At 47.9% G+C, this 138,486-nt stretch overlaps 9 protein-coding genes and 1 non-coding gene across 13 annotated transcripts; 4 read left to right on the top strand and 6 right to left on the bottom strand.

Moving 5' to 3' along the window:
* Positions 1 to 18,453: 18,453 nt before the first annotated feature.
* On the bottom strand, positions 18,454 to 21,063 carry LOC133626238 (UPF0690 protein C1orf52 homolog). 2 transcript variants are annotated; one of them, XM_062003844.1, is made up of 5 exons: positions 20,817 to 21,063; positions 20,691 to 20,740; positions 20,369 to 20,608; positions 19,873 to 20,080; positions 18,454 to 18,713 (listed from the first exon to the last, which is right to left on the bottom strand). In XM_062003844.1, the coding sequence occupies exons 3-5, from the start codon at positions 20,504 to 20,506 to the stop codon at positions 18,634 to 18,636; spliced, it is 426 nt and encodes a 141-aa protein (XP_061859828.1). In that variant the 5' UTR covers positions 20,507 to 20,608; positions 20,691 to 20,740; positions 20,817 to 21,063; the 3' UTR covers positions 18,454 to 18,633. The 2 variants fall into 2 exon arrangements, with proteins under 2 accessions (XP_061859828.1, XP_061859827.1); XM_062003843.1 differs by lacking the exon at positions 20,817 to 21,063 and having other exon boundaries at positions 20,691 to 20,810.
* Positions 21,064 to 22,264: 1,201 nt separating this feature from the next.
* Positions 22,265 to 22,349, top strand: TRNAR-UCU (transfer RNA arginine (anticodon UCU)). The gene is given in 2 exon segments: positions 22,265 to 22,301; positions 22,314 to 22,349. It is a non-coding gene; the product is annotated as a tRNA-Arg (tRNA).
* A 3,409-nt stretch (positions 22,350 to 25,758) lies between these two features.
* DNTTIP2 (deoxynucleotidyltransferase terminal interacting protein 2) lies at positions 25,759 to 33,911 on the bottom strand. Its single transcript, XM_062004288.1, has 7 exons — positions 33,529 to 33,911; positions 30,899 to 32,619; positions 29,620 to 29,755; positions 28,909 to 29,004; positions 28,396 to 28,560; positions 27,358 to 27,467; positions 25,759 to 25,910 (listed from the first exon to the last, which is right to left on the bottom strand). The coding sequence occupies exons 1-7, from the start codon at positions 33,898 to 33,900 to the stop codon at positions 25,817 to 25,819; spliced, it is 2,694 nt and encodes an 897-aa protein (XP_061860272.1). The 5' UTR covers positions 33,901 to 33,911; the 3' UTR covers positions 25,759 to 25,816.
* A 1-nt stretch (position 33,912) lies between these two features.
* Positions 33,913 to 45,988, bottom strand: GCLM (glutamate-cysteine ligase modifier subunit). The gene is made up of 7 exons (XM_062004289.1): positions 45,736 to 45,988; positions 43,007 to 43,072; positions 41,166 to 41,250; positions 40,376 to 40,432; positions 39,017 to 39,219; positions 37,748 to 37,862; positions 33,913 to 36,066 (listed from the first exon to the last, which is right to left on the bottom strand). Exons 1-7 carry the CDS (start codon positions 45,853 to 45,855, stop codon positions 35,897 to 35,899), a joined length of 816 nt encoding a protein of 271 aa, XP_061860273.1. The 5' UTR covers positions 45,856 to 45,988; the 3' UTR covers positions 33,913 to 35,896.
* Positions 45,989 to 46,565: 577 nt separating this feature from the next.
* On the bottom strand, positions 46,566 to 51,109 carry LOC133626200 (flavin-containing monooxygenase 5-like). The gene is made up of 9 exons (XM_062003273.1): positions 51,089 to 51,109; positions 50,180 to 50,337; positions 49,807 to 49,995; positions 49,565 to 49,727; positions 49,247 to 49,389; positions 48,648 to 48,847; positions 47,991 to 48,340; positions 47,553 to 47,625; positions 46,566 to 47,330 (listed from the first exon to the last, which is right to left on the bottom strand). Exons 2-9 carry the CDS (start codon positions 50,309 to 50,311, stop codon positions 46,982 to 46,984), a joined length of 1,599 nt encoding a protein of 532 aa, XP_061859257.1. The 5' UTR covers positions 50,312 to 50,337; positions 51,089 to 51,109; the 3' UTR covers positions 46,566 to 46,981.
* A 1,454-nt stretch (positions 51,110 to 52,563) lies between these two features.
* On the bottom strand, positions 52,564 to 56,213 carry PLPP6 (phospholipid phosphatase 6). The gene is made up of 3 exons (XM_062003788.1): positions 56,179 to 56,213; positions 55,532 to 55,957; positions 52,564 to 53,356 (listed from the first exon to the last, which is right to left on the bottom strand). The coding sequence occupies exons 2-3, from the start codon at positions 55,938 to 55,940 to the stop codon at positions 52,986 to 52,988; spliced, it is 780 nt and encodes a 259-aa protein (XP_061859772.1). The 5' UTR covers positions 55,941 to 55,957; positions 56,179 to 56,213; the 3' UTR covers positions 52,564 to 52,985.
* Positions 56,214 to 56,546: 333 nt separating this feature from the next.
* Positions 56,547 to 61,764, top strand: FAM78B (family with sequence similarity 78 member B). The gene is made up of 2 exons (XM_062004147.1): positions 56,547 to 56,809; positions 58,079 to 61,764. The coding sequence occupies exons 1-2, from the start codon at positions 56,547 to 56,549 to the stop codon at positions 58,599 to 58,601; spliced, it is 786 nt and encodes a 261-aa protein (XP_061860131.1). The 3' UTR covers positions 58,602 to 61,764.
* Positions 61,765 to 63,051: 1,287 nt separating this feature from the next.
* Positions 63,052 to 71,623, bottom strand: PRDX6 (peroxiredoxin 6). The gene is made up of 5 exons (XM_062004148.1): positions 71,481 to 71,623; positions 69,852 to 70,008; positions 65,123 to 65,269; positions 64,416 to 64,562; positions 63,052 to 63,699 (listed from the first exon to the last, which is right to left on the bottom strand). Exons 1-5 carry the CDS (start codon positions 71,570 to 71,572, stop codon positions 63,568 to 63,570), a joined length of 675 nt encoding a protein of 224 aa, XP_061860132.1. The 5' UTR covers positions 71,573 to 71,623; the 3' UTR covers positions 63,052 to 63,567.
* Positions 71,624 to 71,649: 26 nt separating this feature from the next.
* On the top strand, positions 71,650 to 85,356 carry TADA1 (transcriptional adaptor 1). 3 transcript variants are annotated; one of them, XM_062004150.1, is made up of 9 exons: positions 71,650 to 71,806; positions 71,981 to 72,072; positions 73,088 to 73,153; positions 78,178 to 78,275; positions 81,052 to 81,261; positions 82,264 to 82,415; positions 83,789 to 83,951; positions 84,804 to 84,966; positions 85,052 to 85,356. In XM_062004150.1, the coding sequence occupies exons 1-8, from the start codon at positions 71,733 to 71,735 to the stop codon at positions 84,954 to 84,956; spliced, it is 1,008 nt and encodes a 335-aa protein (XP_061860134.1). In that variant the 5' UTR covers positions 71,650 to 71,732; the 3' UTR covers positions 84,957 to 84,966; positions 85,052 to 85,356. The 3 variants fall into 3 exon arrangements, with proteins under 3 accessions (XP_061860134.1, XP_061860133.1, XP_061860136.1); XM_062004149.1 differs by having other exon boundaries at positions 84,804 to 85,356; XM_062004152.1 differs by lacking the exon at positions 71,650 to 71,806 and adding an exon at positions 73,266 to 73,321 and having other exon boundaries at positions 71,983 to 72,072; positions 84,804 to 85,356.
* A 22,337-nt stretch (positions 85,357 to 107,693) lies between these two features.
* On the top strand, positions 107,694 to 113,944 carry LOC133626305 (uncharacterized). The gene is made up of 5 exons (XM_062004347.1): positions 107,694 to 107,891; positions 110,148 to 110,224; positions 110,936 to 111,041; positions 111,727 to 111,859; positions 113,602 to 113,944. Exons 1-5 carry the CDS (start codon positions 107,694 to 107,696, stop codon positions 113,931 to 113,933), a joined length of 846 nt encoding a protein of 281 aa, XP_061860331.1. The 3' UTR covers positions 113,934 to 113,944.
* Positions 113,945 to 138,486: the final 24,542 nt, after the last annotated feature.

Here is a 138,486-nt window from a genome sequence, read left to right on the forward strand (position 1 = left end):
TTTCCAGACTGGAATCGGTATGTAAAACTAAGCCTTTACAACTGTGGTCCTGATCTGTAAGGATACTGCCAAAGCAAGGTATAAACATACTTGCTGACCTTTTTTTAGCTCATCTCGTAGTCAGATACTGAAGCAGGTTGCCCAGAAAAACTGTGGGAACTCCAGCTTAGAGACACTGAAAACTTGGCTGGCCTCGGGCAAGCTCATCTACACGTCTCCTGCTCTGCATTGGGGCTGACCAGAGGACCTCCAGAAGTCAGCACCAACCTATGTTACTCTGTTACTCTCCCAGCTCTAAACCTTTCCTTATACCGGAGCTGCCATCCTCACTAGCTGAGGCATGGCCAAACAGAACACCAGTGATAAAATCTCCAGTGACATTCTGCCTGAGCACCAACAGCTCAATTGCTCTGAACTCATTGGTGTATGAGGAGGTTAGCTGTGCCACCAGCAAATGTATGCCTGAAGCAAAGGGCGTGCATCTGAAAGCTGGAAAAGCAGATCTGCACCATTAAAAGCACTGAAATGATTCAAAACATCTAGCAGATGAACTCTGGGCTTTGCAACCATTTCAAACTGAGCAAACAAAAGAAGTCTACACCCAGCTCACCTGACATTTTCACACCTGCAGGTTTTCCACCTGTTCTAAAGGGAAGTCAGAGTCCTCCTGTCTACCTTTGATTGTCTGAACTAATTAGTTCTCTAATGAATGACAATGTACTGCACTTGAAGTAACTGTACTTAAAGTAACTGTATGTAACTTTATAGCAAGTTCCTCTTATTTAAGTGGTGTTTTTGTTACTTGGATATTTCCTTTTAGCAGTTAAAACAATATTAGTATAAAGTAGGTACTACTCAGAGTAGGGACCAAATCCTGCAAAGAACTGGAGTACTAACGTTTGGTGTGTTAGCTATGGACACAAAAGAAAATTCAACATCATTGTGTTCTCCATGCAGCTTCACACGGTATTTTTTTCATGTTCTGTATGGTTTCAAATGTTAGTTTAAGCATTTACATTACTCCTCTATGCAACAGGCACACAGGAAATAGCTTGGGGAAAAAGCTGCCAGTAGTTGGGTCTATACACATGGTTTGATCTATATCTTAGAAAATTGTTTCCATTCCAAAATGTGGTTACAAAGCACTTTTTCTTGTTGGCAGCTGAATTTTTTTCTTTTAATCCCTATGCATCCTGTATTTGCCCAACAGACTTGGCATTGATCACATAAAAAAACCCCTGCAGATAAAATAACATTAAGCATCTGGCTAGAACTAACTTGAGCCAGTGGAGTAAGAGTCAAAACGGAGCTTTTGTTTTCAGCTCAGCTATTTTGCTCAGGAGCTGCAAAGCATACAGTGCTAAATGTGAGTCCTTTCACTTGGCCTTCTACAAAAAAAGGAAAAGCTACTTCAAGAGGATGGGACTAGAGCTTGCATCAACTTGAAGAGGCTTCTTATTAGGAGACTGGCAAATATTTAGGACCGGTTAAACAGTGTGACTACACAAATAGAAAGCAGTATTCTTCTGAAGGTACAAAGGGAAATGTTTTTAGAAGGGTTTTTTTTTCATTAACAGACTGAGATTTCATCAATTACTTAATCTTTTCTGAGTTGGTGACATGAGAATCACAAATGACTGCACAACCAAAAACATCAAACTTAAGCTGGAAAAAGAAATGCCCAGATGAGAAGGATGTCCCTGGTGAAGAAGGTGATGCATAGTTGGTAATGTTTGGGCACTGATATAGCTGAACAATGAAATTACCCAGGAAAATAGTTCCTAATAAAAGACTGACAAATAACCTTTACAGTTTGCTGACAGTTTCAGGAGTCAGCTCTGCCTCAGCAGATACTGTGAAGAAGCTGTGCTTATGTAAGTACACAGGCTTCCAGTTCTGTACAAAGTCAGGGACTGGTTTTGAACTCCTCTGGTCTGACTTAGGAAAATTCCATCCCTTGTAGCATCTAAGACCTACCCCTGTACATGAAATAAACATTACATATTAATGTAGGTTGTAACCATGTAAAGGTATACTTTATTTTACTTCAGTGGGATTCATTGATATGAGTAAAACTAAAAGTGTCTGGAAACAAAAGTGAGTCTCCTTTTCATTAAAGCTTAGCAAATTGGTATCTTTCGTCTCTCAAAACCTGTGGCAGACAGTGGGATAAAGTGACAGCTATATGACTAAGGCAGAGCTGATGACAGCTGGGAACTGGAAGCATTTGAATGCCCCAATAAAATCTATGAGCACTCTTTTTATTGAAAGCGTCTGCCTTCCTGACATGGAAATGGCCTGAAATAAGAGTCTCATGAAACTCTATCAGGCAGCTAATAGCCGTGTGCTTTATCCCCAGCCTGCCAAATGACTGATCTCTCTCAGATGCAGACACCACTACAGTCATCCATTTCTTTGTTACACCCAGACCCCGTTTGTAGCCAGCCAGCTGAGGCACCTTGGAGGCCCAGGGGGTCCAGCATACAACTGGATATCTTCTTAGGAAGATAAACCAATGGGAGAATGAACCATTTATACTCTAAACCTTAGGAGGTTACTAGACAACAGGCTGAACAAAGCTGAAGGTGTTCATTACACAAATGGCTCCATCAGCTGCTCTCTGGTCTCTGAAACCATTTGCAGTTGCGGTTGCACTTTTTCAAAGCAAATTTTAGGGACTCCAAGAGCAGTCAAGTGTTTTGCTGAGACCATTGACTCTCTTCTGAAGTGCCTCTTTGCCAGAAACCTCTTTAATCCAAAACTGCTTTAAGAGGCATCACTGCCAAGATCTTACACCCCGTGCACCAGACCTGCACTGCTGTTGCTTGGTCACAGCCAACCAAACTTAGTGCCATCTCAAACAGGGGTAACAGGCCTCTGAGAAGCCACCACCATCAGCAGTTCCTCTGGCTCCTGTGGCAGGGTTCTCCTGGGCTCAGGCAATGTGACTTGCAGCATCAAGATGGTTGCTACCCTGGCTGGCTAGCAAGGGCTGAGCCCATTGCTCCCAGTGGAATGGTCTACTTGTCCTGTAGAGCTGTAACTAAAATGAAAGAGGAGAGGAGTTTAAGAACCATGTACAGCTAACTTAGGTTCAAATGAGCAATGTGATGGAAATACTTTTGTTCATAGCTAGCAGCTAAGTTAAGCAGCAGGACCATGCACAGCTCTTCCTCCTCTGCTTTGTTTAAACAGAAATAAGACTGTAATTCATGCTCTTTGGTGTCTTACATTTATCTTTTTTTAAAGTTGGTATTTTTCTTTTTAGAGAATGAAAGCTAACATCCCTATGAGCTTTTCAAAACACGTCATTGAACTTCAGGGCTGTCATTACCACCTCTGACTGCAAGCTTACAGCATGCCGCTGCTATGGTAGGATGCCAGTCTTACTGAAGTTACACTAAAAATATCGAAGTATTTTGGATACAAAGAAGCCAAAGCACTACCCATCCTGTAAAAATAGTCAGTACTGTGGCCATCATCACCATTGCCTTCTTCTATCATGGAGACAAAACCGGCAGATCGGTGACACTCCACCCTGGTTAAAGTGTCACCTTCATGAATCAAGAGTGTGTAAGTTCAAGTTTATGCTCAAAACATTAACAAATTCTCCATGAAGAAACTGAAGGCACTAAATAAGTATTTATCTTCTATTTTGTCCTATCTCTTTAGGCCAGGACCACAGTTGCCATCCTGCCATTTCTGCCCCAGGAGGGCAGGGAAGAAAGAAAGTTCTCACACATCTTCACCTGTGGTCTGCCTTTCACCTTGGCCTCATGCCTTCACAAAGTCCATGCCATCAATTCAGACTCTCACAGTTTTTGAGTATTAATCCAAACTTAGATTAAATGTAACATCTGTGAATCTCATCCTCTATCTAGCTGGAGCCATAAGGTTTTTGAGCTGTGTACTGTACCGGTCCTGTTAATGTCGTACAGGAGTGCTGTACTGACTGACCGACCCTTAGCAGACAGGAGTCTGCCAGTCTACACAACTGAGTCCAGGAGAGGTTGCAAGGTACATCCTCCATAAATCCCATTCTGCACTGGGTCCTGAAACCTGCTGCATATCCAATATTTATTTATTAAAAACCTTGCAACATTTAAACACTGTAAGAATAACTTGAAAGGCTTCTGATTGCCTCTCAGCAAAGTGTCAGAATGGGAGAGCACATTTAGTGAGCATATTCTCAGGGAAATTGACTTTCTTAAAGTTCCTTCCTCCTACTTCTACTGTTGGAAATAGCATTTTAAAAAAACCCCATCATCAGTCTCAAAACTCTCAAGTCAGAGCAGACTTATAGAGGCTGTAAAAGGAAAGACAATATTTAAAGAGTGAAGAGGAAAGGTCCTAAAATTGGAAGGCTGATCCTTTTTAAGAATTGCATACTTTATTTAAGATAATCACAAGGATGCCTTAAAGATGTGTTGTTGTAATCCTAAATTTTAAGCAACAGATGTTTCTGTAGGCAAAACCTGTCAGTGATTTTTGCATGTTGAAAGGATCTAGTCTATTTTTCTCTTTTATGTATATTACGTTTCATTACTCAACTTTATACATGTGCATGTATGATCATTTCATGACAATCATCCTGTATGTTACAAAGCCAAAAAATTAATTAAAAAAGAAAGCCAGAGAAACCCAGCAGATCACCTCAGGCTGCTGGGAGATCTCTGTAACTTCACCTGAGAAATATTCTGTTCTTTCTCTCTGTTTGCAGAATCTGAACAACATTGCTGCAGTACAGTGGCTGAAACTAGAAATGCATTTTTGTCTAGCTATGCAGATGAACCCTCAAGTTTTTTTGGATCTCCTGGAGTGCAGCTATCAAGTAGAACAGAATAAAACTGCATTTCTCCATAGAACAAGGTTTTCCTGCTTAGGCTAGCCACTATGGAGCACACGTTTTGACCTGATGAGCTTTCCTGCCTTTTAAAGAGCAATGCAGCAAGGAGAAGACTAGTACTTGAACCTGCTGGCTCCAGCAGGGAGAGTCCCTCATTTGCAAACCTGCCAGGGCTGCTGCCTACCATTTGCTGACAGTTTGCTCCCAGCACTCACTCACTCCTAACAAAGAATGAGAAAAGCACAGCAAATGATGGGAAGGTGGCATGGCTTCTTTTACTTATTAATTCCCAGCATAATGCTCAGTCAGCCCTGAGGCACAAGAATCCAAGAAAACAGAGGTGAAAAAATAGCTTCATAATCTTACTTGTGCTGCCTTAATCATACACCTCCTTGTTTGCTCATATTCAGACCAATCTTGTTTTAAATATCTTGAGTTTATGGTCCTACTGTTATCCCAATAGTCTGACCAGTCCTGTGGTTAGGAAGCATTTCTAAATATGTGGCACCTGGTCTTCAGTGGCATCTCTTCCTTCCCAGCCTAACAGACCACACAGCTGGTGGCAGCCCAACAGGCAGAGATGAGGCCAGATGCTGGCACAGGGACTGTCAGCCAGTCCTGCATGGCTTCCTCTGCCTTTCCAGGAATATTATCTGGACAACAAAATAGATATTTAAATGCAATGTAATCTTTCAAATAACAGAAAAACAATTGACTTTCCACATGTAAGTATTTTCTGAGTGGAAGTGGAAAGTCCATGTATCTCAGCTGATTTCAAGGAGACAGGAAAGGCACAAAAGGCTTCAGTGCTTTCTCTAGTGGGCCCTCACAATAAGAGCACTCTTCAGGTGAGATCTGTTATTCAGGTATGAGCTATTGAAAATATTCAAAATATTTACATTCTTTCCTGGATAGAAGCACTGCTTTATCTTAATCTCTTCTCTGATCACTTGAGTTTCCAGCCATGCCACAGCACAATCCGTGTAACATCCACAGCGAAGACCCACAGCACTTTTAATTCAACACATTTCAGATGGATATCACAATGGTGGAGATTATGAAAGACCATGTATATAGATTACATCTATTTTTCAAAGTAGATTTTTAATTGTTTGAGCCCCTACACCTTCCTTCTCCTCACTAAAACTTTCCTAAATGCTATGTACTTCGCAGAATAAAAAGACTCAACAGTATATGAAAGCCAAGTATTTAAAGTTAAACTTCTGGGATTTGTACATTGAGCTGTAAGATCTAAAAGGACTGGGGTTTTTATGTCTGGTTTTGGATGTGTTTAATTTTGTGTGTTTCTAAACACCGGTTTCTGCTCTGAAATCGTGTGCCAGGTCACTGTCAATGTTCTTCCACTTTTGTCTGGCAAACTCCTTAGTTGTTTATATAGAAAAGAAACACAGCTAAACCGGATACACTGGGCATAAAAACAGAATTTGCATGGGAAGGACAAGGACAGAGGGAAGTCTGAAACTAAAATTACTCCAGCTGGCTTTCTCAAACTGTGTTTCCAAGGTGACAGAAACCTCTTTATTGTAAGGTTGTTCATTTATCTTGAACAGTTGCCAGGATTTTGATCTAATTTTTAGTTCTGAAGAACTAAAATTAGCCTTCTCCTTCTCAAAATAAAACTCAACCAAACACAACAAAATAGATTTTAACCATGTAGTAGCTTCTATGTTTACAACCAGTAACAAAGAAAAATCAGGACAAATTGCAAAGCTGCCAGTTTTAGCACCCCTTTGGAAGATATATCCCTGCATAGCACATTCTAACTAGGCACATAGTTCCTTGGATATCACAGGCTAAATTATGCAGTAAGACTCTGTTACAAATTTGCAGCCTTTCTGAGCTGATGCATTGCACACCTCAGTGACAGATGGGACCCTGTGTGGGCAACTCTTGGCAGGTTAAAGTCTATAGGATGTGAGAGGAAAACCTTGGGGACACAGAATGTGTTTCTTCAGAGCTTCATACACATTCACTACTAAGTGAATGGAAAAAAGAACTCTAAGAAACCACCAAAGACAGCCTCCTGCATTGTATTTTAAACAACTCCAAGATGGATGGTTCATCTTGGCAACACTAACAATGCCGTAAAATTGATGCTTTGTTAACTACAGTATCAAGTCTCAGAGCTTTAGCATCTAGATATCACTAACGTGTTGTCTCAGGATTCAACGCCTTCTTTTGCACAGCACATTTTCCTTCTTCATGGACAAAAACTGTAATGTTTCTTTTTCTCCTCCAGTCCTGCCCCTTCTTCCTACCAACACCCTGCTCTCACAGTAAATACTCCACAAAATCGACTCCAAATCATCTTCTTCCTCTCATCTGCCTGCTTCTGAAATACAAGAAATTAATTAATGCTTGAAGCCAGCACATTTTTCTGTTGTAAACAGCGAATGGGCTTGATGAAGACCCTTAGGTATTTACCTCAATAATCCTAGAGAATGAAGCCTTTAGTTTTACCTCCTCTCTTCCTCTCTCCACCTTCTTACCCTTACTTAACTCTGTCACAGCTGAGCTTACTACAGGGTTTTGGGACAAGTGCCAAAACACAGCTCCATATAAGACTCATTTCCTGAAGCGGGATTTGACCATCTCTAGACCTCACACCCACTGCCATCCTCACACACCTCTTCCTTTGGCTTTGGAAGGGCTTTGCCTGTAACACTTCCAGGGCCCTGAGCTTTGCCAGGAGCAGAGCTTCTCCAGATAGCTAAAATGTGTTTATCAGTCTTTCTGATGGTTAGTTAATTAAAACTTTTAACAGTTAGCAACCTTTGAACAGGCACAGGTTTACTCACCATTTTGACAGAGATCTGTGCCTCCAGGATTCAACGTGCACAGGTAGGCAACATGTATGGTTGGTCCCACCGACTGTCCCCACCTCCTCTGCCCACCCAGTGAAAACCAGCTTGTGACTCACAAAGCATCCTGGTCTCCAGTGGCATTTCTGATTCCATTTGAGAAGGACAATAGTTGCTATGGCTGGATGTTAGGAAGGACCATGAGCCCCCTTACTTCCCGTGCTCAGTGCTGTGGCTGCTGCTGCCTTAGATGCCAGCACCAACCAAAAGATCTGCTCTTCCCAGGTATCAGGATCTCCTTCAGAACTGGCTGATGCTTTGCTTTCACCAGTAAGAAGTTCTTGTGTTGTAGTCATCAGAGACCACTGCTAGAAAAGAGAGCCAACATCAAAGCACACATCGCTGTCCCGTGCAGAGGCAAAGGCAGCAGTGACTGCAGGTGCCGGTGCTGCAGTGCCGCTCGCACTGTGCAGGAAGCGAGACAGAGCGCACGGCGAGCAGGACAGGAACGTACAATTGCCCTCTGACTGGCTCTCTTCTCAGATGACAGGTAAGACATCAGCTCTCCCTGCCTATGTAATTCGGGGTACTCTCCAGAAGCCCATAGTCAAACAACTTGTTGTTCACTCTGCCAACTCTTGCAGCAATTAGCGTGCAATGGGTAGGAATCCCATTAGGAAATGAACCCAAAGCATCAAAGGGAAAGTGAATTATGTCTTTTTATATGTCTGATTCAGCAAGCACTCCCGAGTGAACTGTCTGCTGCAAAGCACATTGAACATGGCCTCTGTGTTTCTATCTGAAAAACACATCCACCTCATCTGCTTGTCCCTAGGACACACGGAGGGGGAAGCTCCAAAGGCTTTTAGCCCAGTCAGCGAGCCCAACTTCACTACAGCAGCTATGATGACACAACTCTGTACATCTCAGGCACTTTTAAGATGCCTGTTATATTGGCTTGCACTCAGTGTGTCAGATTTGCATACAAAATATTTTAAAAATACATTCACAAATGTTAACCTGAAGCAGCATTTTTCTTTGCCTGTCACCAAAGAGCATCTGGAAATGATCAACCTCTCTCTCCACCTTGCCCAAATGTCCTCAGGGAGAAATTAATCTTTTAAGACAACTATAGTGAAATGAAAAAATGCCTTTGTAAGCTTGCTAAATTCAGATGTTAGGAAGCATAGAGAGGGGAAATGGATCCATTCCTTCTAGGAGTAGAAAAACAAAAATCCTTTTCCTTATTCTAGTGAGTGGTATACAATAAAGCTTCAGCCTCTACCAGGAATCAGAGACTCGATGCTATTGCCCCTGACAGTGTAAAGTCACATGTAATTAAGGTTCATGTGTAACAGACTTTCCATTGCCTATAGTGGGATTCATACATAGTTCAGCTTCAAACATATGTATAGATTCTTGCAGGAAGGAATGCAGCACTTTTAAGGAGAATTGTTTTTGGCCTGGAAACAGATAAGCAATGACCAGTGCTGCAATTTACTCTTGCTCTCATGCTCCATCACCTCTTGTACTTAATATAAGAACTAGTGAATCAATTAATTAAAAAAAAAAAACTAAAAAAAAAAAAGGGGGGAAAAAGCTAAGTTTAGAAGGTGATACTGGAGTGCTACCAAGAGCACAAACCTTGAATACAGTGATGGGTTTTTTTTCCCATCAAGGCAGACTGGGTGCAAAGGTGTGTCCTGGAGACACGGGGGTTCTGCGGGGTGTGGCTGCACAAGTATTTCAGTTTGGATCAGGAGGCTGCTTTTGAAGAGACTCTCCCTGTCAGCTCAGAAGATTCTGCTTTGATTTCCAGAGTGCACTAGCTGGATTCCTTTCAGATGAAGCTCCAACTAGAAGATGCACTCCAGGAGTACATTTAATGCGATTGGATCGCTGCTGGGCATTGAGCCTGTGGGAGCAAAGCAGAGCTAGCTCACAATATGGACTGGTTCACATTACAGGCACTCTCCTATTGTGCCAAACGACTTACTAATGCAAACGTAGCATCCTTTAGCATGACATCAGAAATGGAACTGAAGTGGTTATATCGCACATAGCTTCCCAACAACCCTACTACATTAACCACGAGAGTCAGTAAACCAGCTTATTCTTAGAAACACACAGGAGTGACTTATTTTACAAACAAAAGCCATATGCAATATAATTAAGAAAAACAAATGTTCAAGATGGAACTGACCATCTGAAATGGATTATTTCTCAAGCATCAGGAGAGTCAATCTCCCAGCCAACTTTATTTCTGGTTCTTAATACTCAAACGTGTATGCACAATCTGAGATATAAATACAGCTCTGAGGGAAAATCTTACAGAGTTCCCTGGGAATTAGTGCTGTTACCAAATATGATAGTTCTTCAGGTTACTTTCTGCAGAATGCTATTGAAACTTGCAGGACTTTTGTAGAAAGAGAAGGAAGATAAAAAATCAGAGTCTGCAAAACATTCCCAACATAAAATGACTACTTCATTTAAGCCCTTTTACATTACTTACTAAACTCTGAATTTCAGAGAAACCGATGAAGACAACTATGTAGCCCCCAGCATTACTGTTTCACTGTAGACAAAGCAGGCAACAAGTAAAGTTTCCACCTACCATGAGACATATTCAGCCCCTGGCAACATTTGCCCTTTAAGCAAATCACATGAGGTATTTCCACAGTAAACAAGACCATTAACTTTCAGCATCACATGTTGCCAAAATCCTGTGAAAAACAACATTAGGTCTTTTAATTAAAAGCCTAAGGAGATACAGTGGATCAGTTCCACCTCTAGGACCTTCATGTCTTTTCTCAAGTTTCTTTCCATTCCTTCTGAAGAGTCTTGATGAAAAAGTTGGTTTTAAGGGCTAATTTAACTTCTGGGTGAACAGCAGGGCCTGACTGTTAAATCCTGTCCAGTTATCCCAGGACATCAGTAACATTGCTCCAAGGAAACTTGGACCCAGTGCACTGGAGCAGGTTCTATGATCAGACAAAGTACCCCCAGAAATTCACTATAATTCTGTCATTTCATTTGGAATGACTTAATTTTTTAAAATGACATAATTTGTATTTTTTTCCCTTGGCTATGCCAAAACCAAAGAACCAAGGCAAAACCTGAGGTAAATCACATTTTATAACTCTGAAAACATAAATCTCAGCCACTTATACCTGTGCTTACACAGGAGTCTTCGCTCTGTATGAACATAAAAGTACAAACAAGAGAGCTGCTTGAGAGGGTTATATGCTTCCCCAAAAATGGAGAACAACCTTATAAACTCTTTTGTTTAACTGCATCTTTTTGCTGATTTCCACCAATTCATTCAGGCACTAAGTTGCCAACGCTGGAATAAGGGTTGTTGGTGCTTGTTGCATTGCTGTCTTACCCTCGAGCTCTGTTTTAAAGCTGAGAGCTCTGCCAGGAAGGTGTGTGTCCAGCTGGGCAGCCTGGGGCAGCCAATGGCCTGGGTCACCTTGGGGAAGGCACATTCCAGCCTTATTTTTGTAACTTTCTATGACAGAAGTTTATGAGTCCATGGGAAATTAGATAAATGCAACTTTTCAAAGCCAATTTTCCCCACACTTTCTTATTTTGCAGAAGTAAGAGGGAGTTTTGAGTGTTCTTAAATTGAAACCAACCATTACTTTTTGCAATCACAAGATGACATTTGTTTGTCCCCAGACAACATTCAAAAATTCTGTGAAATGTACAGTGCAAAAGCTGTTTAAAAAGCCTTTGTAGTACTAAGAAAATCTACAGCAAGGTATCAAACAACCAAAATAGATGTGTACTGCTTCAAGAGGTGCTTGATCAAGTATTAGAAAGAAAATGAGAAGAAAATCAACTTCTACAGTTTAAAGTAAATTCAAACGGGCACTACATCAGCTGTTAGCAAAAGCAGCCTCTGCTGGAGTAGCACAGCTGAAAAGCCAGCACATCTAGTATGTAAGAGCTAAATTACTGCAGGGCTCATTTGCCCAGTTGGATGATTGTGCAGATGGGGCAACGCATCTTTCTTGCAGCTGTATGACACTTTACTGACTCCACAGCTGCCCAAGAAGGCTGCAAAAACATAGGGAAATAGGGCATCCCCAGCAGGGTGGGGATGATATATGCCTAGGATCCTCACAAGGTTAGACCAGAGGTTATTTGCCCCTAGCACTCAAGCATTCAAAGAGCCCAAATCTAGATATAATCAGTTTGTATCAGGTCAGTCTCCTTGTTTCATCAGCATTAGAATCACTTACTGACATGGATTCTACTCATTTTCATATTGCCAGATGGAGGTGTCAGTTATGCTTCTGTGGGCAAACAATGAAGCAAGTCTAGTAACACTATAATAATGTAATAACTCTATAGCATATCGAGTTGTCTTATATAAGTTTATGTCTTGCTTTATTATATACTTAGAAATATACTTAGAAAAAATTAAGTTTGTAAGACATAAGCAAGAATTCATTACTGTGTCAAAGATCATGGGCACATGGCTCATTTCAACTGTCACAGAGATACATCTTATTTATAATTACCTGACAGACGCACAAAGGTTCCTGTGAGAATAAGCCACTAATAGAAAAGCAAAACCTTAGATCTTGTAAAAAAATCAGTATTCCTAACTATTAAAACAGCCTCTAACTACTTTAAATAATACATCTCTTTGAAACATCTCAGACAATATATGAGCTCTTAAGTCTGTCAAAATACAAGGAAGGTTTTGATAATTTCACTTAAGCATCTTCTAATTACAACAGAAATTTATCATTTTTCTAGAGCAAAAGCCTAATAGATAAATATTTTTTGTAATCACCTTCTTTAGGTCTTTATTAAGTAGTTGTGATCCTTCCTACAAAGTAAGCAAAATTAGTCTCTCATATTACCTGGTCTGGTTCCTCAAGGTACCCCTTACCACCCAGTGTCAGAGAAGTTACTTGTTTAACAAAACTGGACCATGTTCTGCTTCCCAACAGTACAGAATTACTTTTGCTGAGGGCCTGATGCTGGGGTAGTATTGTTTGGTTGGTTGGTTTGGTTTGAGGAGAGTGTGTTCATCCTCTCCTGGTAAGTCCTGTGCTTTAGGTTTAAATCCTCATTACACTTTCCTGGGATTACCCCATATTAATTCTGAATTTGTTTCCATATCAGTCCAACTACAGCAAGAAACAGATGATGGAAAAGTTCAGCAAAGGTTGGGATTTGCTCCAGAGTATTTGCTCCAAAGAATACATTCATCTTGTTAAAAGACAGCAAAACACTGAGCCCTTGTGTTACTGCTCACAGGTACAGCAAAGCAAAGATGAGATTAATCATTTGAAGCTACCAAGATGAAAACATTCTAAAGATGAAGAGCACTTCATCTTCTAAATGAAAAGCACTGATAAAATTATTTGATAAGGACCAAAAATGCTTATCTTCATTCATTGAATTCATTGCATTCCTCTGTCAATCCAGCTCCACAGGTCCTGGCTTCCCCAAAAATTCCTGCATTTTTTTTCCACAAGTGCCCTGAAGAAAATAGTTCAAAGGAACCAGCAGCACGAGCCCATTTCAGCCTCTGGTCCAACTCCGCCTGCCCAGTCCATCTGATCTTTGCACATTTCTAGCAGTGACACAAATTCTGCAGACTCCTCTGAAGACCCTTCCGTCTGTGATACTCCACACACAAATAACTAGCTCACTGGAATCTGTCCTTCCTGTTATTCCCATTCTTTTTTGGTTCCTCATTATATAACTTACAAGCTTTTAGCAAGCAGTCCACTGCTACCAACACTTCTGTCTGAGGAACAGAACCATTCCTTGAGATTTGTATGTCTGTCCCACAGGAAGCCTCCTGTGCAACGAACACTTTGTATCTCTTTCAGCAATTTTCTGTATTTTGATGTTGTACTCTGCAGAAATCCTGCTTTCATTTCAGTCTGACACTCTGAGGCAGCTGCAGAACGCTGAGCTAATCACCATCTTTCATTGCACTGTTCTTTAAACTTCACCTTGGTCCATGTGTCCAGAAAATACCTTTGGCAGGAATGGAATTGGATTTCTCAGCAAGGTGCCTCTGTCTGCTCAAAGGGTTTTCTAAACACATCCCATGTTTGTCTTCTTTTTGAGAAGATTTTTCCTCTGCAGCATTTGTTATGGAAAGAGGAGTCAGTATCTCCTCCCAAGTAGCCATTTCCACTCTTGCTGCTGGAGCAACAAGCCTGTCAATGAGCTCACCTCCGTAGGGCACCAGCACAACCACGCCTGTGTCCAGACCTGATGGTGCTCAAACTGTTCCAGTTAGCAGGAAACCAGCCTTTTGGATTTTTCCAGTTTGATGAGCAACTGTGGGTGTCCTTAAACACTTTCTCTCAAAATGGAAATGCTGCAGAGCTGTAGCCAAGGACAGGAGCCCATCTATCCCTGAAGGATGCACACTTCAGCTGTAATCAGCTTCCATGCTTTTAATACTGTGCTGTGTTGTTCTCATATCAGACCCACATCCAACGCAAAAGTACAAACATCTGTGACCAATAGTCAAAGGGAATTGGAAAAAAACAGCAAGCTAAAAGAGAAATAGACATGAGAGCCTTTCAAGACTGAGAAGAAAACCCAAGTGAGCTTCCTGTCACCAGAGGAAGTCAGCCAGCACCACACAGCTTGTATTTCTCCTTGTTGATCCAAAAAATCCTCCTGCGCCGATTCCAGGTTCATGACAGATTACTCTTTGTGGAACATGCTGCATTTCCCTGCATTCACTTTCAGATTTTTCAGCCTTAAGCTTAACACAAACCACTTGTAAATGAAGCAGTTCTTCTGTAGTATTAGCATGCATCAAGCTGTTGCATAGGAATAGCAGACCCACACGGAGGGATGCCTTCAACCACCTCTCATCAGCATTTCTGGGAGGAAGCGCTGCCTGCCATGAGTCATTATCTCCAACAGCTGTACTTCTGTACTGATGGGAATTCTTCTTTGGCAGATCATCCCACCTTCCTTGGGTACCCAAGTAATATAGCTGCTATTGTGCCAGCACCTGGACTCCCCACAATGCATCCATTGCAAGTCAGTTGCCTTCCAGACACCATTTTTCTAATCTTGACAAATTTTAAAAAGCATTTTCTCAAGCCAAACCTGTGTGCATTTTTTACTGCCTTTTTTCCATGTTGCACATAATGATCATCATTACATTTTATTCATCACAACAGCAGTGCCATGATGAGTTAATATAGCCCTTATCTTCAGAGCCAGTCTTCTCTGTTTCTCTGAGGGGGTGTACGTTCCTTGTCACTCTCTCCTCTCAAAAGACAATCCAGGATAAACTGTTCTCTCATTAGAGATTTTTTGAACATCTGAGCTATCAGGTTAAGTTTAGTAAGTGTCCACTCACGCATTTCACAGATCCTGATGCAGAGTAGCCAAATTTTTATTATTACCTGCCCAAACCTGAAGAAAACCTGAAAGCCTGTTTCCTGTTCAATCAAGCTGTGTCCCCCAGCTTTGTATCAGCCCTTCCCACTTCTACTCTCAAAACAAATGAGAAAAAATTATTGCTCAGTTATTCACACTCACCTTATCTGCTTCCTTTAAGCACTGCATTGTTCCTTGGTTTGTACCTCTGTGTCCCTTCTAATAATGCAAAAATGGGATGGAGACAACTTGAATCCCCTTCTGGGGACTGCTGGATGCAATTCTATAATTGCAAGGCTTATTGTGACCACACCCTGGTCTTGCTCTCTCATGACTTATTGAGGAACATGAATGGTGGCTGGTAATTTCACAGCTTTGTAGCTATAAATGCCATGGATGTGTTACCAGGAATCTTGATTGAGAAGTCCAACATTTATTAATTTAGCCTATTGTACACGTTTCTTAGAAGCTTTTTATGGTATCTGAGTAAGACTTTAACAGATCCCTGGCAAAACCAGTGGCCTTTGTTGCCCCTTCTTCCTCACCTGGCCAGCAGCTACATACCACCTATTCCTCCAGACATTTCCAAACAGCCTCCTTGTACCAGCTACAGATACAGTGGGTTTTCCCTGCAGAAACAATTTGTGTCTTTCCAGTCATTTTCTCACATAGTTAGGACTCTAGCATTTTTCCACTGTGAAGAGTTCTGTAGTTGTTTACATTACAAGTCACTGATGATATGAGCATAACATTTCTGTTACACAACGTCATTTACCTCCAGTAAAACACACAGGCTGTTCTCTCTGAACTCTGAGAGGTCAGTCCCCTCCCCGCTCTGAGCTTTTCTGTATGCCCTGCATGTCAAGAAATCTTCTGAGTTGTTTCAGAAGCTGCAGCATTAGCACTTCTCTCATCATCATCATCTCCTGAAGATGATGCATTGAAGCCTCTCTACCAAAAACCTTCCATCACCAGAACCAGTCCGTCCACATAACAGAGTTTCAGACAGGCTCTAACAGCTTTGTTTCAGAGGTTTTACTTAAGAAATATAGTTGCTTTTGCTCTTTCTCCTGAATAGGGAAGCTGCCATGGTCACTGCTTACAATGACGATTTCCTCAACCTGTATATAATACAATTAATGAATTCTTCTCTCAGATTAACCACACTGGTTTTCTCCTTGGAAACTGAATATCAGATGGTGTTAACTTCAAGACAACTGTATACTCGTGTATCATATGATCTGAAAACAAAGGGAGCGATTAGCATGGTAACTTCCTGAGCTACCCCACAGAATGGCAGAGCAAACAATACCAGGACAAAAGCCTCCCTGGTCACGGCAGGCGTGGGAATGCATCCTATTTCCAGAGCTGGTGACATTAACCTTCAGCTGCAAGGCTCTTCAAGGAGCACTTCGGCAGCAAACAGAACTACTGTAAGGCTTGAGAATTAGGCAGTCCACTGGACCATGTACTTAGTGTCACATCCTTCAGGTTTTAAGAAATGGTCCCATTCATCTCACATAGACCTGGAAAAAAACTCTGATGAATTCTATCAAATAGGACAGCAGAGGCTGATTTCTCACAAAGTGTCGTGTTACATTATACTGTATCTGCACCTCGCTGCCTGAATATAAACCTCTGGGAAACTGCTCTAACATCCAATTTTAATATCTGAACAGGAGCTTGCTGCTGTTCCCTACCCTAAGTTCCATGCCAGCTACAGTATCAACATACTCCTTTTAAAAATGGAGCATTAGCAGTCTTTTTTTCTACCACATTCTCTGAAGATTAGCACCTTCAGTCCAGCTATGTTAGAACAACATCCACAGACAAAAAAAAAGCAGATTAGCCTGAGCCTTGTCATTCAGAGATCTTACACGCTTCCCTTGTAAGCAAGGCTCACAGAAACCACTTGATCCCAGATGATCAGGACCCGGGACCAGCTACCCAAGCAGCTTGTGACAATTCACGCCATGGAGTGCAGGACGTAAGGCTGCATTACCTGCATGGAGACAGCTATTCCTGTAAGAGAACTGGGCTGCACTAGATGCTAATTGGCAGTGGAAGTCCCTGCTCTAGCCCAGCCACCACAGCCCGAGATGGACGATCTTGAGAAACTACAGAGATGTGGCACTTCAACAGCTGTGACTGCAATGTTGCGACAGCATCAAGTATTTGGGGCTGTGCTAAGAGAGCTGGGGAACCCTCAGCTCTGTGCAAGTACCATTTATTGAATCGTTTCCAGACTGGCAGCCCTGAGGGGGTGCACTAAATCATGGACTTGGCCCAACAGCCTGTGAAATGGGCAAGGAGCAGTTGCCGTGTCTGCAGGTAGAGAAGGATCCAGGGCAAGCATTATCACACTGCCAAGACTGGATTTGCACAACTTCATATACTCACTAAAATGGAACAGTTTTCTAGATACTGATGTTCAAAATATTAAAAAAAAAAAAAGTTTAAAAACACTACCATTGTTTTAGCACCCTACAGAACCTCTCCTGCCAAAATAAAGTTAGTCCAGGACAGAAGAAAAACAAAAATGATGAACCTTTGCGTTATAAGTTTGATCACACAAACTTCTGTTAGCAGGCTTAATCTCACTGGAGATTTCCTAAGGCACAGAAGCTATATTTGAAAATAAACCTAGAGCAACCCTCCCTCCAACTCAGTTTTGCTGGTCCTTCTTCATACACAGACCTCAAAATGCATGCAGCAGCATATCACAAATGCAATATACACTGACTAGTACTTGGAGAAGATTACCCATTGTTTGCACTGAAATAATTTGGCAGATAAAGCTGTGATAGAGCCTTATTTTTTCTCCCCACAGAAGTATCTATATCCTATTCTCAATTTTAGGAACAGCATGTTAAATGCTTCAATTCCTCCCGCATCACTCAGTCTCATGTTTCACTGATGCAGATCACATAACATCATAACTAACTTTTAAAGTTAATTCTGTTTTTTTTTTTTAAGTTTGCAGTTGTGTGTTTATTACAAACAAAACCCCGAGGAACCTGTTATGACACAAGAAATACATCATGACAATGCATACAGTTCAGAATTCACCAAGCACACAAGGCAGTATTTGTACCGCAGATATTTGCAGATGTAGTTTTATTCCAGCGACCTCTTTGCAGTCTTTACATACATTTCAAAACAACACTAACCAAACTTATCACAGGACAGTACTTCAAAGAATCTTTAGTATATACTCCTTTATAAAAGGTTTTGACACAATGGAAAAGTCAGTCCAAAAAAGCTCATGTTACCAGGCTTCTTGATAAACAAGACACCGTGAAGTCCTGTAACCCACATGAGCACAAGCATCTCTCAACAATGGATCTCTCTTCCAAATTCCACTCTTAAATAAACAGGTTTAAATTCTGTTCAGTAGACAAGTTTCTATTATGATACTGTCCATTTAATGTTGTGCTTTCCAAAAGGCAATCATATTACAGAAATAAAATTCCCTACCTGACAGGAGAGAGAAATTTAGTAAACATGTATTTGTTTCCCGTTCCAGCAGAGGAATTCAAGTTGACTGAAATTCTCATTATGGCTAAATCCAGCACATCCTGCTTACAACTTCTTCTTTGTCTGCTGCCCAGAGTCTAGTTTATGTTTCTTAGTGGAAACTGGTTCATCGTCTTTTTCACCATCTTAAAAAAAAAAGATAGAGTTAGTTAGTCAAAGTCAGCAAAGGCAGTATCTTTGTCTTAAATACCATCTTCATCTCAGAACTGACTTAACTCTAAGATGCCTGGAAAAACAACATCCTTGTTTTTGAAATGTGAATAATATGTAGACAGAACAGGAATTCTTTCTTGTTATACTACCACAGACCACTAAAGAACTAAGAGGCCTTGTTATGCTACTGTATAGTATCTCTTCTACAAAAACTTTGTAATAGATAAGAAAAAAAGAGAAGGACATCTTAGAAGGAGAAAGCAATGTCCAGGTCAATTAACAATTTATTTTTTTAGTCTTTGGATGAAGGCTGACTAAAAAAAGTAGAGGGGAAAAAAGAAAAACCTAAACCATACAGAACTAATGGAGTAAGGCAGAGACAAAAAAACTGCCACTGGTGAAGAAACTCCCAGAACAAAAAAAAAAGGAACAAGATAGCAAAACCCCCTTTATTTTGAAAAGGTTTGCTGACAACTGTTCTGGTAGACTGAAACATTATTGTCTGTTCTGAAAGTCCAGAATTCCCTTTTCTAGATTTCTTCTTGTGGTTGTTAATGGCTACTCACTTTCCTCAGCAATTGAAAAACTAAATTCCTTCATCCTGTCAAATGTTTCTTTACTTCCTAGATTACCTTCCCAGCCTAGATTAGCCCATGATTAAAGTGAAGAGGGCAGTAAACATTTTCTTCAGTAATCTGTCACGTGGACATTTTATTTAATTTCCTTCTCAGCCTCCAAGTTCTGCAAACACAACAATAACCTGACTGACATCCACACCTTGGGTCAAGACAGCAGCACTTAAACAGGCTCTTAAACTACTTTCTGTTTTAACGCTACTGTGACTGAATCTGTTGGCTTCAGTTCTAACTACACTTCTACAGACTCTTTAACCATTTCTGCTTCCACAAATGACAGTAGGAAGGGATATGAAATGGCTGGAGAGGCTCAATTAATTCTGAGAGAACCAGAACACAAGCACTGAGGTGTAACTATCCCTGCAGCCGACTCTGCAAGGGTCAGCAGAACGTCCTTTGGGTTCTGGGCAGGGAGGGGTGCAGCCACAGCCCTCTCTCAGTTCCCACCCCCTAGCTCGTCCCCGCGCAGCTCGGCTGCCGCACGCCGGGGCCTCACCCGACTCCAGGGCCTCCCGCTCCTCGACCGGCAGGAATCTTGCTTTGCCCGGGGGCCGCGGCGCGTCGGCGCCGTTGTTCTCGTAGACGCTGGATCGCTTTATGGCCGTGTCAAGGGCAGGAGGCGGCGGGGGCTTCTTCTCTGGAGGGCTGTAGGTCTCGGGCGGGAACTCGGCGTTGCTCCGCCACACCTTGAACTCCTTGGGGGGCTGCGCGAGAGGGCAGGGCTACCGTCACAGCGGGCCGAGGCGCCCGCCCGAGGCGCGGCCCCCCGGCCCTGACGCCGGCTCCGGCCCCATCCCCAGCCGCGGGCAAGGCATGGTTGCGATTTTTTGATTGGCTGCTGGCGCGGACGTTACCTAGCAACGCACAACGCCGCATTGTCATTGGCCAGCGGCTCAACTGAAGCGTCCAAAAACAACACTAAAAAGCCAAAGCCAGCCCCAATTCAGTAAACAAAACCCCAAAGCCCACGCGCCGAAAGTAAAGTGACATACACTCAGTGCTCCTCCATCTGCCCTTGACTCTACACCCCCGGGCAGAGCGGCTCTAAGGTAAACACACACGTTTGGTCCTGCTGCATCAGCCTCAGAGTCCTCCTGTGAGACACAAACAAGCGAATCTGGTAAATTCATCACCGATGACCCCTGAAAACAGCTTCTTCAGCCCCCAGTCTCTGCTCGCCTGGCTGAGTCCTCTGCGGTGCCGGTGTCCTGCCCGCCTTGTGCCTTCAAACCCTGAAAACAGAACACAAACGCAGCATCATGCAGTGACAGACACCCATCCCCATCTTCCCTCTCACCCCACATCACCACCTACCTTCTCTCAGCAACGCGCTCGACACCTGGGTAGCGGCTTGTTCTCTGCAGCTGTGAAAACAGATGTAAACAAACCACCCAGAGCCCCAACCACACACAAACCGCTCCTCCCGCCCATCGACTGCACCTTCCGGAGGACTAACGGTCGCTTCCGGACTCTGGAGGACTTCCGGCCCGTGGACTGTAAGTGTAGGAGGACTAGCGGCGCGTGGGGCGCTGCCGAGCACTGAGCTGTCTCTAAATTTTACTCAAATTCGCTCCTTTTAATCCCAGATTTACACTCTGTCTCCTAGTACGTATACAACTGAACCCAATTCCATTGCTAATAGAACCGTGACCCTAATACTTCACGAAATACGGCTGGCAATAAGTCTGCGGCCGCTGTCACGCGCGCCACGGGTGCCAGTGCGCATGCGCCGCTCCGCGCTGCGCGGCGGCAGCTCGCCCACATGATGGCAGTACCGGCCACCGGTTACTCATGGGGGCTGCGGTACCGCCTTTTCGCCACGGGATGGCGGTACCGCGACCACGGGAGCCTCCGCAAACACCCCCATCGCCACCCACCACGCTGACAGCACCTGCGCTTACAGTACGGTAACGTGTCGCATTCGAGGACCAGCTCACTGCTGTGAGAACACGGTTTGGGGGCGGTCCGGGGCTACAGAATGGGATTCGGGGCAGGTGCTGGAGCTGGGAGCATGGCGGGGAGCGGGGGGAAGTGGGGCTGGAAGAGCTCTGCCAGGCTGGGGAGGCAGCTAGTGCCTGTACCAAAGGGTGGGAAGGCGTCCGAGGGGTGGGAGACGCCGTTCCCTGCCTCTCCTCCCGCTTCCCTCTTCACCAGCTGTCAGAAAACCCCGCAGAGTCACCCTGATGAGGCCTGACTCCAGCTGACCGTCATCAGCCTGTTGGTGGGATCCAGCCCCATCGGGGCTCTCAGGCAGGCGTGCTCCAGCAGTACTGTGCCCCTGGGGCTGCAGCTCTGGGACACAAAGGGGCCAGCAGCAGCCTCAGCTTCTCACCCTGGGGCACCTCCAGCCCACAGCTGCAGCTGTGGCTCCCCTGGACTCGGTGACAGCCGAGTATAAAGGACTAATGACGCAGCCAGGAGCGTGAAGGCAGTTTTAAGTGTTTATTCGTTAACGTGTATAAACCCCAGAGGCGAGTCTGCTCTGGGGCTCTGTGCACCCACCTTTCCTCTGGGACAACGCAGTAGTCCTTAGTGAAGCCACGGAGGATGAAAATACAGCAAGAGGAAAGAGAAAAAAGAGCAGAATAAGATGAGGGTTACCGACTAAGGAGCAGAGAAATAAAGGTACAGGAAAAAGCACAATGGGACGGAGAAACCCATAAAGAACAATACGAGCCCTGGAGGAACGTAGCGGGGGGGAAAAAAAAGTGGGACAGAAGTGAGCGGGCTCTACTGCGAGTGCTTTATAGAAGATGCGAGCCTCGAGACTCGTTGGCTAAAAATGACAGCGACGAACTACCCCCCGCTGCCGCACGGAGCGGAGCGTGCGGGGCGCGGCGAGCGCTGTGCGCAGCCTCTATTGGCGGCGCGCAAACACTCCAACAGGTGGCTCCGTGGCGCAATGGATAGCGCATTGGACTTCTAGAGGGTGAAGGGATTCAAAGGTTCCGGGTTCGAGTCCCGGCGGAGTCGTTGCTGCTCTTTTTCCACCTCCAGCCTTTTTATGGCTGACGCTTTTTTACCGCGGCTCTCCCGCCCCTCACCTCAAGACCGAAGAAATCCGGTGTACCCGACTTTTCCTGGCGACCGGGTCTGGTCAGCGAGCCTCACCTGGGCGTGCCGGACGGAATCGAGGAAGGGCAGGACCAGGCGGAGACAAGGGCACCCGCGAGATCGAAGCGGCCCCAGGATGGACGCCACGGCGAGACGCCGATTGCCTGCAAGCCGGCGGGAGAGGGGCTCTCCTCCCCGGTCCCTCGTCAGCCCTCGGGCAAGCGCCGGCGCGCAGTGACGAACGGGGAGCGCTGCGGCTGCGCTGCAGCTGCCCCGGCCGCGGCGGAAAGCAAAGCACCGGGCAGCGGCAACGCATCTGTCGGTGCCTACCAACCAGCCTGGTTACGCTGTCATATTTCTAGGGCAGCCTTCGGGAGGTAATCGTACTTGAAAAATAGGGATGGGCTACGACGGACAGTAACTCTAATTACTGTCAATCAACAAAACGAGCCCACAGGATGCAGCAGACAAAACTGCAGCCTTTAACATTTGAATTAATACCATCTTTTCTGCCTAACTTACACGTACCTAAAGAGATATTTTAAATAACAGCACATTGTCCAAGCTGTGTGGCAAACAACTGAACAGTCTCAGCACTGAACAAACCTTGAATTTCCTCGGGATTGAATTACAAATTAATCTGATTATTTTACTGCTGTTTTTTCGATAAATTATTTCTAGTCCTCCATGTGTGACTGCAGCCTCTTTTCCAAACTGTACTGCTTTTAGGTAAACAAGGAAAAATCCACCTAACTGAAAATGAAACACCATCAGGAACAGTAACTGACAGTGTTTTTGTGGCACGGTAACCCACTCAAGAATGCCATCATCTATAAATATTTACAGACCTTTACAAAAACCAAATAGTCTCAGATTTTGCAGCTTAACAGCAAAGCTGAAACCTCTCTACATTAACCCTAGAAACACCAAGTTATACAATGGAAGACAACGTTCCTTCTTTTTCAGTCACTTCCAGCAATGCATTTCAGTCCAACTAATATTTGCCTGTCTACTTTTTGCATTTAAGGACAAATTGATAAAATGTGCTTAGTTACCAGTGAAAACCTTTTGAAATCAGAAGCTTTTACATATACACGTTTGCATGTTGCAAGCAACATTTACATCACCAATACTTCAAAAAAATCCGGTCCAAGAGAAAGGCAAAATTGCAGGCTCGAGAAGCAGGGCATTTCCCAGTGTTAAGCACAGGGACAGCTCTCCTGGGATACCATCTGCTCGGGTGAGATCCAAGTGAGAACGTGTAGGGACACGGTTCCCCAAAATGAGGGTTTTTAGGGGAACGTGGCAGACAACCTACTATGTCAGAATGCATTAAGAGAATCAGGAGGAATATACCAAGCAATGCAAATTGGACAGACAGCACTTTGTTACAAATTTAGTAAGCAATGTGAAGGCCAAGAGGCAGCTTAATAATCAGTAATAATTCCTGTATGTAACTGGATATAAAGAAACTTTTTTATTTGCCACGAGGCCAATAAATTTGCCTGTGATTCCATCCCCGCAGCCCAGCCAGCTCTGTCCAGTACATCTCAGCTCTTGTTCACACAGAACACGGGTGTTTGCTGGGCACAGTGTGTGGCAAAACAGAAGACATCAGAAAAATCACAGGCAGGGAAAGGACACAGAACATAAACCAACACTAGCTACTTTGGACATTAAGTTATTCCTGCGAATAGCTAGCGAGCAGTTTGTGCAACGCCGAGCTGGAGCTGTTGCCTGCGTAACACCAAAGCTTGCATTTTGCTTTTAAGGTCTTTCAAAATTGTACCTTGCTGTTCCAGAGTTGAACTTGAACATCTCAGGATGCAACAGAATGACAACTACTGTGGTGCCTTGCTTTCTTTCCTCAGTGTTAAGTATCGATACTTTGTGCTTCCATGTCTCATCCAGAGAACAAGACACCATAGTTTTGTTTTTATTAGCTTTTTAAATCATTTACAGAGAACCAAACTATCAGCATACCTGTAGTTGTATTAGAACAGCATCAGCATCTAGCTGAGACTTGGCAACAGGTGGTTCTACTTGTATGTGTTTGACACTTCCCAATAAATTCACTTCAAATTATACACTACTCATCTCCAGTCAAGATTTTCTTTTTAAATCCAAATTCCTGCGTGTCTCTGGTAGCAAAACATTATGATCAACTTCAGAACAGAAAAAACCTCAAAGGATCGGGACCAAAATGTCTTTCAGGCTTCAGCTGGTGATCAATACACATCCTGACGCTCATTTCCTTTCAGCTATTTCTGTCACAAATAGCTAATCCTTAAAAAACCCTAGTACTTAGTAGAAGCAATGTCATGATTGAACACTGGTCAAGAGCATGCTTCTTATTTTAAGATCTGCAAACTTTAAAATTTGTGCAAGAAAACGATCAACCCCACCAGTCCTCTGATAACCACTTCTAAATCTTTCTCATCCAATCCACCTAATTCTTCTATTATCCATCACAGTAATGTAATAATCAGGTCATTAAAAAAACCCAACCAACTGCCACAACAGTTCTGAGAATCACGATACATTACGAACTGTCACTAAAGGGCAACTCAGATGATGCCATCTCTGGTTCTGTAACAGTAGCTGAGGCCTCCCAAACTCACTCTATCCACTTACCTGAAAAGCTATTATGGATCCCCGCTGCCAAATCATTTTCAGGAAGATAATTAAGACACTTGTCAAAATTGTAGAAATCAATACATGCAACATTTGACTGCATGGGAAATGTTTATATATTTTAAAATACATATTGACTTCACTCGATTCACTAAACAATATGTAATTTATGTCTTAGTACTTGTTTCTATTTATAAATAAAATTATATATGTTTTTTGTGTTTTTATATATTTATGCACGTACACATTGAATTCCAGGACATTCTCAATCATATTATTGTCAGTGTTGAAAAAAACCCTTCACAACCAAACTATCACTCTATACTTTCTATAACAGAATCAGCCAGCAGCATCTCTGACAAGACGGGGAAAAAGGTTTTCTGGCAGGTAACAGGTGCCAAGGTGAATTACACAGGTAACGTCAAAAAGACTTTACTAATTTTTTGATGTAAAGATTGAAGCCTGGAAAGACCACACGAAGCTGGGTTTTATGCCCAAACCTAACATACTGTTACCTCTTTACATAAAGATTATTTTAAATGAGGACTAATTTCATTTTAAAATCTAAATTACATTTGGATATCTCACCATTTGATAAAGCTCTCTACTAAATTCTCACTGCAAGAAATTCCCTAAATCTCAAATTGCACAACCTGCAATCTTGAAAAAGAAAAAAAGCACCATAACCAAAGCATTCTGTAAAAGGTTTTATAACAAATAAGTTGTTCCAGCTTGTTATTTTCCTTCAAGTCTCAATTGTGAAATTTCTTCTTCTTCCGATTCCTCTTCCCTGCTGCAAAAGCTGCTTTTTCACTCATGATCTCCTGATACTTCTTTTTATTATATCTGAATAAAATAGATAATTTACTTTTAACCACGGTAAATCAAAGCTCAGGAAAAGATAACATGGAAAGTATTCTACATATATAATTTGCCAAACTGAGTTCCCTGATGTTTTCCGACTCAAGGGTTCTTTACTTTTATACACTTAAGGGTAGGTAAAGGGAAATCAACACTTGGAATAACGGTAAATGCAGAAAAATTTGTTCTGAAAATAAATTTGATTGAAGAATCATTAATTTCGGCATAACCAGGGGGTTCTTCATTGCATATGCAATCACTTTTTGGACGGTTTGCTGAAACACTGCTACCACTCATAGCGGAAAGACTCATCAATTTTTATACTGCCTTCTCAGCAAACTCAAGATAATTAATCTTACTCTACTCAAGACTGAAAACAGAGATGAGCTTAACTCTAAACAATAAACAGGATACTTCTGCACAGTCTAAGCTGCTAATTGCTCTAATATAGATTCTTATGAACCTGTATCAATTAGCACCACGGATCACTGCACACTGAGCAGTATTAAGGCTTTTAGTGGCAACACTGAAACCTGGCAAGTATCTGCACTAATTCTAATGTACCTGGGCAAAAGCTCTTAATTAGCCACAACATAAACTAACTGATTGAATTTCAAACACATATTTTTTTTAAATGGCTTCCAATAAACACCTTATAAAACAGATCAAGACAGAAAAGAAATAGCTATATTAACTCGCCTTTCCAACATGATTAATTTAGAGTCCTGACAACATGAACCTTAATAATCCCAAGTAACGTACTACGTCCACAAAAGCACGTCATTAAGTGAAAAAGGGAAATACAGATTAACATCATGTAATAACCAACATCAAAAAGAAACAACTAAGGGATCTACTCCAGAAATTGCAAGTTAGGCAGACATTAATCCAACCATATTCTTCAAGTAAGACTTCTATGACTCCTATGACAGGCAGCAGGCTGACGTTCATATGAAATTAAATCATATCAACTTCCACAGAATTACAGTCAGCGCTTTTCTATCAATTATACCAAGAAAAATTAATCAGTCTTTAAACAACAAAAAAGAGCACGTGCAAGGAACAATCATTCATTTAGAGCCTTGGTTTTGGGAGTAAGCACGTGCAGACGCTTATTTCAGAAGTGAACCAGAACAGGGCTATTCAACACTGACATGATTTTAACAGTGGCTGCCAATATGATGACCTGAGTTGGAGAAAATACTTTTACAAAGATAAAAAACATGCTGTCTCAGTCTAGTTATCCCCTGTCCCATAGATCTTTTAGATCTCCTCATTGACAATGCTGCCAAAGCACAAAAAACATACTCACGCTTTCTTTGAAGTATGTAAAAAAATACATAAGATGAATGCAAAGAACAAAAAACTTACATAGTTAAAAATACTGCTCTCTTGCATAGAACATGAGAATTACAAAACCATTTTTAAATACCTTCTAAACTCGGAATCTGCCAGCAGCTCTTCAACGATTGTTCTCTTCCTTTGTTTCTTTGGGATTCGACTGTGGTAAAAGTCTATGGGAGAATCAACCACAGTTCCAACCTAGACAACAGAAATGAAAATGTTCTTACTGTATAGCAAGATTTGGGTGGCTTTATGTTTCTCTGAATGCTTGGTGAGAAGTATAAAGACAACTACAAAGAACATCAGAAGGGTATCTAAAGAAAACGCAGAATTTCAAGAGAACTAAGCAATGCTTTGCAATGCACAGTCAGTTTGTGCTTCATTGTTTACTGCATAGAGAAGGGCCTGACCTTTAAGACTGTATGGTTTTCAACACTAGACTGCTGCATCAATACAAGTATTCATAAAAGAAACACAGTCCTTGATTTTTAAACATTTTCTGAAGAAGGAAAGAAAATCCCTATAACCACCTTAACTCTTTCCTGCCTGTCATTGTGGTGGTTTTACTGGATGACTATACAGCAGTTAATCCAGCTGTAACATAAGGGCTTCATCCTGGAATGCATCACACTTTGGCTAAATAGCATGTGAGCCGGTTCTGATGATTCAGATTAGCAGTGGGGATACATGGAGTACACGTTTCATGTATTGACCTGCACAGAAACAGAAATTCTGTCCGATCACAAAGCTAGCAGTATCCATTCAAATTATTACCTATTAAGAAAGTAAATGCTAATTATTTTCTACACACCTGTTAAAAAAGGCTAATACTTTTATAAAAAAAGAAAAAAAAACCCCACAAATCTAGTCCATTGAGGGTTTAGAATACAGACTAGGTCAGACATTTGTTACTTATTCTGAGATCAGCTGAAATTAAAACCCAACTGCATATACACGTATGTAATATTGTGTTGAGCAGCTGTAAACTGCAGCCGAGTAATCAGAATACTTTAACAATTAAGCTACAGAATTTAATCAACATGGAGGCTACCTTCAAAATAAGCAGGGAGTAAGAATAGCTGGTCAAAACTTCAGCAGTACAGTGACACTTCTGTTGCTTCCTTACCTGGAAGTATTTGGGCAGACCGTCTCTATCATTCTTCTTATAAAAATGCTTAGGGTCCAATGAAGCTCTCATCTTCAAAACTTTAAGGTCGTTTTTCAGATCACTTGTGATTTCTGGGGCTTTCATACCAAACCAACCGTCACCTGTTGTTTTCTCTCGCTCTGCCTGCAATACCAACAACAGTAAATTTGCATCCAGCAACTAGTACAGGATACAGCAGGGAACTCCCTCCAAGAGACAGATGAAGCATTTAAAATGTCACTCTTTACCTTTGAAGAGTGTATTTCATGACTCTTAGAATGATCAGGATTGTATTAATGTATCATCTGAGCACACTACATTTCACTTCAATGTCCTGGTGCCTAGAAGGATGGCTTTTCACAGGATGGCTCAAGGAAGACATTAGATTGCAGTTCATCGCTCCAGTAGGCCTGTCTAAGCACGCAGTCCCAGTACGGGGCTTTCTACTACAGCTCGTGTTGTTATTTGAGGCATTATCAACTCTTCACTTACCCTGCGCTGTTTCTTCAGCTGGTGAAGCGATTCCCTGAAAGGTGGGACACATTCCTTTTTTTCAAAATCTGGGGTTATTATACTTCTCTGCAAGAGCTGTAAGAAAATTTTTTTAACGTTGGACAGTCATCTCACTGAAACGAATTTTACTTCTTAACTGTATTCAGAGAACGTACTAAAGGAATCACGCAGAATCTACGCAAGCAGAATATAGTATTTGATGTTCCTTGATCCACAATGAAAGCCACGGGGATCTTGAAAACAGAATCCTGTCTGACTGACAGCAAATGCTCCAGAATACAGGAGGCCATGATAAATGAGCCTAAGAAAATGGTCACAAAGAAAATAACACGTTCTCTTTATCTCAAAGGGTGCTTTTGAAAGAAAACTGCTAATTCTGTATTACAGATACTGAAATACACTCTTGAAATGGACTAAACAGCTTATTAGCACACCTGTGGCTTGTATACCATTAGGCAAAACTGTAGGCATGGTCAACTTTATTTTGTTTTGCAAGATAATGCTGGTATTTGCAATGCTTTAGTTCCTCAAGTGTCACGTATATTTAAATTCTTACCTTTTGGACCAAAAGAATTGCTCAGCTAACCCTAAAACCGGGTACTTCTTTAAAAGTAAGGAAACTAACCGTATTAAATAAACATCTTTGTATTCCCACAGTCACAGGTAACTGAGATATTGTAAACACATTACCTGGTCCTTCTTTTTGTCCTTCAGTCGTTCACTTGCATTCAATCCAGGCTTTGAGGTTTTTGTATCAAAACTAATATATAAACCTCCAAGCTTCTTGATATTCAAACCAGGGTCTATGCTGCTAGAAAGATGTAAACTACAAGACAAATAGTTAAGTATTAGAATATTGTAGCAAGCATGCAGCTAAACCTACTGTCCTCCAAGAAACAAACATTTTTCTTATTCCTTCCACTTAGATGCAGTTTTGCAATGATTTGCAAAGGATTGGCATTCTTCTTCTAGACATTGAAAATCTTGATAGCTAAACAGAAAAAAACCCCCACCTAAAAGCACAAACATGCGTGGTAACACTACTGTCAGCTCTCAGTTAAAAGTATGAACAAGGCAGAATTCACAGGGGGAATGTTTAAGCCCTTTTCTGTAGAGCAGCACTGGGAATAACGTTACGAACATTTCAAAGACACTGTGTTCCACATTTTTCTTCATTACTTCATTCAGGCAGCCAAAAGTATATATCTGCAAACAGTATGACAGCAGACTCAGAAGGAGCTTTTTGATGACAGGAATGCTTAAGAGCCATAAAATATTATGGAGGAAACCAATAATATCTAGAGAGGTACAACAGATATTTAATGTAGCTTAAATGCTTATTAACACAAGCTCTTTACATCTTTCTGTTAAACTGTGATCAGTCTTCTAGGAAGCCTTCATATCAAACACTTTGCTGAGGTTCTGTGACACTTCTGGCCTATCTGAAAATGTTTAGATTAAGACTCAGTTATCCAAGCTAAACAGAGTATTGTGCTTTAAACACAAAGCAAGAGGTGTTATGTAAAAGAAATTATTCTGCAAACATAAAAGTACACGTGACTGTTCAGGATTAAAATGCATGATTAGGTGACACATAAGGAATTTACTGGCCTTTCTGCTGTCTATGTCCAAATTTTTTTATAAGTCAGCAGTTAAGAAACTGTGACCTGCATAAGCAATGAAGTCAGCCTGACCACTGCAGGCCTTTCACATACAAGGTCTCCAGATGCTGAAATATTTCAGAGACCTGTTCTGCTACACAGAAAAATGAAAAAAAATCACAAACTCTCAATTTATGGACTAGATATGTATTTCTGTAATCTGCTTAACCGCACTTTTACCACATCAATATGACTTATGTGGGGACACTACTCCCTCATTCAGTCCACATAATTTAGCACCTAATGTATATATCCTATGCATAGGCTTGAACAAAACGTAGATTCTTACATTATTCTCAGATACTTACACGTCAGTCTTACTTTTCAACAAATCATCATCTTGATCTTTCTCATCTTCGTCTATCAATTCTTCTTCAGCTTCTTCCAGATCTGAAGATTCTTCACCTTTTTCACTTCCTTCATACTTACTTTCAGCGTCACTATCTCGGTCTACCTGATCTAGGTAATACTTTTGGTTGGCTCTCATGCCAGGCTCAGTATCAATTACAAATAGCCCTTCAGCATGCAATGAAGTGTTTTTTAAAGATTTGCTGAAGGAAGGAATCCTCTCATCTGCCTCTTTATTACACAGATTCTCTTCAGCTGTACCTATGTCCGCCACGTCACCATTTTCAGATTCATCACTTTCACCTTGGCTCAGAAATGAGGCAACAGAATTGTTTTCAGTGCTGCGGGATACAGATTCACTATATTCTCCTGTTTGGCCTCTACCACTCTCCACACCAATTTCAAGCACGCTGCGTCTACCAACACTACTAGTTCTTTGAGCAACAGCCTTCTGTGGGTTGCTCACTGTACCAGCTTGCTCAACCTTCCTTAATTTATCCGTGCGGGTGGGAGACTGCTGTGCATCTGCCTCAGTATCTGCTCTTTTGCATTCTGGAATATTTTTACTTTCACTTGGTGTTATCTGCCCTCTGGATTCCAAAAATTGTTTAGGGCTCAGGCAATCAGTCAAAGAAAGATCTGAATGCTCTGACTTTCCCTCTCTCACAAGTATTTTACCTTGTTCTTCTTGAATGTGGCCACATGCTTCCTCTGAATCATCTACCCCAACAGACTGGGTATTTTTACTTGCTTTTTTTCCTCGCGATTCAGTGTCACATCGTTTCATTTTTGTAAGACTGTGGGGTGTCACATCACTCAAAACCTCTTCTTTACAGGTTGCATTGGCAGATTTGGAGGAACATTCGCTTTTAGGTGCACTGGGCTCTTTACTACATTCAGTTATAAAGGAAGCATTTTCTGCATCAGAGACAAGTTCTGCAGCAGGTCCAGAGTCGGAAATTATTACTGGCTCAGATTTAACAATGTCCTCAATTAAAGTCTCATCTTCTGAAACAATTCTGTTTCCCTTCTCAGACTGCTTAGCATTTTCTGCTTGTGATTTCATGTGCATGCTCCTAGTAATTCGTTTGGTAGGGATGGGTGGTTCCATACGAGAACAGCATGACTCTGCATCAGAAGTATCTTCACTCGGGGCTTCACAAACTGTATCCGGCTGAAATTTCTTTTTGCTTTGCCTGCTTCTCATAGTTCTGATAACATTAGGCATCTGGACACCAGAAACAGCGGAAGAACGAGACTCAGCTTCAGAAACATCATCGTCATCCAGAATCTTGCTTAATTTGTTTAGAAAAGTTAAGGCTGTCTTGTCACGTCTTTTTTTGTCAGGAGAATCTGTCTGACAAGGAAGTACAATTTGTCGACGTCTTGTTACTCTTACTAACAAAGGTGTCTGAAAACCAGAGACAGCAGAGCAGTTTGATTCTGTTTCTGATACATCCCCATCAGTTTGCGGTTCAATAATTGATTGTGCTGAAGGAGCAGTTGTGTTCTCATTTCTAATAATGTGCATCTCTAACCCATCACTAACATCAGACTTTGTTTCTGCATGTTTCAACTCTTCAAACTGAGACTCCTGAATTACCTCTGGCTTACAAATTGATTTAGTTCTTCTTCTAGTCATCCTCATAGACACAGGAGTATCAATTTCAGCAGATGCAATCTAAAAAAGGAGTTAAGAAAGTGTGCTATTGACAGGTAAAATAATGCCATTAAAAAGCTGCAATACAAATCATTAATAATATTTTTAAACAACTCTACTCAAGCTGGCAAGATATTACAAGTCTCTGTGTAAGTCTGTCTGTGATCAAGAAGCTTAACGAGGAAGTGCAAACGAACCATCCCTTGCTTACCTGAAACATTCAAAGATTTGCTCACCAACAAAACACTGAAGCCTGGCAGCTGTCAGAATGTACCCCAAAACACTTTCCATACCAACTGTAGTACTTTCATGACCAGACTTGCCTACAGCAACTGCAACACTAAGTATAATCTGCCTCTTAATCGATGCTTTTAAGTTAGCTGTAAGGCAATTAAAAATTCTGAAAACAAAAACCACTTTGCAGCAGCAGGATTTTCCAAAAACAGAACAATTCTGGACCAACGTGAACCGTGCTACCTAAACGATCTGTATTTATGTGTTTGCGTGTCTAGTAGAAAAGCTAAGAGAGATGCTAAAACAACTGCAGCGCAAAGTTAAAAACAAACCAACAGTCTCCTTTCCTTATCAGCGTTAAGTGCTCACAGCGACTGCGGGCGCCGAGATGGGCGGGCGGCGGCAGGGCCGGCCAACGAGGTGCGACCGGCGAGCACCCTGCCGCCCCTTCGTCTCCGGCAGGCCAGGCTACACAACCGGCAGCACCGAGCCCCGCGGAAGGGACGGGCACCCTGCCGCCTCTTCGCTCCCAATAGGCCCGGCTACACAGCACCAAGCCCCGCGGAAGGGACGGACACCACCGCCCGCCCGCCGCGAGCCCCAGGCCTAGGCCGCGTGTACATGTGAAAATGGCCGCCGCTGCCGCTGGGCGCTGCTGCCGGGCTGCCCGCCCTCCCTTCCTTGCCCTCCTCTCACCTCCGCCTCGTCAGGGGGCTCGGCCCCGTGGGGGCCGGGGCTGCCGGTGCCTGCCGCAACCCGCGGCCCCCGCTCCCTCCGCCACGCCGCCGCGCGCCTGGTGGCCACCATCTCCTCAGCCGTGCCGTCCCGCCCCTTCCGCCCGCCCTTCCGGCTGACGGGCACGGCCGTGGCGACAAGGGGGCGGCGGCCCGGCAGCGACCGCACCGGGGGAGGAGCAGACGGGCCGCGGGCTGCCGCAGAACCCCCGCGGCAGGCGCGGGGAGTAGGCGGCCGGGGGGGTGAAAGGGCAGCGTGAGGAGCATTTAAGGCCCTTGTGCGACACAGCGTCTGACGGTGGCAAAGATGGTTATTGAAAGGTTGAGAATTCATACCAAGCACGGATTAAAAAGCCTACAAAGAAATTAACGTTTTTATTCAAAGTTGCAAGACACCGCACCTCTCCCACGCTGAGGCAAAACTAATCAATGAGAGAACCTGATAACGTTACATTATCCGTGATTCTAGAAAAATATTATTCTAGTGTCTTAAAGAGTATTTTTCTCCAGCAAGCAAACTTTAACCAGCCCATTAGAGAAGCCTATACATTGTTTTTGCACAATTCATGTTTTGTAGCATTTTGATTTATAAAACTGAGCACAGATGGGAGTCTGAAACAATACAGAATTGTCAACAGCCAGAGAGCAACTTACAAATTGTGGTTAATCAGCAGCAGCACAAAAGTCGAAGCTGTTAGGGAAGTTAAAGTCAAACTCATGTAATTTTGAAACCTTGCTAAACACCGACCCAAGATTTTTTAAAATTACTACATTTTAATTAGGAGACAAAAAATTCCAACTTTTATTGATGTATTAGTTCCAGTTCCTCATCTCCTTTATCAAAAGAAAACAAGTAGTTCAGGAGAATTTCCCAGTATTTGCCACCTACGTGTGATATTTGAGGGCTCAAAAGGTATCTTGAGAAATATTAATCTTTTCACTTAGTGGAATGGATTGTAGAAAACTGACACTAGACACTAACTACAGGCAACTGAAATTCCACTAGCTGCCTAAGCGACAGATTTGGAAAGGTACGGATGAAAATTCATTCGCTTACAGCCCAAATCTCAAAATACGTACAACTACCTGATGAGTACTACCAGCATGAAAACCTGCTCCTGACTGAAACAAAAAGCAAAAATGAGTAGACGCTCAGTATCAAGCTCATGCTGAACCACAACTTGAGCTTTTGCCATCTATTCTGATTTAAAAGGCCAAGGAAATTAAAATGCATTTTTGAAAGAAAGCCTACATTAAACTGGAAGCCTTGCCTTAGCTACAGCAATGTCTCTGGGATTAAAAAGCCAGTGTACTAACCTGCTGCCAAACAGAAGGATACCTAAGCTCAAGCTAACCCTTGCACCATTTCTGAATGGCACTCAAGCAGCAAAGTTTCCTAGGCAACTCCAGAAGAAATTGCCCATTTTACAAAATGCTTTAAGTGAACAGGTTCAACATTCACTATCTGTTCTTACTTGTCTGATTCTGTAGCTCACCATATCAAAGAAAAAAAAAAGCCACAATTGAGAAGATGACAGGCACAATTCAGTTTTTAACAGATTTTTTCATCAACTGTTTTCAATTCTTATTTTAAAGATAAGAATACGATAAGACACGATAATACATTTTCTATTTCAAACGGTAAAGATGCCATCCCACTTGTGCAAACACTAAACATTGCACACTGAGGCACAACGAAGACAGAAAGAATTCAAATAGCTGTCAGAAAGTACTCTGGAAGATGTGTTTTTTCTGAGTCATAGAAGTCTTCTACACGGTACTAAAAATAAACCAGTTTTCCCATCCACGCAAATGAAACAGCTGATTCGCCTATATACAGACTGAGTACCAGATTAATATTTTTGGGGTAATTTTCCACAGAAGATGACCATTTTCTATAAAAACTAGTCCTTGAATGCTTTAAATCTATGTACCTACCAGATAAGTAACTACTATTTACAAGCAATTCATTCTTTCAAAAAATAAAAATATCTTTCTCTATTTTACCTAATGGCAGATAAAACACAATGATAATTTTACAGTGAACTGGTCATACAAAGAAAAATATTTTAAGTTGTTTCTCTACAGATAATTTCAATTAACAACAACAAATCCAAAATATTTCATATTTTATATGAACTGGTCAATAGTTTAAGAAAGAAAAAGTGTATTAGACCACTGCAGACACTCCTGCTGACATCACACTGAATAATTACAACTTTTGGTCTTTCTTACAAATGCTGTAAAAGAGTTTCTATGAAAAAAGTAGCGCTCCCCCCATCCCCAAGAAATTAAACAGTAAGCCATTTAAACTAAAACAAAAAGGTGTTTTAAGAGGCATTTCTTTTAGCTTGCATGATATAGCCTTTGGACTTGATAATTCCTCTGCTTTTAACAATGACTGAATACCGGAGAAGCCATAAAGGAATCCACTCCTCTGCTTTGGCGTTCGGGATGCTTTCCTGAAGAACTTCTTGGAAACTTGCTTCACAAAGTAATTCTGAAGTTGAAAAGGGATATTCATACTTTAAATAATGTCATGTAAACAGCCACAGAAAGCAACACTTAGTAAGAGAGCCTTTTCCTACAGTCAAAAAACCTTAAGCAGTGCCAGATACCCCAAAGATCCATTCTTTGGGAATGCATGTAGGGTAAAAGCAGATGAATATTACAGAGAAATCTGACTTCAGGACACTTTTTTTGCAACATTGTGTATTTCTCACAAAACTAATTACCAGATTTCTATGGTATCCAATAGATTTGATCAGCAGAGCCATTAGCAGGAAAAGAAGAAAATTAAATTTGAGAAGCTAATAAGACAGAGCAGAGGCAAGTAAAGCATAGGGCTGAAGTCAGCAAAGTACTGAGCATCCTCTGCAGTTACTGGAAGCTCAGCATTGATAGCATCTCCCATAACTGGGCTCATAATAGCCACAAGCCCCGAAAGCTTTAAGAAAAACTGGCTTAAATAGCACAAACCAGAAAAGGAAGGCAAATACAAATCCTCCCGGTTTCCTCTGGAGTCAGTCAAGGGAACGTGAAGTGTGCTCCCAAATGTGTTCAATACTTTTCAGCTGACCATTACAGAAAACTTCAGCTTAGCAAACAATGCATAAGGGAATCACTGCTTGCATTGTTTTCTATCCAAACCATCTTCATTTCATTACTCTTGTTGGAGAGTATTTATTAAATTGTAAGTTGCACTTCCCACATGGAAATTTCCCACATGGAAATTGTCAGATTAAATAGCAATTCATCTCGTATGCTGCCAGAGCAGTGCTGATACATGCTCAAACACAGATGAAATTAATTACTTGTAACAGTGCTACTATAAAACATGTCCTTCATAAATGTTATTTCTTTTCCTTTGGGAGTGGAATGGGAAGAAAGGAGAAGGATGGAAAAAATATGATCATCACAAACAGTCTTAAGAAAGAATACAGGGAAGGAATAAACTAAATATTTTGTGTTTAAGACTTCTCGCTTACACCTCCAGCAAGACAGCTAAGGTGTTATTGTAGTGAAGAACAACAGATGATGTTTGAGAGAAATTAATAAAACACCCCAGTATAATCAAGGGAGCTGGTAACTTGGAGTTCTAAAGGAAGCCTCCAAAGTCCTTCAACCATTTAGTAAAAGAAACACTGCACAAAAGTAAAAAATTTATACCAACTCTTTTTGTAAGAAGGTTATTTTTAGAAGTCACTACTAATAAAGAACTCTAATTAAAGCATGGTAATTTTACATGTCTAACATTATCAAATTGCTCAAAAAGCTCCTGACTCTGAACATTTCTATGCCAGGTATTTCACAGACAAGCTCTTGGCAAGTGGACTTCAATTCGACATTTAGTGGCCTTCAGCCATCTATCATTTCATTTTATGTTTTGTGGAAATAAGCTAGTTTTGAACACATGTAATATAGATTTATCAGTTTGTTCTATTTACTTTCTCCAATTAAAATGATTTTTAAAAACTATCCAAGTCTAGAGTGTTGACTTTTCCCTCATTCTTAAAGGTAAAGCAGTAACTTAACAGAAATTTCTCGTACAGGAGGAACTTTGATTCCATATTCATGATTCAAACGTAACATACTCAGAAGTTCAGAGAAGATTATTCCTGATTTTGTACTGAATAAATGCATTTAGAAGTCATTTGCTAACTTATCTCACAAAGCCTTACCTTTTGGGTCATTGTGAGTTAACAGCTGTATGTCAAACTGTTTTGCAAATGCTGTGAGATCAGGTGGCATCACACAACAGGAAGCCAGGTTCACCTGATTACTACTTGGTTTCACCTGAAAGTAACAGAATACTTCTATAAAGAAAATAATGTACTTATTTTTAGTTTTTCCCCCCCATTCCCTATACTACAACAGAAATTTTGCTTTGAACAATTTGCCTTTGACCATTGTTTTGAGGTCTGGATGGGGCAAATTACTTCTACATGATGCTAAACAGAGGACTCTTACTTGTGCAATTTCCTGAACAATTGAGCCCAAAAGAAGAATAGGATCTAACTTGAGGTGCTGCCACAGCAAGATGAGTACTAGCCCATTCTGGCTTCCTGGCTGCTCTGCTCCCTAAACAGCAGCAGGATTGGGTTTTTTTTCCCTTCTCTCTAGTGAAAACATTACAGGGATGTTAGTTTGAAAAATACTTCAACCAAAAAATAAAAAATACATTTTTGTTAAGGATATAATTTACAGTCTCTCATGCCTCAGGTAAGTGCCTAGATTAAATTAAGTTAAAAAGGGACATTCTTCCAGTGACTTTCTCTGCTCATCACAAAGTGCATTCACGATTACCATGCAGAGGGTCATTAATCTCAATTATCTTCCTCCACTCAGTAGGACCTCTTACACATGTACAGTATGTTGGCATGCCCCAAAAGAAATGTCACAAGAACTAATAAGGAAACAGTAAATCCACAGTCTTCCATAGGCATGAACACATATTTGTACAGACCTTCATGACTCAAACGTTAAGAGGCAATTAGTCATATACATGTCGTGCCACATTTAAGCTTAGCATTCATGCAGCATTTTTCCAAAGGGAGATCCCTCCACTCACAGCTTAAAGTGAAAACAGCTGTCTTCTCAGTCACTGGAATAAATCTGAGGGTTTAAGAGTACTGTTTATACCCTTTCCTAAACACAAATATATTCAAAACTCAAACCTTCAGTACCTCAAAGAACCTGCTACTGAACAGACCTGTGGTTTCCTGCCTTTGCTGGTCTGTATGGAACATCATTGAACAAGTGACAGCCACGCTCATAGACTCTCTCACCTCGAGCAACATTGTGACCATCCATAAAATGCTGAAATATACCAGGGCTAATGAATATTACTCATATAACCCCATTTATAAGAGAAGTTTATGACAGGGTGACAGCCAACAAAACAAGTTACTCTGTCCTAGAAGTGCTACAAGTTGTAAGTTTGTTCTCACCTGTGCCCACAGATACAGCTGCTCTAACAGTGTTTTATCTAGGTCAGAGGTACCTATGGCAACAATTTTTTTGTTTTGAACTAGATTTTCAAGTTCTTGCCAATAAGGTTGCAAATATTCCAAGGAGAGGTTAGTCCCATCTTCAGCAGGAGGTGGGGCAATAATGACCGAGTCTAACTGAGCAACTCCGAGGGCAGAACATGCTGAGGAAAAAGAACAGAGACACTGCAAAATCTTTTGCGAGGTACAAACGTAAGCAGTATGACTCTTCAAATTCAGTGAAAAACACACCTCCTGCTTCACCCTACTAGTTTCCCATTCACCATTTGAAACTGAGTGTATCAGCTGTCAAGGAGAGGGACACAATGCTTTTAGCAAAGAATCAAACACACAATTGAAGGCCAAGTTTCAACTGTAAATCTTGCTGGAAAAAAACACCAACAAAACCCCACCACCAAACAAAGTGTAAGGTTGTTTCTCCTTTTCAATGTGAAAACTGTACTTTTCTCTGAAGACAGTGATGACATACAATTCTGGATTCTTTCACTCTCAATTTCTTCCAAAATTTGGTAACTTTCACTCTGCACTCTAACTTGGTTACAGGGCATGGACTGGGAGAACTATTTGATATACGTGAGGAACCATTATTACCGAGCTTTAGGAAAGCTGCAAGTCATGAAGCCTCTTCTGGACAGCATAAAGAATAACACTAAGTAGCTAAATATGGAACTTGCCTCCAGAGGAAAATATCAATTTACTTCTCACAAATAGTACTACAACTTACAACAAAAATACTATTAACTAGGGCATGAATAGAAAAGAATGGTATCTGACCCCTTCGTTCTTTGGTAACCCCTTATGCCCAACAAGCTTCCAAATTGGTAAAGTTCAGTTCTGCTTGCAATTACTGTTAGGTTAACAAGACTGTATGTATCAGCACAGCTACATTTTACTGAAAATACAAATAAATCATCTCAGAAATGCTGCACAGTTAGTAGTCTAGTTCATCATGTTAAAACCTACTAGCAACTAAAACCATGTACAAACTATTGTACCACTGTTACCAAAACATCACGTTATTCAACTTTTTAACAAGGTTTGTATGAAAAACTTGCACTGCTTGGAGCAAGGAATAAAATTTGAGTTTATGGGCCCAAGGTTACAGTGATGCACGTTGGATAACTTTACTGGCTCGACTAACATCGAAATAGTCTTGATCATCTAAGTCTCTCAACAGGAAAACAACATATCCTCGTGACAGGCACTAAATACACATCTTAGAAATAAGATTAGAACCTTTTCCATCTAAATAACAAAGTAAAAAAGGAAGCCTACCAGAAGTTTGATTTTCACACTTACCCAGGTCAACTGCATCCCTGATCGATGAAGAGTTTGATCCAACAATGAAAAGTTTTGCTATTTTCAAAGAAACTGGAGTCAGTAACTAAACAAGCCAGCTATTATTCAACATACAGATATTTACTTTTGCTATATACACTACTTATGAATTCTTTGGTAAAAGGTTCTTACAATATACACCAATTACTCCAAAAATTGGGGAAAAAAGCCCCAACCTCTTGAAACGTGACTGCTCAATAAAGACACCGTTTTTTCAAATGTTGAAGTTGTTGTGCAGTCTCAGAACAAGAAATCATCCAGTCAGATGATCTAGCGACTTGTAAAGATAGGACTTAGGCATTAAGACTCTAAGAGCAATAAACCTAACAACCTGTATAAAACCTCAAACTTAATAGTACAGACTAGTCTTAGTTTGGACTGCCTCCTTCAATTTCATCGTATTCAACCTCACATTCAATTACGCAAATAAATGTGCTTCCAATGCTATTTCTTAATTGCAGTATTATCTGTAATTCTGCGCTTCGGAAAAGTCACAGATTCACTAAATACATTTAAAATGACTCAAGAGGATGCAAGTTACCCTAGAGAAATGCTAAGCTGCTTTAAAACCTGAAATATGACCTCTCTTCTTGCTTAGTCAACTTTTAGATTATCCAAAGTACAACAGTGTACACTGATATCGTTTGACTTTGTAATCACAAAACACGGTGGATAACATGTATATTTATGAACATTTATTAATGACTGCATATGAAGCTTTTTTATGCCACTGCATTTATTACATTCTTACCTGATACTTTTAACTCTTCTCTTTCTTCGGGATTTATTTTTTCTATAGCTTCAGCTACAGTGCATTCCAGAACTTCTGGTGTTTCCTGTAGTAAGTACACAAGACTTAGGAACAACTTGTCAAGAGGAGACCTTAAGTTCTTAAGTATTATGTTTTTAAGTATTATACACAAACAAGCAAGCCTTACAGCAGTTAGGAATAAAAATAGTACAAAACCACAACGGCATAAAGAAAGTAATCCAATGCTTCCTAATCTCTGAGGGGAGCTCAGGAAAACGAAGCTATGTGACAGGCTCTATATGCCTCCAATATAAAAAATACAAATTACTCAAGTAAGATTTAATAGTGCTCTGATTTTCTGATGTGAACAGATCACTTTGCCAATTCAAACTGCCTTGCTTTTAAAAAAGCTTCCTGACCAGATGATTAAAAAAAAATAAAACCAAAGCCCACAAACCCATCAGGATTATGCAGTTTGGGTGTTAGGTGGGAACATTTTAGCATAACAGTATTTTGTAATTTCAGTGAAGTCTATGAAAAGGCTACAGTGAAAATGCTGTAAAATGCAGGTTTAAAACAATAGTTTTGAAGTTAAAAATCATGAAACTTGCAGACATTTTGCCCTCTGATCTCATTTAAGACCAGGCTGACATCTCAGATCAACTGGCCCAATGTGACTTTTTGAAGTCTTTACCACCATGAGATTTTGCATTATACACAGACACACCACCCCACCCCAAACCAACAACTCTTTGGTAATTTTTGCTGCCCTACCAAAAAAAAACTCAAGTGAGTCTCTGAGTTATTCCACACAGTCAGAATTTTAAACAAAAGTTTACTTCTTTTATTAATTACTGGAAACCAGTATCATTATTACCACAATTTGGAATTATGCAATTAACATGTTTTGACTCTAAAAGATAACTTACACTAAATAATTAACTTTAAATGGATCACTACATCTTACATAACTAAATTTTCATTTTTGCTCTCTTCTGGAGCAACCATCAGATCTTCCACAACACTGACTGCCTCGCCACAGTCCAACATGGAATGCAGCAACATGCAGTTGATGCCACCGCTGAAAAAGAACTGGTGACAACACCTAAAGAAATGCCAAGGAAAGGTTTTTTTAGGGGTTTGTTTGGTTTGAGGTTTGTTTGTTTTTTTTTTAATTTAACTGCTAATATTTCACAGAGCAAGTAATTTATTTAGTGGGAACCTGTTATTGCTTTGCTGAATTTCAGAAGCAAGTGAAAGAAGAGCAGGTTCAATACACCAACATCTTCATGTCAGATGGATATGACAGTGACTTTAAGAATTATGTGCAAGTCTTTAGTTCTTAAAGGAAAGGTTGCCACTTGGAATTTTCATAAGTATTTATAAAATAACCAAGGCTAAACTTTTGAGCTCCCTTCCAAACAGGATGATCTTTAGCTATCTAGTTTATCTTCTCCACAGTTGAGATAATTCTCCATCACGTTTTTACAAGCACAAAACCAGTGAACTCCTAAGGTACGCACTTTTTTTTTCTTTTGTGATTGCCCCAACAATTAGTTTGAAATCTTACATGTCATGACTTCTATTTAACTAGGAATTGTCTTATTAACCATCAATAAGATTCTTTACTTTTCTGCTCCTTAACCTCTCCAAGTTTACCAAGTGTGTAAAAGAAAAAAAGTAAAAAAAAAAAAAAAGGCTCAAGGATACATTTTATGATACCTGGAGCCACAGATACTTCTACGGGAGTTTGACTCATTTATATTTTACAAGGCGTAACCAACTACCTATTTTCCCGTTTTCTTGCGTAACATGGATAACATGCACAACACGTGTCCTACCCGATGTAGGTCTTGTCCAATCTTGGAGCTCCACTCAGTCAGTGTTTTCTGAACGCAGTCTCGCACCTACAAAATATTTTTTTTCATATTAAAGTATAGGTATCTCTCAGCTGCACAGAAGTGCAATGATTCATAGGCTTGTATAACAGACTGAGCAGGTCAACTACTGACACCATTCCTGCAACCACAGAAGATGCTTCCTTCATAGCTTCCATCTGAAACTTGTTTAAACGTGTTTACTTACATATTTTCCTCTCTCTTTCACAGACTTTTAGTTAGCAGTAGTACAAGTACTGCACTTCATTTACTTCTCAGACCAATGTCATCTTTAAGGAAAAAACAATACTAAGCCAGCAAGAACAAAGGTGTGGGGCATAGGTTTGTTTTACGTAGAGATTCTTAAGTTACACCGTAGTCAGAAATAGTCTACGTGCTGCGAGTTCCAAATGAGACTTCACAGTCATGCACTAAATACTCCTTATTTTTTTTCTCTTTCCAAGATGCATCCAACCCTTCCCATCTACTGCCGACCTATTCCGCTGTGACAAACGACTAATGCTTTTAAGCCCTCCACTACTGAAGGGAGCACTTTCAGATCCTACCCCACTCTTGCATTTTTCCTGCATCCACAGATGCAAAATAAGTTTGACTAGGGTTATGACCATGGACTTTCTTGAGCATAGTAAGCCATAACTATTAAGTGTAAACCAGATAATTAACTGCATATTATACCTGTGCTTCAGCTGTACCAATGCTCCAGCTTCCCTTTGATACATCTCAGGAATTGTTACCCTGCAGGCTAAGCAAACATACCGACAAGGCTGCTACGGGCAGAAGCACTTTCAGGAGCTGCTGCTTTACTTCACTTTCAGACATGTGTTTTAGAACTATGTGGATACTTACTTTTTGTACCATTGAACAGCAACATCCTGTGACACCTAATGTTACTTCAGAGAGCTCATAATACTTTGCACAAACTAGAAACCACTACCCTCCTCCATCCTAAACTGGATATCACACAGTTTAAGACATGATATGGTAATAATACTTTGAGAGCACTAATTCTATACGTTCTGTCATGGTCATTTAAAATGGCAGGAAAAAAAAAACCCTGAACCAAAAGGTAAGAATTGACTCCTCCTCACTAAAAAGATAGTAACAATGCTGGAACTCACAAAGCGATGCAATTGGCTATCTTTTTCTTTCTGAGGGAAAGTGAGACAGCACTAAATAGGTATAGTCTGCACATTGCTACTTTGCAACTGACACACTTTCTATTTTTACTGTGATTAGCATACACAAGCCTCTCTCTCCAAAGCACACCTTTCCTCTGTCCTCATCACAGGTGAAAAGCTGTGTATTTGCTTTGACCAGTTTTTCCCAAGGTTACACCCTCAAACTCCAAACACTAGGGTTCATAGTTTGCAAGATAGTAGCTTCTTATGCCTCTGATAACTGTACACATCAAATGGAAGAGTTAGAAGCCAATTTATATGTGATAATTAATGCCAACTACTTGCCTCTGGAATTCCAGCAACTCTAGTAAGCAGGTAGCCTAGTGTTTAACTGCAGATTTCCCTGTAAACAAGTTAAATACCTTAACTGATTAGGTATGCAAACTGGCCACCCATTGTTTTAAGGACTCCTCAGAAACTACATACACAAGATTGTCCATTACAACATAGCTATCTCTTTGCTAGAGCATCTATCTAGTCCTATTTACACAGGTCACAGTATGTTGTGATGAATAGCTATACCAAATAAAAGAGTTATTACCACAGGGCAACTAAAGTATGATGAATTCTTCCTTCTCATTACATCATCCTCCCGGTCACCTTTCTCACCATTTGTGCGTGATTATCATGCAATCAACCAACTTCCAGACTATCACCAATGCCACTACATAGCCATAACCACGGAAAACTGATGATTAAATTACCATTTTCAGACTACTGTATCATGATTAGACAGCAAGTACCGGCAGTTCTGAAGTTCATGGCCACAGGATCCCCAAACATTTTCTCAGGCTCTCTTTAAGTATTGACACACACTGCTAGAGGCAATAGTTTTAGAGCAGCGACTAAAAAGTCGTATCTTCCCTGTTAAAGAAGTACCAGGCGTCTCCTTTGCCATTACAGACACTACTTAAATTTCTGTTCATCATTCTGCCTTCATTCTCTGAGGGCAGGAACACGGTTTAGCTACTTCAGAAAAAGGCTCAAGCACGGCAAAGCGTGCTCGTCCTGGCCGTCCCTGGGCTCACGGCAAAGCAGGCCCGGCTTGCCCGGGCCGCCCCGCCTGCCCTGGGCCGCTGCCCACCGCAGCCAAGCCAGTGGCGCGGGGCCGCCTCAGCCGGGGCCGTCCCCACCGAACCCAGGCCCGACGGACTTCCTAACAGGGCTGAACACTAAACGGAGATGTAGAAAAAGCAGAAGAAAACAAAGCCCGTTTAGCCACGGGCACACGCGGCAGGCGCGGACGGCGGGCACCGCCGAGGCGGTCGTTAGTGCAATCAAACCCTTTTCCCCTCGTCGACAGGCACGAGTCCGTGCTGCCGGTAAATGAAGCGCCTCCCGGATAACGCCTTACGGTTCGGACGCTACCCGGGCCACGCGGCTCCTTTCCCCCGGCCCGGCCGCTGCCGCCCCGGACCCCGCCGCGCAGGCGTCCGCCGCAGCCCGCCCCTAAGCTCCGGGACGAGCTCCCGCCGCGATGCCCGTCCCGCTCACCTCTTCGCCGGGGGTGGCCGGGCACTTCTTGCGCAGGCAGCCCCAGTTGAGGAGGTTGCCGGTTTGCAGGGTGAGGGCGGCCGCCTGCTGCAGCAGGGCGCGGGCGCCGTCCGTCCCCATGGAGAAGCCTGACACCGCTGCGGCCCTGGCCGCCGGGCTCCCTGCGGCACCGGGCAGCGCCCGCTGACTCAGCGAGAGCCCTGGCCCCCGGTGGGTGTGCTTTGCACCCGTCCCCGGTCACATGGCACGGGGACCATGGGCGGCGGGGCGGGTCCGGCGCGGGGAGGAGCGCGGCGGCCGAGCGCAGCGGCCTCGACAGCGCCGCCTCGCGAGTCCCGGCATCGGAGCGCTGGGACGTGGCCTCTGCAGAGCGGACAGTCCAACTCCCTGCTAAAGTTGCTTCATCTCGGCCGGGTCACGCAGGAACGCGTCCAGGCAGATTTTTAAAACCTCCAGAGAAGGAGCCTCCACACCTTCTCCGGGCAGCCTGTGCCAGGGCTCCCTCGCCCTCGCAGCAGATGTGTTGTGGCCAGGTCACTGCTCTGGGTCCCCAGCCTCCCCAGCCATCCTCTGCAGGTGACAAAGGTGGCACTGCCAGAGTCGTGCTGCTGTGAGCACTGTGAGCCACGCCGGTGGCACAGCCCCTGCGTAAGGCTGTGCTGCTGTGGCTGTGCACACGTGCAGGCGTGTGCGTGCAGGCGTGTCTGCATGTAGCCTGTGCTGCTGCGGAGCTGGAGCTGCACCATGGGCACAAGGCCGCCCACAAACTTGTGTGTGTTGGTGACACACAGGGAGATGAGGTGCTGTCAGTGATGAGACCAACGCCTGTCTCGCTTTAACACACCTTTATGCAGTTACGAAGCCTGCTGCACCTTTGCTACTTGGCATGTGAGCATGCCAGTGGGTGGCTTGGATGGGTTACAGGTGATGGGAAAACTGGTACATCCCCCCGAGTCCAAGTGTTGCCCGGGGAGAGGACTGAATTTTATCCTGCATGTGAGCAGTTTCCTTGGCTGTGCCTAGTAGTGGCTCCCTGGGAGGTGCAGAGTGGGTGTTGAGGCATTATTCTGGTAGCCAGCAGGCTCTGTGCACTCTGATTTTGTGGGGTGGCTGCTGTGGAGCTGTGCCAGACAGAAGGAGGGCTCCTGCCAGTGCTGGGCTGCACAAAGCTGCAGCAGGGCAGTGGGTGTCTGACCAGCTCCCTCCTGCATATCACAGAGCCTCCCTCCCCACACTCACAGGGCACCTACAACAAGTAACCAAAAATGATGGCGAGGAGAGCAATGGCCCCGACCAACTTGAAGATGAGTGGCATGGCAGGGGCTGCTGCTTCCTCCTCCACGTGCCGTGTCTGCAGAGGCTTGATGATGCGCTGCCGTTGTGTGAGGATGGCTTCCCTGGCACCTGCCCACGCACCCGGGCCCTGCAGCCGGTACTGGTATGGTGTGCAGGGCCCGAAGGCCACCTCCAGCCCCAGCTTGGGGTCGCTGAGGAAGAGGGTGAGCAGGCTGGGCTTCACCCCCAGCTGGCAGGCGAGCTCGTCCATGTAGGGGATGTAATCCACCTGGATGGTGTGCCGCTGGCTCTTCACGTACCTGTGGGCAGGGAGGGCAGGTGGGTGCTAGCCAGAGAGCTGGCAGATGCCCCAAGAGCTGACAAGGCAGTATGCAACAAACTGCTGTGGGATCAGTGGGGTTGGGGTAGTGCGGCTGAGGGTATCTGTTGGCATGGCCAAACGTGCCAGGATGCAGCCCATGAGTGTCCAAGAGCTGCGGTGCCCAAACTGGCCCCTGGCCTGTTCCTGTGGAGGGTCTTACCGCTTTGCCATGGCTTCTCTCTTCTGCTTGATGTCAGCCTCCATGTCTTGCCGTGGGGGCAGCTTGTTCAGCCCTACAGAGGATGAGACACAGCCTGGAGAGCTGTACCCCACTGCCAACAGTGGCCACTGTGGTACTGGCCTGGCCTGGGGGCTGTGCCCACGGCTGGTATTGTTGTGGTGGGTGCTCTGGCACCCAAGACATGTCCAAGTTCCACAGGACAGGCAGGATCAGTCCGTGGGGCTCAGGGTGTGGATGTCCCTGTGTTGCTCAGGCAAAAGCCCATCTCACCACAATGGCTGGAGGTGGCTGTGCCACCACCTGCAGCCAGGGTGGCACAGCTGAGGGCTGCCTGCCAAACACGGCTGGGCACCACTTGCCCTGACTCCAGGGCTGCAGACTTGGGCTGCAGACCCAGGGGAGGTTTCCCTTGCTTACCCTTGAAAACACGGGTGGCCCAGCGACACTGGAGCTCGGAGATGGGCATGATGGCACCCAGAGGCTGCACGAGCCCGATGAAAGCCAGCGTGGGCTTCTCCAGCTCGGGGGGGAACACGAATTTGTAGAGGGGGAGCTGGTTCTCCACCACCTCCACGCAGCCCTCGAGGAAGGGGAAGGAGAAGCTGTATCCCGTGGCAAAGACCACGGCGTCGATGTCTTCCCGGGTGCCATCCTCAAAGATGGCAGCTGTCTCTGTGAACTGCTGCACATTGGGCTTCACCTGCACCCTGCCCGAAATGATGCGGTTGGGAAGGTCGTCGTTGACGGTTGGGTGTTGGTCAAAGACCCTGAAAGGCAGAAGGAGCCATCAGGGTGCTGCATCCAGGTGTTTCTGCTCTGTGTCCTGCTCCAGCCCCTGCTCTGGGGACACTCATCCCAGAGATGCTCATTGCCAGTGGTGCTGGTCTCACTGCACTGGTACCACCCAGAGTGGCTCCCTCGAGCCTTGCCTGGGCACAACACAGCTATTAACCATGTTTCTGGGGCTGGTGCCTCATCCCCAGCTTGGGACACGGGCAGTATGGAAATGGGTGAACGGGGCTGGATGGGGAGAGCTGGGGGGCCCATCCTGAGCAGGGGCAGCGGTGCTGGCACCTGTGCTTTGGCTTCAGGCCGTAGTGCGAGTGGTCAAACCTCGCATTCAGCTGCTTCTCCACAAAGTTGTTCACTGTGGAAGGGCTCAGCAGGCTCTTCAGGAACGTCTTCACACGGGTGGTGAAGACGATGTCAAGGGGGTAGCCCTGATCTCCCACGCGGTTGAAGATCCATGCGCCTCGGCGGGTGCTGAGGAAGACCTGGGCAAGGAAGTAAGCACAGCCTCCTGAAGGCTGCGACAGTGCTGGGGGCTGCCCTGGAGAGACATGTCCTTGCCCTGCAACTGCTCCTCTGTGCTGCGCAAGAACTGAGCGAAACCCCAGAAGGAGCTGCCAATTCCTGCCTAGTAGGGCCCACAGGGCAGCCCCAGCCTGGGACCTGGGGATGGAGGTTGGAGTATGGGATTCAATCTCACTTGCCACCACTGCCTGGCAGCTGGGATTGGTGAGTGCCAGCACTGCCCAGTGCAGCAAGTGCCAGGACACAGCAGCGTCTGTGCAGGAGCTTTGGTCCTGGTGTCTTTGTAGTGCTGGCAGTCCTCGGGTCACTGTGTCCTGAGGGGCTGGGCTGCCCACCGTCACTCCACTCCTACTGCTCACCTGCTTGGCCGTTTGGCTGATCTCCACGGCCAGGTCTGACCCTGAATTCCCAATCCCAATGACCACGACCCTCTTGTCTGTGAAAGCCTGAGCATCCTTGTAGTCTCGGCTGTGGAGGTAGCGGCCCTTGAACTTCTCGATTCCTGTGGGCAGGGAGAGGGGGTGCTCGACTCTCTGGAAGCGGGACGGAGGGTCACCTTCCCAAAAACTGAAGCAGGGACCCTGTCAAACCCCTTCTGGGGAGTGTGGGAGTGCTCCGGGAGCCAAGGCAAGGCAGGGAGACGCTGGGCCCAGGAGGAAGAGCAGCAGGGAGGGTACCTGGGAAGGTGCTGAGCGGGAGATGCGCTTCGCTGTGGTGCCCGGTGCACACCAGCACGGCGTCGAACACGGCCGCCTCCTGCTTCCCCTCGCTCTCCGTCACCACCTCCCACTGGCCCGTGGCGCCGAAGTCGGGGCGCTTGGCCACGCGGCACACGCCGGTCTGGGCACGAGGGCGGGCGGGCGTCAGGCCCCCCGCGCCCCCCGGCCCCGCCGCGCCGCCGCGCCCCCGCGCCGCTCACCCTGAGGCGGACGTGTGGCAGCAGCCCGAAGTGCCGCGCGTACTGGCGGAAGTACTCCATGATCTTGGAGTGGTGCATGTAGTTGGGGAAGTCCTCGGGGATGGGGAAGTCGCTGAAGCACATCATCTCCTTGGAGGTGTTGATGATGACCGAGCGGTAGATGCTGGCGCGGCCCTCCTCGGGGTGCTCCTGCGGAAGGGGGCACGGCTCGGCGCTGCACACGGGTGACGGCGCCGGCCCGGGCTGAGGCGGTGCCCGTGGCGTGGAGGCCTTCAGCCTCGCCCGTACGGAGGCCAGCCCCGTGCCACCCCACCCGGCACCGCTGGTGCGCGGCTGCTGCCGTGCTGACCCGCTCCGAGACGTCTGGGTTTACCTCAAACCTCCAGAGCCCTCCGATGTCCCCGGTCCTCTCGAAGCAGACGGGCTCCAGCCCCTCCTGCAGGCAGGCTTTGATGGCGCAGAGCCCGCTGCTGCCGCCTCCGATGATGGCCACCTTCTTCGCCATGCTGCCCTCGGCCGGCGCGGTTCTGCCTGCCCACGGTGACGGCCAGCGCGGCTGAGCGCCGGCCGAGGAGCCCCTCGGGGGTCTCAGCCGCGCTGCCCCGGCTCGTGGCGGTGCTGAGCAGGGCCGCCCCTCCGTCCGTCCCCCCCCACTGGGCCGGCTGCCGGCCGCCTGCTGCTCTCTCCGGCTGGGGGGCGCGGAGCCGTGCCGGGGGCCGTGCTGGCAGCCCGCGTGTGTGGACGGGACAGCGCAGGGGCAGAGGCGCGGCTGGTCCCTGTGGCACTCACACCGGGTAAACAAACGCCGCCCTTAACTTTCATCTTGGGGGTTATTAAGATCAGCCCAACCCTGTTTATGCCGGTACCCGGGAGGGCAGACGCGGCTTTGGGCAGCATCGCCCATGTCCGCCCGCGCCCCTGGGCTCGGCACGTCAACACAGCGTCTCCATAGCTGTGGCTCGCTCCTGGGCCACCCACCGCAGTCCCGGGGCCGGCAGGACCCCAGTGAGAGAAGACCCCGCACTGCCCGAGGTGGTGCGACCGCCTGGGGCAAGGCTATTCCCGACAGCAGGCTGAGCAACGCACGGGGCTGCAGAGGGGCTAAGCTCTGCAGTTCAAATTGTTTTGACCTTTTAAAACTTACAGTTTGTTTGCTGTGTCATCAAGCTCTCTCTGTCCCTCACTGTTGGCAAGGGCCGATCTCTGCCCGGGTCAGAGGCATCGAGCTTGCCAACCCACGCTCCCTGCCTGCTTGTCAAAAAGCACCGAAAGCGTCTCTTACCAGGCAGGGGATCGTCACAGGCAGTGCTACCCACTCTGCTTCTCTTTCAGATGGCTTCTGGCTCTTTTGCAAGCTCTGCAGGGGCTGCCCAAGGACAGGCACGGAGATTTTCCACTGCCCAACCCCACTGCCATGTTATGAAACCTCTGTGCAGACTGCCTTCGAATTTGCCCTTCTTACTTGGCAGCTACAAGAAGCTTCATGGCCCTGGACTTTGCCCTCATTGTGTTTCGGCTTGTGAGATTTCTCATTTTTTTAACTCTAAGTCTTTGTCCTCAGTTGCGATTTTATACAAGTGTGATTTGAGTGTGTGATTTGAGTTGAAAAGTGCCAGTACCCCCTTATCTGTTGTGCAGACACCTGGAGGCCTTTGAAATCAGCCTGAGGAACACAGTGCAACAACCCAGGGAAGTCTGCTTTCTTTGGTCACTTTAGAGTGAAAACCCAAAGCTGGAAGCTCCTCCAGGTCACCATGCCTCTGGGTCAGGGCTCTGCTCTGAAGGAACCTTGTTAAGTGCTTTCATTTCAGCCCCCCTGTTATAACTGATGGTGGGTGACAGAGATGGGGTGCTCATACCAGTGCCCCCCAGGCTGCTCCTGCACACCTTACCCAGAGGAACAGCACACTCAAACCCTGTCTGGTTTTAACATGACTTAGTCTGTGTTTTCCAGGGCCTGGCTGCACCAACGGCCCTCAATGGCCATGATCAGCCTCATCCGAGCCCATCACACCCACTCATATCCCAGGAACACTATTTAGGCTCAGTCCAGAGCCCTCCCCCTGCCGCCTGCCTGGCTGTGGTCCCTGTTGATGTGGGATTTGTGCTTTTTTTTCTGGCTCATTACAGAGGCTCCTCATGGTCCCCTCCTGCCAGGGACAAGAAGTCCTCTATGGAAAACAAGCTGTCAGGACTGACAATGCCAGGGTAGAATAGCCAGCCTGCTTGGGGCACAGGGAGCTGTGGCAGTGGTTGGCAGAGCCTGTTGCTGCAGGAGGTGCAGGTACTCGGTTCCTGGGTGAGGCTGATGGGCTGTGACGAAAGGGCTGGCTCTGCAGGGCACTGTCAGCAGCACGGGTAACATGCTGACAAACAGGAATTGCTGTGAACATACTGTTACTCCCTGGGAGACTGAAAACCCAGTGGAGGGGAAAAGGAGCTCTGAAGCTCTGTGGAAGGGCTTTGGGAGCAGGCTTCTGCTGAGAGCTGCTTCTCCTGTCACCTGCTGCCTTGGAGATGACACAGATGGACCAAACCCTCAGTCACACTGCTCTTTCCCCAGGGCACAGGCAGCCGGGTCCCTGTGCCCTCACTGCTAAAGATCTGGCCTCAGTACAGCACTTTGAAGCGAGAGCAATAGGGAAGAGGCATATTGCTTAGGAAGGCAGAGCTCTTTGTAAACCCGAGCAAGGACTCCAGGGAGTCCCCTGCAGGCAGACATGATGGAGCAGGCTGAGTAGGGCACACTCAGGACAACAACACGACCAGTGTATTTAAAGCACACAGAAACAGGGGAGATCACAGGAGAATATCTGCAAAGCCATAGCTACCGCATACACCATAGGCTAGTGCAGCAGGCACCCAGCAAGAGCATGCAGATTCACAGTAGTAGCAGTCAGCTGCCGGATGAGTGTGCCGAGCCCTTCCTTGGCTCTGCAGGGACTGGTTTCCTTCATGGGAGAACAGTCAGTGCAGCTTCTTGGCCAGTGCACACCCTGCCCGACGGGCCCGTTGGAAGGGCGAGACAGCACCAAATGTCTTGTGCGGGCCCAGGAGCCTGCAGCACCGCCAGTGTTGACGTCTTGGCTGGACAGATGGGGTCTGGGATGCGAGTCCAAGTCCCTGTGTGCGCTCAGGAAGCCCAGCACGGGTCCCTCCACGGGGGAAAGGCCCAGCCATCAATGCCCCCAGAGTGCAAAGAGGGCGGGCGCACTGAGCGGGGACAGCCAGCAGCACTCCACCACGCCGTACAGCGCGTAGCCCAGCACCAAGCCACACAGCACATCCGTCATGTTGTGCCTGCCCAGCATCACCCGGGAGAGGCTGACAATGAGGGCCCAGAGCACCACGAGGATGCGCAGCGGCACGGCGAGCACCAGGTGCCGCAGGACGAAGCGGCAGACCAGGGCGGCCCTGGTGGCGTGGCCGGATGGGAAGGAGTACTTGTCCACCGAGACGGTGAAGAACATGTCCATCTTGTTGTGGGTGGGCCGCCGCCGCCTCACCAGCCCCTTCACCGCTGCCACCAGCACCAGGTCCAGCAGCAACGCTACGAGACAGCAACAGCGAGTGAGCAAGGTTTGGGTTTGCCTTTGCCACATTTCCCCTCTGTGTCTGCTCCCCACAAGGCGAGAAGCAAACCCATCAGCTGCTTCCCTAGCCACTTGGCTACAAAAGAACAAAGGAAAATAGCTGTGTCACTGTCAGCTGTGCCAGAACACAGAACTGAGGCTACAAGATGCGAGTTACTCATAGGTCTAAAGCCAACTGGCACTCCGGTATTTGGCAAGTCAGTTAACAACACCTCTCCTTCCTTCCTGGACTTTGTGTGTTTACAGTCAGGGAGCTGATTGCTTCTTGCCATACTTGACAGTCTTGGAAGGAAGTGCCACAGTAAGGTGGTGTTTTTTAAATGCAATTAGATGCTGTTAGGGTAATCAGACCAGACTGGGAAAGAAGTAGCATAATGCTCATTAAAACTGTTTTGTTCTTGACCTGGAAACCTGTATGAAGTTTCCTACGTCCAAACCTTTCAACTGTTTAGATGCTTTTATGACCTTCAGAAAACTTTAGTAGCCACTTGGCTACCAAAGCTGCTAAGAGAAGGCAGTGCCTCCCATGGCTGCAGCACCCAGGCAGGGCAAGCACGGCACTCATCCAACGCTTGGCCTCCTCCAGCACAAGCACATCTTCAGTCTCTGCTCCTGCTGCACACAGTGCCCGTGCCTCGTGCAATGGCAGACCTGCCTGCTGCAGCCAACAGCAGGGCTCTGCCTGGCTTGCACCCAAGGGCTCTCCTTTCTGTGTGAAAGGCTCAAACTGACCCTTCCTTTGAAGGCAGAGAACAGGTAAATGATCAACTCCAACTCCGCAGGCATAGCCTGAGGGCACCACTGGACTCTGAGCCTGTGTGGCACCACGGCTCCTGTGGCCTGGCTTCTCCCTGCTGCTAGGGGGAATCAATGCCAGAAAGCTAATCACACTTTAGTTCTCGAGAGCTGAAGAAAGGATGATTTAAGTAATGGTGGCTTGCCCTCAGAGAGCTAAAGGCTGTTGCAGGAGAAATCAGAGCTGAAGCACCTGTGAGAAGTGTTCAGCCTATATTTGGCAAGAGCAGCTTCTCATGGGGGGCAGATCTTCTCCATCATCCCTATTAGCTCAGTCACAGCTGCTTTTTCCAAGGAAGTCTGCTGAGAGACCAACTCCTGCCTGTCCTGTTTCAACATCAAATCTTCAGGTCATTTCCGTTCATTCCCTTTGGTTAATCATTTAAGAACAAATATTTTCCTTCCACATGTAAAACCTAGTTCAATCACTTTTTAAACATGTTTGTGAGATTCAGCTTCACCATTGGGGAATGCTCCTCCCCTACATGGGTGCTGCAACCCTGGGAAGAGGCTTCAGAGAGGTGGGTGGCTCTGGCCCAGCGTGTTGGTGCTGGGAGAGACCCCCTCAGAGTAGGGGTTAGGTTGGAGGCCTCCAGATCCCAGAGGAGCTGGAGCTGTGGGACTGTGATTTAACCACGTGCTTCTAGAGGAAAACGATGCACAAACCCGTGTTTCCCATCAAGCAAATTTCAGCTCAGATAAATGTGAGATACCAATTATTTGCAACTTAGTAAGAGAGTAGGAAGTGGGAACCTGAAAAGGGTCTGTTGTTTTGGAGTTACTGCAGTTTCTAAATGAAAAAAACATGAAGAATTCAAGGATACCCAACAGGAGGGGAATGTTATGCCACAGAAGATGAAAATGCATTCTTCAAACCAAGTTTCCTCACTAGCTGACACATATCAATCCATGCAGGTGCTCCCACACTTGCAGGGAGCCCAGGGGTGATGACATTTGTGTGCCAGGGCAGCTATTTCAGGGAACAGGCTGGTGTCTCAACACTAGGCAGCCGTGCCTGGAATGTGCTTGTGCTGATAAGCAGAAGAAGAGAGAGTTCAGCTCCCTGAAAGCTGTGTGCAGCTACAGGAGCAGTTCGGCTGTCAGGAGTTTCATGGTGTGTGGCTGGAGGTGTGGCAGGTCCACCGTACCCATACCCTCCAGGTGACAGGTGCTCTGGTACCAGGCACCCTAGATGAGCCTGCACCCCTTACACAGTGTGCTGGCTCCCTTGGGGCTGTAGGAGGCTGAGGTTTACTCAGCTCTGTGTCATCCTTCAGGTCCCATCCTCCCCCCTCAGCTCCAGCCAGCAGAGCCCTTTGGAGAGCCCCGGGCCTCACCGAAGAGCAGGTTGAGCAGCACTTCTCTGGCTGCTGAGCTGTCGCTCTGGCAGAGCCCGTAGAAGGTGCCGAGCAGCCAAGGGACGCCGTGCCCAGAAACCTCGATGACCTTCATGAGGGGCCGCGCGCTGCCCCAAGCCGAGCCCTCTCTGGCGCAGATGCCCAGGCGCTTGGAGGCCCAGAGGTCGATGGCGAGCAGGGAGCTGAGGGCGATGCCCAGGAAGGAAGGGTTCAGCTTCATGCAGTCCTCCTCGGGCAGCGGCGGCGTGGCGGAGCTGCCCGACTCCTTGCGGCGTGACGGGCTGTCCGGGGCGCCGGGGCTGCGCTGGCTGACCAGGGACAGGAACTCCAGGCGGCCGCTGCCGCCGCTGCCGGCGCGGCGCTCGCGGCTGCTCCGGGGGCTCGGCATGGCGACGGGAGGGCGGCCTGCGAGAGGCGGGGTGCCGGTCACCGTCTGCCGGGCCCGCTCTCGCACCGGGACGCGGGCGAGCCGCCCAGGAGCCCGCACGTCCCCCCTGCCCGGGCCTGCTTCTCCCTCTCCCCGCCACCGCCTACGGGCGCCGCTGCCCCTCGCAAGCCCCCGGGCCCGTCCCCGCTCCCGCTGTGTCCCGCGAAGCCCCCCCCGGCTGCTGGACGACCCCGCTCACCGCGGCTCCCGGCTTCTAGGAGGCTTCGCTTCCCCTTCCCGTCCCTTTCCGCTTCCGGTTGCCATGGAGACGCGACCGCCCGCTCCCCCGACAGCGCAGCGGCGCCCCCTGGTGGCACGGAGGCGCCTCCGGGCGCGCGCCGCGCTCACCGCGCGCACGTGCCCGGCGCGGCCCGGCCTACGGCAGCCGCCGAGGGCCGCAAGACACGCGGCGGCGGCGCCTTCGCCCTGCCGGCGCCGGTGCGGGCGCCGGTGCGCGGGCGGCGATGCGCGGCGGACGGGCCGCGGCGGCGGCGGGGGGACGGGCTCCCCCCCCGGCCCCGCGGCTCGGCGGCGGCGGGTGACGGCGGCTCGGCGGCGGCGGCGACCATGGGGTGCCTGCAGAGCGTGGCCTGCAAGGCGCGGGTGCGGCGGGAGCAGATCGTGGTGTCGGACGTGTCGGCCACCATCGAACCGGCGGCCACTGCCATCGAGGAGAGCTCGCCGGTGGTGCTGCGGTACCGCACGCCCTACTTCCGCGCCTCGGCCCGTGTCCTCATGCCGCCCATCGCCCGGCGCCACACCTGGGTGGTGGGCTGGATCCAGGCCTGCAACCACATGGAGTTCTACAACACCTACAGCGACCTGGGCGTGTGAGCGGCGGCACCGGCACCGGCCCGAGCCGGGGAACGGGGCCCGGGAGCGGGAACGGGCGTGGGGGACACCGCGGGCCGGGGATGGCGGGGACACCCCGCCACGCACCCGCAGCCGCGCCTGGGCGTCGGCTTCACCCCGGCTCCTGGCACCGGCGGCCCTTCTCCAGACCTGTTCCCCTGAGCAGCCGGCTCCAGTGCCAGCTGGGTGGCTTGTGCTCGCTCCTTTAGGGGCTTGGGAGCCGCCTTTCCCTGCCAAGCAGTGTCTCTGCTGGGGCCTGGTTGGGAGTGTGGGCAATACTGGGGCAGCTGCCCCTTTGGCTTGTGTTAGAAGGGGGAAGCAGAAGCTCTGCAGAAATGGTGTCTGGAAACCGACTTTTGCCAAGGCCGAGCACGTGGGTGATTCAGGGGGATGCTGGGGGGGCAAGCTGTTGGTTCTGTTGCTGTGTGTTGTGCTGTTTCAGTGTGAGAGGGGGCTAGAGATGGCTGGGTGGGCCTGACTACTGGTGCCTGGGGATGCAGCAGGTCCTCACGCTGCCTGCCCACGTCCTTGCATCATGGCAGATTCGTTTGCACGTGGCACTGGAGCCCTTGGGGACGTTGGAGCAAGCAGAGGTTGTCACTTGATGTGGGGGTGGCAGCCCTATGTCCTCTGCCACTTGCAGTTTCAGAGCCCAGATGCACTGGAAGCTGGGGCTCAGCAGGAGGTTTCACCAAAGCTCCCTGCTCATCATTGCCACGTGGTGATCATCTCCCTTGGGTGTTGCTAACGTGGTCAGCAGCCAAGATTTGGGCTGGGATTTCCCTCCTCCCCAGCCATATTGCAGGAATTTCATTGCAGCAGCATCACGTGGAATTGTGTTATTTAACTATGTGCCTCTGTGCAGGTGCATGTATTTAAGAGGCACAGAAATCAGAGACTTCCATTGCTGGAGAGGCCTGCTACTGAGCTTGGTCAGGGTGCTCAGCAAGGCTGCTCTCCTCCAGCACAGAAACTGGTGAAGGAGAGAGAGAGACTCAGCAGTGAGTTTTGTCCCAGTTGGTTTGATAGCAGGTTAGTGAAAATAGTGTACTGGCAGAGCTAAAGGCTTCAGCTTGGTGTGAGGGAGTTGACAAAAGAACCAAAGCCAGATTTATTCTTGAAGGAGCTCCTTGAGAGCCAGCTGCAGGCGGGGAGAGGCTCCCCATGCTGCTTGCCTCCCCATCCCTCACTGGGTGCTGTCACTGCCGTTTCCCTACTAACCTGCTCTTTCTCTTCTCGTTTACTAGGTCAAGCTGGGAGCTGCCTGACCTGCGAGAAGGAAGAGTAAAAGCCATCAGTGACTCGGATGGTGTGAGCTACCCCTGGTATGGGAACACCACAGAAACCGTGACCCTGGTTGGACCCACTAACAAGATCTCCAGGTTCTCGGTGAGCATGAATGACAATTTCTACCCCAGCGTGACGTGGGCTGTCCCCGTAAGCAACAGCAACGTGCCCCTGCTGACTAGGATTAAAAGGGACCAGAGCTTTACCACGTGGCTGGTGGCCATGAACACCACCACCAAGGAAAAGATCATCTTGCAGACTATAAAGTGGAGGATGCGAGTGGATATTGAGGTGGATCCCATGCAGCTGCTGGGGCAACGGGCACGGTTGGTGGGAAGGACTCAGCAGGAGCAGCCCCGGATCCTCAGCAGGATGGAGCCCATCCCACCCAACGCACTAGTGAAACCCAATGCCAACGATGCCCAAGTCCTCATGTGGAGGCCGAAGCGAGGTCAGCCTATAGTTGTGATACCTCCCAAATAGAGAAGCGCCGGGGCACGCACATGTGAGGACCTGGCTGCTGTCAGCCTGCTGCAAGCCAACAGGGTTTCCAAGCCAAAGCAGACCTCTTGGGTTCTCCTGCCTTTGTAGCTGTGGTTGGAAACGTGGATCCTCCTTAAAAAGAGAGCCCAGCTGAGCCCGGGGGGGTGCAGCAGAGGGATGGCTGAGCTGGAGGGTTTCCCAGGAAGCAGAGCCAAGTACTTCTAGGGGCTTGTAGCTGGCAAAGAGTCTGTCTGACCTGAACCACTTGTTTTGTCTCATGGGGCACTGCAAGGAGCACGAGTGTGTGACCTGTGCCTGTGGCAAACGCCGCTCCCCCTGCAGCTGGTGGTAGAAGCGGAGGCTGTTCCTGCCGGGCTCGGAGGGCTCCCGTGGGGACCCTTCCTGCTGGGCTGTGGGGGTCCCCATGGGGTCTATACCTATGCATTTTGGATGGATCGCCGGGCTCTGGCGCTGCCCTCTGTGCCTGGCAGGGCTGCCTGGGAGCAGAGCAGGAGCTGGTGGTGCCATGGCGCTGAGCCGGGCTCGGTGCTGGGCACTGCCCACAGCCCCAGGGGTAATGGGACATGTTTTGCATGCGTCTGGGTGTTTTTGGAGTAGTTGTGAGTGTAGGAGATGCCGTAGCTCTTTTCCGTCTTGGAGTGAGATCTAAGGGCAGGTTAGATGTCCTTTTGTTTTAAGGTGCACTAAATCTTTGCAGTTCCTCAACCTTCCCTCCCCCACCCCAAATCCTGACGACCCTTCTCTTCCGGAAGCAAAACCGATCCTCGGCTGAGTGAGCAGTGGGGGGCGGTGCCAGGTCACCAGCCCAGGTGCTTGCTGGCTCTGTGTGTGGGGGGTACCCCGACCAGCTTGGCTGCTACTGCACACCCAAGTCCCTTACAAGAAGCTGGGTGCTTGCTCATTTTCCACACAAATGTTGGCTCACGTGGGGACCCTCCTGCTCTTCAGCCACCCACAGAGCAGGGTGGCTGCTGGCAGGGATGCCAGTGGAGGGGACAATGTGGCATGTCCTTGTAACTCCCCAGGCTCTGCAGGACCAGGGGTGTGAGCAGAGGCAAGCCTGGGTTTGCGTGGGAAGCCACATCTTGTGCTGTTCCCAAGTGAGATGTGCACCGCAGTACCCACCGGCAAAGGGGCTCCCCAGGTACCTTAAACCAAAAATCCCTGTGAAATCCCCATGCTACTTACTATTCTCAGCGGTGTTTGCTGCTGATTTGATTCCTTATTTATGTTTCCCTTTGGGAGCTGTGCATTTTTGGTGCCTCAACACACACCTCCCCGTGCCGGGGCTCCCGCTGGGCCTCTCCCTGGCCGGGAACCTGCTGCTTTCGGTGCCTATGCTATGGTTTTACTGGGGCTATGGCCTCGCCGTGGGAAAGGTTTGGAGGGAGCGGGGGCTCTGTACTTTGTTGTGTTTTTCTAGAGCCAAACTTCTACTGGGAGCTTGCTGCTGTCAGAAGATGTCCCGCTCCTGCGAGACTCTGCCCGTGGTTTTGTGCTGGTGTGGGATTGACAGTGGCTTTTTCCGTCGCTGCTGTTTTGTTTCTCAAAAGGGGCGTGTGGAGAGGGGTTAGAAACTTTAAGTACAATTTTCCTTAATGTTTAGAGGAGGAGGGGTAGGTACCTTTTGGGTTGAAATAGGGCAGATCTGTATTTTTGACCCAGTGGGCAGCACCAGAGGAAGGAGTTCCTTGATAAATGGGGGTGGGCTCCCAGCCAGGAGAGGATGCTGCATCCAGAGGGGCTCCCCAAGCCTATGGTGAAGGGCTGGGGCTGTGTGCCATCCCTCAGCCTCGGGAGTTGCCAGCAGGCTGGGAGAGCAGGGCTGCTGCTGCAGGGATGCTGGTGAGTTTCTCGTCTTTTTGGGATGTGCTGGCTGGTTTGAGCCTTGGCATGTCACAGGCTGCACCAGCGTGACACTAGAGGCTGCTGCTCCTCTCTGTGTGTCTGCAGCACTCTCAGGGAGGTGCTGGGTGCTCCCTGATGCTGGGCTCAGGGCCTGGCTGCAGGCAGGGTCTGGCTGAGCCCCAGGGCCATGCCTGTGTTCCCCTCTCTGAATTCCTGTGCCTGCTCCTTCTCCCATGGCTGGATTTGGTGTGCTTAACTGGGTTTGATGCATGGGTTGTCTTCCCTCTTTCTTTAACAAAAAAAAAGTTTGTATAAAAGGTTTGCAAACTGCAGGCAGGGTTTGTGAAAAAACAAGTAGCAGGCAGGGTTTGCAAGGATTTGAGGGTGTTTTGGGTGTCTGCACAGGGCACATGTTCCTGTTCAGAGGGAAGCGGTGGGTGAGCTGGAGCCTGGGGGCAGGGTCTGGGCTTAGCCCTGTCACAGCCACACTGATGGTTGCTCTGAGCCAGAGCCCTTTCCTGCACCCCTCTTTTGTAGGAGCACCCCGTTACCTCAGGGAGGGGGCAGGTCCTGGAGATGCCCAGCTGCGCTCTCCCCTCTTGCCCTGAGCCTCGGGGTGCCCCTTCCCCTCTCCCCTCATCCTCGAGTCACTTATTTATTTATTTATTTATTTAAGTTATTTATTGGTATTTATTGACAGCTGGAAGTCGGGGGGTGGGGGGGTGTGTCATTTGTGCTGCATGGACAGGGGCAGCTGGATGTTCCCTCCCCCTTGCCCAGCTCCCCGTATTTTGGGGTGCTGCTGTGTGTTTGGGAGCATCGCTGAGGAGGGATGCTTGCAGGTCCCTGTGCTCTCGTCCCTTTTTGGAGCTGGGGGCAGTGGACAAAGGAAGGGTCATGCCCGTGGGTGCCTGCAGGGAAGACACCCCGTGCCTGTCCCCTCTCCCGGTGCCGGGCTCCCTCCCGTGACCAGCCGTATGTATTGGCTGGGCCTCCTGGCCTTTCCCCGCCCGGCTCCCACTGGCTTTGCTGCTGCTGGTTGCTGGAGCTGGTACAAAGAGCCAGGGCCGTGTGGGCGTCGCTATGGAGAAAAGCCCAAGCCAGGTATTCTGCTGCTGCGTGGGGAAAATCGGAAGGAGAAGAGGAAAGCTGGTTTTGCAGAGTGCCTTAAACACAAAACGACTCTACTGAGTAGGGGGCTTGGACTTGTGTCTCTGGATGTTATTACCAACTCAAACAAATGTTGCATTTCACTTCTCTGGGATTAAAGGAAAACCACTGGAGCTGTACTGGAACCAAACCCTGTGTCTGCTCGAGTCCATCTGGCTGGTTTGCATCTCTGGGGAGCAGGCAAGAATTTGTGGGCTCTCAGCCCCAGCCTGGCTTGGTAGTGGGGCCGGGGGCTGCCCCTGCCAGCTTTAAGTCCCTGGGTCTAGTGATGGGACTCACTCATTCCCCCTTGTCCCAACTTGCAGGTGGCTTTTTGGTGTCCCAGAGAGGTTGTGCTCACCCTCCAGTGCCCCTTCCCTGGGGATACTCTGAACAGCTTGTTTGTACAGAGCTTGCTGTGGTACCCTGTCCTAAAGCTTCCAGAAAACCAGGCAGGTGGCTGGAAAGCTCAGAGAGGGATGGGCAGGGGCAGGCAGCCCCTTTTCCCTTAGGATATCAGATCAAGGTCAAGGCTGTGTGCCAAGGGAAGAGCAAGAAACCCAGGAAGTTGTGTAGCCTGGCTGTGGGGAACCAGGCAAGCCTGCCAAGCTTGGTAAGGCTGAAAAACTACACTGGAAAGAGATGTTTCCTCTTTGAAATTACAGGTTTCCCCTCTCATTTCTTGCAGAGTGAAATAAGAATCAAGCCAGAGACGAGGTGTGTTTATCTTCTAGTAAAATTGGTACCTGGGGATAATGCAGAATTTCATAATGAAGGTTCATTTAAAAGTCATGTGGGGGAAAACACCAATAGTCACTGTATAGCTCCTGAAGGCAATTAAATATTAATAGACTTCTTTTTTTGTAATGAAAGAGAGAGTTCTCTGAGACAGCTGTGTTTGTGGAAGGATGTGCTCAGCAGGGGTCACATCCCAGGTGGGTACGGGGCCTGCCCTAGGATTAGGGTCTGTGGGATGCTGGAGGGTATCTCATTACATCCAGTGCATTTCTTACCAGCTGCTCATTCGGAGTGTTGCTGATCACACTGGACACTGAGAGAGGCTGGCAGGCAGCCTGCAAGCTATTTGCTGGGTGGGATTCCTTTTTACTGTTACATTAAAATGCCACCTCTGAGGTGGAGGTGTGGGAGAGCAGCTAAGGCAGGCCAGGCTGAGGCATGTTCCCCCTGCAGCTATCTCCTCCTTCCCAGCATTGAGGCTCTGCCCTAAAGCAGGAGAAGCACTGCCCTGGGCCCTGCTGCCTTGTCTGAGGCTACGTGCCCTGGGACACCCCATGATTGCAAAGCACCTTCTTTACAGAGGAAGAACCAGGGCGACCTGTGCTGCTGCCACCCACTCAGAAGCACGAGGACACAGCCCGAGTAGATGGTGTGCAGGGAGCCATGGATGCCAGCAGACCAGGGACACTGCAGGTAGTACTGAAGATCACTTTATTTGCTCTATTTTTTCTCTTCCATAAAACCTGAAAACAATTAACTTCCAGCAAGAGATGAGAAAGCAGTTCAGTGAGAGATTTGGCTCTGCAGCAGCTCCCTTATGCCCCAGGCCAGAGGTGTTAATGCATTAGTGATGGCTGCAGCAGTTTAGACCTCCCAAAGGTCCTTGATGGGGGGTGTGAGCCCATCACAGGACACCCCAGTGGGGCCTGGCTGCCCACTCTTTGCTTGTCACCGTGCCTCTGGGGAAGAGCTCAGCTGGTGCCCATAGCACACCCGCGGTGACACCAGCCCTGGAGCCCATGCTGCTCTGCTAACCTCTTCCTCACTGAGTCAAGGCAAAGAAACACCCGGGGTTTTAGTTTCTGAGGGGCTGGGGGGGGATGAAAGGGATGAGGAGGATTGGTTTAGTACTGCAAAGTGACATCAGTGTGGTGGTAGCACAGGGAAGGCTCTCAACAGGCGAGGAGCTGCAGCTCAGGGATGGCCCCGTTCACTCTGGCTGCGGTGTGTAACGCAGGTACTTCTTGCCTGAAGGGAGCTCCTTTGTGAAGACTCCTTTGGGAAAGAGCTTCTTGGCTTCCTCATCAGGTAAGGTTGGCACAACCATGACACTGTCACCAGGCTAGGAGGCAAATGGGAACTGTGAGAGCAGCAGGGGAGCTGGCAGGTTTGGATGGACAGGGCAGGTCTGATATTGCTGCCCTGTGAACTCAGCCCCTGCAGCTCTGCCTGGAGCTGGCAGAGAGGACTCTGAGGAAGCTGCACCAGGAGGCGTGGATAACATGGAAAGGGAGAGCTGTGCCCTCTGCCAGCCCTGCCAACAGCATCCCCCAGCCCAGCTCTTCCCCACAGCACTCCCACGGGAACAGGGGGTAACTGAATGCTACTGAAGAGGGATGGCCACAGCTCAGCAACTTCGGCTGGTAATTTTCCGACAGGACAGGACTCGTCTGTGTACGTGCTGGACAAAGTGGGACTGTGTCCATAGCAGCCCTTCCTGGCTCAAAGGCAGGAGAACAGTAGGTCAGCTCAGGAAAAGGTGTCCCATGCTCGGTACTTCACTGGCTTTGAGTGGCTTTTGGCACACCAGCACCTGGCAAATTTTTCCCCACAGACAAAGGCAGGATCTGCCTTGGCCCACAGCTCAAGTATCTGCTGCCAGCAAGGACTGAGGGCAGGGACATCAGGTTCCTATGGCTGTGCCAGGCCTGGGATCTAACTCCTACCCCAGGACCTCTGCAGCTTTCCTCACCCTACGTATCTCCCTCCAAGGGAGGCTGGTTGATGTTTCAATGTGTATTTTCAGTGCCCAGCTGGGAGCTTTGCTCCCCTCCTCACCTTCCAGTCCACTGGGGTAGCGACCTTCTTGTAGGCTGTCAGCTGCAGGGAATCCACCACTCTCAGGATCTCATCAAAGTTCCTCCCAGTGGTGGCTGGGTACAGGATGGAGAGTTTCAGCTTCTTATCCGGGCCAAAAACAAACACCTGAGCACAGGGAGGACAGGGTCAGTAGCTGCATCATCCCACTGCCTTGCTGGATCTGCTCAGCCCTGCTGCTCCTCCCTTTCCTGGGAAGTGGCCTGCTTGATGGCAGGCGTTGGCGCAGGGGAGATGCCATGCTGGCAATCTCTTAGGGCAACCAGTGATGCCCAGGCACAGGAAACACGGCATTTGCTCTGGGAGCTTCTTTTTCCAATGTTAGCTCATTTTGCTAATTAAAATGTTTCCTCCCCTTGACCCATGCCCTTTTACGCAAGCACAGCAGGAGAGAGGGAAAGCCTGGCAGATGAAGCACTTTTGTCCCCTGTGTGTTAGGATAGGCACAACCAAGATGAGCTGGTGGCAAGAGGAAGACAGAGCTGTTGCCAGCAGGCCATGCTAGCAACAACCCAGGGATGTAACCCAGTGGAGTCAACCTAGCTCGTGAAGATGGTCATGCCCATCCAGGTAAGCTGCCCCCACATCCAGGCCCAGCTCCTGCCACAGGGCAGGAGAGCAGGCGATGGCTGCTGCTGGGCAGCAGTGCTCCAGGGCTGGGTCCTCACCACACGAGCAGTCAGGGGCACGCCATCCTTGTCCTGCTCATCGGGGTCCAGCATGCCCAGCTTGACAGCCAGCTCCCGCTTGGCATCGGCGATGATGGGGAAGGGCAGCTGCTCCTTGGGCTGTTCCCCGTTGTACGCAGTGATGTCCTGTGGAGACAGAACCAGAGCTCATGCTCCCTGCTGTGGGCTCCACCACAGAGGCACAGCCCAGGCAGGGAGACCTGCCACAGTGGGGCAAGCCCCTGCAGAAACATGCCCAGCAGCTGCTCTATAGGAGCTTTTGACTTGCTTGGCCTTAAGCTCTTGGGCTGTGACAGCACAGCCAAGGGCTCATGGACTTCCATGAACTTTCTCTGCTTCCAGAAACCAGGGGACAAGCCAGAAACTTGCATGCCAGGTGGGACTCTGCCTTCCTCTTGGAGGTTAGTAATTCAGCTATGCTAACACCCTGTCCTCATCTCAGGAACTGCTCTTCACAGGTCTTGTGAGAGGGACCAGCTCTGTTCAGCAAGTTACTCCCAACCTACTTAACTGAAGGCTCTTGAAAACAGAGTGAAAGTCTGAGTGCAGGTGCTGGGATGCAGCATGCTTCCTTCTGAATCATAGCTAGGACAGAAGAGACAACCATCCCCTTCCACAGCTGCACAGGCTGTCTCTCTTGTGGCCAGTTTATGAGGCTGCTCCCTGTGCTAGTCCAAATTTTACCTACTTCACAGGGAAACTCTATTTTGAGACTCTTTGGTCTGGACTTGGCCAAAACATTCAAGTTATTATTGTAGTTTGTGGTATGGGTCATGCTGAGCCCCAGCAAGGCTGGGAGGAGCCTGCTCAAAGCAGCACAAGCAGAGCAGTTACCAGCATTAAAGCGTATTCAATTCAAGGTTTCTGCCCCAGAAGAGAGCTCCTTGTTACTTCTATCCCCTTCATGCTACATGGGGACAAAGCTGACTCCAGCACTAAGGCAAGCCTCCCACACATCACTGTGCTGCCTTATCAGCTCAGCCGATGAACGTGGGGGAACAGGCTGGGTCTTGCTCAGAGGGAACTCAGGGAGGGCAGGGTTGGAAATGCTGCACCTTGGCACTGCCTGCTGCTGCTCAGAGCACACCAGAGCCAGCAAGGAGCTGGCAAGCCCAGCACCACTCCTCAGCTACCCTTCTGGGCTGACGGTGGTGACAGAAGGGGTTGTAACCCTGCCCTGGCTGCTCAGGATGCTGCAAGCAGGTCAAGTGGTGCACACGTGTCAAGATGTTTCCTTTCCAGCTTCTCTCTTCAGTTCATTTCTCCCCAGGGTTCTCTGAGTCAGCCTTGCACTGCACAAAGGGGCTGTTTCTCTTGGCTGGGTTGTGGTCAGGCTTGACTTGGGAGGAAGGGAGTGGTGCTCCTGCAGACCTGCGTTGTCAAAGCAGAGTGGGGAAGGGCAGCAGAGGCCAGCCCGGGTGAAATGCTTCCTAATGCCTGCTCCGGTTTCAGTTGGGATAGTTCATTTTCTTCCTAGTAGCTGCTACAGGGCTGTGTTTTGGGTTTATACTGAAAAACAGTCCTTGATAACACAGGAATGATTTGGTTACTGCTGAACTTGCACAGAGTCAAGGCCTTTCCTTGAGGCTTTTTCGTCTTCAATGGGGCTGGGGGTGCACAAGAAACTGGGAGAGAGCATTGCCAGGACAGCTGACAGGCAGCCAAAGGGCTGCTCACACCACTGGACATCGGGCCCAGTGTATGAACAGGGGGTAGTTGGAGGGCAGGAGCCAGCCACTCTGTGGGCATCGCTCAGAGGGTGGTGAGCAATGGCAGTGGGCATCACCTTGTTTTTTTTCCCTTGTGTTATATTTCTTTATCTTGGATATTCATTTTCATTCATTACAATGTATCCTAGTACTACTGTTACATTTTATTTCATTTTAGTTAGCCAACTGTTCTTCTCTCAGCCCATGAGTTTTAGTGTTTCCCTGCCTCTGCTCCCCACCCCACAGAGCTGCTGGCTGGGGTTACATCGTGACAGTGCCCCACAGAGTCACAGCAGGCTGCAGATGGTCAGTGACACCTCCTCTCTTCAGAGTGAGGGCTGGTGGATGAAGAAGCTTCTGAGAAGCAATATCCCAGTCCTATGCACTGTAACTTGTTACTTCCCCATGAACTAGTTTTCTTTCCAGAGTCCAGGCTGAAACTAGACATTGCTGGAGTGATTTAGTAACCCTTGACTCACCAAGGCAAAGGCATCAGTGGCCAAAGAGAGTGTTGCCATCTCCTCTACTGGGTATGGCATATGCCAGTCAACCCTGCTCAAGGAGCTCAAGCATTGAGCCAGCCTTTGGAGAAGCAGTGCACAGACTGAGGAGAGTGTGATGAATCCCTGCTGAGCTACAGGCTTGCTCCGAGTCCTGCAGCAAGCCCTGGGCTAGGGATGGCTAAGAACAGCACTGACATCTTTGGCTGGAAAAGCAAAGTGACATAGTCTGGCTACAGTCTGGTCCCACCTTTCCAGGCCCCATCTGCCCACTGAAATTTGGCAGCGAATCAAGCAGAAGTCTCTTTGTTTCATGCAGGATTTCAGCCATCCCTCCTGCCCACTTGCTTCCTCACAGACTGTGCTCCAGATAAAAAGCTTCGTCCTCCTGCTACTGCCAGGAGATCTGTCCAAAGAGAAAGCTTAGGTATGTGTAGGAATGTTGCACAGAGAGGTCTGCCCAAAGTTTTGCTTACTCCTAAGACTTACCTCTGTGTTAAGATCTACTGAAGGAAATTGCAGTTTCTAGATCTCAAGCTAGCATTTAATGAAGATTGCTTTTGCCCAGACAGGCAGCTTCTGCCAAGGCTGAGTATCCCTGTTAAGCAATCTTTTGCCCCATGGTTGGGCAGAAGAACCTTTGGGGCACCGCCCCTGGCCCCAAACTTGCAGCAGGCCCTAATCCTGGCCTTCTTAGTTAAACTCTTTAGCTCTCTGTAACCTGGAGTTGTTCTGTGCTTTATCAAAGATAAAGGAAAAGGTCTAAGTGCAGAGCAACCACATCCCTTTGCCCTCTTACCTGCTCCATGACACACACGTGCTGCCTTCACCACTCCTTCATGCTCCCCAGACCATTCCCAGTGTCACAGCCTGCCACATGCTCCCACTCCCAGGCTCATGAACCCCAGCAGTTGCTCTGCACTGAAGCAAACCTGCCCAAACTACAGCAGCTTTGTTTCCCCCTCTGTACCCTTTCTTGTTCCCCTGCAGCCTGCAAGACAGGCGATTTGGAGCACAGGCTGCATGGAAGCTCCAGCCTGCTGTGGATTTGTCCTCACCAACTGGATCTTCTGCTCTGGAAGACTTTCACAGTTTTTCCTTTTCAACAGGTGCTGAGCTGATATTTCCAAACCCATGATCCTGAGGCAGAAAGCTCACCACAGCTTGGAGCACTGCCCTCTGCCTTTCTCCACACTCCTGGAAGTTCTTCTAAATGTGCTGCCCTGCTTCCCATCAGTCACCACCAAGAGGCTGTTCTGCACCTTCTCCTGGTTTCTCCTGAGGCTGCACTGAGTAATTCCACAGCCCCAGCAAAGTCAGCCTGTTGTTCAGCAATTTTCCAGATCACATAACTATGCTGAACCCCAAGTGTCCCTGCAGATCCTCGAGGGAGCTCACCACCTCCCTCCCTTGACACAACTTATCTCCTCTGCCCGATTCCCTGCAGAAAAGAGCCTGCCCTTCACAAAGGCAACTTGGATTAAAAGCTTCTTGGAAACTGAGGACTTTGCCAAGGTCAGCAATGTCCTGTAGTTATTCAAAGGGCTTTAGCCAACCAGGAGATGAGATTCCCTTACAAAAGCATGACCCAAACTCTCTGTTATTTCTTGGTGTGGGATTTCAATGCCGTTTTCCCCAGGCCCTCTGAGGCTTGATGGGACACTGGCTATGCACCACTCAGGTAGCAAGGTCAATTTAAGCAATAAGGCAAGTAAGTAATTTCTAAAGCAAATCAGTCACAAACCAATGTTTGAGTGTGGAACTATCTCACCTTTAATTGCTTGGATTTCTCACCTTTGGGAAATGCCTGAGAACATGCCCAACTTCGAAAGGAAAGAAAGAAGCAGCAGGGAAATCACCTGGGAGTTTTACACTCTGGCCATATCTGTCTGAAATGCTCATTTTACACCCCTACCACCCATAAGCCCTGGAGTCATCCTCCCTGGCAGCACACCACTGCTGAGGCAGTGGTTTAAAGCTTTTCATTAGTTCCTTTTATGTTCCTTCAGCAAGCTCTTTCATTCCATCTTTTTAATATTCCCTCACGGTGGTTTTATACTGAGCATTCTCCTACTTGTGGTTTTATGTTTAACATGCCCCCGTTTGTTCTCAGTTTTCCTTTCCTGCCTGGGCATGACTCGCTCTCTTTGAAGGCTGCCTGATCCCTTCTGACGCCTCCTTTCCTGTTTTATTACAGAACTTTCTGAGGGTCTGTGGACAGATTGCTTCCCTCCAAGCTTTAGGCACCACCTTCACATATGTCTTATCCTTTTCAGGTAATGTCAGGAGAGCAAAAGTACTGTTTTCCTTGTGTCTGAAGTGCCCTGGGCTTTGTGGAGTGCTCCACGAAGACAGAGCACACACCCCTTCCTGCTCTGAATTTTAGCACCTCCCATCCTACACACTTGGGGATTCAAAATGCGCCATTCCCAGCCTGTGTTCTTTTCTGGGGGGGCTTTTCCTCTGGCCTTGGGAGCAAAGCAGCAGTGCAATGCTCACCTTGCTCCAAGAGAGGTGGTCTTGGACACTGTCAATGGAGAGGGCGATCATCTTGACGTTGCGCTTGCTGAACTCAGGTGCCAGCTTCGCCGCCCGGCCGAGCTCTGTGGTGCAGACGGGCGTGAAGTCCCGTGGGTGGGAGAAGAGGATGCCCCATCTGAAAGGGGAGAGGGGGAGATGGTGGTGTTGGCGGGGAGATGGCATTGTGGTTTGCCCGGCAGACAAAAAGCTGCACTGATTGCACTGCACGGAGCAATCTCTCTGCTAAGTGGAAATCCAGAACTCGTCCTTCTCTATTGCTAAAAGTCTTCACAGACCTGCCTTGTTCATCATGCTCTGAGAAAACTCCCCATGCCTCCCTCTCCTCTCCCTCTGGGATCCCACAGGGGATGCTGAAATAGCCCATGGTTCTTGATGTGGAGGTGGACATCATGCCAAATGAGGGAGTTTGGAGAGTCACGTGTACACTCTGTATCTCAGAGACCATGCTTGCAAGGGGATTTAGATGCCGAGCAGCCAGCCACGTTACTGCAGAGACCATCATTGATATACGGGACTAGTCACTATCCTGTACACCACATCAACTGCCGTGAGGAGAAACACCCATGTACATCGTGCAGCTGAAAAGGGACCCGAAAGGGGCTGATGGGACCAAACAGTAACCGAACCACTGTCATGAGCTGCCAAATGTACTTAATGAAAAAATAAGAATTAATCAACCAACAGGGAAAGGCAGAAGCTAACATCAGACTATGGCTATCCTTACAACTATGCTGCCACCTCACTTTTGGCCCCTGCTCCCCAGCAGTAGCTTCTGCAGCCTTTAGAGCAGGCAAATACTTGTCACCCTGCAGGTGAGGACACCAGTGCATAGAGAAAGGCAGCAATGTGAGATGAGCTTATGGCAACAGGACTCTCAGGAGTTTCTGGTGGCTAATGTAAGCTCCAGCACTGAAAATTCCCCAGGAGCTCCTTGTTGCATCATTTCTCAGCTCAGTGCTTACAGGGCTCACTGCAGCCCTCTCCACCTGGCCCCCAGAACTCAGTAAATATGGCCACGTGCTACAGCAACCGGGCAAAGCTCTGGCTGGGAAACTTGGGAACAGAGGTGTGAGGTACCTCGCAGCTTACGGTGAAGTGCTGGGACAGCCACCCAGTCTCTGGATGCAATAAGCAGCTACTTGAATCAAAAGGCAGCAAGCAACTGAGCAGGAGCTGGCTGAGAAACCTGCCCTGTGGGTGACGGGGCTGGAACGGACAGCTTTAAGAAGGCCTGCAGCTTATTTCCTTGCTAAAAGGGCACCTTTTCCTCCGTCTGCCCAAGCTCCCAAGCGGAGCCAAAGGCCGACTGCCTCCTGGCAGGCGCTGCGGGCAGCGAGCCCGAAGCGCGCGGTGGCGGGGCCGCGGTGGCTGAGGCAGCAGCCAGCTCCCTCCCTGCGCCCGCCCCGCCACGCACGGCAGCGGGTCCGCGGCTGGCCCGCTACAAGCGCCGCTCTGCCACCCCTGCCTCTGCCCTTCCCCGGCCTCTGCCCTTTCCGCTCCTCTCCGCAGGGAGGGCTGGGCTGGCCCGGGGCAGCCCCGCTCGCCCCCGTGCCCCGCAGCGCCCCGCGCTCCCCACGCGCTGCTTACGAGTCTCCCAGGAAGTCGTGGAAGCGAATGCGGCCGTGCGTGGTGTCCGCCTCGAAGTTGGGCGCCTCGTCGCCCAGCAGCAGCCCCGGCATGGCTCCGGCTCCCCCGGCCCCGACCGCGCTGGCTGCGGGCGCCGCCGCCGCCTCGGCGCATGCGCGGGGCCGCCCCGTCCCCTCCAGCCCTTGCGGTGCGGCTGCCGGGCTTTACGGCGCCCTGCGGTGGCCGCGCTGCTCCTCAGCCGAGGCAGCCGCGATGGCGACCTACGTGAGCGAGCTGGAGGCGGCCAAGAAGAGCCTGAGCGAAGCGCTGGGCGAGAACGTGAAGCAGTGAGTGCTGCGAGCCCGGCCGGGCCGGGCCTTTGCGCGTTTCCTCCGGGCCTTCAGGGGCTGCCCTGTGCGTACCGTGTGTGGGCCGCGGGCTCAGCGCGGGCCCGGCCCCGCGGCCCTCGGTGCTGGCGGCGGGACGGGGGACAAACGCTTTTCCTTGCATGTCTGCGCTAGGTACTGGGCCAACCTGAAGCTCTGGTTTAAGCAGAAGATCAGTAAGGAGGAGTTTGACCTGGAAGCGCGCAGGCTCCTCACGCAAGACAACGGTAAAAAGCCATCTAGTGTTTGCTTTCGTGCGTGCGCCTGCCGGGCCTGGGCCGGGGATCCTCCCTGCTGCTCGGCGCTCCCGGCACGGGGACACGGAGGGGAGGGAAATGTCAGTGGCCAGGGCTGCACGTACAAAGGTGGGAGGTGCCTTGGCCTGCAGGGACGAGTCCTTTTGTGGTCTCGGCACCGATCGGTGGAGAGAGTAGTAGGAAAAAGGTTAAATATACCGTCCCAGCAACCAAAAAGCCTTTTTGTAGCGTCACCGCGAAGACACAGTGCACTCTCCCGTGGGTTGGGACTGAATTGGTGATGTGGATGAAGTCGGGGGGCAGAACTCGAATTCATCAGGTGATTCTGCAGCCAGCAGATGCCTTTCCTGGCCTTTGCTGGGGTACATCGAAGTGCTAAAGGTTGATGCCTTCAGCCTCACCCCTGTGTGGGTCTGCAGACGTTGGCAGGCATTGCTGAGAGCGTTGTGGGAGATCCTGACTTCCACCTTTGTGATCCCTACAGGGAAGGGAGTTCGTTGGTGCTCAAAGGCCAAAGAAGTTGCTTATGAAGTTTGTCTTTGCCATTTATGATGCGTTATTACTTGCTCTGGGTTCCTGTAACCCTTCTGTGTGCAAGCTGCGTTTTATGTAGAACCTGTTTGACTTAACTTCACCTTCCTGGAGTTGACTCATACCCATCCTTTTTCTATCAAAAGCAACAGCCCTACTTCCAGGCAGAGGCACAGCCGATCCTCCTCTGACTGAATACACCCCAGGTTTCAGGTGGTGTGCAGTAAGGTTGGGTTTGTGTAAGTGGCACACTGACTTATTTCCATGCCACATGTAGTATCTCTTTAGTTAATGGAGTAGCAGATTTCAGGCCTAGTAGAAGACTCTGAAAAAAGATTAAATTGGAAGTTGTGCCTGTGTAGCCTGAGCACGAGGGGAAGAGTGTGGATGTCGGGAGGGTGTGCCTCAGGGCACTGGCACCTGGCTAATGAGCTGTCTGTCTGTCTGTCTGCAGTCCACTCTCACAATGATTTCCTCCTGGCTATTCTTACACGATGCCAGATCTTGGTGTCTGCACCAGGTAAGTCCCGAGAAGCCTCGTTTGAAACAATTATGTGTGTGTTATTGGTGGGTTTTGCACACAACACTCCCATTTTCTGAGCCTTAATATTGGTGTTCCTTTTGCCACACAGGCAAAAGTTCTGGCAAAGTAGTGATCCAGCTGCTGTGAACAGAGCTGCTGCTCTGGGTAAGCTAAGCGTGCTGGAATAGAGGCTAACGTGGGGTTGTGGTGAGCCAGGAGCTTGTTTGATTTCTGGATCGTGAGCTGAAGTGGAAAGGGACATGGCTGCATTGGCTTTGATCTGCTTTGATTACTGCTTCCTCTCTCCTCTGAACTTGGTGAGACTCTTTGTTCTTTTCTCTGCTGGTGATATCATTCTGGGGAGGTGGCTATTCCTGACTGATCTTGGAGTCAAGCATGGATCTGATAGAAAAATGCTTGCTGGGGGTGTTACAGTGAGTCTTAATCAAGCCGGTTGGCCCAGCCTTCTGCTGACAGTGAACTTTTAGCTTTGAATGCATTTAGAATGGGAGTTGTCAGGATTGCAAGGGATGTTTTGCTTGGTTTTCAAAAGAACTCTGCCATCCAGAGATGTGATGGGAAGGACAGTTGAGCTTGCAATTCAAGCTGTGAAACTGCTGTGCAGTAAGGGAGGGGAATTTGCTACAGCATGGATGGGAAAGTTTTTGGAGAAGAGAGGATAGCTGTTCTTAGGGTTCCTGATCTGCCTAGAGGAGAGACAAACAAAACTGGTAGATACCCACAGCTTTTTGTTGTAGCTGGTCTTTATACCAGTGGTGGTGATGAGATGCTCACCTCCCTCACCTCCCTCACCTCCCTCACCTCCCTCACCTCCCTCACCTCCCTTCCTTGCTCTTGAATTCACAAACACTTTCTGAGTTCCAGACTTGTCCACTTCAGCAGTCTGCACTACATAATTCAGAAGATTTATGTCTAAATGTTGCTGCTCTTTGCTTTTGGCTTAGATTACTTGCAGCTGGGTTATGAAAAGAAAGCACAAGAACAGGAGGTCTTGCTTCTGAGTGGCAGTAGTCAGGTTAGAGCCCATTGCTGCTCCGTGACTGAAGTTGAGGTGGTTTATTTCTGTGTGTGCCTCTCTGCTTAGCTGTATCGAATTTCATTTGTCTCTTTATTCAGTCTCTTAGCGTTGTGCAGCTCTTCTGCAGCTGTCTAGGCAGGCTTCCTCTTCCTTGGCTCAGGGAGTAGCTCAGGTTTGTCAGCAAAACTCTACCAGCACCTTGGCACACCCTCTTCAAGGCTATCTAGGAATGTGTTACAAGTTTGGCAACAAGGTGTGTTCTTAAAGACACGGTTCAGTGCTCTGCACTTAACAGGGCACACTGCTCATCGCTCCTGGAGCCTCTCCTCAGATCCATGCAGAGTCTCCCACTGGCTTTGGAGCTCTTCTGTACCGAGGTACCTCTTTCTGGGCCGCAGTCTGGGAGCTCTCTGACACACATCTTTTAGTTGCCAGTGGCTGGTTGCACACACCAGCCCAGGGGAGTGCAGTGTGAGTGGAGTGCTAGCTGTTAGGCCTAGATTTATTTTTCTCCCCCTAGATGCCAGTATGACACCTGCTACTTTTTGTTGTTGTGTGTTTTCTTTTGCCCCTCTGTGTATGAATGGAAAGCTGACAGGCTTTTGTCTCCACTGCTCTCTTGGGTAGAAGATGTTTACTTCACAGTTCATGGAAAAAAAATAATGTCAAGGAGTGTGCTTGGTGCACTTGGCACGCAATCACAAGGGTTACTGATGCATGTACTTTCCACCTTCGTGTGAGAGAGACGAGGGAGAAAGAACCACCTTTATAAAGCTGATTTGTATTGGAAGAAAAAAGGTGTGGTAGCATGAAGAGTGCACTTGGTGTTGTGGCATTTGGAACAGGAAGCCTTGGGGAAGGGATTTTTAAGGAGTGATTATAACCGCCATCAAACTGTGCAAACAAAGCTACCTGATCAAGTCAGCAAGGTTTCCTGAGTTAATATGTATCTCACTTGAACTGTTACCTCCATCCTTAGCTAAAAGTTAACAGTAAAACTGAGGCAACTGCAAACACTCAAGTTTGTGATATAAGGATTTCATTTATTTACTAGTAATCTGGAGTCAACTAAGAGATGCTTCAGCAAATTAGAACTCTTGCTGGGATAGCAGGAGCATTTTCTTATGCCAGGGTTGCCCACAGGCTCTGCTTGATTTGCTGAGGTTTCTTGTGTTCCTCTTCTCTCCAGAGAGCTGGGAAGGGAGGAAAAGGAAGAAGATGGGAGTGCAAGTTGGTGACAGAGGAAAGTCATCAGAATATATTTGATTAAACCCTTGTCCCAGCAGAAGATTAAAAAACTCCCTCGGCTACTGAAGATCACATAAACGAGAGTGGGAAAATGCATGTTTCCTGGGCTTGGCTGCTTTTCTGTCCTGACTTTCTCTGTTTGTGTCTTTGTCCTTTCCTCTTGCGTGGTGCTGATGCAGCAGGTTAGGAAAACCTGACGTGCTGTGTCTGGACTGGCTGGTGGGGCCATTGCTGCAGAGGTGGCAACTCTTAGAAGAACGTCCTTATCTGTTGCTCATCTTTGAGGGCATATGAGTAGTAATTGCTGTGGCTTGTTAACGTCCCATTCTCTTGCTAGCAAGATTAAGTAAAAGCTCCTGATGTCTGAGCCAACTCAGCTGTGTCATTTGTGGCCAGGAAGGCAACTACTGGTTTTCTTAGAATACTAGAGGGAAATTTTGCTTTCTTCATCTAGTGCAAGTTAGGCTTGGTAATCTGCAAACCTGGAAAAGGAGTCCCAAGAGTTCTGCTCTGGGCTCATTAGAATGGGAAATAGGAGACAATATCTCACCTTCTTGAGCTAAGTCTAAAGTTTTTGTTAAATGTGCAGGTTGAGATTCAGCTGAGTTGATCAAAGGGTACTGTTTGCTCCTTCTGTCTCCATCACCTAGTCGCACAGTCAGCTTGGAGTGCATCTCTGAGTGAGGCTGTGCAGGACCTGTCAGACTCCTGACCCTGGGGCTGGGCTGGGATGACATTGCAAGTTAGAGAGATGCACTTTCATGTGATTCTTGTGTCTGTCCTTAACACACCCAATTCCCCCTGCCTAGAAGGTGTCTGACCTGCCGTGGAGGAAGAGGAGGAGGAAGGACAGTCTCATCTGTAAACAGCAAAACACCTTGTGGGAGTACTAGTGTTATTTGGATAGATGCAAAGATGCAGCTCATGAGATCTCGGTGAAGGGCAAGAGTGGTCCCTGAGATGATTGTCCATGGTCCACCCTTGCTTGAGCTTCTGCTGTGATGAGTAGTGACACCAGCTTTAGGAGTCTTGGAGTTTATTTATTATTCTCTCATTTCTTGTAGTTGACTGATTGATTTTGACAAGACTAGTCGTAGACTCTTGGTTTTCATTTCAGTAATAGGATGTAGCTGAACTTCTTAGTAAACTTTTTTCTTGTAGGGAGAATAGACCATCTCTGTATCTGGAGGTTGTTTCTAACCACTTCTTAGCAACTGACCATACAAAACCTTCACCTGAATCCTTGGCTTTATCCTGATCCTGAAGCTTATGTCTCAGAAGTTGTTTTTTTCATGGCAGAGGACACTGTGCTTGTGCATTAGTGATGAGTGTGGGAAGCTCCCCATAGCCAAGGACTTCCAGCCAGCCTCAGGCCCTCTAAAGTATAACTGTGTGAATTCCTGGTGACAGCAAGTGAAACGTGGTTGCAAGAGGCCGAGGGAGGCACACAGGTGGGCAGGAAGCTGGTGGTGAACTGCAGCAGCCCAAGGTGACAGGGGGCAACCAGAGCTGGTGGGTTGTCAGTACTCCGTGAGAGTGCTTGAGGCTGGCGGAGTTGTGGATGGTCACCTGTGGGATGGCTGCCACCACTTCTTGCCATTGTCTGGAGGAAATGACAAATGCTGGCTGAGGTGGGAGCAGGGAGAGTCTGTGAGGTGCTGTCAGCATTGCCTGGCAGCACAGCTCTAGCCTCCACTTTAGGCAACTGAAGTACCATTAGAACTTGAGCTACCCAAGCTCACTGGGGTGAGCTGGGAGCCTGGCTCAGGGTGTGCTCTGCTCCCAAAGGAAAAGCCAAGGTGGGAGCATACTGGTGACAACAAAGCAGAGGCTGCCTCTGTAGCCATGAGAGGGCTGTCCAGTCTTTGGGTTGCACTTCTTGTTTGCTGTCAGCAAGTGCATGTATGTCCAGAGCAGTGTTGTCTTAAGCCCAGAGCACCTGGAGGAATTGTGCAGGAGTCCTGTAAAACCCTTCAGTGGGAAATCTGCTCGTCTGTCCTTGCCGGAAACTGGATGACTCAGGAGCTGGTTTGGCCTGCTGTAGACATAGCTGTGAAACAGCACATGGTGGACTTCTGAGCAGTCTCCTCAAGGTGATGTGGCCAGATGTTATTTATTTAGTGGTTTCACACAGTAATCTTTTTCAGCTGCTTACCAGTTCTGGTCAATCACAAACTTCCTGCTCACCTTGGCTTTGTCCCACTCCTGGGCTCAGTGGTCTCTGCAGTCCTTTTCTGCTCTCCCTTCTCCTCAGTGTAAGAAGAGCAGTCAGAGACAAGGTTTGTTAAAGTTGATGGAGCTGTACAGGCAGATGTAAAGAGTCTGCTCCTGGTTAGCATCTGACCTGATCCAGGAGCTGTTGGGAGGAGAATCCCCCTCCAGCCAAGCTCCTGTCGACATCCTGATGGAACAAATGGCTTGTCTCATGGCTTTTCTTGGAGGCTGTGCTCATCTTTGTCCTTTTGCCATGGGTTTGTGTGGCACGTGGACTGAAATTTCTGCTTAAGTGATGGGATATGAATGAGTCAAGCTAGCAGGTGGCTGCCAAAGGGAGGTAAGGGCTGGTGAAAGCGTTCTCCCCTGAGAAGTCTTTCCTCTGGGCCATGGCTGTCGATTTTTGGGTTAAGGCTTAGCTGGGGGGTCAAACGTTAAGGGTTTTCACATGTGGACAGTTTCATCCTGGCCCTAAATCAGCAACACCTATCAGTGGGGATTTTTTCTTTTCAATTTGTAGAAGGTGCTGGATCCCTGCCGTGGCCAGGTGGCTCTGCAAGTAAGCCTGGAAAACCCAAAGGAAAGAAAAAGATTTCTTCGGTTCGGCAAAAGTTTGATGTAAGTGCCCAGGGTCCGATGGTCGTGGTCACAGTGCTCTGATGTTCTCTTGAGGGCTTTTTGTTACTGCTGGGCATGATGAAAGTCCAACAAGTGCAATGATGTATGTCCTGTTTGTTTTGAGTTCTAGATTGGGTGAGTGTTGAGGGTCAGTGGCCAGTGGGGAGAAAGGCCACAGTATAAACAGGCTTTGTGAGACACCAGAGAATCCATGGAAGAGCATCCAAATGTCAAAGTTGCAAAAGTTTGTATTCCAGGAACCAGTAAGGAGTAACTTGAACTCTGTGGTCACTGCATTAACACTTGGGCAGGCCTTCCATAGTCACATTCACCTTTTGTGTTCTCTGTAAGATTCACTCATCTGCCAAATTCTTGAAGCAAAAGAGATTTCCTGCTTATTCAGTCAGAATTCTGTGATTGTATGATCCCCTCCACAGGTCTCTGCAGTTGCAAGTGTTAGAAGTAAGATGTTCCTTGGGTGGAATGTTTTTAGAGGGTCCAGTTGTTTCAGAATTGAAAGTGCTTTGTGAAGATGCTGCTTTCTGGGAGACAGCAGAGAAACGTGCACGATGCAGTTCACTTTGCAGCCAAGGCTCTGTGTGTCCCTGGGATTGTCACACCTGTGTTCTATGGTGGTCTCAGTGCTGCCAGAGCAGCGTGGTGTGAAAGAGGATTGGGATGGGGCCCAGTCTTCCACAAGTGGGGTTTGACGAGCTAGTTCAGTTTGTTGAAAAGGAGAGTGTGTCTCTATGGATTTATCAGGTGCCTCGGCACATTGTGATCCTGTTTGGTTCTCTGGCAAGGCAGAAAAATAACCAAGCAAAGAAGCTGTTCTTGCTGCTTTATTCCTCTGATCAGCATTCCTCGCAGCTGGATGAAAGCCAGTGCACAGGGAGCAGGGGCTGGGGACAGGGAGACAGCCATGGCAAAGCCATGAGAGGCTCGACAGTGAGGCAGGAAGTGTGTGCTGCAGAGAGCAGCTTCACACAGGTGAATCCAGCTGAGGGCTCCTTTGCCTTTGGGAACTGCTGAAATGTTTGGCGGTGTAAACAGCTGCCACCTGAATTCCCGTGGCAGCCTGGGTTATCTTGTTGGTTTAACATTCACTGTGACATTCCAGCAGGGAGAGTTTAGGAAGCAAGTCCTGATGTAGGAGAAACCTGGGAATTTAGTTTCCTGGGATACCCCAACATTTCACCACATCTCTAGTGTGTGTTTATCGACATGTCCCTGGAAAGCTTATGGTTATGGTTAACAGACTTTACCTTTTCGTAGTGGAATTCCTGAGCAGTGTGAAGTGCCTCAGTGTTTCCTCATGTTTCCCTCGCTGGTCAGAGTAACAGCTGTGAATGACCACAGATTCATTCCAGTTGGCTTCTGCTCTCCCAAACCTCATTCCCCTTCAGAGTTGCTTACACTTTGAAGTAAGCACTTTGAAAGTGGGGTTTTTTTTTTTCCAGGCATACAAGCATGTGGCTTTCCTGTAATGAAAACATAAATCTAAAGAATTAGGTGGAGGGAAACCTGCTTTCACATCATTAGTGGGTGGATTGGTTTTTCACTCTGAGTTAAATGCCACACTGTCCTTTGAATAAAGCAGCCCCATTTCCTCTCCTGAAACTTAAGATGTAAGAAATCCACTTTGCTGTGTATTCATTGTTTATATATAAGTATGTGTTTGTCTTGATGTTCCACAAGAGCCTTACAAACATCTTCATTCCAGAGCCACCAGATTTGTGGCTTGGGAGAGTGGAGGGTCTGGAGTTGTGGGAATAATTTATGAGCAAGGGTCGCGTTCCTCTCTGGGTTGTGGCTGGGCCAAGCACATATCAAGACTCAAGGATCAGTCATTCCCATCTACTTTTTTCCCACCTTTTCCTGGGGACTGAGACTTCCCAGGAGCCACCACAAGCACTCAGGTCTTTAAATACCAGCACAGCAAGAGAATTGTGCTGGAATACGCCTGGGAAATGGAGGTTGTCCCCTTCTGGTATTGATTTCTGCTGTGACTTTTTTGTGTTGGTTTTCCCCCGAATAACTGAGCCAATTGTGAAAACCAGCCATAATCCATCTTGGAATCTGCACAGTAACACAGCTCTGTGTAGGGTACTGAAAGTGCACGAGCAGACTACAGTATGGAATTCAGAACTGGGATTTGGTAAAGTCATTGCATTTTAAGCTTTGAAGAAATGCAGGAATTACTTCATCACACGAGCTTGGAAACTATACAGTTAGTGAGTGAAAATACACCCTTCTGCACAAGAAATGACTAAATAGATGAGCACTTTTCTGCTCAGAAGGAGGTGACTGAGAGATGTCGAAGCCCATGAAATTGTTGCTGGCCTGGATAGTGTCAGCAGAGATAAAAGGGACAGTGGCTGGCCACACTGGAGTCTTCCAGGAGAATCCCATGAATTAGCTGGTAGGCAATGCAGAGCAAACCAGAAGAGATGACTTCATGTGGTGGGTCATTACACTACGGAATTTTTTGCTGTGGGATGTTGTGGATAAACAAAAGTTCCAATGGTTCAGGGTGTTGCTGGACAAGTTCATGAGCTGTTTAATAAAAAGACACCAGCACTGGCCCAGAAATGTGTTCAGTCCCCAACCATTGAGGGTTGGGAGAGTATCCTGGGGAGGAGCATCACTTGTGTTACTGTGATATGTTTGCATAGGGTTTGCTTTCTGAGTGGAGAAGGGCTGTTTGGCTTGATGGACCAAAGAGTCTGACTGAGCATTTTTACCTTCTTGTGCCCTGACGCGGTGTTCACACCAGCACCGGTTCCAGCCTCAGAACCCGCTGTCTGGAGCCCAGCAGTTTGTGGCCAAGGATCCTCAGGAGGATGATGACTTGAAGCTGTGCTCTCACACCATGATGCTCCCCACACGTGGGCAGCTGGAAGGCAGGATGATTGTCACAGCCTACGAGCACGGGCTGGACAACGTCATGGAGGAGGCCGTCACCGCCGTCATCTACGCCGTGGAGGTGAGGCTGGGCTGCCTGGCAGTGCTGCTCCCCACACAGGGCTGGGTGTGGGGTGTGGGGTGACAGCCTTCAGTGGGGAGAGGAAACCTGCTTCTCTGGCTGCCTGCTTGCCTCGGGAGGAATAAGATGAGAACCAAAGGGTTTCCAGTTCTGTGGCATCATGGATGGAAAGCCTTGGATTTCAGCCTGCAAGTGTTAGTTTTGCAGTACTTGTGTATGAAGAACTCCAGGTGTGCTGAAGTAGCTGTTTTGGTAAGTTCTGGTCTTGTTAGTTAAAAGCAGGGATGGAACAGGAGCTCCAGTTCAAACAGGCCTGTGTAAAATAATCCATTACAGGCACCAGGTACCTGGTGTGGAGGGGAAGGGATGGAACTGGGCAAGAGCAGCCCCAGCAGGTGAGGTACCTGCTATGGTTGGGTTTGGCCATCAGTGCTGTGTTACCTGGAAGTGTACCACCTGGGAGTGGTGTGCTTCTGTCTCCCGCAAGGAGACAGCCCTTACTTGGGGTGTTGATGTGTGGATGGTTGTCTGGAGTCAGATTTGGAGGCCAACCTGAATTCCCCATCCGCTTCCCATCAAGAAGCAGTTGTCTACCTGTTTTTTCAGTTACTTCTCCAGCACTTTGCAGGCAACTGAAGAGTTTGAAAGAAGAGTGAGTAGCTTTGTGCTGTGGTTTTGGGGCCGGTATTTCAATATGAGCGTAACATCTAGTGCAAAGTACTAGATGCCTCTGATCCCTTTGGTAGAGTTTGGGAATTTCCTGGCATTTAAGAAACCCTTTTAACATTTGAAGTACAGTTCACAGGCTAACACATACCCTGCTCACATGGTGCCAGGATCTCTGTATCACACAGTGAAAACATCTTGTAACAGGTCCAGATGTTGATCCCCTTCCACTTTTTCTCCCTGTGGTCATAGCACTGCTGGTGAGGCACTTCTCATAGCTGTGGCTTGGGAGAGTGACTAAATCAGCACGTGTCAGGAGCTCTTTTGTCGTTGCAGAATCACCTGAAGGACATCCTGACGTCTGTGATAGCGCGGCGGAAGGCCTATCGCCTGCGGGACGGCCACTTCAAGTACGCCTTCGGCAGCAATGTCAACCCCCAGCCCTACCTGAAGAACAGTGTTGCTGCTTATAACAATTTAATTGAGTGGTAAGCAACTCTGGGCATGCTTGATTCCAGATGCAATTTGCTAGTCCCAAAGCTGCTCCACGGCTCAGTTTCTCTTTTTACTTAGTAGGATTGGTCTATAGAGTGCTGAGCTTTCATACCTGAGGAGAGGCAGCTAACAGAGCGGGGGGACAGGGGTGTTTCTCAGCAGTGGAGTTTAGGACAGTGTTAAGTCTCTCTTCCTTGCCTGTGCTTGTCCCCTAATTTATGAGAGTGACCCCTGGGCCTCTGAATGTCCTGAGTAATCCTTGCATTTTGGAAGCTGTACTGAGTGATGCAGGAGTCGTTCTGCTCTCAGGGGAGCAGAAAAGCCCTGCCTATGTGGGGGCAGCATCCTGCATGTCCTCACCAACATTTCACAACAACAGTGCCATCCTGTCACTTCCTGCATCCAGATGTGTTTATCATGCCTTTCCAATTAGAGCTTCAAGGTCATCAGGTTTCCTACAGCCTCAAACAGCTTGTGCTGTGCATCTGGCAGCATGTGTGTACGAGAAGGCAGTTGTGTTTGTCTATGGCAGCTTCTAGCAGTTGACAGGAGGTCGTGGGTGTTTTGAGATTTGATTGTAGCACTACAAACGCTGCAGATGCAATCCACTGCCAACAGCTCTGCCTAACGGTTCATGTCTTTCAATTGACTGTTGTGGGTACCTGCATTTTTATGCTGGGCCAAAACTATTGGCTGGAAAAAACAAAAGTGGCCCAGCTGAGATCAGTTAGGCAAGCTTGAAGCACAGTGAGGATTGGTTTGTGCTATTTTTATTAAACTGGAGTTTAAAAGAGATTTTAGGTTAATTTTAGGGCTACCAACTTGATGAGGGGACTGGAACACCTGAGGAAAGGCTGAGAGACCTGGGGCTGTTTAGCCTGGAGAAGACTGAGAGGGGATCTAATCAATGCTGATAAATCCCTAAGGGGTGGTGTCGAGAGGATGGGGGGGAGTCTTTTTTTCTGTAGTGCCCAATGACAGCACAAGGGGCAACAGGCACAAGGTGCAACACAAAACGTTCCACTTGAACATGAGGAGAAACTTGTTTGGTGTTCACATGAGGGAGCCCTGGCCCAGGCTGCCCAGAGAGAGTGTGGAGGCTCCTTCTCTGGAGGTTTCCAAACCCTCCTGGACACGTTCCTGTGCCCCCTGATTGAGGGGAACCTGCTTTAGCAGGGGGTTGGGCTGGATGAGCTCTGGAGGTCCCTTCCAAGCCCCAGCGCTCTGTGATTTAATTACAACTGAAGTAATTTCATGTACATAAGGGCCAAGTCAGCTGAGAGAGAAAGGCAGGCCCCTGCTGTGTGACTCCCAGAGCTGGTGCTGTGTGTTTGACTGGAAGGTTTCCGTGTTTCTCTGTCCCCAGCCCTCCCTCGGCCCCGGCCCCAGCTGCTGGTCAGAGCCTGGCTGCCCAGCCCGCGCCTGACGATGCTGAGCAGCAGGCAGCTCTGCTCCTGGCATGCTCTGGGGACACCTTACCAGCATCCCTCCCACCAGTCAACATGTATGACCTGTTTGAGGCACTCCAGGTAAGTTGTTCCTAGTGCACTGCCATGCCACAGGCAGCACAGCCCTGCCTGCCAGTCTCAGATTGACTTTACATGCCTGGAGCAGGTTTTGACTTCCCCTCCTACGGTCGATGTCCTTCTTTCCCTCTCAATTTTACCCTTCTTTGACTTGTTCCCACTGTTTGGTGGTGGTTAACATCCAGTCAGCTTATGGCTTAGTGCCTGTTCTGCTCCCCTTGCTCAGAGTTGTCTCATAGCTACATAAGAAGGGTGAACTCTGCGAGGATGCAGTGATCACATCAGACTGAGCTAGGAGACTTTGCCAGCAATGCAGCTGAGTGACTTGCCTGGCTTGTCCCTCTTGCTTTTCATCTTCCACCTGGGTACTTAGAGGAACACTTGGCCCCAGCACACAGGCTGCTGCAGTGGGTCAGCTATGCTCACCCCAGCCCCAGGGAGGTGTCTAAGGTAGGCTGAATAAATCTGCTTGTGGTTCCTTCTCTCTCTGACAGCTCTGGGGACGTACTTTGAAAGTCTCAAATAATCTGTGAGAAATTCCCCCTTGATCTCTGCTGCTGTGAATGGGATTTTGTCTTGAGGCTGCAGGGGCAGACGATTCACTGGAGAGTACCAAGCATGCATCTTGTGTTTAGTCACAATTGCTTGGAAGATTTTTTTTTGCTGACAAATTGTCATGGCAAGAGCAAAATGTCAGTTTCCTCACCATGGCCCAGTGGAGTGAGAGGCAGTGGGTCTGCCCTGGCTGCTGGGCTCCTGTTCCTGCACCGTGGCCGCTCTGACCATCCTCGGGCCCAAGGGGGTTCTGTCCTGGCCACCAAAACATGACCGTTATTTTCTAATGTCTGTCTCCAGGTGCACAAAGAAGTTATTCCTGCACACACTGTCTATGCTCTCAACATTGAGAGGATTGTCATGAAACTCTGGCACCCGAACCATGAGGAGCTGCAGCAGGACAAGATCCACCGGCAGCGGCTGGCGGCGAGGGAGGGCCTCCTGCTCTGCTAGAGCTGGGCAGGTGTGTGTATCCAGGGGTTCCTGGCCACCTGAGGGACAGCCAAGCTGCCTGCTGTGGTGACTACATGGTTAAGCTGTACTGACAGGCAGAGGCTGCCTCCTGACCCACCCTCAGGCCTCAGCTGCACAAGGGGCTCTTCCTCGGACTTGCCATTCGGATGCTGCCTGCAAAGCTGTGTCAGCATTTCAAGGATGATGTGAGTTATGAGTCAGCTTTTCCTATGGAAATACAACTGAGTTGAGGTACACTTTTCTCCGCTTCCCCAGAGTCATCTGCCGTGGTGTGCTTACAGATCCCACTGAACTGGAATGGAGAAACAAGAGATTAGTTTGCAAAGACTGTTTTTTAGGAAAAATAAATATGGGAGTGGAAAGAGTTGGTTTTCAAGAAGGTGTGTTTGCGGTTTATCTTGTGATGGTGGGGAATCTGCCTCCTCACCTTCTCCTCTTGGGTAGTTTCCCTTCTGAGCTCAGCCTCAATGGCCTTTGTCCAACTTCTGTTGCAACTGGTGAGATCTTTTTCCATTCACTGAAGTGTTCTGAAGTGATGATGAGCAGTTCTGTAAGCTGACATTGTTCCTCTTGTACCAGGGGAACCTTTGATTAGAAACTCTGCAAAAACAAGGCAAAGAGGTAAAGGTCCTTCCTAGCCTCTCTTGTTGTACATCACAAAACATGAAGGTGTGTGAGGAACCTCTCAGCAGTTAACAAAATAAGAGACAAAATCAGAGTTGTGTTTTCCTATCAGCTTAATCCTTGACTCTCCCCTGTCTTGTAGTTGTGTTCTGGGAGTTGTTGGACCTATGTCAGGAGACAGCCTCTGCCTGTCAGTACAGCTTAACCATGTAGTCATTGCAGCGGGCAGCTTGGCCGTCCCTCAGGTGGGCAGCAGCTCCTGAATACACACACCAGCCCAGTGTCTTTGTGCTGCAGACTCCCTGTGTTTGCAGCCTGATCAAAAACATCTCCTGTTACTTCATTGTAAAAATAGGCAGCCACCGCTCTGCATGTGGGGAGGGAGTCACTGTGCTTCTGGTGTGTAAAGGGGGAAACTCCCCCTGCTGTCTTGCAGCTACTCTGCTGTCCTCCTCCAGAGCCAGCTCCCTGCTCCTCAGATGCTGCAGGGAACAGGCATACAATCAGGACAATTCTATTCAGATATCCTAATTATGACCTGTTTTTAACCACAGCTCTAGAGGTGTGTGCTGAAGGATGTCTGTGCTTATTGTGCCTCCAGAGAGCAGAATTGAAACAGCTTCCTCCGAGGGAACAGGAAAGGGGAAGGTCATGGTTCCCTCTCGATTCTAGTTTCCCTCTGTTTGGGAAGTATTCGGTTAGGCGAGCTCTCATCTTTCCCTTTCCTCTGCTGTTTCCTTCTCTGCTGTGCTGTCAGGACTGAAGTGAGTGCAGAGCCCTGATATTTCCTCACAGTTAACTTTTTTATAACTTCCTTTCCTGACTTCTCTGAGTGTTGGTGCTGGGCCAGGGCTGGGAAAGGCAACAGGAGAGCACTGCAGCAGGGCCTGGCAGGATGGGAGCAGTTGGACTTGGTAGGTCAAGTCTCTTAAGGCATGGCAGTGTGTGATTAGAGACAAGGAGAGCAGAGATGGAGGATTTATTTTGGTCTCTTAACTGCCATTTTTTTTGTGCATTTAAGCACCTCTAGCTGTTCAGAGTGAGCCTCAGCTTAAAAGCTGACCCTTGTGGCTTTTGCCTATCAGTTTTTACCAGCAACATTGAACCGAAGTAACTGCATGTGGTGAGATGATCATGTCACCCAAAGTATGGACTCTGGGGTGTGGGAGGGGGATTTCCCAGGTAATTGTTATGCTTCTGGTATAAAATGAAAGCATTAGATTTGTTTGCTAGAAACTTTGTGGCAGCTCAGAGGATTTGAGCTCTGAAGCAAGCACACCGCCTCCAGCAGCAGCACAAGGCAGTTCTGAAACAAAACACCCAGTGTGGCACAAGAAGTGCCTCTCTCCTCCGTCTGCATGGGCAGGGGGAAGGCTCTGCAGGCAGAGCCTTGTCTTCTGAAGAGCTGAGTCATCTATTCCACGCTGAAAAAAGTGGGTTATTAGGGACAGCTGCTAGACAACACAGGCTGGAACAAGGAAATCCTGTCAGCCCCATTTCACATGTCAGAAAACTGAGACACAGGTTCTCAATGCACGTTCCCACAGAGAGGTCTCAGCAGAAGTGGTGTTTGGCAGAGTTCTGGGGCAGCTTGGCTGGAAGGGATGGCTGGAGGCTGCTGGGGCAGCTTGGCTGGAAGGGATGGCCGGAGGCTGCTGGGGCAGCTTGGCTGGAAGAGATGGCTGGAGGCTGCTTTGGCCACCTCTGCTGAGAGAAGGGCCAAGCTCAGGTTGTCTGACTCCAGAGACAAGACCAGAAAAGTGGTGGCTTTTCCTATTCCATGTGTCACATGCTGACAGTGGAGCCTTTCCTTACCTGTCAGCAGCTTGTCTCAGGTTGTATCTGTTGCCTTTCAGCCTTTCCTGTGTGTGCCTGTGGCTGAGCAGGGGGCAGGATCCCTGCCCTGGCCCTGCCCATGGTGTTGCTCCTGACGCATGGCCTCTGCTGCCTGCCAGGCTGCTTGGCCAGCCACACTGCCATGTCCTTTCCTCAACAGCTGCTTGCTTTCCTGTTGCCTTTTCTGCTGCAGGAGGTTTGTCCATCTCAGTGGCAGGGCCCTGCGTTTGCCACTGAACTTGTTGAGGTTCCTCTCAGACTGTCCAGGTCCCTCTAAATAGCAGCTCTGCTCTTTGGTGTGAAAACCACTCCTCCCAGTTTGGTGTCACCTGCAGACTTGCTGCTCCATGCTGTCATCCAGGACAGCAGCGAAGATACTAAAGCAGGAAGGTAAGGGAATTAGACTATTTGTATCAGGAACAAACCATAGGCACTGTATTTATGTCTTTAACCGTGAATGCCCAAGAGCCCCAAAGTGAGCTTGCAGAAATGCTTTGCTGTCCAGTCAAGCAAAAAGGACACCTCCTTTAGTGCTCCTGGGGTGGAAGATTGTTGCAGTCTGATGACCTCAAAGAAGAAACTCTGTGCAGAAGGGGGGCTGCACCCCCAGCTCTGAGAGGCAGCTGCAGAGAGGGGGTTGATGTTCCCTGTCTGGGACTTGCAGGTGATGATGAGTATGTCTCACTAGCCTGAAATGCTGTGTGGAAGGGTTGCAGTGATGCTGCAGCAGGAGCAGGATACCAGCAGGCCCTCCTCCCAGCAAGAAGCACAGCCCCTGCTGCTCCAGGATGCTTTGACAGCGTGGCTTCAGCAGTTTCCTCGAAGGAAAGAAACTCTCAGAGCCAAAAGCTTTGTGTGTGGCCTTGCCTTTCTTCACCAATGTGGTTACTGGTGTGGTCTGATTGGCAGGAGGCGAGGAATTCACCAGCTTGCCTCAAAGTTCCTGCAGAGAAAGCTTTCTGGCTGTAGCCAGGCAAGTGTCAGGTAACCTGGGTGTCCCTGAGGGCAGCATTTGCCAGCCCTGGGGGCAAGCACAGCTCAGTGTGCTGCAGATGTGCACAGGGCAGGTTTCCTCTGGGTCAGGTACAGGCTGCTGGTCTCCACGGAGCTGCTGCTGTAAGTTGCCTCCAGCCCTGGCTTTGATTGGTCCAAGGGCCTGACCAGATGACGGATTTCTTTTTTCTAGATCCAAAGGCAGAGGCAGCATTGAGCTATAACTGGGCAGGAAAATGGTGTAAGAATAACTTTTCACCAAGAAGTGAATCCAAGTGAAGGGGGTTTTTGGTGTTTTTGGCAGTATTTTTGATGCATTTCTTGCCAGGAAATGAGTTTGTGTCTCCAGATAGATAACAGGTGGCTGATGAGGTTCTGGGACTGCAGACTGCTCTCAGGCTGCTCAGATACAACATTAAGGCCTGGGCTCTTGTTCTGCCCAAGGGCCATGTCACTGAGGGCAAAAAGCTGCTGTGTTTGAGCTGTATGAGCTGCTCCTGTGGCTCTGCTTGGACCCTTCACTTTCCTGCAATGGGCACAGTGTGTGAAAAAGAACTTGGGTACTGCAGGGAAATGTTGGTGACCCCTTGGCCACTCAGGTGTGCCTGACAGAGCTGTTCCCATGGCACAGCTCACAGCAGACCCTTTGCTGAAGGTCAAGCCCTTACCCTTGCCCTCTGGGGCCTGCTGCTGGGAAGCTGTGCCTGGCAGCAGGGCAGGATGCACAGGGCAGTTTGCTGGGCTCCATCCAGATCTGGTGCCTGGGTAAGCCCTGGAGGAATCCTCTCTGAGGAGTGCTCCCTCGGACAGCTGGCACGCACCAGCCTAATGCCAGCCTGGCTGCAGTGGTGGGGGTGAGCATTCCCATGATGCCTGGGGCCTGTCGAGGTCAGCTCTGTCTCTCTGACCCCACAGAGGCATTGGCATTGCTGGCATCCACCCCCTTGGCCTGCCTTGCCCCCAAGGAGCCCCTCAGCTGGTGGCTGCTTCTCCCCCCTCTGAGGGGGCGATCTCCAAGAGCTGCCTTTTGCAGACTTCCCACCTTAGGTGGTGCAGGGGCTGCTGAGGGGTGGCACTGGCCATGTAGCACCCAGGAACATGTCCTGACATGACACTGAGATGAAGGCTGAGGAAGGAGCAACATTCCCGGTGCCCAAAGAGATGCAGTGGCCCCCCAAACCCTTGCTGGCTCCCAGGAAGGAGGTGAGTGGGGCCATGTGCCCTGGGCGATCATTCAGATGCCTGCCTGGCTGTGGGGGGTGGTGGTGGTGATCAGATGCCAGACTGGCTGGGGGATGGAGGTGATCAGATGCCAGCCTAGCTGGGGAATGGGGGTGATCAGATGCCAGCCTGGCTGGGGGATGGGATGGGGGTGATCAGATGCCAGCCTGGCTGGGGGATGGGATGGGGGTGATCAGATGCCAGCCTAGCTGGGGAATGGGGGTGATCAGATGCCAGCCTAGCTGGGGGATGGGATGGGGGTGATCAGATGCCAGCCTAGCTGGGGAATGGGGGTGATCAGATGCCAGCCTGGCTGGGGAATGGGGGTGATCAGATGCCAGCCTAGCTGGGGGATGGGATGGGGGTGATCAGATGCCAGCCTGGCTGGGGAATGGGGGTGATCAGATGCCAGCCTGGCTGGGGAATGGGGGTGATCAGATGCCAGCCTAGCTGGGGAATGGGGGTGATCAGATGCCAGCCTGGCTGGGGGATGGGATGGGGGTGATCAGATGCCAGCCTAGCTGGGGAATGGGGGTGATCAGGTGCCAGCCTGGCTGGGGGATGGGATGGGGGTGATCAGATGCCAGCCTGGCTGGGGGATGGGAGTGATCATTCAGATGTATCGTTTCCATTTGAATTTCTGCAACCAGTTTCCCGTCGGTGGGTTTTGTTGAATTTCAAAGCTCCCACAATCAGATATCTGCTGCTGTGCAGAGACAGCCACTTCTGAAACTCCACTTCGATAAGAAGAAAGAGAAGGAGCTGGGGTTGCTTTTGTCTCACAGGAAGGGTTGCTGGCCTTGCTAGGGAGCAGCCTGCAACCTCTTTAAACCCTTCGAAGGTTTCAGACCTTGTTTTGGAGGACAGAGGTGCTGCTGCTGTCCAAGCCCTGCCTGCAGTGCTCATTTCTCCTTCTCTCCTCCTCCCTCTGTCCCTGGGGGTTGCCCCGGGCTGAGCAGGCTTCCCCAGCAGCTCCTGCAGCTGTCATCCTCCCCAGGTCACCACACAAAGCTCTTCTTTAGGTGCTTCCCGTTCAGCCAGGGCTGGGCTGCAGCAGATCAGACCCTGCAGGGAACACTCTCCCAGCTGGTTTTGTTTCCATCTCAGTCCAGATGCAGTGGAGCCATCAGCTGGTGTGTCTCTGTGTACCAGGGGAGGTTGGTGCAGTGCCCTCCTCTGAACTGGAGGTTTGATTTTCAGCTATTAGTATTTTGTTATTAAGCTATGAAATGCTGATGGTAGCAGACACTGTGTTGTTCAGGGAAAAGCAAAGATTTCAGACGTTTTTCCACTGAAACTTTCATTTCTCACTATAATGCTATTTTCCCACCAGAAAGGAAGCACAAGGCAGCTCTGCTTACTTTATTTTTTGCCTCTGCCCTCACTAGTCACCAGAAGCTTGTTCCAAGTTGTCAAATCTAGTTTTTAACTCCAAATAGAATTAATAAATAACTGTAAGAAATGGCTTCAGAATAATGCTTATTCACCAGCTCCTATGGCCTCATCTGCTCTCTCTTGTGCTCCTTAAAGATGGGGAAAGGGGGAGCAAGAGCTTGGCTTTGTTCTTGCACCCTGGGAGTGCTGGGGGAGCTGTAGCCCTCTAGTTCTGCAGGGAGCTGAGATTTTTTTAAAGCCATTTTGGGAAGTGGACAGGAAGGGATGATATAATCTGGTTTCCAAACCTCAAGAGGCTTTGGGGCTGCCTTTTCTCAGTTAGCTGAGCGTCTGGAGCTCCTGTGGTTTCTTGGCACTGTGTGCCCCACCTCCCCCAGGGTGTGAGGATGGCTGGGAAGCCCATCACCACTGCCAAGAGATGCAGTGGCCCCCTAAACCCTTGCTGGCTCCCAGGAAGGGAGTGAGTGGGGCCATGTCCCCTGGGTGCCACGCTGCTGCTGGCCCAGGTCCTGCTCAGGTCCACCAGAGAGCAGCGTGGGCAGAGCTGAGCCCTCCTGGGGCAAACGGGTACCCCGGGCACCACAACCCCACGGGCAACATCAAAGCAGCTGAGGTGAGAGCACGATGCAAATGAGCAATAACCTCAGAGCTGGTGCCTAACCACAGCTGTGCTGCTGCTTCGCCTTTGTGAAGCTTCTGGCGTGAGCTCAGAGGTGCTCCTGGTCTATCCCAGGGCTTTGGGGTGTCAGGTCAGGCCCAGACCCAGCAGTGGGGACACATCCTTCATGTCCCCAAGGCCAGAAGAGCAGGCAGAGTGTGACACCCGCAGGCACCTTTGATGGCATCGTGGCAAGGTCACAGTGTGCCCTCCTGGTGCCCTACACTTCTGCTCCCCCAAGGACTTCATGGCTACTGCTTTTGCTACTAGTTAAAGGGAATATGTAAGAATAAAAGCATGGGCCTTACAGGCCAAATGCTGGATCATCCAGGAGATGGAGGAGCAGCTTGGTGAGCCCAGAGACTGCTCAGTCACTGCCTGGTCTCATTTCTATGCCTGGAATTGTTTACTGCTCTAGTGTTAAACTTGGAGGAAGCCCAAAGACCATTACACATGGCTGCTTCTTTCCAAGCTTCTGATGCAATTGTTACTGTTTTCTGGAGGACAAAAAGTGGTTCCCCAGACAGAGGCTGAGCTGAAGCACATGGGAGGATCCTGCCTATCATGTCTTATTTTAAAATAAGAACTAAATTTTCCAGTCCCTGCAGAAACGTGTCCTCAGTCTCATGACTCCTTCTGTCAGGGCTGATGTCAGTCCCCAAGGGCCAGGCTGAGCCCATGGCCAGGCAGCAAGGGCAGCGTGTGCCTGCACGCCTGATGCCCTGGGCACCAGCCTGCCCTGGCTGTGGCTCTGTGCTTTTTGTCAGTGTCACAGATGAGACAAGCTGTAGCTGCTTTTCAAAATGAAACTGGGGAGAGAGACAAGCTCTAAGGATTTGTTTTGAAGAGCAGAGCGTGTCTGAGGCATATCTGAGGCACGTTTGCTGCCTTGGGCGAGAGTAATGGTGCTGCCTGCTACAGTGGGGCAGGAGCATGCTGTTCCCCATCTTGGTTTAAGGCTGGAGAAACCCAGTGTTCCAGGGCAGCCAGGAAAGGGCAAGGGGAGGAGAAGGAACTGTACCTGCTGGCAGCCCTGCACAAAAAGGCTGTGGCCAGTCTCCACGCCTGTCGGGGGAGCTCACAGGGAGCTGGTGAGCATCAGCTCCTCTCCTGTGGCACAGATAAGGGGGGTTTCCAAAAGCCCCTTTTTGCTCTGCTGCCCAGGTGAGAGCTGGGACTTGGCCTGTGGCTCTGGAGAGGGTGTTTTACCACTGCTGCACTTGTGGCAGTGGCAGAGCTCTGTGGCTGCTCAGGGCATTGCACCACATGCAAATAGTCACCAGTGCTACGGGAACAGTGATGCTACTTCCAGAAACACGGGGGGGTGCATGGGAGGGGGCATTTACCCTGCACTCAGAGCCCTGACCTTGCCAGGAAGATGCATGACACAGCAGTTGCCATCCCATCACTGCCTCTCCATGCTTCATTTCTTGTGGTTTAGCCCTCTCCTGGACAACCTGCATGCTGTAATTGAGAGTGTGACACATCAAACCCACAAACTCAAAGGAATAAACATTGCAGAAACCCTCAGGAAGCCTCAGAAATGCAAACTCCTTTCTTTTGGAGTCGGTGCCAACCTAGCCATGTGGCCTAACACCAAGTGATGATGTATATAAGCACCAGAGAGTGGTGAAAAGCTGCTCTCTTAGAGGCTTAAATCATTATTCACTGCAGATAGCTGCTATAAGGGAGCTGGCTTTCCCAAATGGCAGCTCCTATCCATTGCCTTCCCTGCTCCCAGGAGCCTGGATCCCAACTTAATAACTTCTATCCCTTCATTCCTCACAGATGACCTCTTGGAATAAATCACACCTCGTTCAAGAGACAGTTACCAGAAGGTAAGTCAAGCTGAGGACAGGATCTCAATATTTAGCAGCTTGTGCTGGAGCTGATTTTGAGCCAGGTAAAGGAGAGGCAGCCCTGCAAACCATTCACCCCTCCTTTGGCCAAGGCTTCCCAGCCACATGCCTCCCCAGTATTTAGCAGTGATTAAATTTGCTTAATCTGATCATCTGATGGATTAACTGATGACCATTGGATTGCCAAGAGATTTGTTTGTGTGGCATCTTGTAAAGAAGTCTAAAAGAAGCATGAAAATCCCAAGCAGTGGGGAGAGGGAGCTGGGCAGGGGTTGTAATGGGCTCAGCACTCCCAGCTCAGGGCAAGGGGTGCAGAGCACAGGGCTCACTCCAGTGGTTTGCCCTCTGTTTTGCTTTTGGGCATCGCTGGGTTATGGCTCCGAGGAACTCCCCCCACCCCCCTTGCTTCCTATCAGCACAGCAAAACTGCCTGGTGAGGAAACCACTTTGTTTTCCTCCCTATGGCTCTTAAACAGAGACAAAGGAACTGACATTCCCTATAAGGGCAAAGACTGAGCAAAAATAAGACCTGCCCCAGCAATTTGTTTGGTGCACACCAGTTGCCTGTGGTGCGAGAGAACTGTAGCTTGGGAGCTCTTGGCTCTCTGACCAGCTCCAGCTGGGCATGGGCATGCAACTCAGCTGCTTGGCTCCTTTCTGGAGCCTCAGGGCAGTGCTGAGGTTTCTAGCCAGGCTTTGGAGCTGCCCTTGCAGTGAGGGCAGGGTGGAGGATGGCACCTTTAGAACAAGGATGCATCCTTGCTCCTCAAGGATCTAGTGGTGTCTAGCAGTGCGAGAAACCATCCACCCCAGGAGCTTGTCAGCTTCTGACAGCTGGGGTTTGAGGTTTCCATCTGAAAGATGTCTAGGACAGTTAGAAAAATCTTGGGGATGCAAACATTAGATTGCTTTTGCCCTGGGACAGTCACAGCCTTAAGGGCTGCATTTCCAAAGGAATACAAGAGAAAACTTCCCTGTTCAGATGAGGGAGCACTGGAAGGGGCTGCCCAGATGGGCTGTGGAGTCTCCCACTCTAGAGACATTCCAAATCCACCTGGATGAGTTCCTGTGTGACCTACTCTAGGTGCCCCTGCTCTGGCAGGGGGGTTGGACTGGGTGAGTTTTCAAAGTCCCTTCCAATCCTTGAGACTCTCTGATTTTTACCCAGGGTTTGACTACATGCATACGATATGTATGTATTAAAAGCCTACACGGGGCTCTGCATGGGGTGGAGAAGTACCAACAGCTCACACAATGTTCAGCATCAAACAGCTCTGCTCAGCTTGAGAGATCCTGTGCCAGGATGACAGGGACCAGTTGGCACCCACTAGCTGTTTGCTTTAGGGAACTAACATTGTCCCAAGTTCAGGACATCAGGCATAGGGGCTCAGGCTCTTGCTCTGTGTCTAAGTCAGCCTGGGGCAATGATTTCAGTGAGAAGGTACAGAGAGATCTGCATAGGAGCATTCTTTTAGTTACCTAAAACTGGAGTTTAGCTGGTGATTGCCAAAGCTCCTGCCCTGCACCACCTCTCAAGCAGCCCAATCCCCCCCTTTCATCAGGACACGTGGCTGAAGGAAGGAGGCTGGAGCAGCCTCTCCACTTCAGCTGTACCCTCCCAGGGTCACTGTACAAGCGCTGGAGCAGCCTCTCCACTTCAGCTGTACCCTCCCAGGGTCACTGTACAAGCGCTGGGGCTCGCTCTGGCTGCCGGAACGGTTTTTGCATGCGAACGTGGCTCTGCAGAGGGGCTGTTGCATGGCTGAGGCTGGTGGTGGGCTTCTGGGAGGCAGCAACACTGCCTGCAGACACACATTCCACATGGAAGTTTCTAGCTGACTAGAGCACTTTGGCTTTTTCTATCCCATAGTGGTATCAATGATACCAGTGAGGGGAGAGACATGAGCGTGCCTGCTCCAGCACTATGCAGATGACTCCCCCATGCTATCTGCTCTGGCAGTTTTTTGTTCTTTTTATTTTCTTCTTCAGCCAACAAACACCAGAAGCCTTTTTGCAGAAAAAAAAACAGATTTCTTTGCAGTTAAGCAACAGCAAACCCATATCAAGCAAATACTGGGAAGGGGATAAGAAAGCAGCTCCTCAAATGCTGCTTCTGGAGCATCTCTCTGATGGGGAAAGGCTGCAAGACCTGGGGCTGTTTGGCCTGGAGAAGTGAAGGCTGAGGGGGGAACCTCTTCAAGACTTATAAATACCTAAAGGGTGAGAGTCAAGAGGGTAGGGAGAGTAGCTCTGTTTTGCTTTTTTTTTGTAGTGCCCTGTGACAAGACAAGGGGTAAGGGACAAAGGCTGGAACACAAGGAAAAACATGTTTGGTGTTGAGGTGAGGGAGCCCTGCCACAGGCTGCCCAGGGAGGGTGTGGAGGCTCCTCTGGAGGTTTCCAAACCCCCCTGGGCATATTCCTGTGCCCCCTGATCCAGGGGAACCTGCTTTAGCAGGGGGTTGAGCTGGATGATCTTGAGAGGTTCTTTCCAACCCCCACCATTGTGTGACTGTGTGATTCTGGGCTGATGAAATGCCATGGGAACAGTGGCTTCACTCCAATGTCACTGTGGAGGGCGGGCACCAGGCAGGGCTAGTGCATCACAACCCAGAGACAAGTGCAGTGCCTGGTAAAGCCAGCATCTCTATCCAGACCCACCCAGATTTTGGACACAGTAATGGTGCAAGAGATGAATCATAACCACAAATATGTTCCGTCCATTAGCACAATTAGGGTGCTGAGCCTGCCATGACTAACACAACCACAGAGAAATTAGCAGATTAAGTAGAAAAATGACTGGGAGAAACACTGTTTGAAAGATGACAAAGTGGGCATGAGACCTGGCCAAGCACTGCACAATCCTTTTGAGATCTGATGTTACCTCAGAGCTAAATCTCTTACTGGTACCTCCATCCACGAAAGACAGGGCACTAATTTGGAGGCAGTGGCCCACTTTTTCCTCTGTTCCTGCCCCAGCCTGGCAGCTGTCTCCCATGAGGCTCACACAAGAGCTTCGGTGCCCATGGTGAGCTGCCAAGGGTATGTGCAAGAGCAGACCTCAGTATCGACAGATTTTCCATCACTTCCATCTTCAAGTCAGGGCTGAAAAATGTCCCAAACTGATAAGAGCCTGTGGCATGAAGAGAAACCCCCGCTTGCAGCACGGCTGCCTCCTTGCTCGCTCGCTGCCTGCCTTCGGTTGACCTAGTTGAGTCACCGGGAGACGGCGAGGGAGAGACATCCTGCACTGTGGTTGGCACTGACGCTGCCCTGGGGACAAAAAGGGGCTTCTCCTGAGGGTTGCTCCCTGCCCCACGTAGGTGGGGGGAGCAGGACAGAGAGGAGAGTTCCCCGAGGCAGGTGGAATGGGCTGCCTCTCACACCCATGTCCTGTCACACATATCACCCCATGCTGCAGCCCAACAAGAGAAAACTCATTTTGCTTCCTCTGTCTAGAGCAAGTGACATTGCTGCTGGCTCTGTCCCAGCTGATGTGAAGGCTGAAAGTGTAGGTTGGGTGGTGGGGAAAGGAGCCAGGCTCTGGCTAAGCCCCCGGGGTCCCATCTAGGTGCTACTCCCTGGTTCAGACACGTTAATGTTCAGACGTGTCTGTTCCTTGCAAGTGCTTTTCTTGCCTGAGTTTCAAGGGGAACACGTCCTTGTGGAGTCCCTGCTTGGTGTGGCTCATCTGACCATTGTTCCCCTCGCACCCATCCCAGGCAGCCCCAGGAGCCCCGTGGGGAACGGCCCGTGGCTGACCAGCCCAGGGCAGGCAGAAGCCAGGCAGAGCTGCCCCCAGGAAAAAATACACACTTGTTATTATTCTTGGCAGTAAAGGTTGCTCAGAATTGCAACAGAGAGGCAGAGGAAGGCACTTTTTTCTTGTTCCCCCCCCCCAAAAAAGTCTTTTTTTTTTTTTTTGCTTCCAAACCCTTTTCTTTGCAGGGAAGAGGACTAAAAAGTAAAAGTCTCCCCACATGGGAGCACTCGAGCCTGGCATGGTGTGGCCTGCAGAAGAGCATTAGGAGCTGGATCTTCAGGGAAGGGCTGCAGAGGCTGGAGACAGGTTCAGCTTGTTACACATCAGAGCAGCCCCAGGGCCAGCTGAGGCCATCATCTCCAGCTATAAAGGGAGTGGGGCTGGAGCTTCCTCTTTCTGGGGCTTTTCCCAAAGCAGAGCTGGGCCAGGGAGGCTTTGCTTCACCTCCTGAGGTGCTATTGGTGCTGGTGAAGCCCAGCAGCCATGTCCTGACACTGCTGAGTGCTTCCATGTGAGCTGCTGGATCTTGTCACTGCAGTTACCTCCTTGACCAGGGAAGACATGGTGAAAGGAGAAGAAATGCTGTAAAAAACAAAGGTAATCTGGGCCCTTTCTCCCATCTCCAGCAGTGAAAGAGGCAGGGAAAAGTAGTCTCAGATCTGAGTTACTGGTTGCATTTGTGTTGAAGATTTTTTTTTCAAAACAGTTGTTTAAGGTTCTAGAAAAAACCATACTAAAAACCCAGGGAATGCCTAAACACTGAAAGAGCAAGTCACTTGACAAGAAAAAGCTGTCACCACATCCCTGAGCTGTAATGTACTATTTTTGCAGTTTTGCAGTGAAAATATTTCAGCATAGGAGCCTGTCCAGAAGGTGTGAAAGACAATGAAAAGCAACAAATGCTCCAAGTATCTGTTTAATGTGTATATGGGGCTGGGAAGAGCCTTCTGAGGCTGTACATGACTGACTGTGGGAGCAAACAAGGGAAAAGATGGAGATGGTTTGGGGAGGATGCAGTGTGAGAAAACGAGGGAAAAGGGAGCACAAGGGACTAAGATGTCTGTTGAGCCATGTGCTGTGCCTGCTCACTGCATCAAGTCTTGTCTGTTGGTTCAACTCCCTTTAGCTGTTTTGCTGGTGAGGGTCTCTGCTTGGTGTACACGAGTGGGTGTGGAGGTCTGAGTGCCAGTGCCAAGAGGGACAGGGCTGTGGGTTGTCAGCAAGCAGCAAGCCAGTACAACTGGAAACTAGGCAAAAAGGCTTGGGAGTCTGGAGGATAGACTGGAGAGAATGCATCAAAGAGCAGCAGCTGAAGGGATCTGTGTTGTATGTATATACACATATATTTTCTGCTAATGGGCTTTCATCCTGATTAGCCAGAGACGGGAACAGGGTGAACCCACTGGTGCTGTTTGGGTGAGGACTGTGCACTTTCTGCCTGTGCTTCTCTGCATAGCTATGTATGTATGTATATATATATATTTGTGCTGGGGGGTTCTGTATGTAGGTACCATGTTCATATGCACTCAGCCTTGCTGCTGGCTGGACCCAGGAAGTGAGAGCTGTGTAGCAGATTTGGCAAACCCTAACACAAACCAACCTCTGTGAAGGTTTCCCCAGCAGGACACTGGTATGAACTCACACAGAACCCAGCCCGGCCAGGGTGTGGGGGTGCTGGCTGCAGGCAAAGGAGCCCTGAACATGCTCCTGAAGCCCAGCTATGCTCATATCTCTCCAGGAGAAGAAAGGCAAGGCTGTCTCTATTTCACTTCAGGGCTAGTGAAAGCAGCAAGTGAAGGAGGAGAAAAACACAGGTCAACTGCAAATACCACTGGCGAGGTGCTGACTGTTCATACTTCTGCCTGTGCCCCTTGGGGCTGCAGCGTCATGGCTGTGTGGGAAGGGCAGGGACTCCGTCTCTGGGGGCTCTGGCCTTCATGCTGTCCCCCTGCTTTAAAGCCTGATGGGGCACGAGTGCTGCCTGTGTAATACAGAGAAAACCTTGGGCTGGGATTAGTCATCTGAGGCTGTCGCTGCTGCCTCGCAGCCCCCGGCAGCGGCAGCAGCTCCGAGGGGCTGCAGCACCCGCCCGTCCAGCCCCCACACGGCCCCACCCTGGCCACAGCACCCACAGGCTGCTCCTGCAAGTGCACGTGGCCTCCTGCCTGCTACCACATGCAAGCCTGGGCAACAGGGCTTGGCTGCTGCTTTTAGAGTGGCAACTGAGGAATATTTCCTACCCCTGCTGTGTTACTGGCTTATGTCACGAAGATGGTGTGATTGGCATGAGATGAGCCCTGCTGGAGAAGGGGCCAGGGGCCACTTGCTTTTTAGAGTTATGGATCTCTTCTCATCTCACCCAAAGGGAAACATTTAAACCTATGGAAACCTGGCTGTAATCAGAACTCTTCAATCATTTGTTCCAGCTGCATCTGGACAATTGGGTCTTTTGCAAATCAAAGGAATAAAGAATAAAAAGAGAAATCTGAGGGGCAGATTGTTTCTTTCTACTATTTTAAAGCAGAGGTTAGCACCAGGCCCCAGCAACTTGCCTCCTGCAGGGTCTGGAGGAGTAAATGGTCATGCTCTGGAGAAAATCTCTATTGTGACTCATTCATGATGAGGATGAGGGCCAGGACAGTTTCAAAAGGTTTCAGATGGACACTGACTAATATAGAAACTGTTAACCTGTGTGCAAGTGCTATATTTCTGATATCTATTAGTGCTGATGACAACAAACTGCCAGCCCACTCCTGAGATGAAATGCACCACTCGCTCTCCACACCCAGACCTTTATATGGCACTTGTGAGATCAGGGACTCTGTGCTAGTTGGGCTGTGCTGCCATTCAGCAAGATCTTGACAGATATGAGAGCTGGGCAGAGAGGAACCTCATGAGGTTCAACAAGGGCAAGTGCAAAGTCCTGCAACTTGGGAGGAACAACCTGCACCAGCACAGGCTGGGGGTGGCCTGCTGGAGAGCAGCTCTGGGACAGGGCCCTGGGGGTGCTGGTGGGCAGCAACTAACCATGAGCCAGCAACATGCCCTCATGGGCAAGAAGGCCAATGGCATCCTGGGGGGCATCGAGAAGAGTGTGGGCAGTGGGTCAAGGGAGTTTCTCCTCCTCCTCTACTCTGCCCTGGTGAGGCCACAACTGGAGTCCTGTGTCCAGTTCTGGGCTCCCCAGTTCAAGAGTGACAGAGAGACTCCAGCACAGAGCTACCAAGATGATCAGGGGACTGGAACATCTCTCTGATGAGGAAAGGCTGCGGGGCCTGGGGTTGTTCAGCCTGGAGAAGACTGAGAGAGGACCTTATCAATGCTTATAAATACCTGAAGGGTGGGTGCATTTTTTTAATGCAATGCCCAGTGCCAGGACTGGGGGTCATGGACATGAGCTGGAACACAAAAAGTTCCACTGGAACACAGGGATAAAATTGTTGGTGTTGAGGTGAGGGAGCCCTGGCCCAGGCTGCCCAGGGAGGGTGTGGAGGCTCCTTCTCTGGAGGTTTCCAAACTCTCCTGGACAGTTCCTGTGTCCCCTGATCAAGGGGAACCTGCTTTAGCAGGGGGTTGAGCTGGATGATCTTGAGAGGTCCCTTCCAACCCCACCGCTCTGTGATTTGGTGCTTTTTACAGTGAGTACATATGATTTAACTGCTGAAGGGTCAGGGCTTGAGGAGTAGTGACCATGATCTGATTATAGTCAGTACAAGTAAACAGAGGGAAGCCCCAGCCAGTAATACAGCTACTAGTATTAAGGGCTAAGATAAATTAGGGGAAATTATGAGCAAAACTGACCAGGTGGAAAAAAAACAATAACTAAATGACTGAATGGAAACTTAAAGAGCTGTTTAAGAAGCATTTAAAAAACAGTGAAGGAAACAATCTAGCCAGAAGTTTAACCTGACAGTTGTTAGAAATAAGTAAGCAACAGCTGGAAAACAAGAAAAGGAAAGAGTTCATATTGTCCATGAGGGAGATGCTATGAAGCATCACGCTGGTCAGTGTGATTTGTTGACATCAGATCTTGATTCAGTCTCTGGAGTTCCACAACTAATGAATAAATCTTTGCTAATGAAGCTGATGGTGAGAGGTACACGAAGCAACATTGCATGCATCCTGATTAGAAAGTGATGAGCATGTCATTCCATCACACACTTGGAAAGGGATGAAGTGACTCATCAAGTAGGAAATGGTACTGTACATGGGTCTTTGGTGCTGGGCTTGGCCGGGGCAGGAATGATGTCTAACCATTCTCCACCTTTTCAGTGCAACAGTTTGAAGTAAATGTAGGGCTATCACCACTAATTAAAAAGCACAAGTTACTCCAAGATAGAGGGGCACGTAGTAGAAGCTGAGGCTTGCAGACAAAGCTGTTTTAATCTCCAGCTTAGCTGTCCTGGAGAGGTCACCAGCTCTTAATGCCCTTTCCTTACTGCAGTGCTTGCCCACAAACCACCTGCTCATGCTTCGCTTCAGCTATTTAAGAGAGATAATCAGGCTAATGAGAGTTAGTACCTCTGCCTGCAAATTCTTCCTCAAACCCTGCTCAATTCCTATCAGTCATCATGTTTAGAGGAAGTGTAGAGGTTAGAGACCCACAGGAAGAAATAAGAGCTGCAATAAAACATCATTTTCAGGAGGGATGATTTTATCAGCATCTTTGTTGGCCAAAATGCTCAGACAGAGATGATGAGGGGAAGCACACAGGTCAATGATGATAGTGACAGATAGGCAAGAGAAACTGCTTTCTTAACCCAGAGCAGAGCTGTCTGGAGTGTCATGGTCTTCACATCCCTCCCAGGGGTTTCTGACACTGCAGGAATGACTGGCAATGGAGCTGGCTGGGTCAGGCTGGCTGTGAGATCAGTTGCATTCCTGAATGGCAGCTGTAGAATGATTTCATATTTTTCATAGATTATTTCTCTTTACCAGAAGAATGGGAAGGATGTATTTGATTTTCTCTCCTGATACCTTATGCTATGGTGGTGTGGTGCAGTGGGATTTCTGACTGAGGCAGCTACTGAGGAAAAGAGATTGGTATGACTAAGTTTACTTTGACCTTTTAAAGGTGCCACAGTGAACGCTTAGCCCCGAACCACAGCTGATACTATGGTAAATTAAGTCCACACCAGAGAGCAGAAGAGCACAGTCCACGGGGACTCACTGGTAAGAGATAATGCTCAGGGTAATGGAAAATCCCCTGGCACATCAAAAAGGGGGCAGCAGCTGACCTTTAGAGACCTACAAGTGCTGGTGTGAAGTGTGATGGCTGTCAGTGGGGGAAGGCCGACTTCAGCTGGCTGGCAGGCCTGTGCTGCTGCCCACCAGGGGCTGTGCTGAATGAATGCCATGGTGCTGCTGCTGCTGAAAGCTGCCAGGAAACACACAGCTCTTCCCCAGGCACTGTACCCACTTACACATGGCTGTCCCAGGGTGCTGGGCATGCCACAGTCCCTAAGCACCAAGAAAAGCCACCAGAACTGTCAGAGGGGCAGCTCCTAATCCTGCCTGGCTTTGCTGTGTCAAGTGTAGCTGCAGCTCAGCATCAAGCTCTCTTGCAAAAACTGCCTCCTGGAGGAGAAGGCCTTGCAGAAGGGAAAACAACTCTGTACACAGCAGTGAGGAATCAGCAGCTGCTGGAGGTGTGCCCTGGGGAACCTACCCACCTCCCACTGCTCCCATAAAGCCCCTTCCTTGGAAGAATGTCAGCGCAGCACTCTGAGCTGAGGCACAGCAGGATATACTTCAGTGCTGACACTCCTTATTTGGCATCTCCTCACAAAATTCTGGTTCTGCATAAAGGTTAGTATTTTCACTTTGAATTTAATGGAATTTCACAATTTCCTTCTCTGTTTTACACAGCCAAAAGTTCCTTCCACGTGGATCAGTGCCTCAGCTGGCACACCCGTGAGCTACAAAGAGCAGCTATAAGCAAGGAGCAAGAAAGGGCCACATGGAAGTGAAATCAAGAGTGAGAGATAGTTCATGTGGTTCAGAGACACTGGAGGAAGGCGCCACAAACTTTTTAGGTAAAAGTCTTTGACTTTGATAAAGAAACCTGGTCTAGTTACAAAATCCTTTCTGGAGTGGTCAGAAATATTAAATGGCAAAAACTGGGGCACATGCTAAGCAGCAGAGCGTGGATGCAAATCTTGCCTTCGTAGCATTTTGCCTTTTTTCTCCCTCCTATATAACTGCAAAGCTTCCTGTATTGTTTCCCACTGTTTTACTAAATCAAACCATGCAATCAGTTCTTCTCAAGGCCAAGACAACTTTGGTGGGAAATAAGCAACCGCATGCAAGAAGACAGCCCAACAGCCCATGTATGTTGCATTGGCTGCAGCAGTGACAGGAACAGCACTGTGCTCCTAGTCATTTATTCCAAGTGGAGGCCAAACCTTTACATATTAGGCAAAGACTACCAGCAAGAGCCAAGAGGCCAGATCTCAACCGTGAGCACATTCCTATTTGGCTTGCCAGAGAGGAGTCCAGAGGTGAAGGGCACACGGCAGAAGGGCAGGTCCCAGGAGGATAAGGTATGTCCTTCCATTTTGACAACAAGCCACCAATAATCACTCAACCAGCTCCACTTCTGCTGAGCAACAGTTCCATACAGCCCATGCTGCATGAATATTTTGAAAAAGAGAGTCAAAACTATTACTGAAGGCACAGTGAATACCCACAGGTGGTACTCTTCCCAAGAGGCTTCCTTGCCCCACATGTCAACATAGGTTTTGTTCTTGGAAACCCAACACTGGTTGCTACTCATTTCCTTTTTCCTTCTAGATATTTACAAACAGTTCAATTGTTTTCTTTCCACTCTTCTTCTGAGAAGTTCAGCTCTCCTCCTTTTGGGGTGATGAGAGCACTTTCCTGGGAAATGGGAACTAAATCAAGGCGGGTGCCAGCAATCACTGCCAGCCTTTGGGCAAGGGTCCCCACCCTGGGACCTCCTTATAGTGTGTTGCACATGACTGTAGAGCCTTGAGACTGTGACCAACATGCTTTAGCCACAGTTTTAAAGCACCCAGTCTGGGAAAGCCCAGAAACAGCAGGAGATACTGGATTGTTGACAAATCAGCAAGCTGTGCTGCCAACTGGTTTCCTTCAGTCCTTTCTGGAAAAAAAACATTTCTGCATGTGCCACTGAGAGGCATTTATTTGGAAAATTGCTGAGATGGCTAAGTAACCAGGGTCTGCTCACAGAGCCCCAAAGCCACCTAAGCCTACCTGCTTGCCCTGTCACTAGAATGGCATAATGACTGGAAAAGGTAGAAAAAAAATCCCAACAAACTCCAGCTTTAAGGTCCCTTTAAGAGGGACCAAAGCAATTTTGCTCAGCACAGCAGATTTTGGCCACTTCTGGGTGTGTGCAACAAGCCTCTATGTACTGATGTACTAGGATGCCAAAGGCCAGGAAGAGTTCCTCTAGGCGGAAGAGCAGGGGCTCTGACTGAACATGTCTAAAGCCACTGAATTTGCATGGCAGGACAAGCTGGAGGCAATTAAAACCACGAAAACCAGTCTGTGCACAGATATTTGTGATGCCTCTGAATGAATTGTCTTTCCTGTTTCGGTGCCACAATGCCACATACATTACTTGAAATGTAGTTTTCAATCCTCAGGGCTGCCGGTGCTGTTAACCCAGGCTGGGCGACACTTGCACTGGGGGAGTACAGAAATGACGAGGCAATTTCAGAAATACATATGCACAACTTCCACCCACTTTGGTTATTTTTTTTGAAGGTTTTTAGAAACAAAACCAGTGCAATATCCAGTCAGGGAGGGAGAAGATGGAGATGGGCGAGAACTCGTGTCTAGTTCAAAGGCCTGAACCCAAAATGTGAGAATTAGGGGATCACACAAGATCAGAACATCTCAGCTCAAGCATCCCAACATTTTTGCAGAAACTAAGCAGCAAATGGCAAAACCTAAGTTTCCTTTCCTGGAGGGGGCTGGGAAGTAGCATGCAGGGCAAATGTCCCAGGCTGGCTGTGCTCCACAGTGCTGCTCTGACACACAACAGCTCCTGCTCTTCCAGGAAGGCAGCTGGGAAGGGATGATTGTGCTCTCTGTGATTCCCCAGTTAGGCTGCGGAGCCCTGCAGCTGCCTACCTCTGCAGACACTTGCTAGCAGCTCTCACCACAGGTAAGAAGGCAGGTATGGGGTAGCCCTGACCCTACAACCTCCCTTTGTGCCTGCCAGCTGCAGCTTCAGCTGCAGGGACTGCAATCTGTGGGGGGTCTGGAGACACTGCACCTGAGAGCGCCACGGCAGAGACCTCTGGGCATGAGGAGGCAGTTGCTCAGGTCTTGCAAATGTTTTGCTTTTCCTGCAGGACCAGGACAGCTGGGTTCCAGCTTCCCAACCACCCCTTGGCATCCATCTGCACTGTTGGTAGCCAACACCTCTGCCTGTAGGGGAAGGACCCAGAGCTGGATTTGTTCCCCACCAGAAGCTGCTCTGAAAACACATTTGAGATTTCCTCATCTCCAGAGTCTCTGTGGTCTTCCTGATACCATCAAGGCCCTTATGAATGGACACCAGAGCTGCAAGTAGGGTGAATGTTTTCTGGGGACCTTTTAAGCAAGCACCTAGACATGTCAGGACATTACAGATCAATCTCCTTCTCCACACCTCCCAGCCTCAGCAGACCGCTGCAGCACCTCCACTGTGGCTTCAACCTCCTTGCAGTGATTTCTCTGCAAGCCCAAGCCCAGTCCCGTCCAATGCTGAGCTTGGTGTGGGGCTGCCAGGCTCTCAAGTGCTGGGTGACTACTAGGTGTCAAAGCCCTGCCTCCAAACTCATGCTCTAAATCTGAGGGAACTTCTCAGAGGCAGCACAAAGTCTCCTATTTCTGGACAAGAAGGAAGGTTAGGATTGTGCCCCGGGCCCCTCCTCAGGCTGGAGCTCAGTTGAGAGCTTCAGCACACCCTGGTGAGTGGCCACAGGCAAAAGCAGGATGAGAAGTTCCATGAACTGAGGGGCCAACATAAAATGTAAAAGCTGAACCCTCCTCATTAAATTTCCATGACTTTTGGTTTGCTCTCAAGACAAACACTAAGGTGTGCTCCTGACTCAATCCACCAGCTACCAGCAACTTGAGGTTCATTTTCAAGAACAAGGGTGGCGAGCATGGGGTATTCTCACAGCAGGTTGCTTACCCTGCTGCTGTAGTCCTCCCTTCATTTGATTTATGTTCACAGGAAATATCCTTGCCTAGATGGAAAAACACATGAAACCTCATCACTCTTGCTTCCTCTGCATGCAGGGTACACGTTTGCCAGGACATATGCCTTGTAACAGGTTGAAAGAGTACATTTTGGGGAAGGGAAACTTTCTGACAACTCATCCCTGAAAAACAGACATATAACACTCCCAATGAGCTCAATCCTCATCAGGAGGAGGCAGCACCTGACTTCAGTCATGACATGCTAATTTACAACAACAAAAAAAGATCTGGCTAAAAGGGCCATGGAAAAAGCACTCTGTAATGCCCCCCAAAAAGGATGCAACCCTGTACCCAAAATAAGCACTGGAGATGGTCTCTGCTACAGACAACTCACATTTAGCAGCTCCATGGGTCACAAGCAAATGACACAAAGAGACCAAGTGAAGGGGAGATGTTGGGATCCCAAGGATTAGGGAGGGAAACCTGGATGGCTCGAGAGTGCATTCCCTGGACTGCAAGTTTCAGTTTTGTGCAAAAAGGGAAGTTCCTTGAGCAGTTCTCCATTTTCTCCCTCTTAGGCTTCATGCAGCATCCATGGCTTTAAAGCTAGAAGACAAAGGTGAAGAGAAATGGAAAGTGCCTATTTTCTCTTCTTTATGCTATCTACTTGTCCCACACCCATTCCTATTCACTACCTCTTTACAGAAAAGAGATTTCAGCAGAATTATGTGCTGCTAACAAGGGAGGGAGCAGCCCCATAAACCCTACCTGAGGATTAACAGAAAAAGACTGAAGACAAGCACTGTCCACTCAACACTTGGAAACATCACATATCAAGGGAACCACAGCAGAAGCTACGAAAAACATAAACACATCGACTTTCAAAGGCCTTTACTCAAAACTGAACTGGGATGCAATAAACCAGCCCCCACATTCACACACACAAAAATAAAAAAGAAAAGAAAAAAAAAAGAAAAGAAAGAAGGAAAGGAAGGAAGGAAGGGGAAATTCAGATTAGTCACAAAGAAGTTCCCCCGCCTGCTTCTCCGTGTACATAAAGCAGTCAGGAGAAGGCGCTGTCTTCATTTCATCTCTGTTCCAGGGACAAGAGTACCTAGCTCCTCTGCCCCTGCTCCTTCAGGCTCCTGTTCTGCCCCTGGCTCCTTCCCCAGCAGTTGCATGGCTGAGATGGAAGGACAGCCAGATGCAGAGACAAGAAATCAAGACCAGATGAATCACGAAAAGGAACGTGCAGAGGATGAGTGGAACAGTTGGCGAAGAGGACAGGTTCGGAACACGCTGTACCTCGTGTCCGCAGCTGCTCAGTGGATATTACTGCTCACCTGCTTGATTTACCTCGGTATAGATTCTCTGCAACCCTCAACGGTAAGAGCTTTTAGTATTTTTTTTTGTAAGAAAAGACCCTATCCAAACCACAAGTTTTTAATCCTATCCTTAATGATGGTCATCTTTAGTTTCTTATGTTACCTCTTCTCAAAACAACATCTAGTGTTGCCCAGTGCAGGGTTTGGGGAAAGGTAGCCTGAAAGGAAGATTGTTCCAAGAATGAGGGAGGTCTGCCTCCCTCCTGCTCCCTCCCCAACTTGCAGTGTATCTCCATTTAATTAAATAGGATTATCTGACTGGATATTTGCTTTCCACAAGTTCATGTGGAAGAATTAGCACTCTGGTGGTAAGCAAGCTAACTTATGATAGCTCTAGCAAGACCCTTGAGACATTTGAATTATACACCACTGCAAACAATATAAATAACAGACATGCTTGAAACTCAGAATACTTCAGCAAAAATTGCATCAAATACATTTGCTTCTTTTGTGTGTTTGGTGGCTGGTGAATTATCAACAACCTTTCACTGTTATTTCAGTGCTGTTTATGCACTAGCTACTTTGCCTCCCACATCTTCTCCCAGAGCTATGTACCACTTTAAAGCTTGTTGTGCTTCAGCTTAGCAGAGTTCATTCTTTCCTCCCACCTAGACTCATCAGAGAAGCAAGGGAGGGATGGCCTCATGTTCTTTGATGAAAAACCTTGTTCTTTACTCAAGTTTCACTGACTTGAGTCTCACAGTGGTTATTAAATTGCAGAATGACTCTTATAGCAGTGAACGATAATCCTTTTCATTCAGTCCTTTTCCCCTTCCACTACTTTGGGAGAGAGAAGTTGCACTGGAATCCAAAGGAGGAGGGCAAGCTGTCACACTGCCCAAGATGCAGAAACCTCTCCTGGGTCACATTCATCCCTCACTATCTCTATCCAGTAGAAATATTAACTCAAATCCTGCTCCTCCAGAGGAAGATGACAGGGGCTGCATTGCGGCCTGTGAGCCTTACAAACCCAAGAGAGCAGCAGCTGAGGAGGGAACACAGTAGGTGCCTGGAGTTTCCCTTCCTCAACAGAAACAATTGCAACAGGGTGCTCGAGGAGCAACGATTGCAGCAGATGAAAAGTTCAGGACCTTTTTAGTTTTAAACACTTGCTAATTGCAGGCTCAACTACTAGTTTCTGTTATTTTAAGCAGATAACCACGGTGTCGTGTTTTGACTGCACCATGCTGTGCAGGAGAGATCTCACGGGCTGTACACAGGGGAATTTCATCACACTGGAATGACAGGGCTCAACAGGATAATCAGAAACCGACCATACAAATGTCCACTGAAGAGGCAGTACCACTCTGATAAGACTCACAGGGGCACAGCAGCCTCAGACAGGCTGGGAGCAACTGCACTGCTGTCCCTGTTCTTGGGAAGAGTCTCCTTCTGCTTTTCAGGGCTGGAGAGTGCCACATTCATTTTAATAACAAGACAGTAGCTGTGTGTTTTCAAATTGGATTACTTTTCATTGTCCTCACAGCTCCTAAAAAAAACCCCAAACCCTGGACTGTTCTGTGAAAACATAATACAAATAATGTAATGGCACATGCTCAAGAAAGTCAGCAACTGCAGCCCAGACCGTGCTTAGCAAAAAGGGAGAGTGATCTGCTTCCTGTCACGATGGAGGGCAAGACTCAGCTCTGCCTTCCACGAGCAACATAAGAAAAAAGGTAGTGATAGTCTGCTTTCGCATCTGCAAGGCTTGTGAGTTCTCATCTCTGCTAGAAATGTCTCCTCTTGCCATAGCAGCTGGGATCAGGCCACGGACAAGTCACTCAGATGTGAGATCAGTGGATGTGAAACCCCCCTGATGGGAAAGATGTGGGAGGTACAAGGCTCGAGCAGCTGTCAGGAGAATTCAAAGGCTTCTAGTGATTTCTTGCGGGATCGTTTTGCCTGAACAGGACAGGAAAAGGGGCAGGAGAAGTAACTGCACAGAGATTTAATGCAGATAAGGAAGACATGGCCATAATCCAAATATCTCCTGGTGTGGAGAAGGTACAACACACTTCCAGTGAACAGTCACCCACAAATCTGTGTGACATGAGGAGTCAGGCACATGATCACAATGGTGGTCTCAATAAGCCCTTACTGCTACAGTCCCCCGAGATTTCATTTTCTATAGTACAAACCTACTCCTGAAACTTCAACCATGTGGCATGGCTCTAGACACCATGTCCCAGACAGGAGCAAGTCTCATGTTTAGGGGTCCAGAACCGGCAAAAATGATGTGGAAATTCTGTGTTTAAAGGATATAGAGAAATCTGAAGCAGTCAGTAAGGATCACCTCTGTGCCTCCAGCATCCCTGGCAGCCTTTCCTGCACACGGTAAGAAGGCAGAACAGAGAAAGAGGGGTGATTAACTTTGTTACTAACTCAGGGATATCCTTCCAGTCCTACAGGTACATCCTATCCTCAGTAGAATTTACTAGTAGATAATTACAAAGTGCTTTCAGATAATGCAAAAACTAACAGAGATATGTAAACTAGGTTATGTACATTAGTGACAATAGGGCTGATATAAACCACAATTGCCACAGGTTTATCACCCTTCCTGTCTTCCAGTGGCCAGGTTGGAGAGATTGTGGTGTATGTTGTTTGAACTCAGAAGCTCAGTGCTCCTGTGCTTAGCTATCCTCTTGTTGGGAAACTACCTGGAAATCCCAGCTGCCTGAGCCAGAGTGAAAGGTTCCTGCACTTTAGGTGCCCAGAAAAAGAGTAAGCCTAAGACCCAAGCTGGTGAGACAATGGATAAGATCTGTTATACCAGGGGAGATAGTGACAGTCTGCACTAAAAGCTTGTATTCGGTAGTTCAATCCAGCCTTGCCAGTGGAGCAAGCAGCAGAGCACCAACTGTGGCACCACTAGAGGGTGCCAGAGCAGACCTTTCCCACCACTAGTATCCATCTCACCCTCCAGCACAGAGCAGACAGGTTCTTCCCTTACCGCTTGCCTTTTCCAGGGCGCAGCCCCAAACCTGCACATTTGCATGTCTGAGATCACTCTCTACTCTGTTCCAACACTTTCCCTGTGCTCAGGGTGAAGGAGCTGCTCTATTCCTGTAACACGAGGCCAAATACATGGAAGTCAGCCCAACACGCATCTCAGCAGCTCACCTGCTCGTATAGGAAGCCTGTGGCAAAGGTAAAGAGCAGAACACAGAGCAGCAAACCCAACCTTTCACTCTTTAATTAGGCAAAATACTGAACACTCGTGGTTGTGAGGAGACTGCAGATTTGGGCCTCCTGTGGCTAAGATGAGGGATGGGTTTGAGATGCTCAGGTCGGATTTAAAAATCTAAAGCAGAAGCTTGGTGTTTTGTGTGTCTGATCAGTAAGATACACCCATCTGCATGTGCATTCACTCACATGAGCATTCATTTGCCTTGGTATATTAGACAAACTGGCTTTAACCAGCTTTTAATGCACTTCTAAGGGAGCCACTGAGACACACATCCAGGAACAGCCTGATCCAAAGCACAGGGAAAGGTAAAGCCAGACCCACCTGTTAGTGTTCTGCAGGCAGAAGGCTGAGGTAGCAGGGGCACCTCTGGGTCCCAGCTCTGCAAGCAGACACCTTGGCTGTAAGTCAGCCTCAAGGGGGTCATACAGAAGAGGCTCTGCAACCCAAAGGCTCCTTCCCTTCTGTTTGCTCTGTCTCGGTGTTCACCAGGACGTTTCTGTAAACCAGACCAGCACTACTGGGCTGGAAGTCGCACTGCCTAGGACTCACTCTACAATCGTATTTTATAATAACGATATAAAAGGAAGCAGAGAGGCCCCCTGGCTAGCAGCAGCAGTGCCAGCCGAGCTTGCCTGCGATGCTTTAGGGGGCTAGATCGCCCTCCCGGCTGCGAATGGAAGGCGATAGCAGGAGGAGCCGCCCGCTCGTTGCCTTAACTAGGATGTCTCTCTTTATTTTTCAGGCTCCGAGAGACATTTGGACCCACATTCGATACACAGGTGAGCGGGAATCGGGGCAAGGGGCAACTCGGAGGGTTGCCGGGGTCTCCTCGCGCTGCCGCCAGCCCCTCGACGAGCAGCGGTACCCGCCGGTGCGCTGGTCCCGTACCGGCCGCCGCCGCACAGCCGCCCCCGGGCTCCTCGGCACGACTCAGCCGGCGCACCGTCCCGCTTACCGGACGGCGCCCAGGGCACCAGTAACCCCCGCAGGGCTCTCCCCGTCCCCGACGGCGGCTTCCCTAGCTTGCAACCCCCGGAGATCCCGTGTCCCCGGAGCACGCCCTGGGATCCGGGGACTGCCGCGGCAGCTGGAGGCCCCTGAAGTGCCCGGAGACTGTTGGGCACTTCGACTCACAGAAATGGCTATTTCTCCTGCCGGGAGAGTGGTCTGGTGGGACAGGGGCCACGTCTGTGCCGAAACCCGACCAAAGGGTTTTCCCAGAGTGGAAGAAAAATCCCGAGAAATCGGCGCGGATTTCTGCAGCCCTTACGTACCTTCTACAACGAGCTTCCACTCTGCCAAGGAGCGACAAAAGCAATTTTTGGCGGGGGTTTCTTTTTTGCGAATTGACTGAGTCCCTGCCGTTGTGCTCGTGGGGGTATTTCTGAAACAAAGCAAAGATTTCCCGGGGAAGAGCAGGAGAGCAGAGAGAGGCAGCAGAACCAGCAGCACTGTGCGTGCCAGCTACACCGGCTGCTTTGTCAGATGCCAGACCTCGGATATTTAAGCAAAGGCTGAAGTTTTTAAGTAGTACTAAAAATAGTGTTGCCGGTTTTACTTTCAGTTGATACCGTAAGGTAACAATGAGACTAACCTAATAGAAACCCATGTTCTTAGAGCTTGAGAAATTTGGCCTCTGCCTGGAGGGGCTGTGCTACCTGTCAGGAGACTTTTGGGGCTTCCTCGTCCCAGGGTTTGCTGGAAACCCAGGAGCAGAGCTGGGAAACATTGCCAGTATAGCACTGGGAACTGTTATTGCTCCCATTCATGCTACATTCTGGTTTAATTTCTCCTGTCTCTGCTCTGCATTTATTTGATGCTTATGATTCTGTTGGGTTTTTTTAGCACAAGACAGGATCAAAGAGCAGCATAGAGACAAACCAAACCCAAAGACAAGGACTTAAGTCACCAGCATCTTCACAGAAAGCACTTTCCTTCTTCCTTCTAGCTCTGAAGACTTTTTCCTCTTCTTACTTACTGTCTTTATTTCCCGTTCTTTTTAGGAACCTGTGCTTCCTAAACTCACAGAGATGTTTTACTTACATGTGTTTTAAGTGAGACATTTGGTACATAGATAGTACATAAATAGAAACCTGGAGGAATAATTAATGTAAGTTGAAGTTGTAGTCCAAAAGGCACAGCTTGGTCAGGAATGGGAGCCTGGAAATTTCCTCTGTAGATGATGCCTGTCTAGAGTAAATGATATTCTAGTTCTGGTCTGCCCTATTCACTTCACAGACCACTCCTCGTAAGGTTATTTCTGTCTGGGAAGACCTTTAAGATTACGAAGTCCAACCACTAACCTCAGAGTGCCAAGCCCACCACTAACCCATGGCCCTCAGCACCTCAGGCTACATGGCTTCTAGTTATCTCCAGGGATGGGGACTCCACCACCTCCTGAGGTAGTCTCTCTTCCTTTTCTGTATTTTCTCACCTTTCCTGCAGTCAGTCCATAAAAAACAACCCATTTCCAAGAAAACATTTATCATCATGGGATCATCTTTGCTTTCTTCCATTCCAGGTGAAAGCATCGAAGGAGTAGCCTTGAATCTGATAGCTGAAGTGGGCTTTATTCAGATCCAAAATGGTTCCATCATAATCCCCTGTGATGGCCTCTACCTAGTGTCACTGAAGGGCATTATCCATCTCCCTGTCCCAGCTGTGCTGAAGCTGACACTGTGGAAGATCAGTGAGTCCCTCTGGGAGCAAACTGTCCAGGGCAGAAGAAATGCAGTAGATATCACCACAGTGCTCTACTTGTTTAAAGAAGACAACATCACCCTGCAGACCAGCTCCAACGCCACCATCGAGGATTTGTCATTTAGCCTTGCGTTACTGAACCACTGTAAATGATGACACGTGAAACATAATGTGTGAAGTACAGTCTTTCCTTCCAATCCATTTGCATGTGGGAGGCTTGTTATCACGGGCTGTACTTGTACAGGCAGACTGCTCTAGCCTCCCTCCTCAGGGCTGCAGAAAGCCTCAGCTGGAGTGCAGATAAACCACAGTGCAGACGGGCTTTATATAGTGCATGCTGCATTTTTCTCTTCACCACCCCGTGCAGCTGTGTCGCTGCCTGGGATGGATCTTTCTAACATTGGAGAAAGGGATGTGTGGAGCCCTTGAGGAGAACAACAATGAAAGCCAAAGCAAGCCACCTAAGCTTAGCTCAAATTCAGAGAAACCCAGGGTTTCTCTATTTACTGGACAGTATCTGTATATAGTACAAATGCACTCTCTATTTGCTAAAATAAAGGTCTGGTAAATCAGGAAGATACCTCAAGTGCCTTGAAGCCATTTGGAGGAAGAAGAGAACAGATCTGCTCAACAACCCTTTGCCTGGTAAGGCAGGAGACAGGGAAGAGGTGGCAATGAACTTCCTTTGCAGTGATCCAGATAAGTGCTCTCTAACAGATAAAGACCACAAAAAGAAGGTGGTGTTTTGAAATGAGCTAACAGGACTGCACTGGAAAGTAGGAACATGGGTCTTGCAGCAACTATGAGGTTTTTAGGAGCAGCTTTTAAGAACGGAGGCACACTGGCTGCTCCAGCTGTCTGCAGACTACTAAAGCCTGAGCTGAGGGAGTATCTGGAGGGACTTTATATCTTGACACCAGCTCTCAGAGGTGTTAAATTGAAAGATAATCTCCTTCAAGCACACACACACAGACTGGCTTGACCCAAAAATGATCGAGGCACATAAAAATTTGGAAAAACAAAGACTCTGGATTTGGTGTGTTCTCTCTAATGGACCAAGCAAAGCCTGCAGGTCCACACAGCCTGTCCTCTGGGAGGACTCTGATGGTTCCCTTGAGCCTCACAGTACACCTTGTCATACAGGTCTGTGCCACAGAGAGATTCACAGGCAGGACCTCCACGATGAACCTGTGCACCTTGCCTGGCTCCTGCTGAAGTCAGGCTGCTCTCAGCAATCCTGGGCTGTGCATCCCTCTTCTCCTTACAGCCTGTAGCTGCTGAGGACGGGGCCTGCCCTGCCCACGCTGCAGGCAGCGTGTGACCCAAGCACAGCCAGTGACTTGCCATTTTTGCTTGAAGTGGGGCAGATTTCAAGGGCTAGATGTCTGCCTGGCTTCACTGAACTCCAGCAATGTTCCAGCATCTCACTGCTGGCTGTATGCTCCAAAGTCTTTTGTGAAAACTATTTATGTATTTATACAACAGGCATAATGATGTTACTTTGGATTTCTTGGAAACACTGGGAAGGGTTTAGGCTTTGGGTTCTCAGCACTAAGCACCTCTTTGCAGATGCTCCCAATGCCCTGGAGTGTTCCTGCTACAAGGGCACCACGCTGCTTGGCTTCCCAGCCAACCCACTCCAGCCTGACCACTCCTATGGGCAGCTAAGGAAATATTTCAGGCCTTGGTGAGCTTTTCCATGTGCTTTACCCTGTTACTGGCAGGTTTTATGAACTTCCCTACCTGGGCCACACCACAGCCCCAGGGGAAACCTCTGTGGCTGAGGCAGTTATTCATCCAGTGCCAAGGAGCAGCTTTAACTCATCTTGGAACTGAGAAGCTGTGGGCTGACTTACACCCTCAGGATGCACCTCCCCAACTACAAGGGGCATTTTAGGCTTTTACCTCTGACCACTCTGCCCTCCACTAGGACCAAAGGCAGCTGCACCCTGCTCCCAATGCAAGGATTGTCACACTCTCTGGTTGAAGTGAAGTTAGAATGTGTTTCCCTTCCTAAAAACTTAATAAAACTTTCCTTTGTAACCATTGGGCTTGCAGTGTCCCTTGGAGGGGGGGAAGGCTGGTGAATTATGCATCCACTGTGTTTGAGCAGACATTTTCACCAGTATGAAAACTATATCAAATTTTCACATATTTTCTCTTTTCTGCAATAGCTCAGCTTCAGTTTCAGCTCTCCCAAGGGTATCCCGGGCTGGTGCTTCCCCACGTGGGCTAACTATGTTAGTGGTGTGCACAGGGAGGCACAAGACAGCAAGAAAGATCAAGCTTAACACAAATGGGTTTATACCTCAGAAGGGTGTACTCTGTATTCTTGTTTAGAGCAGGAAAGGGCATTTCACACATTGATTCCTCTGCACTTTCAGGTTGAACTAGACTGACCTACATATATACATGCATTTGTCTTGGAATAAAGGTTGAAACAATTAAATTCCTGAGATTAATTACTTAAGAGACTGATCATCCTCACTAGTAAGTTCCCATACTATCATCTTCTGGTTTTAGCTCTTTTTCTACAACAAATGGTTACCAGGAATGGTGGATAATGAGCCTGTGGTTTTCAGACACATTTCATAGAATGGTAAGGGTTGGAAGGGGCCTTTAGAGATCATCTAGTCCAACCCCCCTCAGAAGCAGGGTCACCTAGATCAGGTTGCACAGGAACATGTCCAGGCAGGTCTTGAAGACCTCCAAGGAAGGAGCCTCCACACCCTCCCTGGGCAGCCTGTGCCAGGGCTCCCTCACCTCAACAGTAAAATAGGTTTTTTTTCTTATATTTAAATAGAACTTTTTGTGTTCCAGCTTCATCCCATCACCCCTTGTCCTGTTGCTAGATACCATTGAAAAAAGGAATGGCCCAACCTCCTGACACCCACCATTTAGATATTTATAAATGTTAATAAGATCTCCCCTCAATCTCCTCTTCTCCAGACTAAACAGCCCCAGTTCCCGCAGCCTTTCCTCATATGAAAGATGTTCCAGTCCCCTGATCATCATGGTGGCCCTGCGCTGGACTCTCTCCAGCAGTTCCCTGTCCCTCTTGAGCTGAGGAGCCCAGAACTGGACACAGGACTCCAGATGAGGCCAGGACAGAGTAGAGGGGGAGCAGAACCTCCCTTGACATGCTGGCTACACTCTTTTTGATGCATACCAGGATGTCATTGGCCTTCTTGGCCACAAGGGACATTTCATCAACTGGCATGAGTCACAGCTATTGTCTGTAAGCCTCCTTAGCTGGAATTTGCTTGGCAAAGCACAATCGATGCCCCCTGCTGTAAAGCTATCATTGTCCAGCTCAGACAGCAGAAAACACAGGAATTTAGTTTCTATGTTCAAGTAGCAAAAAAGTATGATATGAAATCCAACAGTGTCCTGCAGCAACTGCTTGGAAGGGTTTGACTTGTGAGACTTTTCTCAACAACATCCACAACTTCCACCAGTAGAGCTGTTTTCTAACCTGACGGTTATTGTTTTCCAAGGGTTCTGGGGCAGCCCCAGGGATACTTGCTTCCAGTTATGTGCTAGCCCACAAAAGGAAAGAAAATTGAGCAATGCTCCCTGAGGGGAGTTGATACCAGGCCAGAAAGGGATAGTAGCAAGAAAGTGCCAGGATTTATCATTTGGCATTTGCAGTTGTATATGCCTTGAGGCCAGGGAGGATCAGAGAACTTATTTGCTCAGCTCTCTAAGCCCACAAGGAAGGCTGTAAAGGGCTAGCAGCTCAGGCAGGCAGAGCAGAGGCTGAAGGCATGTCTCCCCAATTAAGGTGCTAAGCTGTGAGCTTATTTGCCAGCAGCTGCTCAGCATCCCAGGGCAAAAGATACCCTTATGGCATGTGCTGTGCGTCAGGGCTCACTGTGCACACCGCAGGCAGGGGGCTGCAGCCTGAGGACTGGAAAATCCTCAGGGCAAGGCAGGAGGGCCAATGGGGCTGGCTGGCCTGTCCCAAGGAGCTGAGTGCAGCGAAGGACACTGGGCAGAAAGCCCAAGCAAGCACAGGGAAGGAAAGATCAGGAGAACCATGATGCTGGTAGTGGGTCCGTGGGTTGTGTGGGACTTCGGGATCAGGAGGTAAGACAGACAGAAGACAGGACTAAAGGAGTGTTTTGTTCCTGTGAACCCATGCTCAGTGAACTGGACCTCTGCAAACACCTAAACACAACTGCTGCCCTTTCAAACACTCATTTCCTCCTCTTAATTTAAACCTTGTACAAATACCTTTTAAATACCATGGCTGACACCATTACAACTGTTTTGTAATACTGCTCACCTCTTATCAACGCAAGGTTGTTCCAAGGGGCTTACGAGCTAGAGCTGCTCACAAGCACAAACATGCCCTCCTTCCTGGGCTTCCACTTGCTCCTGCCTCTGCAGTTTACTGGTGCTAGTAGCACGTCCTGCTCTTTGGTGGCCAGCCAAGGCCCTAAGGCATGGAGTCAGGCCTCTGCCCACAATTCTCTGGTGGTCCATTAGTGTTCAGAGAGTACATAGGACAAGTTTTGTGGTGAGATAAAACTTGGTTTGGCCTAAATGTACATTCTTAATAATTGTTTTCATTGTTTGCTTTAAGGCAAAATTCATACATACTTACTGGCAATCCAAAGACATGTTTGGTTTATTTTATAAAGAAAAAAATGGTGTTGAATGCACTTCCAAGGACAAACAAACATTTAACTCAGCACAGGATCTGATTCATCAGGTATGCAGGAACCTTATAATTTCAACACCAAGTATATCCCTGAGACATGGTATTGCTGGTGTTCTCTCACAGAATTCAAAGGACTCGCTACTTTCCTTTGTCTTGTTTCGTTAATTTAAGCTTTCTATGACATGTCACCAGCACAGAAAGTTAGCAGGATGCATACATTCAGTGGGGACAAACAGATGAAATTTGGTTTCAGACTTTTTTGGAGGTTATAGGCAGTATTTTGAAACATCAATTGATCTACTTCTCCCATCATCACTTCCTATGAGACCCAGAGTACATTAACATACCTGCCAACAAGAAACTTCTTAAATGTTTTATATGTTCCACTACTGTCGATGTGAAGGACTAATTCTGGTGGCTGCTCACCAGCTCTGAAAAGACGTCAGATCAGATTATATGTTGTCTCCAGCACTAGCCACCCTTTTACAAGAAAAGATTTGCTCCAGCTTGCATGAGAAAAATCTCACTGCATCCCAATTTGCTGCAACAACTTGAGTCATGTCCCAGATATGCCTTGAGCCAGGCTCTATTCTTTTTACAGGAAGTATCCTGCTTAGAAGCAGGGGCAGGCACCGTCTTCCTGTGACAGTGCTTCATGGCCCACACGCTGAATCCTGACAGTTCTGCTGACTGCACTGTTGACAGATGCAGCCAGAGACCTTTTCTGACCTGAATCAGGAAGCAACCAGGACTCTTTTCCTTGCTGCTGTGAGCACAGTCATATACACTTATGCCTCTGGCCAGCATTTGTAAGAGTAACGGCAAACAACTGTAATAGTGGATGATGAAAACCCTCCACTGACCCTTTGACTTTCCCAGGTATCTGCATTCAGTTTGGACCAGCCAAGCTGTGGCCATCAACAAGGACTGTGCTGCAGGAAGGGTTGGTCTGAGCTGAACACCAGAGACACTGGTCTCGAGAAGCCCACTGTAAACACTCTTGAGATTTTTAGGTCAGTGCAACACTGCTGTGTAAAGAAAGCTGTGTCAGAACCAGAGAAGAGGCTGAATCAGTCTCTAAAGCCTGTGCTTAGTGGTAATAACCTCTTATGCATAAGTGACATCTGCCACGCTTCATAATGTAAACACAGCTGATCAAAAGGGCAGAGATTGACAACATCACCAAAAAACAGCTCCGTGGCCACAGTCAGGTGCAGAGGTGGGCAAAGCACATGTACTGCAACAGAAGGCAGGACAGCTGCTAAAACCATTCACAAATAGCTCAAAGGCAGCTGGCCAGCAGTAAAACAGGCAAAAGGTGCCTAGTGGAAAAGGTCCGAAGGGTTTTCCAAACAGATTGTGAAGACACCTTTTCTGAGGGCCAAGCGGCATCTCCACGTATGGCAGAGTTGTAAGCTCTTGACCTCCAGGTAAGAATTACCTTTCACAACTGGGAGCAGCCACCTCACTGCTGTGTGGCCCTGCTCCTGCACACAAACTCCCTAGGGCAGTATGGTTTGGAACCCAGGAAAGCCACTAACACAGATCATATACAATAAAACCAGTGGGCACTGTAATTAGCAAGTTACTACTCCAACAAGGTGTACAGACTAATCTGTAACCTTCATTAGAAATGGATTCAGAAGGTCACACCTTCCTAGTCTCAGGAAAAAAAAGTGTTATAGATAGTGACTGCTCAGAAAGCAAATGCATGGCAAGAAGCCGCAGATAGCTCTCCAGGTTGTGAGGTCTACAAATGAAGCTGGAGGGTAAGTGAAGACCCTGGCAGTGCCAGGGACTGCAGGCATTTCAGGGACTCTCCTGGAAGGCTCTGGGGATGGACATCCCATCAATGCTCAAGATCCTGCAGGCCCGAACCGTATCTTGGCTTAGCACCCTGAGGACAAGTGCCAATTCATAAAATGTTAGGAGTGTCTGTAGTACAAATTACTACACATTGTGCCCAGAGGCTTTAAAATCACATAGCTTTAAATAAGAATTATTTTGATGAAAAGACAAGTCAGATTGCTCAGGGAATATAGTCCTAAATCACATAGACACGCAGTTCTCTCTTAGTTAATGCCCAGATAATACTCCGTCAAGGGTCATGTGCACAAGCACATTGATGAATGTGTGTATCAGATGTCTCACTTCTTGTCTACCTTCTCCTTGGGCCTAAGGCTGTACTATAATCCCACTCTGAGGGAAACACTTTCTGGCTTGATAATTCTGCAGCATAACTCTGAATGAGTGACTTTGTCTACACCTGCTCTCTCCTTGGGAAACCAGGACTCTGATCACTGGAGCTCCAATGGCATGCAAGAGCAACATGGCTTTCTTCTCTGCCCTGTTTTGTTTTCTCTGTCCCAGACTGAGCATAGTGAATCAGACACCAGAGCCTGAAACTTTTTACTCCTCCTCCTGTCTGCGTCCATCAACAGTGTATGTTAAAATGCTTCCAGTATGATGGTATCTATGAGTATGTTAAAAAACCCTTCAAATGCCTGTACTTTCTGTATCACTCTTGCGATACTTTCACACTCACCTTTTCTCCAAACCCAGGAAATTGCAACAACTAATTAAGACAAGTGGAGACCGTGGTTATGGATATTTCGTCATGAGTATTTGAGCACTTTTGGCATTTAGGATCATCCCACCTGAGCTTACTGTTTCTGTTTGTTTTGCAATGCTTGCACACCCTGCTCCATCCTCAAACACAGGCACAGATATGCCAGGCACGTAACTTATTCCTCACAGCCTCTTTAATATCAACTTTAGCAAACAGTGAGGCATATGAATTCAGGAATGGGCTGGGAAAAGGAACCTCTGGCTCAGCCTCCCAGTTTCATTTGAAATAGACCTGAATTGCTGTGGTGGTTTTCCACAGCTTGAAATACCAGACCAGTTGCAGTTAGAGCTTTAAAAGCCTGTATTAGCACCACTGCTCCTGAGCAGCAGGTTGGGAGAGCCGTGGTGGTCTGATGGGGCACCTTTCATGTCTCAGGAAAGCTTTTATCATCTCCCTGCCAGCCCCACATGGCCTCAGATGGAAATGCCTCCTCTCTCTGAGCTTTGGGACAGCACAGTGTCTTCATGAAACACGATTCTGCCTGAAAAAAATAATTCCTACACAGTCCACTGCCTTACTGTCTATGCAGGACTGGATACACCTCCACTAAGTGATCAGTTGTATAGTGTTAATCACCCACCATGACAGCATGTGTTGGACTTCTGCGTAATTTGGTCTTTCCCTACAAAGCTGGTGACCATGGAGCACAGGTTCTTCACAGTGCCAACCTTGAGCACTCCCCGACTCAAATGCCAGCCTCCTGGACCCAAGAGGGCAGCTTTGCTCCCTGTTTGCAGGTGATGGAGAGGTAGGTGCCTACAAAGCCTCACACCTCCTCTTCCTCTAGGAGACTGAAGAAGGCCAGGAGGAAGCCATCATCTTTTCTTCCCTTCCCCAGACAGCCCTCAAGATCCCAAGTTGGTCACAACTTCAAGGTGACTGTCCTTTTTGTACCAACATGATTGGAGACCAATGTTCAGGTTCTACCAGTCATCTCCAACCAGCAGGCCATAGGATATTGCAGGCAAAGCCATGTTGCTACTTCGTATGCCACTTTGGCCGTAAGCCAAGAGGTATAAGTAAGGAGAAGTTAGGATCAGAGTTTTGGTCTCTGTTTCTGAACCTGTTTTTGGTCCTCATGAAAAAAAAGGCCTAAAGCAAAATGCATGAAGGATGTCCCACCTATCACAGCCTTTCAGCTGGAGTTGGGGGCCCTCTGGCTTATTCTTCTCTCTGTCCCATCACCTTTGCAGGATGACACAAGCTCAACAGAAAGGTTGCAGCTAGCTCTCATACAGCAATAACAGATGCCTAATGAGGGTGCAAATTTACTTTCAAGGTTTGCATTGCCACAGAACTTGAGCAAGGTGAGAAGAAACAGGCATTTTCTGAGAATAGGCACATTGAATCATGTCAGGATGAGAAGATTAGCTGCCCAGTGAGCTTCAGGCTGAATAGAGAGGCCTCTAACTACAGTATATCCCAATGAACTTGGGCAGTCATGGCAGGGAAAAAGATGCATAGGACACCCCTGCAATTATGAGGATTGGGTATTCCCAATGCATGGGGTATCCCCACATTTAGGAGGCCTGGATAGTGCCTGATGTGCTGACAGGTTGATGTAAAGATGGTGAGTAGCAGCTCATATATGTATGGGAGAAACATCTGGATCTTTTTAAACAAAACAAGCCCTATGTGGATTCGGAGGCAGGAGCCCTCAAGGGATTGCATCACAGCAGGAGTGAAAGGGCATGTTTTAGCCCTGCAGGGCTGTTCTGTCATGATGACACCTCTTTTACTTAATTTTCTTGGGATGCCCTTAAGTCAGAACATTTGCAAACAAAAATACACCTCTTTTCCAGCTGCACCTTCCCTGCCTGCTCCTCCTCTCCTTGCCTTCACCTCAGAAGAGAACTGTGCCACATCACATCATCTCGCTGGGATCTGTCAGCAACCTGCCCACTTCTGTGAGCTCATAAATTAGATGTCCTTTAGCTAAGAGGAGAAGGAAAAGAGACTTCTGTCAGGGGAGATTGATGGGAGAGACTGTTAAGGAGGTTAATAATTAAAAAGAGATGCAACAGATGCCAACTGGTAATTGCCAGATCATCAGTTTCTGGGTTGGGCAGAAAACCTCACAATGACTACAAAACTGACTGAAGTCTTAATTTTTCTTTTGGCTGAGTCTTAATCAGCTTTTCTGTTCTGAAAGTAAATAGAGAAGACAGATGAGTAAATAGAGAGGGTCAGCTTTTACTTTCAACCCTCCCCGAAGCAGTGGAGACATCAGGTAAGATGCACTTCCACTGCTGGCTGTGTCACTCACCTACTGCGCTTGGGGGATTGCCTCATTTCTCAGCTCCCTACAGAAATGGACTTGCTTGTCCTCATATCGTTGCAGGAGCATGCAGAAGCCAAGCCCAGGCTGCTGTGACTGCTGTCACAAGAGAAAAGGATAATCAACTTAGAAGTTCAGCTGATCATCCATTTGACACTCTCAATACATAATCTCTATACTCTTCTGTCCCACCAAAAAACCACTACTGCAAGCTAGAACTGATCTATGTGGACCTGCCTCGGCAGGGGGTTGGACTAGGTGATCTCTAAAGGTCCCTTCCAATCCCTACCATTCTATGATTTTACGAAATAAAAACTTGTGGGAAAGTACAGTGTGCCTTTCCAGGGGCTGAACTTCAGGAGAAAGTCTTTACTGCTGCTGCCCACCCACCCACACTGGAGCTGGGCAATGCTAACACTGCCAAAACACCAATCTTCAGATGACTGTGTCACACAGAGCAGCTCCCAGAACACCCAGGCTTTTAAATCCACACTGATACACCAAGCTGTGGAGATGGGAAGATAAAGATGAATACAGCCATAGATCAGGAGAGGCAATGGAGGAGGTGATGGGGAGAGGGCTCTGAGACTGGATGAGGGCAGGAAGATGAGCCCAGTAGAAGAGAGAGGATCAGTGTGCTGAGCTGTGAGCAGAGGTTTAAACATGCAGAAGACAATGGCTCTTGATGCAGTCTCTCAAGCATCATGCCTTTGAAAGGTTTGCTCACAGGTCAGGTTTTAGGAAAAGGTTTGTGACTATTCTTAACCTGAGCAAATACCCTTGATCTGGGTGAAAATCCCTTAATTTCTGCCAAAACCACCAATGTCTTTCCTTCAAATGCAATTCATTAGTTCAATAAAATCAGTTAATCATGGTCATGTTAACAAAATTTGGATTCAGATTAGAGCAGGCACATTGCCTCTGGCAGCAACTTTCTGTTACTTCCTTTCAAGATTAAATGTTTCCATATTTCAAGACAAAATAAGGCTTCATTTCAAAACTAACCGAGGCTGTTTCAAAGTCAAACAAATAAAGAATGTAAGGGCTAACCAAAACATTTTGGATGGGGATGTCTAAACTTCTGATACTTTTGTCTGCAAAGAGGAACAGAGGAACAGGAAGATGTAGGAAGATTCCTACTAAATCTTTACAGTTTTTCAGTGAATTAGTAAACCAGACATTCACACAGTTCCTGGGAACCTCCCACTGGTTTGGGTTTTTTTCCAGACATGGGGCCTGTCCAGGACATCTCCCAGGTGCTGGGGAGTCTGCAGGAGGAAGCACAAACCCAGGGAGCTTCATGGTGATAATGCATGAAAGAACTGGAGACTCAGATTTTTTTTTTCCTCTATTCTGTCTCAGGCTGAGGATGATTGTGTGTTTTCCTAAACCTGGAGACTGCAGTAACAGAAGCTCAGCTCTAGGAAGGCAAAAAGCAAACAAGTGGAGATGGTAGGTAGCAACCCAGCTGGGTGGGAGGCTGTGAGTGTTGGATAGTAGAACAGGGCTGAGTCCCACACCAGTGCTTGGCCATCACTCCTTCAGCTTCTCAGCAAGCCCAGTATGAAAGGAGAAGGGGTTGCTTTGGTGCATAACAGGGATCCTAACCCTGCTTTTCTTGGAGGCACTTCCACCCTGCTCACTTTCCTCTGGCCAGAGCTCAGAAACCATCAGCTAAGTAAACATGGGGAGGACGCTCCTGCAGAGAAGCTTTTGACACAGAGTTGTTGGGTTTCCAGCAGCACAGTGGGTTCACAAAGTGCTGAGTAGAGACAGCTCCCAGCAGGAGAGGCTGCTGGAGTTCCCAGCCTGTCAGTCAAGTCAGCCAGGGGCAGGTCACTGTGGCTCAGGCGTTGGCCACGCTTGTGGGCCTCCTGTCTCCAGGGAGCAGCGGCAGGTCCAGGGATGGATGCGGAACACGTGCCTGGTCAAGTCTGTGCTCTCCTTAGAGAGTGTCTATGGATGTGTTGGCCACGGCACAGCATGGCTGCTATTGTATCAGGCATTTATGATATTTGGCTTGTGTGCTGCAAGCTGCATAGAAGACACTTTTTGTTCGCTCTGAGTGATGCAATGCCATGAACTCCAAAAAAGCCCTGCGCTGGGGTATCCTCAGGAGGGTTGGCAACTCGTCTCTTCAAAGACTTTACTATATCTCTGCCTCTGTCCAAGGGGCACAGATGGTCAGAAGAGAGAGGTGACACCCTGAGCTGCATTACTCCAGAAGAAGCAGAGAGCATAACAGCTGTGGGATCTGGCATGGACCTTCAGAGCCGTAAGCAGCAGGAGGATGAGCTATTATTACCAGAAAGTGAAGCAGATCAAAAATCAGCTCTTCAGATGCTGCTTCTGGAACATCTTCCTTATGAGGAAAGGCTGAGAGACCTGGGGCTGTTTAGCATAGAGAAGACTGTAGGGAGACCTTATCAACACTTACTAATACCTAAACGGTGGGTATCAGGAGGATGAGGTGACACTTTTTTGCTGTAGTGTCCCGTGATAGGACAAGGAGTAATGGACATAAGCTGGAACATAAAAAGCTTGACTTAAACACAAGGGAAAACTTTTTTGGTGTTGAGGTGAGGGAGCCCTGGCACAGGCTGCCCAGGGAGGATGTGGAGGCTCATCTGGAGGTTTCCAAATCTTCCTGGACAAGTTCCTGTGCCCTCTGATCGAGGGGAACCTGCCTTAGCAGGGGGTTGGGCTGGATGAGCTCTAGATGTCCCCGCCAATCCTCACCACTCTATGACTCTGTGAGCTGGGAGTGAGACTCACTACTCCTTACAAAGCAAGCTCAGGCAGAGGTGAGTGTCTCATTAAATGGATGGCAGATTTAAACAGAAAACAAGGAGTTTTAGGATTTTTTCATGGAATAGATAAATAACCTGTGGAAGTCATTGTGGCAGGAGGAAGCTAAAAGGATGGATAGGCTCAGAAAGCACCAGATTCACGGAAGACAAATCCCTAGCAAACTACTGAACACAGAAAACACCACAGTCCTGACATCCTGGAAGGCAGGATACTATGGTGGATGGGCCTCTGAGCCCACTCAGCTTGTTTACTGTTATATAAGGTTGAATGGAAAGGTAAAGACTTAAAAAAAACCAGGTCCTCAGATCTGAGTCCCCAAACCACAGCACTGCAAGTCCTGGCTGCTTCCCCTTGAGTGCCTGCGTGCCCTGCTTGGGCAGGCTCAGTGCCAGGGCTGTCTGCCCCTGCGGAAGCACCAGCCACCCGCTGCCCTGGCAGAGGAAGAAATCCCCTCTTGTAAAGTGCATACGATCAAGGGCAGGGAGTTGTGCAAGGCAGGTCACGAGAAGCTGCTTGTGCAGCCCTGGCTCCATCATTTCCCAGTGCTGGCTTTTCTGGTAAGGCGGTGGTTCTTCAAATGCACAGAGGAAATCAAATCAGTGTCTGATGGTGCAACATGAAGGAAATCAGGATGGTTGAACTTTAAAACACATCCATGCACGAGGTTATGAGAATACAATTAGCACAGCCACCCTTGAGTGGGACAGAGATGGGCAGTGCAGGCCTTTACACCACAGTGGGCTCTGCCTTGGGGAAGGAAGGAGCCGTGTCTTGCACAGGGCTATTGTCCTTGCATGGCTCAAGGTGCTGATGCTGAGCTAACGAGCAGCCCAGCACCACAAAGATTTTCAGAGCCAGCTGTCTTGGCAGATGAGCCCAGAACACACGGCTCCATGCTGGGCTACATACAACAGCAGGGCCATAGTTTCATTTTACCAGTGAGGGCAGAAGCAGAAAGAGGCAGGCTGCCAGATGCTGATGTAATGCAAAATGATGACTTGTAAGGCTTTCTGAAGGTTTGGAAGAAGGAGAATTTCAGTATCCGGGGGTGGGTGATGCAAGCCTCAGCCCTGGGTTGGGGAAGAACCATGCCAATGTTTTGTAGCTGTTGGGAGAGTTTCTTCTTTCACATCCCAGTGAGCTGGGATCTCTGCCAGGCGAGAAGTAGGATGGGTGAGTAAACAAACAGCACTTCACTTTCTTAAAGCAATTTGGACGGAAAGTGAAAGAGCTGAATGAGATAACTGTTTTCTTTCCTCCACTCCTCTCTCTCTCAGCTCCTTGCTACAGCATGCTCTAAGTACGCCAGTGTGCCCAGAGACTACTACACACACTGCAGGGCATGCACAAGGACGTGATGACTTCACATGAAAACCAGATCCATTTGTCGGTATACAATCTCCCACATTGCTAGAAGGGACATTGCTCCATACTTGCTCTATGCCAGTACACAATCTCCCACATTGCTAGAAGGGACATTGCTCCACACTTGTTCTATGCCAGGAGTATCTGAATTTTGCACAGAGGAGCCAAATTCTGCTGTTACACAGGCAGCATATGAAAGAGAAGAAAAAAAGGAAGAAGAAAAATTTTAAAAGGGGACAGCTCTGTAACTAAAACAAATCCATCTAAACCAATAACCTGAAAACTCTGCTGACAGAAATCCCTGCATCTCCAGTAATGAATGTGGGCCAAGCTGAAATCATAGAGTGGTGTGGGTTAGAAGAGACCTTTAAACGTCTTCTCGTTCAACCCCCCTGCAATGAGCAGGGACATTGCCAACTAGATCAGGTTGCTCAAAGCCCTGTCCAGCCTGATCTTGAATGTTCCCAGGCACGGGGCATCTACCACCTCTCTGGGCAACCTGTTCCAGGGTTTTACCACCTTCATTGTAAAAATGTCTTTTTTTATATCTAGTCTGAATCTACTCTCTTTTGGTTTAAAACCATTACCCCTTGTCCTATCCCTACAGGACTTACTAAAAAGTCTATCCCCATCATTCTTGTAAGCTCCCTGCAAGTATTGAAAGGCTGCAATAAGTTCTTCCTGCAGCCTTCTCTTCTCCAGGCTGAACAGCCCAAGTCTCAGCCTTTCTTTATCAGTAAAGTGTTCCATCCCTCTGATGATCTTTGTGTCCCTCCTCTGGACCTTCTCCAACAGGTCCATGTCTTTCCTGAACTGAGGTCCCCAGAGCTGGATGCAATACTGCAGTGTGGAGTAGACTCACCCTTCTTTTGATGCAGTCCAGGATGCAGTTGACCTTCTGGGCTAAAAGCACACATTGATTCATCATGTCTAGTTTTTCATCCACCAGTACCCCTAGGTCCTTCTCTGCAAGGTTGCTCTCAATCCTTCCATTCCCCAGCCTGTGTTGATACCTCATGAGGTTCCCAGGGGTCTAGCTTCAGTCCCACTGGAGACAAAATGAATGATTTCCTACAGTGAGACCCCATGATTGATTCAGATTACTGGGCTTTGTGAGGGGCTGGGTATAGAAGAGCAAGGGTAGGCTCTCAACCCTGGACACAAAATCAGGAGTGTTATGGAAAGAGCAGTGTGAAGTTCAAATGGTCTGGACATCTGGAAAGAGGATTTGAAAAAAAAAATGAGATGTAATTCAGAAAGAACGTGCAAGCTTATACTCTGCCTGAGCAAGAACAATCTGCAATAGAAATGCAATAAGGAACAAAGAGTTTGGGAGAAAAGCATCTGGGGGCTACAGTATGCTGGGACCAATCTGAAGATGACATTCAATGGAAAAGGCAGACATCATGCTGTACATGAAAACCTGAAGACACACGTGGGAGGGCTGTGTCTAGTCTCAAATATTCCATTTCCAGAAAGGGCATGACACATAATGTCACACATAATCCAAAGGAAAGCTGTGATATTTGGAAATGTAGAAAATATCTCCCAGGAGTCATGTTGTCCTCTGGACAGATTTCAGGTCTCTACATAACTGAGGCAAAAAGAGAGGAATAACATGTTCTCTGTACCTGTGGTGGGTATGAAACAGGCCACAGGGTTAATTTGGGAGCCCATGGGAGACTGAGGAAAAACTTCCCATTTTTAAGGAGGGCCTCTTTGGGGTCTTTTTACCAATACTTTTTAGATACCAGGCAAGTACTAGTGATCCTGCTATGGGATGAAGTCAGTGGGGAGAAGACCTCTCTGAGGCACGTGGTGCTTACAGCTGAAGGAGAGAACAAGCACCAGCTTCTTGGGACAGCTTTACGGAGAATTTGAAAACTAACTCACTCATCTATCAGAAAAAGAATAGAGTGAGATAAACTTTCTGAGGCCAGTACAGAACCACTGTGATTATCTAGCTAAATCAAGAATACTGGTATGCACTTGGTGAGGACAGTGTAAATATGAGACCAACCACTTCTCTATTTGGGCTCTTTAGAAGGTCTCATGCCATAATTAGAACTTTTCCACCCTGTTCCATTCACACTGTTTCTGCCAACACTGAGAGTCTCACGCTACAGCTTCCCAGCCTCCACAGCAAGAGGAAGCAGAGCAGAAAGTGAGGCTGCATTGTCTCTTTACAGAATCACAGAATGGTGGGGGTTGGAAGGGACCTCAAAAGAATCACCTAGTCCAATCACTTGCTCAGGCAGGTCCACCTAGAAAACCTCCTGAGGAGGAGACTCCCCTGGGCAGCCTGTGCCAGGGCTCCCTCACACAATAAAGAAGTTCTTCCTTCAGTGGAACTTTTTGTGTTCCAGCTTTTGTCCATCACTCCTTGTCCTATCTCTAGGCATTACTGAAAAAAAGTGTTGCCCTATCCCCTTGACATTCACCTTTCAAATGCTTCTAAGTATTAATGAGATGCACAAGATGCTGCAAAGGAACATGGCCACGACAGCTGACTCAAACTAGCCAAAGGGCTATTCTATACCATAGAACATCACACCCAGTAGATGGGGGAAGCTGGCTGGAAGGGGCTGATCACTACCTGGGGACAGTCTGGGCATCAGTGGTTGGTGAGCAATTGTATTGTGCATCACTTGTCTTTCTTGAGTTTTATTTCTCTTTTTGTTATCTTCCCTTTAATTACTATTACTATTTTATTTCAAATATTAAACTCTCCTTATCTCAACCCAGGAGTTTTACTTTTTTCCTTTTCAATTCTCCTCATCCCACCAGGGTGGGGAGGAGTGAGTGAGAAGCTGCAAGATGCTTAGCTGACATCTGGAGTTAAACCACAAGGCAATACCATTGAAGGAAACAAAAGGGTTGAATTAGGAAACAAGGACAAGAATGTGCCTAAATAAAACTCCATCATCAGATTGTGTCTGACCCATATAGATCTTCACAGGATGAAACTGTGAAAACAGAGTGGGCAAAAACCAAAAATTGCTTTTCATTCTTCCTACTAAATGGAAGCTGGTCAGAGTTACCTCCTACTCTTCCCTAAATATGTCTTTTGTCTTGCTGCCAGGGGATATCTGTAGTTCCTGCCCAGCTCCAAGTTAGCACACTGCTCTCACTCCAGATGCTGAGAGGGAAGTAAGTATGGGTGGAGGGAGACAGCTCCCAGAGAAAGCTGGCATCATTTCATGGTCTCAGCCTAGGACAGACTCACCCAAGCCCCTTCATATTTGGATCTATGGCACAGTCTCTTCAAAAGCTCCCATTTTGGCTCCTGCACAGCCACTGTCGCTGCTGTGCTCAGCAGGAAGCGGAGATGGGAGACTCAGACTAAAGCTGGCAGGGGAAGGAAAGGCAATAGCAAAATGCTATCACTGCAGAGGAGGGCTTCACATTACACAGTGAAACATCACACACCAGGAAAAGCATTATTCTAAACTCACACAGGGAAAAAAAACCCTATTCTGGAGAAGACGCTATAGCCAAAATTTCCTGTTGTTCCTCAAATTATTCTTATTTGACTTCCTGAGATTTTTTCAAAGGCCCCAGAAGCAAGTCTGACTTTCAGATGTGTCCAAGTTGGCAGTTACTAATTCTTAATCACATTATTCAAAAACATGGACAGAGCAGCCAAAAGCCATACAAGAAGGCCAAGAAACCTCTTGCACAGAAATCCAGCTCACTGTGAACCTGTGTACAATCTAATTTTGGAGTAATTCATATGAATTCACAGGAGTCCAGAAGTTTCTGAAGCTTTCCCTGAATAAATTCTGGTGAAAAGCCACAGGTTCTAAAAGGTCTATTCAGTCCTGAAATATTCCAGCTCCAGAGCAGCCAAGCACAGCTCGCTGCTTTTCAGCTCCAGATCAGCAAGCATGTTTAACACCCCGCTTCAGCTCTCACCAAACATCTGCAAGGATCACAAGAAGCACTTCTGGAAACCTCAAAGGGTGCAGGAGGAGAGTCAGCTTCCACTGTTTAGGTCACGCTTATGATTGCTGTGAGGAGAGGAAGCTGAAGGAGCAAGTAGGAAACCCAGAGACCTACTAGGACACTTTCTTGGTTTAAGGCTAGAGGGAAACTGGTGATGATGTTTGAGATGAGACTCAAGTATCTCTCTTCCCTTTGGACTTGCAAGGAAGAAAAAGAAACCCTATTGTCTGTGGTCATGGAGGGGTCTCAGGAATGAATGGTGATGATTCTGCGGGGAGCCTGTCTCAGTGGCTCTGAGAGAGGTGAACTGGGAGGGACAGACCTTGTCTTCACATCAGTGGTAGTGATCTGGTCTCCCAAGGAGAGGAATTGCAGAGCTGCTGTTTGTGCAGTTTGCTTTGTATCTCAGGGATTCTACATGCTCAGTGCAGACTCAAAAGCAGATGCACAATGAGGTTTGCTTCTCCCTGCTCTTTAGAGGAGTAAAGCCCACAGCAGCGCAGAGGACAGCCTGCACTCTTACTGCTTGTCCTGAACATATTACTGCAGAAAACCCTGCTTCTCGGTTTTGTTGCATGTTCACTTCTACCTAGAAGAATAATTAGAGCAGCCTGGGCAAACTGCTGGTAAGTTTCTGGCCTGGCAAAATGCAAGTTGCATAATAATTTGGGAGAAGCAGGAGGAACCAATCCAGTACAAACATCCCATAAGCAGAACACTGGTGTGCGTCAGAGAGAACCTCAGTGCACCAGCAGAAGTGCCAACAACTGGAAAATGCTGGGTTCACTGAAGCCATCACTCTGATCTGCCTGCACATGTAATAGAAGACATGGAATTTCCCACCATTTGGTGAAATCCCTGCCAGGAAACACCACGGTATGGGACTACCTGTGCCTCACTTGTTTGTCATGGCAGTTCTACCAGTTGTATCAGAGAAGAGTGGTTACATCTTCAGTGGAGGACGCTGGCAGATCTTTTATGATACTGAAATGCTCGCAGAATAGAAAATACAAGATGGAAAAATGTTTGGGAGGGAAAACAGAGGAAAGGTGGCACAAGGAAAGGAAGAGCAGGTGACAACACCATCCTACATGGCTGCTAAGTAAAGGAGACCAAGAGGAAGTGAACATTAACTCTGAGATGACAGTGCAGAGGTGGAAAACAACGGAAGCTACTGAGAAAGATGATGAGTGCAGGAGCAGAGGAGAGCACTCAGAAGTGCAGCCCTGTTTTGTGGGGTGGCCCAGCTGCCACTTGCACCTAGCAGCACTAAAAAGCAACAGAGAGAGAATACATGGGGGACAGGTGAACTATGTTATGCTAGGAGACCTGTGACAGCTTGTTCCTACTTGTAAATAAACACACTTTGGCAAAGGTTGGCATAATGCTCCCCTCTGTTTTCCACCACCCATATACACTGCACCTTGCAACTTTTGGGATACGTTCCACTGCCAGCAGGCAGAAGGCAGGCCAGGCAGGGCATGCCCAGTTTGTTCATGTTTCACAAGGAGACACTCACTTGTCACATCTAGCAATACAGCAAGGAGCAAGCTCAACATGACAGGGAGCCAGACAAAACCCTGGTCCAGGCCTGCTGCTGAAGTGGAGGTGTCTCCAACCCTGAAACTGCCCTGACTCTACAGGAAGGTGCAGGAGCAGTGGCTAATACATTTTCTTTGCTAATATGATACCAGATTCCAGGGATTTAAGTTTCCTGTAGACCTCTCCTCTTTTACCCCTCCTTCATTAGTTACCATATTTCATACAAGCATGACTTGGACTTTGAGCTGAGTGATGAATAGCAAGCAAATTGCAAGCAAAGGGGTTTAAAGTATCAAAAGTGCCACTTATCTGTTGTGCAGACACTCTCAAGTGGGAGGCTGCAAAATCAGCATGAGAAGCGGCTGAGGGAGGGAGACTTACAGCAGCAAGACAGTTATATCTTAGCTATAGATCCTGGGACAGAGCAGATAACTTCAAAACAGTTTCAGCAAGGCCACAGTACCCAGAGTGAGACCCTGGCTTAATTAACTGAGAAATTAATATTACAGTTAACACTCCTTTGACGCCCCTAAGTATGCTAATGAGCTAAAAATAATACATGCTAAATATATGTGATCGTGTTCCTCAACTCTCTACCCAAGCCACACTAAAAGTCACTCTGTGTTGCATATGTATTAGACAAGTGGGTAATAGGCAGGGAGTTTATTTTCTGGAATGTATTTAAGGTATGTTCTTTTGTCTCTCAGGGTTAAGAGATCTCCCATGCACCTGACACTCAATAAAGGAATGCAGCTTTCTAATACTAAATTGAATGTTAGAGTTTCTTCCAAATCGGTTTTGGGTAACAATAGTATGTGTGAGAAGAGATGCTCTTTGATCTCAGATCAAACGCTCGGAACAGGAATAACGAATCTCAGCTTTTGGAAAACCCAAACCAAAACCATCTGTTGTGCAATACAATGTTTCAAACCCAAAACATCCGTCTGTGGCCATTGGTCCCCCAGGGATATGAGAACCCAGTGTGGATGTCAGGTAGGAATTGGACTCTTCACACTCCTCCCAATGTCACAGTTCTCAGAAGAGGGTGTGCTGCTCATTACCTCAAGGTCTGGAGCTACCTCTAGCCTTCTTCCAGATGCTTCTGGCTTTGCTGGATTAAGGCTCCAGTCATCAGTCACAACATCAACTACACAGAGGACAACTTTCTAAGATCCTGTTTATTATGCAGCCACTGCTTCACCCAATCCTGAAATCAATCACTATTCAGATCACAGAATCACTGACTCTTAAGGGTTGGAAGGGACCTTGAAAGATCATCTATAGTCCACCCCCCCGCCAGAGCAGGGTCACGTAGAGAACAGTCAGCAGATAAGTGAAATATAGTGGATAGAAACTAAAAGCAGACAGTGCACATGACGTGGGTGCTTTGCTGAGGGAAAAACATAGGTAGCAACGTCACACATTTGGCACAGCCTGTGGTCTGGTACTTGGCTCACGCACAGGCATCTTTCCAGCAGCTGTGTTCTGAGGGACGCTCATATCTCTGGGCTCCCTCCAAGGCTGCAGAGAAACGCCCTCCTGTGCTGTAGGCAGCTGCACTGCGTGTGCATCACAGTTATTTTAAGAGGCTCTGCCCAACCATCAGTCTTGGAAGCAGCACTGTTTCAACGGCAGCCTATGGCAAAATCAGAGGGATTGCCCAAACACCTAGGTGGAGACTGGGCCCCTGGGGGGATGACAAGCACTACTTAAGGAGTTTGCTAAGGAGAGAATGTCTGCTGTACTGACGTAAAGAACTACATTTTGGAAAAAACGCTGCAGTGGGAAACACTCAGGGCTTTCCTGATAACTACTGCTGTCCTAACACAAGCTGGGGCTTTTGGCCAACAATAGTGCAAAAAGTATTTCTTGTCAGACTACCACTCCCCCCATCTCCCTGCTCTGCACTCCTATTTGAGAGCTTGGCTTGGTGCTACCTTGAGTGGAACACCCAGGAGCTGTTGGGCTCGTGGCAGTCTGATGCACACATCTGAAGCAGCAAGCTTCCCACTGAGTGTCTGTGGGTCCTGGCATGCACTCTCAGCACATTCTAACCAAAGCAAGGTATTGTCACTGTCAAAGCAAGATATTTTCACCCATATTTTTATTTGCTTAGATATTGACTGTATTATGCTATAGGGATAGAAAATTTTGCATTGATCTTATTTAGTAGATAATGAAGTAGAAATGACTTCAACTGCATAAGAACTTTCAAGACAAATGATGTAACCAAATCCAAGAACATCGAGATACAGTGGGCCTCAGAAGAAACAGAAAACAAAGACATTTTGTTGAAACAGGGGTTATGATGACCAGAGAGAAGTCTTTGCTTCATTAACTGTGAAATTAATATTTCAATTGACACCCTTAGGTGTGATAATGAGATAAAAGGAGTACCTGCTCATCATACATGGCTGCGTCTCTCAACTCTCCACCCAAATCATGCTAAATGTCACCCTGTATTGCATATGCATTAGATAGGTGGGTAGTTTATTTTCTGAAATGTTCTTTTATCTCTCAGTGTGCATGTGTTAGGAGGAGCAATGTCCCAGGTACCTGGCACCTAATAAAGGAATATCTGCTTTCTAATACTAAATCAAACATTAAAGAATCTTTTCCAAATTGTTTTTGGTACTAGTACCAGAGAACAACACATCCCAAGCCATGCAGGCATTTTTGCCTGTTCAATATGAGCTATACCAGCAACTGGCTGCTGATTGTTTCCTTTGAGCCCAATACCGGCAATTCCCACTGAGGAAATTGCCACTTCGGTCCCCAGAGTCTGTGGCCCTGAGCTGTGGGACTCACCACTGCCCATGGGTTACCCTGACAAGGCATCTTGCCATGGTTTCCCACTGCTATTTTCCCAATGGTAGCCAGTTTTTTCCAGTTCTGATCATTGATTTTGCTGCCCTTTCCTCCCTAGCTCTCAGTTTGAGGGAAACAAGGACAGCAATACTACCTTGACACACAGTACAACAAATAGATATGAAATTCAAATGAATCAATCTTTCTTTTTCTTTATTTCTACAGGCTAGGGTCGAAACTCCACTAGGGATTTTCCATGCTCCCTAAATCTCTCTCCTGTTCTTGGAAAGCTCTGGCAATGAGAAACATGCCAGTCTTCCCACAAACACACTTTAAAAAAGGCTGCACCATACAGTAAAGTTAGGGCAACCTTTGTTGTCACTGGAAAGTAGCTGATCAGGGCCTGGAAGACTTAAAAGCAAGCTTCATGCTTATATTGAATGGTGGAAAATGCACAGGTTTTCATGATGGCTGAGGCGCAGGGACAGGCTGCAAATCACAGTCTGGTGTCAGGAAGAGAGGGGTTGGGACAAACACATTAATGGAGGTTGTCACATAGTGGCAAGCAGCCTAATGGAAAGCTCTCACCTGAACATGTACGTGGGTACTAAATCTGTGAGTCTCAATCTGTGCCTGAGCTGTGCAATTACTGTAAGTCACTGGGGCTGGGCTCAAGACAGAGGAAATGAGGTAAGGACTACACAGCAGTTGAACACATGAAATTTCCATTCTGTCTTATCTAAATAGATTTCATATTTAAAAATTGGCAGACTCTGGACCCCATGCACTCCCACACAATGGAAGTTCAAAGTCTAGAGATAAACTATGTATTTTGAGTTACAGCATTGCTAGTGCAAAGCCTGTCAAATATTTGTCTTCTAAAGAGGGAAGGGAAGGGAAGGGAAGGGAAGGGAAGGGAAGGGAAGGGAAGGGAAGGGAAGGGAAGGGAAGGGAAGGGAAGGGGAAAAGGCAGGCAAGAATCACACCCTGCTTCTTCATATGGAGCATGGCTGCTTCTATAGTGGATTTGCTTCCATTTCTCCCTAACAGGCTATTTGGAAAGATAAAGGAAAGAAAAAGAAGGACAAGACCAATATATGGTGGATGCTCTGTCAATAAACACATTATTGCAAAATCATATTCCAAGAGCTAAGGCTGCTTGTGAGGAGTAATGACAAATAAGGAAGAAAATGAGCCCATATGTGGCAGTAATCACACTGTTTTGCCGAGCTTGTCCCAAGTCTGTTTTTTAATGGGAGTTAACATGGTTAAACACTACCTTAACAAAAATTGCTGGGGTTTATAGGGAAAACACAGTTAAGATGCAGCCAGAAATATTCTTACAAATAAAAAGTGTGCCTTAATTTAAACAGTGCTTTTGCTGCTCCCAAGCCTGGCGGGAGCTGCAGAACGAAATGCTGCCGCTTGCCGACTCCTGCCCAGGCTCCTCCAGCCCTGCAGCATCACTGAGAACCTGGCACGGTGCTGCAGCACCAGAGAGCCCTCCCTGCCTTGTCTATGTTATCTGTATATTTACAGATAACATGATGGAAAGGCAGATTTACAATCCCTGGCACAGCCCTTCAGTGCTGTCACTTAACAGTGAGTCACACAAGTTGTTCTATTCATGCCTAATGCGATATATGTTATAATTACAATAAATATAATACTAGCTGCACTCCATCTCCACCAAATGAAAGGCCTGTTTGATGTCTGGAAGTATTCAACTCCAGCCCCCTTATTGATCCCATACAATCCCTTTCCTATATGATCCTTTCCATTTTAACCCTGTATTCACTTAAGTAACTGTCAAATTTGGGGTACCAGGACTGACACTTTCTGTCCCTGAGTTCTACTTGTGGTAGCAACAATAATTTTTTGCTTGAACAAAAGAAAACATCTGCTTTGCAGGCTAAAAAAAAATATGCTGATTGTAGATCTTCTTGCAAGATTTTCTTGGTTTGGGGGTCTTTTAAATATACTTTTTAGACTGTATGGGATGTCACAAGAAAACTCATTTGTATGCTTTAAAATGAAGATTGCTTAGGTCTTTTTTTTTTTTTCCTATGGTGAAAGCCAGAAGCCTAACAAGGGGTAAGTTTAGCATCTGGGTTTGTAGGGTTGGAGCTCCAGGCCAGTACTGATTTAGGGTCAAAACAGGATTTCTAAATTAGGCCATGAGAGTGCCCGGTCAAAACAGGCTCTGTCCTACTATAAACAATCCCTCTTTGCCTTTGGTAGTATGTATTTATCATGCTGTTGTGGCTGCCTTTGAGTGTTAATATAGGGTTTGGTTTGGCTCAGAGGAACAGCTGGATCACCAAGTGGTCTTGCATCCATGGCTTAAAGGATCAATTATTTAAGGGAGAGAAGAAAGGAGCTGGTGCAGAGACAGTCATTTGCTCTTCCCTGGTGTTGCTCCAGAGCAAGCTTCAGAGGAAGGCTTGTATCACAGAGGTTAATAAGCCTCCCCACACAGGTCAAGTCCTTTTTTAGAAAGGAGTTGATGGAAAGTACCCCGTCTCCTTGACATCAGTGAAGTCACCACTAAGGCAGGCAAAAAACCTATAAGGGCTGAGGGTGCTATAGGAAAGTCACATTCTGTTTCATTTTGGGGGTTTTTTGCCTCTCCTCCCAACTCTGAGCTCACAATTTTGTTCCC

Source organism: Colius striatus, chromosome 10, assembly GCF_028858725.1.
Source record: "Colius striatus isolate bColStr4 chromosome 10, bColStr4.1.hap1, whole genome shotgun sequence".
Lineage (NCBI taxonomy): Eukaryota > Metazoa > Chordata > Aves > Coliiformes > Coliidae > Colius > Colius striatus.

Bases quoted from the DNA above. Each gene is read 5' to 3' on its own strand.
- LOC133626238 (XM_062003844.1), bottom strand. From the start codon at position 20,506: ATGAATTTACCAGATTCGCTTGTTTGTGTCTCACAGGAGGACTCTGAG. The intron at 20,081-20,368 runs GTATGTCACTTT...CCTCTCGCGCAG, and splicing joins CAGATGGAGGAGCACTGAGT to CCCCCCAAGGAGTTCAAGGT. The intron at 18,714-19,872 runs GTGAGGCCCCGG...TTTTTTTTTAAG, and splicing joins GCGGGAGGCCCTGGAGTCGG to ATGGTGAAAAAGACGATGAA.
- DNTTIP2 (XM_062004288.1), bottom strand. From the start codon at position 33,900: ATGAATTCTCAACCTTTCAATAACCATCTTTGCCACCGTCAGACGCTG. The intron at 32,620-33,528 runs GTGAGAGGAGGG...CTCCTTTTTTAG, and splicing joins AGCCCCCTGACGAGGCGGAG to ATTGCATCTGCTGAAATTGA. The intron at 29,005-29,619 runs GTAATGTGTTTA...ATTTTCTTACAG, and splicing joins AGGACAAAAAGAAGGACCAG to CTCTTGCAGAGAAGTATAAT.
- GCLM (XM_062004289.1), bottom strand. From the start codon at position 45,855: ATGGGGACGGACGGCGCCCGCGCCCTGCTGCAGCAGGCGGCCGCCCTC. The intron at 41,251-43,006 runs GTAGGACACGTG...TACTTACTACAG, and splicing joins TTGGACAAGACCTACATCGG to GAAACACCAGAAGTTCTGGA. The intron at 37,863-39,016 runs GTGAGAACAAAC...TGTTACTTTCAG, and splicing joins AGCTGTATCTGTGGGCACAG to GTGAAACCAAGTAGTAATCA.
- LOC133626200 (XM_062003273.1), bottom strand. From the start codon at position 50,311: ATGGCGAAGAAGGTGGCCATCATCGGAGGCGGCAGCAGCGGGCTCTGC. The intron at 48,341-48,647 runs GTGCCAGCACCG...TCTGCCTTTCAG, and splicing joins GGCCTGAAGCCAAAGCACAG to GGTCTTTGACCAACACCCAA. The intron at 47,331-47,552 runs GTAAGACCCTCC...CCCTGCCCACAG, and splicing joins AGAGAAGCCATGGCAAAGCG to GTACGTGAAGAGCCAGCGGC.
- PLPP6 (XM_062003788.1), bottom strand. From the start codon at position 55,940: ATGCCGAGCCCCCGGAGCAGCCGCGAGCGCCGCGCCGGCAGCGGCGGC. The intron at 53,357-55,531 runs GTGAGGCCCGGG...GCTGTCTCGTAG, and splicing joins GCTGCTCAACCTGCTCTTCG to CGTTGCTGCTGGACCTGGTG.
- FAM78B (XM_062004147.1), top strand. From the start codon at position 56,547: ATGGGGTGCCTGCAGAGCGTGGCCTGCAAGGCGCGGGTGCGGCGGGAG. The intron at 56,810-58,078 runs GTGAGCGGCGGC...CTCGTTTACTAG, and splicing joins ACCTACAGCGACCTGGGCGT to GTCAAGCTGGGAGCTGCCTG.
- PRDX6 (XM_062004148.1), bottom strand. From the start codon at position 71,572: ATGCCGGGGCTGCTGCTGGGCGACGAGGCGCCCAACTTCGAGGCGGAC. The intron at 70,009-71,480 runs GTAAGCAGCGCG...CTCCCCTTTCAG, and splicing joins CACGACTTCCTGGGAGACTC to ATGGGGCATCCTCTTCTCCC. The intron at 63,700-64,415 runs GTGAGGAGGGGA...TTTGCCTCCTAG, and splicing joins CTACCCCAGTGGACTGGAAG to CCTGGTGACAGTGTCATGGT.
- TADA1 (XM_062004149.1), top strand. From the start codon at position 71,733: ATGGCGACCTACGTGAGCGAGCTGGAGGCGGCCAAGAAGAGCCTGAGC. The intron at 71,807-71,980 runs GTGAGTGCTGCG...TGTCTGCGCTAG, and splicing joins CTGGGCGAGAACGTGAAGCA to GTACTGGGCCAACCTGAAGC. The intron at 82,416-83,788 runs GTAAGCAACTCT...CTCTGTCCCCAG, and splicing joins TATAACAATTTAATTGAGTG to CCCTCCCTCGGCCCCGGCCC.
- LOC133626305 (XM_062004347.1), top strand. From the start codon at position 107,694: ATGGAAGGACAGCCAGATGCAGAGACAAGAAATCAAGACCAGATGAAT. The intron at 111,042-111,726 runs GTAAAGAGCAGA...GCGATGCTTTAG, and splicing joins ATAGGAAGCCTGTGGCAAAG to GGGGCTAGATCGCCCTCCCG. The intron at 111,860-113,601 runs GTGAGCGGGAAT...CTTCCATTCCAG, and splicing joins GACCCACATTCGATACACAG to GTGAAAGCATCGAAGGAGTA.